Source organism: Canis lupus, chromosome 4, assembly GCF_003254725.2.
Source record: "Canis lupus dingo isolate Sandy chromosome 4, ASM325472v2, whole genome shotgun sequence".
NCBI classification, from domain to species: domain Eukaryota; kingdom Metazoa; phylum Chordata; class Mammalia; order Carnivora; family Canidae; genus Canis; species Canis lupus.
In genome coordinates, this window is record NC_064246.1 from 5305665 (window position 1) to 5425129 (window position 119465).

Here is a 119465-nt window from a genome sequence, read left to right on the forward strand (position 1 = left end):
ACAATAACAATGAAGGCCTATTTGGAATAAGTTATGATCATTTTGTTTTCTATAGGTACTTTATAACCAGAAATGCTATGGAATATCTGACTTCACATGTTGTGTTTTTTTTTTTTTTTTTTTCTTTTCAGGGCCCACAAGCGCCTTATATGTATTTGTCTGAGTGCAAAGTAGCCAGGATTGGAATCCTATAACAGGAATTAAATGATTTCATGAGATTTTCCTTTTTGTTCTTAAGGAAACACATCATATGGAGCTGAAGGTGCAGTATTCCAATTTGGTGATTGCCCAAACCATATTCTCACCCAGCTAAATCCCAGAATGGAAATCTCTTATCCTACCACCAACATCGATTTCAATTTAAGGTTTATAAAGACCAGTGCAAAATAGCTTGCCATTTAAGGAGTCCCATACCAGCCATGGCGTGGTGGCAACTGTCTCTCATCTCTACCATCTCCCTCTATCTATTGTGATTGTTTACTTTTCTTTGGACTGCATGTCCCGTGAACTACCCTAGAATTGCTTTTTTTCCTATAAATATAGACAGAGATTGGCACATCTTAACATTCTTTTTGTTAACATTCACAAATGTTAACACTCTCTTGCTAGGTTTCTACACTGTGCTTACATGATTTTCTTTTAAATTCAAAATGAAAGTAGAATCTTCTAGACTATATCATTAGACAACAGGACTCATACCTGGATTTCAGTTCTGATGCTCCCCTTTAATTTACTGTAGGCATATCACTTAATATTTCAATACCTTAGGTTTTCATTTCTGGGAAAGGATGACCAGATAACAGAATTTATGGTTGAAATATCTTTATTTGAATATCCAGATGAAAGATATAAATAAACACCAAGTGACCATATTATCCTTAACCTTTTAGAATTGTAACATCTTCCATTTTTTTCGGTCCCTTACTATTGAATGTGTATGCAGGAAAGTCACATTTTAAGTAGATAAGCTAATGAAAAGAAAATTTACCATCTTAGTATTTTCAAACATTGTCCTTGAAGTTAGTTCACTATTTTGTTAGCATCTTCCTAGTGATATCTTTTAAAAGATTTTGGTGAGTGTCTTAAATATCGGTTAAACCCGCATTCAGACGTTTTTCCAGAAAAGTACATTTCATCATACTCTTTCCAAAAAGTCAATAGGAGGGTTCTGGCAGCAAATGGCTGTTGAATCCCTTCCAGTTCTCCTACAAATTTCCTTGCAGACTGAGCGAGTGTGTGACCTCAATCTCTCCTTTGTCTGTATTTTTCACTTAGCTCTTTAAATACTGACACAGTAAGTAGTTAGCCTACATCAAGACCCTAATTTTTACTCTAAATGGGGACCTATACATATGTTTATACATAGGCTGGTGACTAACAGCTTCTGTGTATAATATGTGGGTGATTAAGGGCTCCTGTGATTTTATTTGGCCTGATTCTTAGACCCTCCACAGAGAGTTTATCTCCTCCACATGCAAAAGTCTCTTTAATATCCGAACGCTTTCTGTGCACAGGGGAGGCAGGCTACAGGAAGAGGTCAAACAGAGGGAAAGTATTTCTAAAAAAGTGTATTGCAATTTGAAAACCAGTAGAACTGTCTCATAAAATGCTATTACTTAGAAGAAGGGCTTTCCTATCTACTACAGAAGGTTCATTTATGTCAGGACTCTCCATATCATGTATAGATGTATTCATTAAACAAGTATGTTCAAGTACATATTCATAATTTTTTTTTTTTAAGTAGAAAAGCCCTGAGCAGCACATGTGCTCTTCCAGTCTTATGGCAGTTTTGCTCAAGTACAAGGAGCTAAGGATGTTATTCACAAAAATCCAAGTGACACACGGCTGCGTTTGGCGTTTTTTTTTTTTTTTTTTTTTTCTCCTTCAAATATGCCAGGGTCAGAGTTTAAGAAGCTCTAGTATGGTTGCAACATCATGCTATTAATAGAAACTGCACTCTAAAGAATGAAGGCTGTGAGTCCACATGTGGGTATAGGGTGAAGTGCATGAACTCAGCAGTCTCTAGGAATACCACCTCGTGGACAGCACACAGATGCAACCCTCCCCCAGCTGCGTGTTCTCAGGGCTGAGTTCCCTCAGGGTCCTCTGGAAGGAACCACTTTTTTTACACTGCCCTGTGGACTGTCAGGACAGGGCTGTGGTGTGTTAACAAGAGCATCTCGACTGGAGTAAGCTCCGGGGACCAGATTCCGATTTGAGATGTTTAATGCTCACGCAGTGGAAGCCCATGTAAATCTCAGTGCGGGGAGTTCAGATTTGCTCCATCCATTGAGCTTTCACCTGGAACTGCTCCCTTGGTCTTAACAACTGATCACTTCCCTTATTCCTTCTTTTTGATGGTATCATACAGAGCGGCTTTCCTTTTGCTCAACTGTGGTTTTTACTTTAAAAAAAAAAAATCTTAGAAATTAGAGCTAGAAAGGACTGTTGCTTCATCTAACCTCAGCAGAAGTGTTCCCCAAAGAATATTTCCTTTAGTTCTTAAGACCAAATTGCAGCACTTCAGTGTTCTGGTTAAAAGCCAGCCTCAAGCCACTGCCCCACCAACCCGTCATGCAGCATCCACCTGCCCTGTCCATGTCCGAATGTACAGGAGCACCCTGCAGCCAGCCAACCTGGTAACCTTGACTCTGGATGGCAAAGATTATCATAATGCTCTTCTCAAAGGACCTGCAGCCTTAAGCAAGAGGGCAGGGTCTACGTGACTAAAACATACCAACTTCCTCTTTCATAAGTCATCACATGATGAACTACAATTACAATTCCTGCCTTGTCTCTGCGAATTGCAGACGCATTGCCTCACTCTAGAAACCCTGCTTCTGTGTGTGGAGGAGGCGGCTGGAGCTGCTGCAGCAGCCGCTTTGGAAGGGATCCAACTCCAGTCTGTGCCGGGAGGGAGGGCGGAGGGTGGAAGACGAAAACAAAGCTATGTTTACTTAGCATAGATCGATAAAGCTGCTTCAGAGCTACATGAAAGGCCAGGCAGCATGAAAGACTTTTGATACAATATAAGGAATAGCTGCCCCGGTTCCAGGGCCAGCCTTAACCCCCTTGATTCCGGAGCCTTTTATGGCAAGAGAGACCAGAACTAAAATAGCCTTTCCATTCTCCAGCAGGCATTTCATTAGGGAAGTTACAACAACATGGTTTCGACATTCAGGTCCTAGTGTAAAATAAAAAGGAAATGCCCTTCATTTGGAGAAGAAAAGCTCTGTTCTACAAAAATCCTTCCTTAGTCCCTCTCGAGGCAGAATTTGTATCTCAGAATTTCTATTTTGGGATGGAACGGCAGGCTTTCCCTTGAGGGCATTACATACAGTACCAGCTTGCAGGTAAATGAGTATAATTAGGCCATGGCTCCAACACAGGGTGGTGGTGGTGGCGGTTTAAATGTTCCAGTCATTGCCTAGTGGGGGCCATCTCTCGGGGGTGTTCAGATGGCTCATCTCTCTGCAGCGCAAAGGCGGGACCTTGCCCACTCTGGGCAGTGGCCTGGGAAGTCATGTGCTACAATGAGCGGCCCAGGGTCTCCACGGAGAGTGACCAGAGGCACAGGGTCCTAAAAGAGGTTCCAGACAGCAGGTACCACGAGGAGTGCCCAAGCCCACCGGCAGGGAGGGTATCTGGGCAGGCCCAACTCTCCCAGCAAGAAGAGGCTGAGGCAGGATTGCAACGGCAAGCAAGACCCCGGAACAGATGGGGAGACCTTTATGGCAAGTACACCTTCTCTGGAAATCCCCAAGAGAAGACATGCAGGGTTGGCCTGTGAACACATTTAGGTCTGGCATTACGTTTTCTGTGCCACTTTCCAACAGGTTTCTTCATGTGCTTTAGGCAGCTCCCTCCACTGTTTCTCTGAGGGTGTTTTTCCTCTTCCTTGTGGTTAATCCTTTGAAGCAACCTGGCATTTTCAATAGCAACAACTAGAGGGAAACGTCAGCAGGATTTTTTTTCTCTCTCTCCAACCTACCAATCCAGTTGTAGGAAAGATAATATAATTAGTACCCTGCTCTTCCCACACTTAACCAGCCCCTTCCAGTCTCTGGGAGAGATGTGGGCCTGTTTTCCAACAAAGGAAACTCCAAAGGGCCGCCCTTACCGAGCTGAAGTGTCTGGTCCCCAAACGGGAGTGACTAAGCCCGCGTCTACTAGGAAGACTAAGGACCAGCCAGGAGTGATTTACCATAACACACACCAGCTCCTCCTCCCGATAAAAGTGTGAAGCTCGGGCGCTCACTTCAGTCTGGGCGCCGCCTGCGGCCGCGGGCCGTGGCAGAGCGACCCCGCCTTCGCGCCAGCCGGGTGAGCCCCCGCCGGCCGAGCCCCCGCCGGCCCGGGCCGCGCCGTCCGTCCCGCCCCCCAGCGGCGCCGGGGACTTCCGCCGACGGCTCAGCCCCGCGCCCCTGCGGCCACCGCCACCGCCACCGCCACCGCCACCGCCACCGCCACGGCCGGCGGGGACCCGGCGCCCGCGCCCCGCGCCCCCGCGGCTCCGAGCTCGGCCCCGGGGGCGGGGCCTGGAGGCCCACGGCCGGCGGAGGGGGCGGAGCTGCGCAGTGACGCGGCCGCGCTGGCCGTAGACCCCGGATCCCCGGACCCCCGGACCCCCGGACCCCCGGATCCCCGGAGCGCGCGTTCCTTCAGTGAGGCAGCCCGGGCCAGCCGCGCCGAGTCACGTCCGCGCGGAGCGTGCGCACTGGGCGGCGGCGGCGCACGCGGGCCCGCGGCTCCGCGCCCACGTCACGCGCCCGCCGCGCGGTTCTCCCTAGGGCGGTCGGGTCGGCCGGCGCCGCCGGGAGGCCTCGGTGCCCGCCGTGGGGGCGGGGGGTCCGCCGAGCGGCGTGTGCACGCGCTCCCAGGCGTGGGCAGGGCCAGCCGCCTCTGCTAGTAAAGCTGGAGGGCAGCGCCGGCGCGTGTGTCCTTTCCCAGGCCGGTGCGAGTGTGAAAGCGCTTCGTGGCGCTCGAGTGTAACTCCTTAAAAGCACCAAAACTGTGAACCACGCTAGATTGAAAATCCCCATCCTCAAGAGGCCGACGGCCCCGAATCAGAGCGGCCTTGCTCTTAGAAACACGAGCGGGAAGCCGCGTTCGGCCCAAACGTTCCGGAGGGCAGGGAGGGTGACCGAGTAGTGGAGGCAGCCGAGCGGCCGCAGGGAAGTGAGCCGCCGGGGACACGGCTGGCGGGGCGGGCGGCGCGGAGCCGGCTCTCCCGGCAGCGCCCGTTCTCCCTGCGCAGGGCAGGAGGGGGCGGGGGAGGGCGCGAGCGCGGGGGAGGACGGGCGCGCGCCCGCGCCCGCGCCCGCGCCCGCGCCCGCGCGCGCGAGGGGAGGGGGCCCGCGCAGGCGCGGTGCGAGGCTGTCGAAGAATCAAGTCTGTAGAAGTGGAGCGGCCGCGGCGGCAGCAGCAGCAGCAGCGACGGTGGCGGCGGAGCTGAGGCGGGCTGGGCGCTGACGCGGGTGCTGGAGAGCGGCGACGCCAGGAGCTGTGAGGGAACAGCGGAGCGACCCGGGGCCCGCGCCGCGCCCGTGCTCCACGCCGTCCGGCCGCTGCCTCGGCGCGGCATGACCCGCCGCTCGGGCTGAGCCTGCCCCGGCGGCCGCCCCCCGCCCCCCGCCCCCCCGGCCTCCCCGCCCCCCGCCCTGCACTCCGCGCCGGCCGCCGCCGCGACCTGCTGCGCTCCCCCGCGCCCGCGCGGCCCGTCTTCGCTCCGGTCTGGAGGCCGGCCGCGGCCCCGGCCGAGCTCCCGCCGCCGCCGCCGCCGCCGCCGCCGCCGCCGCCGCCGCGCCCGCCGCGCCGCGCCGCGCCGCCGCCCGCCAGCGCCCGCGCCCGAGCCGGCCGGGGGGACGTGCTGCCGCGGCTGCAGCCCCTCGCCCCGCGCCCGCCGCCCCTCGTGCCCCGGGGGCGCTGCGCGGGCGCCGAGCCTTCGCGGGCTTTGCCGCCGCCGCCGCCGCCTCTGCGGCCGCCGCCGCCGCTGGTGGGAGAGACGCGGGGTTGGGGGGGGCGGAGGGCGCGCGTGGTGCCGGCGGGGAGCGGCGGCGCCCCCTCCTCCGCCTCCGCCTCCGCCTCCTCCTCCGCCTCCACCTCCAGCGCCGCGGGCTCCTCGGACATGGCCGCGGCGGTGGCGGTGGCGGCCGCTTCCCGGCGGCAGTCGTGCTACCTGTGTGACCTGCCCCGCATGCCCTGGGCCATGATCTGGGACTTCACCGAGCCCGTGTGCCGCGGCTGCGTCAACTACGAGGGCGCCGACCGCGTCGAGTTCGTCATCGAGACCGCGCGGCAGCTCAAGCGGGCGCACGGCTGCTTCCCGGAGGGCCGCTCCCCGCCCGGCGCCGCGGCCCCCGCCGCCGCCAAGCCGCCGCCGCTGTCGGCCAAGGACATCCTCCTGCAGCAGCAGCAGCAGCAGCAGCTGGGCCACGGCGGCCCCGAGGCCGCCCCGCGCGCCCCGCAGGCGCTGGAGCGCTACCCGCTGGCGGCCGCCGCCGAGCGGCCCCCGCGCCTCGCCTCCGACTTCGGCGGCAGCCGCCCGGCCGCGGGCCTGGCCCAGCCGCCGACGCCGCAGCCGCCGCCCGTGAACGGCATCCTGGTGCCCAACGGCTTCTCCAAGCTGGAGGAGCCCCCGGAGCTGAACCGCCAGAGCCCGAACCCGCGGCGCGGCCACGCCGTGCCGCCCACCCTGGTGCCGCTCATGAACGGCTCGGCCACGCCGCTGCCCGCCGCGCTCGGCCTCAGCGGCCGCGCCGCCGCCTCGCTGGCCGCCGTGTCCGGGGCCGCGGCCGCCGGCCTGGGCTCGGCGCAGCCCGCCGAACTGAGCTCGCACAAGCGGCCGGCGTCCGTGTCGAGCAGCGCGGCCGCGGAGCACGAGCCGCGCGAGGCGGTGGCCAAGGAGAAGCAGCCGCCGCCGCCGCCGCCGCCGCCCTCGCACCGCGGCGCCGCCGACGGCCTGGCCGGCGCGGCCGGGGCCACCGAGCTGGGAGCCGAGGGCGCGGGCAAAGGCCGCGGGCCCGGGGAGCAGGACTGGGTCAACAGGCCCAAGACCGTGCGAGACACGCTGCTGGCGCTGCACCAGCACGGCCACTCGGGGCCCTTCGAGAGCAAGTTTAAGAAGGAGCCGGCCCTGACTGCAGGCAGGTTGTTGGGTTTCGAGGCCAACGGGGCCAACGGGTCTAAAGCAGGTAGGGGCGGCTGCGGAGTGCGAGGGGACCTAGGGGGCGAGCGGGGGAGCGGAACAGCGGAGGGGGTGCTCTTGCCATTCGCCGCTCAACCCCAGCCCAGAAACAACAAACACCCAACTTCCTGATCTGCCCGAGGCGGAACCAGTGCTTAGTGGCAACGTGTTCATGTGCTGAAGCAGCATAACAGAGATGAGTCAGACTGGGCTGATAGGCACTGACACAGGGTTTTCCTTTCCCAGCACATTCTTGGGTGGGAGCGGGAGGGCACCAGCCACCCTTTACCTTGCTGGGGGCCGTTAGCAATTGAATGCGCGGGTTCCACGTGTAGGTACGGGGCGGACGTGCGTGCGTGCATGTGTAAAAACAGGCTGTCACTGCGGTGCTGCGTTCTGTGGCTTATTTTCAAATACTGCCTGAGAGCCCCGTGAGTCCTAAGTGTTGGGAGTTGCACGTGCACTTGAAACTCCTGAGTGAGATTTTTATATAGGGGCTTGGGGAGAATAGAAATTCTTTAGCGGATCTTGTTTTGTGTTCGTGAAAGAAAGGTCCTTTTCAGTGCACATCCGTTTACTGTTTTCTTTTCTCCCCCTTCTCAGTTGCCAGAACAGCAAGGAAGAGAAAGCCTTCGCCAGAACCAGAAGGTGAAGTCGGCCCCCCTAAGATCAATGGAGAGGCACAGCCATGGCTGTCCACACCCACCGAAGGGCTCAAGATCCCCATTACTCCTACATCCTCTTTTGTGTCTCCACCACCACCCACTGCCTCACCTCATTCCAACCGGACCACACCGCCTGAAGCGGCTCAGAACGGCCAGTCGCCCATGGCAGCCCTGATCTTAGTAGCAGACAATGCAGGGGGCAGTCATGCCTCAAAAGATGCCAACCAGGTTCACTCCACCACCAGGAGGAATAGCAGCAGTCCACCCTCTCCGTCCTCTATGAACCAAAGAAGGCTAGGCCCCAGAGAGGTGGGGGGCCAGGGGGCAGGCAACACAGGAGGACTGGAGCCAGTGCACCCTGCCAGCCTCCCAGACTCTTCTCTGGCAGCCAGCGCCCCTCTATGCTGCACCCTCTGCCACGAGCGGCTGGAGGACACCCACTTTGTGCAGTGCCCGTCTGTCCCTTCGCACAAGTTCTGCTTCCCTTGCTCCAGACAAAGCATCAAACAGCAGGGAGCTAGTGGAGAGGTCTATTGTCCCAGTGGGGAAAAATGCCCTCTTGTGGGCTCCAATGTCCCCTGGGCCTTTATGCAAGGGGAAATTGCAACCATCCTTGCTGGAGATGTGAAAGTGAAAAAAGAGAGAGACTCGTGACTTTCCGGTTTCAGAAAAACCCAATGATTACCCTTAACTAAAACTGCTTGAATTGTGTATATATCTCCATATATATATATATATATATATATATATATGTATATATACATATATACATATATATACACACACACACTCATATATATATATATATATATGTGCATATATATATATATATATATATATCCAAGACAAGGGAAATGTAGACTTCATAAACATGGCTGTATAATTTTGATTTTTTTTTGAATACATTGTGTTTCTATATTTTTTTTTTGACGACAAAAGGTATGTACTTATAAAGGCATTTTCTTCTTTTGTTAATGTTATTAGCATATCTTTGTGCTTTATTATCCTGGTGACAGTTACCGTTCAATGTAGGCTGTGACTTGCGCTGCTTTTTTAGAGCACTTGGCAAATCCGAAATGCTTCTAGCTGTATTTGTATGCACTTCTTTTAAAAAGAAAAAAAAAAAAAGCCAAATACATTTTCTGACATTGTAAGATTGCCTTACTGTCTGTTATTCCTTAATGCTGGCCCCTTTCTCAGGCTGGAGGCCAGTTGGTGGAGAAGGAAAGGGAAGGAGCCAAGGGGGCACTGTTGTGAAGTGGGTGGCATGCCACTGAGAAATATCACCAAGTTTACCCCAAAACATTGTCCTCTCAGAGTAGTAGGAAAATAGATTTTGAATCTTTTATCTATTTTGTTCTGAAAGTTCAGTTGTTGGGGTATTGACTGCCTGAGAGTTGCTGCTGAGAGATTTTCAGGACTGTGTGGTTTGGGGGGGGGGGGGGGATTTTTTTTTTTTTTTTTAAAGGCAAAGTTGACCACTGTTCACTGACCACGTGATCAGTTGTAAGATTACAATGCTGCATGCTAGTTGGTTACATAATACACAATTCAGTGACTGAAGGCGGTGATAATGGATGGTGGTGTGTACAAGATGGCACTGCCATCTTTGAACAGAGCCTGGCTCTGCAGCGCCACTTTATCTTTTTAAACACCCTAGAGCTCTGTTTGTTGTTGGTGGTGTCTTTTCCTTTGAAAAGAGTTGCAAGAGAAGTTACAGTTCAGGTGAACTTGGAGATTGTGGGATTGGTTTCATTTCTGTTTTGTGTTTTGTTTTGTTTTTATCATTTACCTGTAGTGCTATTGCTGTTGGTACTATCACCTACACCCTGTTTCTAGTGAGTGCTAAATACAGTATGGTACAATGACAGTAACGGCGCATGGTGCTGCCAGGACTGCCCGTGGGCATATCAGTGACAGCCCAGATGGGGGTGGAGGAAACCTGTAATTTCCTTCTTATGTGTGTTTGAAATACCAAGTGAATAATACTGTTCTTCTGGAAAAAAAAAAAAAAATGATAAACTAGTGAAAATTAAAGAAAGGGTTTTAATAATAGGCAGGCGCCCCACCTCTCAAACTATTCTTAGAAACCTTTTGTAAACTAATTTCTTTGATCACTATTTTGCATCAGTAAAATGATTTTTTTTAAACCAATAAATCATCTGTTATTAGAAATAGTTGTCTCACAATGATACTGGTTTTTCTTTTGTGCTGTTACAATTTAACATTGACAGGAACACTATTTTATATCCTTTTATGTTCAGGTGTTTGTAACTTGGCCCTATAATTAGGCTGAATCATGGCTTCAAGGTCTACAACTTAAGTGTATTGTTTACGACCTAGCTTCTATTCTAATTTGAAGATAGAGATTATTATCCTCTTTGGATTCTTTTTTAGTTACGTTTTTGTCTTTTTTAAATTGCTCAAATATTTTTTAATGGTCGAGTTATTAACACTTGAAAATCAGATACTGCACCAAATACAGTATTTTTTTGTGTGTGTTTTTAATGAGTGCACTTATTATTAATGCTGTGCAAATTCATGTTACCGGTCATTGTTATATTACAAACAGACTTGCATGATTAACCAGTTTGTTGTTACACTTTTTTTTTTTTTAATTGGCGCATCTATGACTCAGATCAGACTGGTTTCTCTTATGTAAATGCACACATGCAGAAACACAGAGTCGATTTTACACGCCCATAAAGACATTTGTAAAGAATTCAACAATTACGGTTTGTTATATAAATGTGTATCTAAGCACTTTATTATAAACTGGAATTTGACCTCATAGATTTTGCAAGTTGATCAGTTATTTGACCTAATTTGTGGTAGCTATCTGTATGCTTTGCAATCTTAATACAGATAAGCTTGCCAAAAAAAGATTAACAAAGAACCATCCTGCTGTTTTGAATAAGTCTATCCAGCTGTGGAAAAGACAACCTACGGTTTCTCTGTGCTGGTGTTTAGGGAGGGAGGGGGGGAGAACAGGAATAGCTTTAAAGGGCTGAGAATTGAGGTTGCTCCCATTAAAAAAAAGGAGGTCTGCATGAATCCACCTGGCCCTTGGGTGGCCTTCGTGGAAGGCTTGCAGCTGTAAAATGTTGATCTGGGTTATTTTTCTGGCATTCTCTTAAGTTAAAAAGTTAACGCTGGGACATGGGCTTGATCTTTGGTTGTACCTGATGACAGTGCAGAGATTCTCCACAGCTGGATAAAAATGTCAGAAAGCTACTTACTGTACGTGGGCAGTATCAGATTTCAGATCCTAAATATTTCAGCTGTGCTTTTCATACTCAAAATATTAGGGGATGGGGTGTTGAAGCTTTCCCTTTTTTGCTTTAACAACTTACAGAATTTAACAGATGTACTGTCTTTCATGTGGCCTCACATTAAAAGTTATGAGAACGTTCACACGGTTTACAACTTTTACTATATACCTTTCCTTGGCCACCAAGTATTTTTAAAGTGTGCCACCTTTTAACCTTTACTTTTTTTTTTTAAGTTGAAGGTGATACTTTTTCTATATATGATGAAACTCATGTCAGCTGAAGTGAGTGTAATCTCAGATACCAACATTATTATATTTTAAAATCACGCTATGGAAAAATCACCTGCATTCTGTCATTTGTCAGATTTACAGTACTTTTTTTTTTCTTTAACTTTTAGCATTAAATAAAAATAAAATTGGCAGCACTGAACATTTTCTGAGGCCTTTTTTAATTTTTTAAAGTAAGCTCAGAATGGCTATTGTTTTAATCACTAATGGCAACGTGACCAAAGGATGTGTGGGTTTGGGGTTGGGGTTTGCCTGGAACAGCAGGAGAAGAACAGGAGATAAAAGACACAGAACAAAAAGGCAACTGATGGTTGGGGGGGGGGGGGGGAAGGAAAAAAATAAAAGTGCTAGGGACTGGGGGAAAGGGCAGCTGGATAAGGGAAACAGATAAAGAGAAGAGCTGAACAAAGTACAGCTAGAAAGCACTTGTTTATTTTTCAACTTGCAGTAGAGCCAGCCACTCTGCAATTGTAGACTGGACGGAAAAGATCCTGACAACGCTGCAAAGGCTATCGAGACTCGGAGCTGCTCTCTGGAAAGCTTTGGAATGAAACAGCCATGTTGAGCTGTGTGAAATGTGTGGAAGACAAAAGAGGGAAAGCAGCCTACCTTTTGGAAAGTTTTGGAATAAAGTCAGGGCGAAAGCCAGGTGTAAGGTTTCTCGATGTCCCGAAACGCAAATTTATAAATAAGAAGACGTGCAAAGCACCAGGACGCATTTGCAAGACATCGTAAGACAGTTCCTAGATGTTTTGCAGCCTTTACTCATTTTATTGATCAGTGGCTTGGCCGACTTCTAGAAAGGAAGTTGTGGACCTGACAAAGACTCAGGATAGGGTACACACAGACTATGTGTTTTAAATTAAACAGTAACAGTTAATGTGTAACAATATATTTTCAGCAGGGGTGGTCTGGGAACTTGGGGGACCCATCGCTACGTGTGTGTCAATTTTTTTTTACTAGTAGCCTGCTTAAGGCAGTTTTCAAGAAACTGTATTCTTAATAAGTTAATTATAGCTTATGATATACAACACGATGTTTCATTTAGTAATCAGGTTAAAAGAAATGTCGAACTGCCCACTTTTTTAAACTTAAGAATGCTAAATTTTATTTTTAGGAAAATTTAAAAGACTGCAGCTTGCAAAAGTCATTTATTAAGATTTCAAAATCTCTTCCCAAAGTAAACCTTAAGGATTGCATTCAGTTTCCAGTTTAAAAAAAAAAAAAAAAAAAAAAAACAGACTCTTGATGTGGCAGATGTCTTTGTTTATTTCCCAAAGGAGGGAAAAAGTTAAAGGGAAAATACAGAACTCTTCAATTCCTAGACTTAAGTCCCTCGTTACTCAAAGTTGTTTTGCATATGATTTATAGACAGTTTTATTTGGTTAGTGAAGAGTAAAATGTTTCTCTTCCTAATTCCAAAGTGTATACGTGGAATCATTCAGAAAAATGTTCAGTCGCGTGTAGGCCACTAGAAGTCCTGAGTCACCCTCATTTGCTCGCCTTTTCTTCATAGGGAACAGTGTGAGAAGACACGCCTTCCCTCTGTCACAGACCAAAGAAACCAATGAATGGAATACATATTTACCTACTTCATCATCTGGGGTTCTAGAAGTGAGAGGTGGGGTGGGGGATGCTATTTAACTCTTTCAGTGCTACTGGCTGGGCCTCTAACAGCAACAGTACTGATTATGATCAAATAGAAATTACCATGTGGCTTCCCAGATTATCAGTAATCTAGAGCCTTCATGGTTGTTTCTGTTGATAGCCTACATTTTTCCTCCAGTTAGGAACCCCAGGCAGTAATTTCAAAGGCACAAAAATATACAAAAAATCAATTTGTAAATTCAGAGGTTTGAAGGTAGAAAGTGACTGATTTGTGGATTATCTGTGGATTTCTCTAATAATCCCCAGATAAATCCTTAATGAGGGATATCCACACCATCCCTATTTACTGTTAACTAATTCGTACCTAATTTAACAGTGGATTTTGTTTTAACCCATTAGTCTGCTGTTGCCTGCTCCTTCCCTGTGTCAGTACAACTTCACATGCTTGATTTTAAAACAGCTTCCCTTTTTAAAATTGAGAGATAATGTATTTTTTTTAAGTGATAGAGTACAGAATCTGTATTTGCACTGATCTTTATCACAGAATACTGGGTGCTTCGGTATGGCACTAAGCAGCATAAAACAACCCTTACAAGCTACAGAAAAGGTATTAGGGCAAGAAAGTATGCTATAGGCAAAATCAATTTTAGAATCATGTGGATATTCGTCTTAAAGCTACTCTTTTATTTTGGTTCTGCGAAACAACTGAGTAAAATCTTAATAGAACAAACTTTTTAGAATGGTGATAAACAATTTCTTCTATAATAGAGACTTAAATAATGCTTTGAAAGAAATGTAGCTCTTTAAAACTCAAAGTCTTAGTAAAATGAGTCTTCAGTGCACATCAAGTTTATCACAAAGTCAGCCATGAAAATCCTCTAGGAGGTGATTTTCTTTTAGGTCAGACAAGGTCTGGATAAAAGACTACAGGATTCCTACTTTAAATTGGAAGCATCGATGCACTGGTTGATCTCGTCTTTTGAATGGACTTTAGAAGTTGGATTGCATAATCGAAGAGTCTTTTCCAGCAATTCAGAAGGCCTTGTTGCTGAGATAAGGCATCCTATATAGAGTAATAATGTCCTACTTGAATATTTTTAAATATAGTTTGCATCTTGGGGAAAATGAACTGTTACATAATCTGTAGATCCCATCACTTAATCACTCTTACTTAGCAATGACTATTTCATTCTTTTTTTTTTAACCAATGACTATTTCACTTTTTTTTTTTTTAAGGTGTTGTTTATTTATGTGAGAGAGAGAGAGAGAGGCAGAGATAGCGAGAGAGCACAAGTGGGGAGAAGCAGGAGAAGCAGGCTCTCCACTGAGCTCGGAGCCCAACTTGGGACTTGATCCCAGGACCCCAGGATCGTGACCCGAGCCAAGGGCAGAAGCTTAGCGGACTGAACCTCTCAGGTGCCCCTATGTCATTCTTTATGTCACTACTACCAGTTGACATTAGGATGCACATGAGGGGACAGGCATCATGCACAACCAAGGAGTCACATTTTGTTGTGTAGGTACTCAGGTAGCAAGTTCAGCAGATAAATATTTGGATCATTGCATATTTCTCTGCCTTTTGGAAAATCTCTTTACCATGAGTTCAAATCGGATACTTTGAACTGTAAATGTGGCTATTTTGGAAAAAATAAGTTCAGAAGCATTTCATCAGAACTCAGGGCCTTAATTTATTTTTTAAAAATTGTATTTATCTATTCATGAGAGACACAGACAGAGGGAGAAGCAGGCTCCTCACAGAACCAATGTGGAACTCGATCCCAGGACCCCAGGATCATGCCCTGAGCCACCCAGGCATTCCCTAAATTTATTTTAAGGTATAGAGTTTATTAAAAGTAAGTTTAATGTGTCATAAGAGTTTATTAAAAGAGCTTCAGATTTACCGAGGTTTACCTTCTTTCATTGTATGATTTTGAAGTACTAGCCACACCAGTAAGAGTTCTGCAGAAAAGTGAATTGTAGGAGTAGGGATGGTCTGGGTCTGGATCAATCAGCATTTTGTTGCACAGTCTTGGTTTGGGGCCTCTCGTGTTCTCCAAAGCCTGAGAGAGAGACTATGTGTGCTGCAAAATAGAAACAGGCGTCCTGAGCCTTAGCCCAGTCTAAAAGCCTCTTACCTCCGTTCTGTTATTTCTGCCTCCCAACAGCCAACCCATTAGCTTTTTTTTTTTTTTTTCGATAAAAGATAAAGATTTATTGTAACCCATATACATCTGAAATCAGAATTTCACAGGAAGGTCACAGTCATTAAAGAAGTTTTGGAATACTCTTCTCTTAATAAGCACCATATGGGTTGTCACCGTTCTTACTTGACACCTAGTAAGTAGGCATATCACTCTAGGCTTTGAACAGCTGAGCGTCTAGGGCCCAGCTTTCTTGGAGCTTAAGGACAATTCCACAGATAGGGAAGGGATGTCAGTGCGCTTAATTACGAGCCCTGGGGGAGGAAAGGCAAGCACGCGGTGGTTTCCTGGCACGAGTTCGGAAAGTGCAGTTAGGGCTAAATTCTCACGTGGAGGACTGAGCCTCTTTCTAGAACTTTTACCTGGAAGCTCGGTAGGACTCCAGCACGGGAACACGGTCCGGAGTCCTCAGGGCTTGCACGCGAGAAACTCTTTACGCGCAGCCTGCAACCGTCACGCAGGAAAGGGGCTTCGGGACCTCCGTATCTTCTTACAAACCCAGAGGCCGTTGGAAAACATCGGGGCCAGATCAGAATCGTCAAATGGTAGCTTTTTCTTTTTTTTACTTTTTTTTTTTTTTTTTTTTGATTGTGGCTCACGGTGGCGTTTCTGCAAAGAAAGAAAACAGCCGCCAGCGCTGCCAAGCCGTGTTTACTGGAGGGGAAGGAAAGGGGAGGAGGCGCCCTGCCCCTCCGGCAGCCTGCGTCAGGGCCTGCGCCCCCGAGGAGACCTCGCTGCGGTCTCCAGCGCGGCACCCTGACTCACGCCGCGCCCGTGTTTATTTATTCCAGAACTTGTGCCCGGGCAGGCGGCGCGGCGCACGTGGAGCGGGGACGAGGGACCGGCCCCGGGCGGCGGCGGCTGCGCCCCGCTCCCGCTCCGGCTCCCGCCCCCGCTCCGGCTCCCGCTCCGGCCCCCGCTCCCGCTCCGGCCCCCGCTCCCGCCCCCCCGCCCCCCCGCCCCCGCTCCCGCCAGCGAGCCGGCCGCGCGCCTGTAATTAGCGAGGAGCCGCGCCCCCCCGCGCCCCCGCCCCGCCCCGCCCCGCCCGCCCCCGCCCGCGCCCCGCCCCCGCCCCCGCCCGCGTGCCCGCGAGGGCTGTGCGCGCGCCCCGGCCCGCGTGCGTCCCCGGCGGCGCGCTCCGCGCTGGTTACCGCGTAGTGAACCAAATAAAGTAAAGGTCTGGCTCCGGCCGGGGGCGGGGTGTGGCGAGCCCCCCGCTGCCCAGAAAAGACCGGCCGCGCGTCAGCAAGGGCCTTGGCCGCCGCCGCGAGGGTCCCTGACGCGCGGCGCGGCTGTCCTGGGCGGATCTGCTAAGCTGGGGAGGGCGCATGACAAGAGCTGCCCCAAATGTCACTCCCTTTTTGGAAATCATGATGCTGCCTTTTTTTTTTTTTTTTTTTTTTTAAGACTGTGGCTAAAATAAGGCAAATGTTCCATGCTGGTGGAGTAAACACTCATATTTAAGGGGCATCTGTCTTTGGGGCAAGCACACCGATGCACCGTGCGTGTCCAGGAAAAATGTGTTTACTAAGCGGACCTCAGGACATGCCCATATGGGTACTACAGTCAAATACAGTACTGTAACGACGGACTGCCTAACAGGGAGTTGCTTTATTTTATAGAGAAACCTTTCCTTCAATTAGAACAGCAGTTTTTTTTCTCCCATCAGAGTAGCACTGGGCTCTTGAGGTGCCGCGCGATTCGTTCACTTCTCATTTTTGTTAATTATTAAATCTAATACTCTGCAGTAACATCTCAAAAAAATGCAAGAAGCGTGGCCCCCATTCTTTAAAAAAAAAAAAAAAAATGACACTGAAATGCCATTTGTTCCCAGCCTTGGAGTGGGGGCTGAGGAGCCTCACTGTGGACTGTGTTCATAGTTTTAGTCATTGTTTAAAAGTGATTGCAGTTGACGGATGGGAACCTAAAAAAAATAAAAGAAAATAAAGCCGTGCTCCAGGCTTGAGAATACCTAGGCACGAGTCTAGCAAAAGCCTTCCTTCGCCGACGTATATTTCTTTCCAGACATCAGGCACAAAAACATTTGAGCGGCTCCGGATGAACTCCTACAAAGCAGTCCTCTTCTTATATATTTTATCAAGGAACTCAGAAGGCTTCTCCGGTTGCATCTGGGTTCCTAGGAAGCTGGTTTTGCTTTTTTTCCTGTGACTGTCGCTCTTGACAAGGCAGCACTTGAATCACCTGCTTGGCCCCTTCACAAAGATCTTTGAGAGGCTTTATGAGAACATGTCTCGGGACTGTCCAGTTCTGAGCCAGATACATGACACTGGAATATAGGTCAGGAAATCTCCAGATGCCCTTGGGCTTTGTGTGGCCGTTTCAAGTAATTCAATTAAGTTTTGTGCTTCTGTCTACAATCATCATCATCATCATCATCATCATTATTAAATTACCATATATTTACCTTAGTAGGGGCACAGAGATCAAACTGGACTGTCTCAATGACAGCTTTTTGAGTTTCATCTATCAGCCAGACGTGAGAAAGCACTGGGTGTGTATGATACCAGCTAGTGACTTGAGCGCAGTGAATGTGTACCACTAAAAATACAGATTCTTGGTTATCCTATCAAAGGGGGAAACAGAAAACAGCCTTGAAACACTGGAGAGAAGGGGCTCCCCCTGCTGTCATCATAGAAGATGCATCGTCCCTCTGGCTAGAATCCTGTACCTAGGACACTCACCCAGTGTAAAGCCTAACAGCTGAGGATTCCTGAAGGTAGCATCACCTTGGGGGATGTATAGTTCTATTGGAAATAAAATAAAGATACGGACCACAGATGAAGGAAACAAATACTTCTCTTAAAAGTTTCTATGTTCAGACTTATGTACTGAAGGGCCAGCTACCCCATAAACCACCAAACTGGCTCACCCAAGTCCCCACCCAGATGGCTCTAAAGGCAGGGGTAGTATTTGCCTCCTGGTGAGGTGGGGAGGCGGAGGGGGAGGACACGTTGGAGCGTATTGTGGCTTTTAAAATAATCAATGAAAAAAAGATGTCTGTTGAAAAAGAAAAGCACACCACTGATTTTTTTTTTAACCTCAGTAAAAATGTTAAATTTGTAAAAAAGAAAAAAAAAGTTTCATTTTCTTGCATATCACACTTCTCTGCACGTGGGTCTTTACCCCCAGAAGTAAGCCTTTGGGAGCTCCTGAACCCCACACATCTATGGCCCTGGAAAGAACTCACCCGAGTCTCCACGACACCCCTTGCCTGAGTGGAGTGTCAGCTGTGACCAGACTGAGCCAGGGGGTCACTCAGCTGTGTGTTGGCAGAGAGGTTGGGGGCTTCGATGGAATGAGTAGAGTTGGAGCTCTTCGTGGAGGAGGACAAATTGCAAGCACTGAAGAAAGAAGGGAGATGGCACAGGCAAGCGTTGAGAGATCAAGAGGAAAAGTCCCCCAGGAGGAGAATCACCTCCTATGGGGGTGTAGCCCTGCTTGCATCCCCTCATTGGTTCACTTCCTCCCCCCACCACCTAGCTCCTGGACCTAATGCAGGCTTTTGAGCTTTAGCCCCCGCTCCACCTCTTTTTAACCTAGTCTTTAACCCTCTGACCTTAACTTAATTATCTGTGAAATGGGTTAAGGATATGACTTACCTTGTGTTGCTGAGGGGATCAAATGCTGAGGGTGTGTAACACCCGTACCCTGGTGCCCAGCACGAATGAGGTGCTTGGTGAATGTGAGCACGTCACCTGGTGGTGCTGGGCTCTGGGCTGGAGTCAGATAGTTGTTAAAAACCTTCGTCTTCAGTTGGCTTCTGGAAAGCCCTTTCTTCAACACCCCCCCCCCCCCCCAGTAAATTGACAGCTTGGACTTGGGCTCAGTCCTCCGATGGGTTTTCTCTCTGTCCATTTACTCTCAGTAATCTTGTCCAGCATCATGGTTTCAAAATAGTATTTATACGCTGACTGATGTCCTGCCCCAAGTCTTGCACATCCCAGCCCCCAAATCCCCTCCTCTCAGGCTTCCTTATCTTACTAAATGGCAGGTTTCCTAGTTGCTTGGGTCATAGACCTCGCAGTGCTATGTTTCTCACACACCTTCCATCCAATCTCTCAGCAAATCCTCTTGGCTCTCCCTTCAAAAACGTAGTCATGGATCTGATCACCTCTTGCCACCTGGTCAAAACTGTCATCATTGTTTGTCTGAAGCAATGCAGAAGCTTCTGAACTGTTCTTCCAACCTTTGGCCTTCTTCTCTGCTATCGATTCTCAATTCGGCAGCCGGAATAAATCTTTAAAATATTGGCCTGATCATGTTTCTTCCTCACTCAACCCCCTGCCATACTTTCCTATCTCATTTAGAGTCAAATGCAAAGTCTTCTGCTGGCCTTCAGACCTGGCTTGGATCCCCCCTCACTCCCCTTCAACCACACTGTCTTCCCCGCTACTTCTCAGATCTTGCTGAGCAGACTCCTGTCTCAGGGCCCTTGCATTTGTTCTCTGTCCAGAATGGTCTTCCAAGGTGTACACATAGCTCATGCCTTCACTCCCTTCAAGTCTCTGGCCCAGTGTTCCTGTTGCTGCTGTTACCAATTACCACAAATCTTAGAGTTCTGGATGTCAGAAGGTGAAGACATTGACAGGACTGGTTCTCTCTGGGGACTTCAGATAAGAACCTGTTTCTTTGCCCTCTCCAGCATCTGGAGCCCATGCATATTCCTCAGCTTGTGACCCCTTCCTGCCACCACTCACCTTGCTTCTGTCCTCACCTTGCTTCCTGCCTCCCTCTTATAAAGACTCTTAGAATTACACTGGGCTCAGCTGAGTGGTTCGGGATACTCTGATCACCTCAAAATGCTTAACTTTAATCCAATGTGCAAAGTCTCTCTACCAAGTAACATCCCATATATGTAGGTTCCAGGTGTTAAGGACACAAACAGCTTTGCGGGCGTCATTATTCAGCTTATACCCTATATAAAATAATCATCCCAGCCTACCCCCCGTTCTTGAGTCCTGGTCCCTCTTTGATTCTTCCCCTTGGCACTGTTCCCCATCAGACATTGTATATATCTGCTGGTTTATAACTTTTTGTCTCCCCCCAATCCTCAACCCCTGCATTCCTGAGAGTGTAAACCCTACAAGGCAGGGCAAAGCATCTCCCTGTGGCATAATAGTGCGTGGCATGTGAATGTTCTCAGTAAATATTTGTTAAAGGAATAAATTTAGTCTCTAATCTTATGAGAGAAGTATGGTGTGAAATAGTAAACAGTAAGATAAGAATCATAAAAATGTATTTGGTAGATTCAGTGGAATCTGAATCTTCATTCAGCTGGAGGGAGAACACCAGGAGGGCTGCACGGAGGAGGAAACTGAGAGGGGCCAGCCACAGGGGAGGGCTTCCCAGAAGGAGTGGGGAGAAGGAACAGAACTCAGCTCATTCAAATGGATCTTGGGACGGTAAGCAGGCACCGGGATCCTACAGAAACCATTTACCCCGGCAAGAGGGTCCACACAGACTTGGATCAGCAAAACCGGGAAGAGAAGATCAGGGACATCTGCTAACAAGCCGCACCAGAGTGTGAATCAGACGGGTGATGTAGCCTGCGATGCTTTTACAGGGGTGGGAGCTAGGGGGTTCAGGTAAAGCAGGAGGAAGTGGACAGGAAGCAGGTTCTCCTTGGGGCCGGGTGGTGACAGTCTCCCTCCGGGTGGCCCACAGCAATTGTGGGAATGGATTCCAATGGCTGAACCCAAAGAGGGTGTGGCTGGCCCTCCACCTTCTCCTGACCCGGGAGGAGAGAGGAGTGCGGCAGGGCGGAGGGACGCCGGCAAGAAGGATGTGCAGCAGCCTGGCTCACCGAACGGCTCCCCACGGGGCCTTCGGAGCTGGTCAAGGTGGTTCCTTTATCGAAAGACTTTGCTAAGAACAGCGTGAAGTGGTCAAAGGCACAACTGCCTTGGTGCAGAGCCTGGCTTCACGACTGCCTGGCCGTGCCCTTGGAGAAGTCCGGGTGATGATGTCTTTAACCTCAGCCTCCCTGTCTGTAGGATGGGGACAGAACAGCACCTACTTCTCAAGTTGATGGTGAGGGCTAAGTGCAGTGGCACATCAAGTCTCCTTGGGGCTCACGTGATAAACCTGCAGTCTAGTTCTTTATTCCAGAACTGGAAGCATCAGAGGATGGGGTGGGGGGCACCCAGTCATCTTCTCTTCCCTCACCCGACGCCCGAGACCTTACCACTCCGGGCTTCCCCAGGGGCCTTCTGTGGGCAGGATCTCTCTGATAGGCCTTCGTGAAATGCCCATTTAAAGCAGTGGATTAAATATTTGATGCAATGTGGTTATGACTAATCCATGGTCAAAATAATGCTCAGATTAAATGGATCAATTGGTAATTGGTTTCTGAATCTATGAATAGTTCATCTGATCTCCCTTATAGCCACTTACACATTGCATTGATTATATTCCATTGCTTCTTTCTTATGTATTTTAATTAATTAATTAATTTAATTATTGTTTATTTATTCATGAGAGACACAGAGAGAGAGACAGAGATATAGGCAGAGGGAGAGGCAAGCACTCTGCAGGGAGCCTGATGTAGGACTCGATCCCAGGACCCTGTGACCAAGACCTAAGTTGAAGGCAGACGCTCAACCACTGAGTCACCCAGGCATCCGCTTCTGTCTTTTTAAAATAAATATTTTTTGCACCCCCCCCCCCACCTCCAGAGTTCTCTATCCAAACCCCACTGCATGGAACCTTCCCCTACCACCTACAGTGGGAATGGGTTTTCAGCTCTTTGTCCCTTTGGGCTCTGCTTGGGAGTCTGTATGGCTCTCCTCTGCCCAGCCCCATTGCAGGGATCTGTGGCCCATCCTTGGCTCCGGGGGACCACCAAGTTCATGGAGCTGAAGAGAGGCTGGCATGAAGAGGCCTGGTGGTGTTCCAGTTCTGGATCTGTCTGTCTCTGGCAGCCAGGACCAAGGCCAGTTTTACCTGCAATTAACTAAATATGCGTATCACTCAGGGCAGGGCAGGCGTGGAGGGGATGCTAACCCCTGCAGTACTGGGTATGGTGATCAAGATTGTGAAAATGCCAGGTAGGCTCGAAGGCAATGTAAAAATACTTTCAGTGCTTACTCTGGGATTTCTCCACCCTACATAAAATTAGGACTTCCTTCCCCTTACATGGGATTTACAGAAATACCAAGACAGAGACTGACCTCTGGACAACCGTTCTCTGGTCATCTGCAAAGTATTGATCCAGGACTGCTCCCCCCAGATCCCAAACTCATCCCAAGGACACAGCCTTTCCTGGGAGCTGCTGCTCATGGCTTTGGTGCTGTTAGAAGCCACCGGGTCACATTTCTACTTGGCCTTGCAGAAATGGGATGCTCAGATTTGCCATGGGGTCCCTGGTAGGGGACAAGAGGCCAAAGGCACTGGGAAAAATCACAGACTTCCTCCCCACAAGGCTGGGAGAAGCTGAGGATTGGCTGCCCTGCACACCAGTCCCCACGGGGACAAAGAAGTCTGAACACAGGTTTATTCCTTTGGGCAGAGCTGACAAGAGACTGGCAGTACCCTTGCTAGTAAAATACATAAGGTGTGGTCAAGGGAGTGTGTGAAACCAAGAGGGTCTTGCCTCAATGGGATTACAAATATGGGAGCTATGCCTGGTTATTTTATTCCCTGTGGGCCACAATAAATGTATCTCTAAGTCGGAGGTTTGGGAAGACATGGTCGCTCTTTCAGGGGGAGCAAGGGGTGCTACAGAGAGGAGACCATGAAACTCCTCTGTCCTGGGCTCTGGTGTCTCACCCAGAAGGCTCACGTCTGCCCCAGTCCCTCAGGCTGATCCAGGCAGGACGAAGGACACCCAAGTGCCTCTCCTGGTCCCAGGATCACCTTGCGTCACTGAGTTCCCATGTGACTCCCCGAGTCTCCTGCCCTGCCCTGCCCCAGAATTGCTGCCCCTGGGGAAGGTTTCCAGATGGTTCCACAGCCCCTCAGTCACAGCTTCCAGCTACTCCCTCCCTTTCTTGGCCCATGCTGCCCAGGTCCACACAAGGGGCTCTCCCTTGGTCCTACTCTGAGATTCTACTTGGTCATCCTGCTCTCCAGCCTAGGCCTCTTAGAGGGCAGGAGATCCATCTCAAGCCCCAGGGCATGGTAAGAACTCTGCTGCTCACCTGGTTTCTTTCCTAACATCTCCTAGGGCATGGCTTTCTGCCCCAGGTTCCCTGTCATAATGCCGTGCTTACCTGCTGAGACTCTGGGCTCCATGGTGACAACCTCTTGCTCTTGCTAGGTGGTGCTTGATACTCCCAAAAATTAAGGGCTCCCCGCCATCATCTCCCAAAGTGCACCTTGCCACCAAATCAGTTGAACTCAGTGCCTGTCCCATCGTAGTGGGCAAGTCTTACGCCATCATATTGGTCAGAGAAACAATACACACACACACACACACAAACACACACGTGTATCTCTATTAGTTCTGTGATATATATTTTACACAGATATATATATAGACAGACGGAGAGATTTTAATAAATTGGCTTCTGTGATTGTGGGAGCAGGGTGGCAGGCTGGAATTCCACAGAAGGGCTGGGGATGCAGTCTGGAGTCTGAAATCCGTAGGCTGGAAAATCAAGGCAGGGCTTCTCCATTGCAAGTCCTGAGGAGAATTCCCTCTTTCAGGAAACCTCAGTCTTTCCTTTTAAGGCGGTCAACTGATTGGACAAGGCCCACCCACATTACAGAGAGCAATCTGCTTTATTCAAAGTCTACTGATTTAAATGTTAGACACATCTAAATCATATCTTTACAGCAACATCTAGACCGGTGTTTGCCCAAACAACCGTGCAGCATGGCCTAGCCGAATGGACACATAAGCTTACCTGACAGGGCCACCTTCTACGTTCCCTGACCTGCTCCCTGGGCCTCCCCAGGCCATGCTGCTTCTATCAGTTATGATGCTTTCAAATGCAATGTCACAAGCAATCCTATTCAAATAGGCTCACACTCATTGGCTCTTGGAACTAAACATCCACAGGCAGGCCAGCTTTAAGTTGGACTCACTTCAGGTTTGAGCCCACGTCTCCCTGGGTCTCTTGGCTCTACCCTCCCTGTGTTGATGTTATCTTCAGGCAGGCTTCCTTGTATTTGTGACCTGGCTGACACACTTCTTCACATCCAAGAGGCAAGAGAGCGGGACATCCCTTCCAGAACTGGGGCGGGGCAGGGTGGGGGCGAGCACCAAGCTTCTCTCTGATTGGCTCAGTCCTGACATCATCATGAGGCCAAGAGAATAGTCTGTTCTGATAGGCTTAGGTCCACTTTGTCCTATCCAATCCCAGAGTAGGGGATGGGTTTGCCCTGACTCCCACCTAGATAGGGACGGATCCTGGAGTCTGGAGTAGAATGGATCCCAGCAAAACAAGTGGCGGAGGGTTGGGGTGCCCGGAGCTAACCCTAGCGCTCCGCATCAGGCCCCAAAATAGAGCTGCTGTACATTCTACCCAAGGCCACACACAACACTGCAGCCCACGGAGTGGTGAGCCCTGGGGCTGAGCATCTCCTCCTGTAAGGTCACAGGCAGCAGCCCTAATCCCAGGAGAGGACAGCTGCCCCGAAGGAGGGGTGCTTCCCGCCTTGATGTTGGCAGAGTTGGTCCAGCGCGGAGGCCGGTTGGTGGCTGGTAGGCTGGTAGATTGGTAGATGTGCGCTTCTTCAGACTTTGTTCCAGTTCGTTCTGCCTCTCTGCAATTGAGGGAAGTGGTCCCCAGACCTTATGTCCCTGCAGTCAGCTCTACAACTATGGGATGCCACTGGGAGCCACTGGAAACTGAAGAGAGTGACTCATGCATGCTCTGCTGACAGGGATGGCGTGGCCCAGACAGAGAACGTAGGAAGAAGGTGTCATGAAGACATGTTGGAACAGCCCAGGTGAGGGGGCTGCCTCCGAGATTCTGATCTGTAATTTTTTTTTTTTTTTTTTTTTTTTTTTAGGCTCCACACCCAGCATGGAGTCTAACTCTGGGCTTGAACTCACCACCCACAGATGAAGACCTGGGCTGAGGTCAAGAGTCAGACACTTAACTGACTCAGCCACCCAGGCTCCCCTGGAATTTGTTGTTGTTGTTTCTAAGATTTTATTTATTTGAGAGAGAGAGAGAGAGAGAACCTGTGAGTGCACATGAGCAGGGGAGGGGCAGAGGAAGAGGGAGAGGCAGGCTCCCCACTAAGCAGGGATCCCCATGCAGGGCTCAATCCCAGGACCTGGGGATCATGACCTGAGCTGAAGGCAGACGTTTAACCCACTGAGTCACCCAGGTGCCCTTGTAATTTGTTTTTATAAAATGAAACAAAACAAAACCTGAAGTGGCAGGACTTCGATCTTCACTAGCTATAAAATGCCTCTCTCCTTCCTCCCTCTGTCTGAGCCACTTCCCTCTCTACCAAGATGCCACTGTAATTACTGGCACAGGCATGTCACATGGAATGCCAGGGGAGGGGTAGCGCTGCACCCTGGCTGAAAAGTCCACCGATCCCTCCTGCGCAGCGTTCTCCTCCTACGGTGTATGGAGAGTGCGTGTTGGCCAGCCCAGCTGGGCCCTGTGCACTTGGCACTCCCTTCAGTCACTGGATGATGAGAATCTTCCACCGTTTGAGCAGACATGCATCGATGTGGTGTTGAATGAAACAGAGTGCCACCAGTTGGACCTGAGACTTCAGAAAAAAAAAAAAAAAAAAAAAACTCAGCAGAGTTGTGCCTGGATATCATTCTGGGCTGGGGAGAGATACACGGGGAGGAAAACGTTGCTGGAATGAGACAAGGATGCTGCCTACGTAAACAGGCATAGCTTTTTAAGGTGTGCAGAAAAAAAAAAAACAATTATTCTGCTGAACACTAATGCAGTGCTGGGTGATTTATAAAGCCTTTTGCTTCTCTGAGGTCTTTGAAACAAAAGCATCAGAAACCCTTTGGCAGAACAGAGCACTGAGGCAAGGAAAAGTCGCCACTTGCTGAAAGTTACTCGGTGAAGCCTCCTTTGAAATCCAGACGTTCTAACCCTAAATCCTCTCTTCCCTTACCATTGGTTTTCAGCATTTAAAGATAACACTTTGGGGGGCCCCTGCCAGTGTGGGGAAAATTAGTTTAGATGTGCCACGGAATGGATTAAACAAATCCCACCAAACCCTTTGCTTACCCACTGATTCATTCTCATTCTTCATGCTTAGTTTGCTAATGTAGGAGTCACATGTTCCTGTTGTCTTTATTCTCCTGGTTTAATCAGGAAAACGAGCCAGAAGAGCTGAAATGATTAGCTGGGGATCATTAGAAGAGGAAAGAATTTATATTCACAGTGACTGTATTTCTAGTCCATTGATTAGGCAATTTTGCTTTTATGAATCAATTGTGATGATTGCTATGCTGAATAAAATATGGAATTGCTATTGCAAAGAAAACATAAATTATTAGCTTTAAAATATGTAATGTCTCTGCATGGAGCTAAATGTCCTATGGACTCTTTCTCATTTCCTCTCCCAGAATTTTACCTGGGCTCATCAGGGGGCATTCCCGTAGGGTCCTTAGCCCTGCTGTGGCAGTGGCAGTACGGCGCAACAACGTGCAACATCCTGGTGTATGACGTTATTTTTTAGCGTCCACTGACAGCCCCCTTGCAGGTGCTGGGTGGTGTTCAGAGTCAACGCAGTGCTTTAGGGAAGAGATCAGTAACCACACCCATCTTGACTTCTTGACTCTGCAGCTTCGATCCGGAAGGCAAGGGTGATTTTAAAAATGTATTCTAAATTAAAACATAATTATATATATATATATATATATATATCCTTTGGAGTTTCTAATAACAAATGCACCCACAATCTCATCTCCAATTAATATGTTGGATTTTTTTTCATAGGATGTATAGAGGTCATTTCCTAAATGGCATATTTCCCACTGATTCATCTCTGTGGATTGCCTCTTGCTATAGTAAACATGATCATGTCCAATGATTATAATTAATAATTATGGAACTTTATTTCATAAGAGGGGGTTTTAAAAGCCAGATAGTCCCTTTTAAGAAGACACGAGAAAATTGAGTAGGACAGAGCAGAGGTGGAAGGAAGCAGGAAAACAGGGAAGAGCAATAGATAAAGTGCTTTAAGGCTGAAACCCTACAAGGCAGGTGTTCAAGCGTGAAGAACAAAGAAGGAGGTACATGGCTTCGGTGGGATGGGATTTTGTGGATTCTAGGTACCAGAAACTTCATGAACTAATTCATTCGACAAACATTTATCATATGGATCCTATACATTAAGGCACTGAGGATTTTAGATTGACAACAATTTTTTTTTAAGATCTAGCAGTCTCATAGTCTACAGTAAAAGGGCTGGTCCATGAGAGAGAGTTGATGAACATGAAGGCAAAGGGGAAGGAAAAGGAGAAAAAACAAGCAGAAATGAAAATAAGTAGCAGCAGCAGTCAGTGCCAACAAAATCCCCATGGCAAGCCCTTTTTCCCCAAATAAGACATGTCACCTGCTTCTTAATTAATATGTTCCTAATTTTTCTGAGCAAAGGTCAATCCTGCGCACGAGCCTCTGTAAGTTCTTCCCTCCCAAGGTACAGTGAGGGACACAAGATAAATAAGATTCACACCCTATTCTCAAAGAACTTAGAATCTATTTGGAAATTTCAAGCAATGCACACTGAATTATGGATCTGCTCCAAGACAGCAGCTAAGCAGGTGCAGAGCAGAGCAGCATGGTCCACACCCTGGGTGCGCAGTTCACAGAAGGGAATGGGCCAAGCAGGGGTGGAAGGGACTAGGAGGGTTTCATGCAGAAGATGGACACCAGAGAGGCCTTAGAGGAGGCACTGCAGAGGGGAGGCATGAGGATGTCAGGCAGAGCAGAAATTGGCATTGTGTGTTTTGGGACCAAGAAGGAAAACCTATGACATCTATCACTGCAGGTTAATTACTGGGGGGTAATGGGGAATAGAGATTGACTAAATGGGTGAAGGTAGGACTTCCAAGGACCCAGAGGCCCAAGCATAGGGAGGTGCCACTCTGTCCAGGAGTGGTGGTGAGGAAGCCGGTCCTGATCCTGATACTGATGGAGAAGGGAAGAGCCAGGGGCTCCAGAGTTAAGGCCACCAACAAGCCATTATGTCACTCCCCTTGTGCGGAACTGGCCCAGGATGGCTGCAGAGAAGGAGCTAGGAGAGAATTTCAAAGAGATTTGTTGATAAGGTTTAGAGACGGATCTGATTTCGGGCAGGGGTGAGAAGAGGGCGTGGAAGAGGACTCCAAGGCTGCGAATATGTCTCATTTCCGCAAACTGGAGCAGGGTTCGTCCTGGCAGGAGATGACAAATGCCTAGATAAGGGAGTCAGAACGACCTGATGTGAAGCTGGGACATGCCTCGGGGCAGAAATCAGAGCTGCCCTGTCCTCTCCAGCCCCCGAGGTTAGTCAGGGATGCGAGGAGATGATACCAAAGCACCAGGCTGCCCAGATGTCAGGGAGGGCTGAGCACCCCGATTGCTCCCGCGCTGCCCAGGCCCCGCTCCTTCTCTAGGTCCGCCGCTGTGACCCCCACTCAAGGAGTGCGGCCCGCTCACCTAGTGCACCAGGGGCTGTGCCAGCTCCGGGGCGCTCGGCAGGCTCTCGGGGTACCAGGGAAGGCAGAAAGGAGTAGACTGGGGGCTCTGAAAATAGGAGCAATCAATCCGAGGAAAGCATCCGAGATAGCCTCTTCGGGTATTTCCTGGGGGATGCTGTGTTGAACTGGCTTCGAAGGGGGGTGAAGATTTCAGAGTGCCCATCTTCCTTCAGAAATTCTTGGCAGGAGCAGAGGGTGGCATGATTTAGGGTGAGAAGTTTGTGTCTCAAAGTTCAACATATAAGAGTCTAGGGCAGTGACCACAGCAGCTTGAGGAAGTCAAGCAGTGTAACCAGTGTAGGAGGCTAAGATGCAGAATACAGCAGTCCCCCCTTATCCGAGGAGAGGCTTCTAAGACCTGCACGGCTGCCTGAAACCAGGGATAGTACCCAACCCTGTGTATGCTATATTTTCTTTCCTATCCATACATACTTATGATAAACACGCATTTCATTTATCAGTCAGGCAGAGATGAAAAAATAATAATAAAATAGAACAACTAGAGGCATATACTGTAATAAAAGTTATGTGAATGTGATCCCATTCTCAGAATATCTTATTGTACTTCTTGTGATGTTGGGAGATGATAAAATGCCTACAAGATGAGATGAAATGACCTGAGTGATGTGGGATCGTGACCTGGCATCAGGCTACTGACTTGGTGTCAGGAGGATCTTTTACTTCTCAACTGATTAGCCACAGGTAATAAAGTAGGGAAAGTGAAACCGTGCACACAGGGGACTGGTGTTTATGCTTTTTAAAGCAGAGGCCACCTTTCAGGTTCTAGGGTGTGGTGGTTAGCAACATCTGCCTTACACACAGAAGCTCCTGGGTTCGAGTCCCTGTGGAACCACATGGTTGCCAGTAGTTTCCATCTAAATTAGAGGGCGACATCAAGCAAAAGAAAACAAATTTGTTTTCATCTTTACTCATTGGGATCCTTTTATTTTATTTATTTATTTTTAAATATTCCATTTATCCATTTGAGAGAAAGAGTGCATGTGCAGGGGGAGGAGTAGAGGGAAAAGTAGATTCTGCCAGCAGGGGAAACCCCCTTAGGGCTGAGACCAGGACCTGGGCCCAAGTCAGAGTCTCAACTGGCTGAGCCACCCAGGTGCCCCTGGGATCCTGTTAGATGCTATTTTGTGGGTGTGCACACGTGTCCTGAAATGCAGGTTTTCCTTTCATCAATCTATGGTGCAGAGAATAAGCCAAAATCTCACCTCAAAATTTCCTCTCTAGGCCCAGATGTTCCTGATTGGGTCCAGTAGGGCTGCCCAGCACTCTGAGCATCGAGGGGACCCAGGAGCCCTCTCCTCCACAGTTATCCTGGGGTCTGTATGGCATGGTGACCTTTCTTCTTCGAGGCTCCTCTGACATCACCCCTGAGATATCCTGAGTCCTGGCTGCATTGTACTGTGCATGAGAGGTCTGGGGAAAGGAAAAAGTTTGGCCAAGTCAAGAAAAGCCTAGGTTTTGCTAGCAAGAAGTCTGGGTTCCCTTTCTGCCTGCACAATGTCACTAACTGTGTGATCTTGGACACACTTTCTTCTAAGGTTCTATTCCCATGTGTAAACTGGGCATAAGAATAGCACTATTCATTCCCGTAGGAAGTCTGTGCACATTGAAGGAGATGATCTATGGAAAGTGCTTGTTGGCACTGTGTCCACTACCTAGGAGGCACTCAATGTGTGGTTCTTGGTCCCTGGTATGGGAGTGTGGCTGTACCTATGTTCTGTGTGAGCCCTAGGAGGAAACCGTGCTGGCTGGACCCTTCTCTACTTCTCTCCCCTGGCAACGGGACTCAAATACCAGCCCCTGAAATACTAAACCTCATTAACAGATGGAGAGTCACCTCTGAGGAACCCCACTCGGCCCCCAACGGGTTTGTTCTTCTGCTAATTTTCTGGTTATTCCAACAACTGGAACAAAAGTGTTACCTCCCATCTGATCCCCCCCACCTATCCGCCCCATACACCATTCACTAAAAGGTGGGGAGGTGGGATCATGGATGGCAGCCAGAGGTAAATCCTGCCCAAGAAACCTTGTGGGAGAGCTCGCGAAAGAGAGGGGCTCTTTGCCAAAGAAGATTTTTATTTATTTACTTTTTTTTGCTCACAGGCTCAGAATTCAAACATAGAACACTAAGTGACTAGAACCTTGGCCCACCCCCGAGTACCCAAGTTTCTGCCCAGTAGGCTTGTAATCTGAACTCTCTATTTCTAAAATCCCAGTTCTTAGCAGCCAGCACACATTCTGAGCCACAGAGTTCTGAGAATTATTGCACTTGTCAGCTGCTAAGTCATATGCCCCTCAGCCTGGTCCCTTCTACTGGTATAATAGTAGTCGTGTTAGAGCTATGAATTTCACTGTCACATGAAAATTGGCATCCCTTGTAATACCACCCAAGGCTTGCCATAATCATCCAGAAATATACCATCAGGCCTGTCACAATTAATCAATTTTCAGGATCCCTCAGGGTCTCCAAATACAATGACTGGTAGCAAATTAATAGATACTTTGGATCATCCCGCTTAACTTCATCAAAGAGCTGACCCCATGATTCGCATCATTAGTTTAATTAAGATAATATCTCATATTTAAGGAGTGCCTCAAAGCAAAGAAGTTCCCAGATTCAATCTCTTAATTTTCAAAGCTGCACCACATGTCACGCAGAGCCAATTTTCAGTGATCAGGTATGCTTGTTCCCATTTTACGGATGAGAAGAGCTAGCTTTCCAGAGCTAGGGGCTGGGGAGGTGAGCCCAGAGCTTGGGTTTCCCCCTGCGGTGTTGAGTTTATTGGCTTGAATTTGTGTTTATGAACTATCCGCAGCACAAAAAATACATACAGAATGATTTTTTTTCTGAGTACCTATTTCATGAATAGGGTATCCTGTGTACATGGGGAAGGCTTTAAATAGATGTCAGTAGTGGAATGCTGGAGTGGACAGATATAGAATGTAGCTGGTGCTCAGCAATGCCACACTCCCACAGAGCCCCATGCTGGTATGTTAACTGGTCTGTTTGGAAGCTTTTTTTTTCTTTTTCTTTTTTTTTTTTTTTTTTTTTAGGTTTAGTTGCATGATAGTACAAAGAGCCCTGTGTTATGGTCTCAACACTACTATTTATACCCTGTGACCCACTAAGCACTGATTCCTGGGTTGGGGTTCTCCCAACATCTTGAGAAAAAAAAAAGAAAGAGGCAAAAAATAGCCTGACTGGAAAAAAAAAAAAAAAAAAAAAAAAGGGAGTTCTCATTTACAATACTTGAGTCAAGAATTTGGAAACTTGACCCCAGCCAAAGCCTTCGGAGGCCTCATATCAAATGTTGTTATTTTTGGGTGGCTTGAAAATAAGTCTGGTGGAGGCATGAGCACACCCGAGTGGCTTTTGCAGGAAGCAGGAGCTGGGGTGGGGTGGGGTTCTGTCCCAAGTGGTCCCCATGCGGGGTGGGGACAGCCAGCTGTGGAGGGAGGGGTGGAGGAAGGGGGTGTGGGGGAGGGGGATTATCAACTTGGCCTAAGGAGACTTCACCTTCCCTGGCTCAACCTCTCTCCCTGAACAGGGGTGTCAGATCTTGACCTCCCCCCTAGGTCTCCCAAAGGCCACCAGGCACTTTCCTCCTTCCCAACAGCCTAGGAAATAAACCGCAGTGAAATCTAGCACCCCCTTCCCCGTCGTCCAGGGGACTTCCTTTTATTTAAAATGCCTGAAAGTGCATTGCCTCCCCTCCATTTGGGAAAAATGCCTGCTGGAGATATTTTTATGCTCTGTCGGCAGTGGGTGAAAGGGAACCCTGGCTTAAGCCATTCCCGGGGAGTGCATCCCACTGTGGTGTCACTATCAGAACCAAGGCACTGCCCATGTTTGGGAACACAGCTCACTTGGCCTGTCCCACCACATATCCCTCCCAACTCAGTCTGACCAGCACACTCATGTGCACATACATACACACACACACGCATCCGGGCAAGCATACACATCTGGCACAGAGTCCAGATGATCATCTGCTATGTCATAGACTTTTAGTACACATTTGAAAATTATTCCAGTAGAGCATGGGGAGATGTATGGCCTCCTCTTCTGTGGAAACTACTAAGAAAGATATCAAATAGTTTCCCAATCATACAATGGAGTGAGAGACAGGAAGCCCAAACACTAGGTTGGCATGATCGCAGGCCCTCAGAATTACCTTTGATGAAGAAGTCTTTAAAATATTTAGACTCGATTCCTCTTTGTAAGGAAATCAATGTTTAGCTGCCCATGAACCCTGTAAAATAGAAGATTGTCCATTTTCAGCACAAGTTTTAGGTGTTTGCACTTCCAAGATTGCCTTCTGGCCTCACATGCCTGTGTGTGCACCCCTACCCCCCAAAACACTCACATGGGCCCTTCCTTTGGAAATTCTATTTGTCCTTTCATCCAGTTCAAAACGTGCCTCCTCCACATGACTGTCCACGGGTCCCGAGGGTCAAGACAGGTGCCGTCCCATCTCTGAATGTCCCATGGTTGAGCTGGGCTTGGCTTGGTGAGGAGTTGGCAGGTCAACCAGATGGCTGATGGCTATGTGCAGGCGGAGGATAGAATCTGTACAAGCCAGGGGAAGTGTCGCACATTCCAGAAAGTCGAAAGGAGGCATTAAATTGCGGGAGAGAAAACAAGGAGAGATGGTGAGAGCTGGCTTGGGAAAGTAACAAACCTAAATTTCAGATGTTCTTGTCAGCCATGTGAAGGAGTTTTACTCTAATGGAAAGACAAATGCGAAGCTGTGATTTTTAAGTAGAAGGGTGAGTCACTGTTCCTTGTATCTGAGAGAAGTAACTAATGTTGTGGCCCAGGAGTGTTTGTGGGTGCATAAATGAGTATTTATTGGATAAATACTGTTGCAGGGGGCTCTGAGAACTTCTGTGGAGTGTAAGTTCATGCTCTATCTTTTCCATTGGGAGTTGTTGTGGTCTGAATGTCTGTGCCTCCTCCCCATTCATATGTTGAGGTCCTAGATCCCGATGTGTTGGTATTTGGAGGTGGGGCCATTGGAAGGGATTGGGTTTAGATGACATCATGAGGGTGAGGACCCAAGGGAAGGGTGGGATTGGTGTCCTCCTCATAAAAAGGGTGAGCCAGGGAATGCCTGGGTGGCTCAGCAATTGAGTGTCTGCGTTTGGTTTAGGGTGTGATCCCAGGGTCCTAGGATTGAGTCCCACAAAAGACTCCTGGCAGGGAGCCTGCTTCTCCCTCCGTCTGTGTCTCTGCCTCTCTCTGTGTGTCTCTCAAGAATAAATAAATAAAATGTTTTTAAAAAATTTTTTGATTAAAGAAAAAGAAGAGTGAGCCAGACCAGAGCTCACTCTCATTCTCTTTTTCACTCTCTCTAACTCTCTCTCACTCTCCATGCTGCATGAAGACATATTAAGAGGGTGACCATCTGCAAGTCAGGAATTGGGCTCTTACCCAGAACCAAATCTGCTAGCACCTTGACCTTTTACATCTGGCCTCCAGAACAATGAGAAATAAATGTCTGTTGTTCAAGCCTTACTGCAGTATTTTCTTATAGCAGCCTGAGTGAACTAATATATAAGCTATCCAAAATGCATTAATATAAGTAATATAAATAAAAGTTATTTTTCTGTCAAGAACTCAGTTCCTCATCAAAATAGACATAGTATGAGTGGACACAGTCCCGAAGACCTGTGTGTTGCTTATTCTCTTGAAAAGGATTGCGCTCATCTCTCTCTAATAGATAGGTCGAGCTTTTTGTCAGCCTCCCGAAACTTTCAGCAGAGGCATGAATCTAGTCTCCGGGGCACAATGGGCGAACACTTTTCAGTACATCCAAGAAAAGATATTATGGGGCTTAAGATGAATTAATGTGAATTTAATCCACAAAAACTTTCAGCAAGTAATATGCTTTTCTGCCTTCACGATGCCAAGTATGGGTCTTGTTGGGTTTTGACTTAGCATTACTTGGGTTCACAAGTGTAGTGTTGGGTGACTAATGGCCATATTCCTCCAAAGAACAGCGTAGTTTGTCTTCATAGCGGTGCTAGGTATACTGCAATTATATGTCAACACAATTTTCAGGGAATTTTATTTCTCAGGCCCGGATGTTTCCTCTCCCATACCAGGTTGTTCAGTTTTCTTAGGAATTTTTTCTTGGACTTGGCTCTTTCAGCTGATTCTTAAAGGTCTGTGTACAGTTTAGAGAGTACAACTCTCAGATACAAGAGATTGGCACCTTATAAATTATTTCTTCAAAGACTATAGGAAGAAGAAACTCACTGTTTTTATTCTCATCTAGAATAAATGTGCTTGAATTCTTTCTGGACATGCCAAAAAAAATAGGGGATGTTATATGAGATGTTATATGCAATATGTTGTCCATATATAAAATTTCCTACAGAAGGAGGACTTATAAGTCTTCATCTGTGCCTCTCTTGCTTAATAACTTCCAATGCCAGGAGTTGGTTTCTACCCAATGCAATAGAAAGTCAGAGGACCAAAAGGAAAAGAACACAGGCATTCTTTATAACACCTGTGTGATGAGGAATGCCCAGGACAGTGTCTAGGCATTCTGAAGACCCAGGTGAGACTCCTAATTTGGATACTTGTGCCACTTCTTATTGCCAATAAGGGTTGGAGCCACCCAAGATGTGCGGAAGCTTGGTCAAAATTCCAAAATCCTTTTTACTCCTGAAGCATCCTTTCTGAAATGTGTACATTATCTCCTGTTCAATTTATTTAGATAGAGGGGAGGCTGACCTGAGCAAAAATAAAACTTCCCTCTCTAAAAACAAAACAAAACAAACAGCAATGACAAAACAACTCCAAACAAAAAATCTAAGTCTCTGCAATCCCAAAGGACTCTTCTTTCAGCAGCATTGGAGGGGAGAGGTGGAGGTCCCTGGATTTCCTGCCCCTCCTGCCCCTGGCATATTCCAGTGCCCTTGGATGCCTTCCTCTATTGAGCAGCCATCTGCAGGTTCAGGAGGCAAAGCGAAGGAAGCAAGAAAGCGAAGGCACATGCTGCTCAGATGAGGCAACCAGGAAGGCATCCCTTCAGATTTGTTTGCTCAGGCCCAGGACTGCCATGGTTGTGTGCACATGCTCTGTCCACACTCTAGATTCCCTGGTGCTCCTCCACGGAAACTCATGCCCACTTCCTCCTCTCCATGTTGCATCCCTGTCTGTCTGTCCCCTCCACAAAGCCTCCCAGAGGGACTCTCCACTCCCACAGGCAATCACTGTCCTCGTGACTGTGTCCATGAACCCTTCAACAGTCACATGTACTTTTGGATGATGTGTGTAAAACCAACTAAAATAGTTCATGAACACTAAATAATACTGTCAACTCTTAATCTTACTTGGAAGACATTGGACTTGCCTTCACAGAGCTCTACTGGCCAGTGCCTCTCAACCTTCTGTCAGGCACCTGGGGAGCCTGTTAAAAATCCAGATTCCAGGGACACCTGGGTGGCTGCATGGTTGAGCGTCTGCCTTCAGCTCAGGTTGTGATCTCAAAGTCCCAGGATCGAGTCCTGCATTGGGCTCCCTGCAGGGAGTCTGCTTCATCCTCTGCCTGTGTCTCTGCCTCTCTCTGTGTGTCTCTCATGAATAAATAGATAAAATCTTTTTAAAAAATCCAGATTTTGAGTCAGTAGCTCCATGGGGGGGCGGGGGGGGGCGCCTGGGGAATCTGCATTTCTTGCAAGCTTCCAGACAATCCGAGGACCACACTCTTGGTGGGAAGGGGTAGACCTCAAGCTCCTCCAGGCCACCGCCATGTCTAACGTGACTCTGGCTGCTCAGGGTTCGGGCCGGCAGCTGGCACATGGTGGATGTTCAGAGGGCAGGAAGGAAAGAAGGGAGATGCGAAGAGACAGCAGACATTATGAGTTTTCCATTGACTCAGTCTTTCCTGTTCTTGACGCTTACCGTTGGGTAAGGGTTCTTGATATTAAAACCCAAGCCCGGCACAGGTGAGATGGATGTGTAACACAGGCTTGCGGCAGGGCTTTTTAGAGAGGGTTTCATCCCAGCTCCTTCTGAAGGGTTCTTCCGGGCTACTCACAGATGTTGTTATGGCCCTCGAGGCTTGCTTCCAATCTGGCACATGCATATGAGGGCGCCAGAATTCTCTCAAAGACCTGGGAGCTCTGACATGCCCAGAGGCTCTGGTCACTGCACAGAGGGGCATTCCGATCACAAGCTGCTTTTAGCTGGAGCTCGCTGACCAAGTGGTGTGGTTCCATGTCCTTGGGGAGCATTTGATGGACAGCATTGCCTTTAGAAAGTGAGAGAACGTTTGGCGCCTGCCTTTGGCCCAGGGCGCGATCCTGGAGACCCGGGATCGAATCCCACGTCGGGCTCCCGGTGCATGGAGCCTGCTTCTCCCTCTGCCTATGTCTCTGCCTCTCTCTCTCTCTCTCTCTCTGTATGACTATCATAAATAAATAAAACATTAAAAAAAAAAGTGAGAGAACTTTTCTGTTGGCAGAGTTTGTATTAAAACCTCAAGACCCTCGGTTCTCTTCATCTCTGCTCCTCCTAATTTATAAGACAAAGCCTAAAGTGCTTGATCTGTAAAATGCATCTTGCCAACAGGAGAGCCTCGGCCAGGGTAGCTTTCATCTTAAAGAAGGCACAGAGCCAGGGAGATAGGCATGTCATGCAAATGATTAGGTGGTAGCACAGGTCAGATGAAATTGGGCCAAGATCCATCATTATTATTTGCAGGAAAGAATGCATTCTAAACAAGTATGTTTTCAGTATGAAACTAATCTAAGCCCGAATGGTTTAAAAAATAAGATAAAAGAAAAGAAAAGAAAAAAATCACTCTAGTACATTAATAACCACCGTTAAATACAACCACGATTAGCATTTAGTTGCAAATTTGTCTTTTTCTTTTCCTGTGTGTTTGTTTTCACGTGGATACTAATTTTTACCTAATTCTGACATATGATGTGTGTAATTTTATACGTATATTCACTTACCATTGCATCTGTCTTAAGTGTGTTCCATGTTTTTGTAGCCTTCATGACCAATACTTTCACTTCCAGCTTGATCAAATGGTTATATCAACGTTTATTAATTTAGTTCTTAATGCAGCAAAATGTATCAAGCGTTTAAGCTGTTTCTTTCTAAAGTTTTACAAATATAGTTGTGGCAAAAATGTAATTTATCAAAAAAAATGTAATTTATCAAGTGCCAGTTTGGTCATGGCATACAGTGTGTTTAGATTATTTAATGAGCTTGAAATCCATAGCAGATGTATTGATCCAGGTAGTTTTAAAGAGGTAAATAGCAGGTGACCTGATTAAAGCATTTGTCAGAGAATGGGAAGTAAACAAGGAACAGACATGGACTGCCAGGCTCAGCCACAGACAGGGGGTGCAAAGGGGGAGAAGTGGGAAGTGGCGACATGGTCGCAGAGAGATTTAGAGTCCCAGAGGCCAGGGTGAGGGTCATCTGGTCATCACATTATGACCACAAGCCAGTAACTTCCCTCCTTCCATCCTGGCCTCCCCATCTAAATCAGAACCATCCCTACCTTGAAAGCCTGTGGTCAAGGATGAAGGAAAAACACCAAGACACTTACTAGGGTGCCCGTCCTCATATGGCTGCTCAATAAAGTTAGAAAACACCACTGGATCCCAGAGGCAAAAGCAATGAGATCATAAGACCCTTAGAAAATTGCAGAACTCTTGAGCCGGGCTTTGGAGACCCATGAGCTACAGGGATCAGCAGCCATAGAGATCGGGGAGCTGCCCACTCCTGTCATTCCCAGGCCTGGCACTCTTGCACCACATGTCTAGTTATTGAAAAGTTACAAGTCAAGCCAATAAACCATTTAAAAAGTGTTCTATCCTCCCCCTTCATATGCTTCACAACACAAAAGAAAAATATTTGTAGAGCTATGTTTTTTCTATGACTAAAAATTAGCAAAATATCAAAAGGGGAGAATATGATCCTTTGTAAGCCTGTCTGCAATGTTGTTTGCCAAGCCATGTTTGGATGAGTAATAAGAATAAAGACATGAGTTTATAAATTATTATATATCTATTTAATAAATTCATTTTCTTGCCTTTGTTTCAGCAAAATCATTAATTATATTCTTATAATCAAGATTTTCACAAAGTGTGTTCCATTGATAGCAATAATCTGAGATTAAAAATAAATGTAATTATATTAAAATGTACAAAATTTGAATATATTTTAATCAATATGTAGATTAACGTTAATGTGAGAAGCTAGAAATTTAATTATTTTAGCTATGTTTTCAAAAAAACTTATTTTTCTTCCAAAATACTCAACATTATCCATTGCAACCGAAATGCAAAATATAATTTACTTAGTGAATATCAAAAGTTAAAATAAAATTATTTGAATAGATATGAAGGGTTTTTTTAAGAAGGATTTTAGAGAAATACAGAGAGAGAGGCAGAGACATAGGCAGAAGGAGAAGTAGGCTCCCTTTGGGGAGCCTGATGCAGGACTCAATCCCAAGACCCCAGGATCATGACCTGAGCCAAAGGCAGATGCTCAACCACTGAGCCACCAGGCATCCTCATCTGAAGGTTTTTAAAAGATACATTTTTTAAGATTTTTATTTATTTATTTGACACAGAGAAAGAGAGACAGCACAAGCAGAGGAAGAGGCAGGTAGAGGAAGAGGGAGAAGCAGACTCCCTGCTAGGCAGGGAGCCTGATGCAGGACTCGATCCCAGGACCCTGGGATCATGACTTGGGCTAAAGGTAGATGTTTAACTGACTGAGACACCCAGGCTCCCCTAAAAGATATTTTTAAAAGATTTAATTACACCTCAGTGAGATTTTTTATAAAAATAAAACTATTTGCAATTCTAGCAAAGTTCATTTAGCTGGTAATATCGAGAACTGGTTTTACAGATCATATATATTCAAGCTAGAACTATATTTGTGTACAAAACTAAAGAAATACAAGTTACATGATATTGGAAAATGTTAGCCAAAATATATGTGCACCTGTTGGGAATACTATGTGTAATTTCTTAGCATACCCCCCGGAACCCTGAATTGGACATGTGAAGAGAAGAAAGTGGATTTTTGGCAGTATTGGAAAATAATTCTTTTTTTTTTTTAAGAATCCACAGTTATAAAAAAAAAAAAAAAAAGAATCCACAGTTAAGTGGACCCTACATGTTTCTTTTTCTTTTTCTTTTTTTAAAAATGATTTTATTTATTTATTCATGATAGACACAGAGAGAGAGAGAAGCAGAGACACAGGCAGAGGGTGGAGCAGGCTCCACACAGGCAGCCCGGTGTGGGACTCCAGGATCACACCCTGGGCAGAAGGCAGGTGCTTAAACCGCTGAGCCACCCAGGCTGCCAAAATAATTCTTCATTATGCAAGAATTTATTACATCCTTGCTACAGAAGGGGAAGAATTAACAAGGTAAAGAATTTGTCTTTTTCTTACCCTGGTGTTTTGGCTACTCTAATCCGCTGTATGCTCCAGAGTTGTGGTCATCTCCAAAGTCAGCAGTGGTGCAAACGTATCTTCTTGGTGCTTGATACTCAGATGCAGTCCCTTTTACTTCAAGGACAGAGATGGAGGAGATGTCCCTGGGGCCTGAGCGGTGTTGGTCACAATAGTGGATGTTTGGGATTAGAAGTTGTTGTGCTTGCATTGAGCACTGGGCCTCCAGTGATTGTGTGTGTGTGTGCATGTGTGTGTGTGTGTGTGTGTGTGTGTGTGTGTGTGTGTGTAGCTGGGATCAGAAACTGTCTGGTAAAAGCAACTCTACAACAAAGAAACAAAGAGGGATGCCTGGGTGGCTCAGTGGTTGAGTATCTGTCTTCAGCTCAGGCTGTGATTCTGGGGTCCCAGGATCGAGTCCCACATCGGGAGTGTGGGAGGGGAGCCTGCTTCTCCCTCTGCCTGTGTCTCTTCCTCTTTCTCTCTGTGTCTGTCATGAATAAATAGATAAAATCTTTAAATAAAAAAAAAACAAAGAAACAAGGGATGTTATAGACAAATATTTATTGGAATAAATTTTCCACACTGTGCAAATCCTTCTTACAAATATCATTATCTACATTTGTTCCCTCATTGACTTTGAATATATTCTAGAATATTTCTCAATACCTTACCCATCCTGGATGGCTTGATGTTTAAAAACCCAGCTTGTGTCAGTTCTGACAGTTTGTTCGAAATAGTAAAGAAGCTCCTTCCTTTCTCACCACCAGGGCCAATTCCAGAATTTGACAGCCAGCGGGAGCAGAGCTGCCATTGGAGGGAAACCCCCACAACCTAGAGCAGAGATGCAAAAGTTCAGAGAAGGAGGAATAGGTCAGTAGGTCCAGTTGCAACTCAGAGCCACCACTGTGTTCATCAAGAAACTCTTTGAATCTTGCCCTTTTTTCATTATCTCTGAAGCTCAATTGAGCTTGACTTTCTACCAGAAGTTTCCAGACATTTGTCAGAGGAACAAGACTCCATGGAAATAAGGGGAAGTGTGTTTGAATGGGGGGCAGTTGTGTTTGGAGCCTGGGCTATGATAGAGTACTATCTGTATCTGTGGAGCTGGGACTCGAGGCCCTGGGGCAGGGCAGGACATCGACATGCACTGGCCGGCAGGGATGGTCAGAGCCCACAGAGCCACACCCTGAACCCCACCCCACAAGCCAGGAGGAGTGGCCCAGTGTCCAATTGTCTAGGAAAGGGCAGGAGGTAGTGCACTAGGCTTTGAATTACTTCAGAAAAAATATTCACCTCTTTTTCTAGAAATTCTTAATGCATTTACTACCTGCTTATTTTTGATTTCTAGCCTACACTGTATTTTATAGGACCCCTCCCCACCCTCGGTTTAGTCCACTGTTTGAAAATCATCATTTTGAAATTGTAAATTTTCTATCATTAGGTTAAAGCAGTGCCCTCATTTCCCTCCACTCTGCTTTAGCGTTCAAATCATCTTTCTCCCAAGGCGTGTTTCAGGGCAGTGTCTCAATATGCTGTGTGTTGCTTTATGTTTAATATGATTAAATAATTATATCCTATAACATCGATATAGATGGGTTTCAGGAATATAAAGACTGATGGAAAGGCAGGGAGAAGGGGAAGAGAATAAATCTGTTTCCCCAGGAAGATAATAAGTCACTTCAATGAATCTCTCTTGAGAGCCCACTACGTGTCTGATAGCATCTTAGTGCTAAGATTGCTTGTATATCTTCTCCGGAGCTGCCCATAATCTTGGAGGGAAGAGAAGTCAAGTATACAAATGACTATAAATTAAGGGAGACTGAGCCGAAGTTATTAGAGAAGTATAGACCAGATCGTTGGCAGCTCTTTGTATGGATCAGGAGGTTTCCTGATGAGTGTTTGAAGAAAAGAGAATGAGCAACATCTCAAAGGGAAATGCTGGCTGCCTCGGGATGTCAGGCGTGTCGGATAGGGTTTGGGATGCTAGATGACATGAGAATGGGGAGTGGGGAGCACGAAGGTGGTTAAGCAGGGAGGAGTATGATGAGAGCTTCCTTTAGGAAGATAAATCTGGCGGCAGAGAGTACAACAGATTCAAGTGAAAGAAAGAGAAGACTAAGAGCCTTCTCAGAATGTACGATGGCATCTTGACATGGAAATGATGAGGGTCCGAGCTAAGAGAGGAAGATGGGACACTAGCTAAAGACTTTTGGGGCTACCTATAGGGATACATTCCATCTTTGAGACTGAATAATACTCCTACACCTGCCCATATCTGTTTATTTTATGCTTTATGCATGTAAATTACAAGCATGTCCATCACCCATAGGTGTGGGTTATGTCAAGAATATGACCAGCATGACTTGGGTCCCAGGTTGGGACACTCCAGGCATTGTCAGAGACAATGCAGGAGAAGTGTTGCAGGAAGTGCACAGCCCTGTTGTTGGCTATAGGTGTAGGTGAATCCCATAGACACAGTAACAAATATCAGAAAATTCTAGTGAAGTGAAAGAATGAAAGAAAAAGAGCCAATATGCCATACATAACAGTGCCAAAGACTGGCTGTACAGGAAAACTGGAACACTGGGAAAGGTCTGAGCCCCAGCCTGCATGAGGCCTCCTTCTGCCATCAGGAAATGAAGCTTTGCTCAGAGCTGTTTGATTAACTCATGCGTTTGGAGAGATTCCTGGGAATCTGGGTCTCAGGCTGCAAGATGCATGCAGGACATTTACTGGGGTGTAACCCTTTGGTACTAATGTCCGCTGGGGAGTGGAGGAAGCAGACCTGGGAACAGGGAAGACTGGAACTGTGAAGTAGTTGCAATAGTTCTGGAGTCACAATGGCCCTTTGGAGTTGGCCCCAGCTGAGGCTAGAAGGCCGGATCCTGCATCCACCAATCACTGCTGCCTGCTCCCAGGAAGGTGGGTGCGTGGGGCAGGGGATTTGGTGACGCCCATCGGGCAGGAGTGGCTCCTGGAAAGAGTTTCAGCCCTGAGCCCTCAGCAGCCAGCCCTTCCAGCAGCTGAGGGGAATGAGAGCCTCCGTTCTGAAGGAGAGGTCTCAGAGGCATGCCACGGTATCTACAGCATCATCTGCTCTCTGAGGATTTGCCTTGTCTGTTTTGAGACCCTTGGCATGCAGGCTGGTAGAGGGAAGGCCCTCTACCCAGGGCCCTGAGCCCATCAAAACTAAGAGGTGGTGAAAGCCAGCGGTTGAGGGACATAGAATGACAAGAGCAGAGCATCCCAGGAGGACAAGCAAAGCCTAAGGAGAGGTAGTTGAGGTTAGTGGTAAGTGTGAGAGCTCTGGAGACAGGCCACTTGGTCTTCAGTCTTCCACGTACCAGCAGCAGGATGTTGGGCACATGACTTCATCTCTGTCCCTCAGTTTCATTGGTTGCCAAATAGGGACAAATATAGTACTTACCTCGTAAGTGGCTGCGGGACTAAATGAGATAATGCATGCGAAGCTCGGAGTGCTAGCCCACCAAAGCAGGGCTCTGGGTGGATGGTGGCAGCTGGAGCCCTCATTGATGTTAATCATTTAGCAAACTTGGAGAAAGGAGTGAGACAAATATTAGGAGCCAGAGTCCTCATCCACGAGATCTAAGCGTTACGGAAGTCAGATCAAACAGAAGCGAGAAGCACATTTGCACAAGGTTGGAAGTGGTTTGCAAACTGTAAAACACAATATAGATGTCACTGTTATTGGGGGTGTTCTGCTGATTGCTTTTTGGGGGAGGGATATAATATTCATAACCAATAGATCCCAGAGAAGACAGCCACAGTTTAATGAAGATGAAACAGTAAGAAGTCCCTGGTGAAATTGAGCTAAGCAATAGCTTTCTTCTCTGCATGAGGATGATGTTATCTTTTGTCCCTTCATGTATGAAGGGTCTTTTTTTGTGCCTGACCCTGTCCAAGGCCTTTAGGTTCTAGAAAGAAAGATGTGTTCCATTCCCTCAGGGTGTTCATGACATCTGTTTGATCATGTGGATTAAATTCTCTTTCCATCGGTAGCAAAGGATTTGCACATATTCACCCAAACTCCATTTCCCACTCCCTAAGTCATCGCGAGAAAGCCCTGAGGGGAATAGTAAGATCCCTCCAGGACTATGACATCCTAAATTATTGCCATACTGAGTGTGGTGACAACCTTTGGCTGAGTACTCACTCACCCCCTCACTTCAGGGGTGTTGATACCCAGACAGGACACACATACACCAACACATGTTTAACTTGATTAAATTGGAGTTGGAGAGTGGGATCATCTGATAAGCAGAAATTTCAAAGCTTAATGAATTTTAATTTATCAATCTTTATTTTATGAGTCATGATTTTTCTTTGTTTTCCTGGTTGGCCTAGTTTTATAAAATCTCTTCCTGCTCCATGGTCAGAAAGTTTGGAAGGTTTTTTGTGTTTTGGTATTTTGGGGTTGTTTTTGTTTTTGTTTTTTGACATTTGGATCTGAAATGTAACTTGAATTAACTTCTATGATTATGTAAAGTAGGTATATAATATCTCTCTTCTCTGTATGTGTATTTTTTTTTTTTAAGTAGAAGAGACTTCCAAGATGGTAGGAAATGTGAATATGTTACAAGAAAGAAAAAACATACAAAACTGGGTTAGAGGCTACAGCAGCTCAGAAAAATAGACCAGTCCCCAGAGTTAATATATTAAGATGAAGCTCTGCAGGCCAAGGGATAATCATGGGCCTTCCCCTTGCTCTCATGTCCTTCTTGGCATGTGTCATTTTGGTTTAGTTTAGCATCTGTATTGACTAGATAAGCCCATGGTCTAGGTTGGGTCATGGTGGTAAGGAAGAGCACTTATATAAAAACAATGCTATTAATTTGTTTACTGACCTTAACATTACCTATTGAGTATCTGGCACCAGTATACAAAAAGGAATAAGGATGATCCCTATCTTAAGGAGCTCAGTCTTAATCTGAACACAATTGTGGTGGAGTTTCATAAATGGATGGGAATGCCTTACATTCATTAAAACTTCACAGTTGGGATACCAGGGTGGCTCAGTTGGCAGGGTATCTAATTCTGCAGCTCAGGTCATGATCTCACTCAGAGTCATGAGATCGAGCCCCACTTAGGGCTCCTCACTCAGCGGGGAGTCTGCTTGAGACTCTCTCTGTCCCTTTCCCTTTGTTCTCCCCCTCTGCTCATGCACTCTCTCTCTTTCTCTCTAAAATAAATAAATAAATCTCCTTTAAAAAGCTTCACAGTTAAAAAAGGAGTCACGTGTATTTTTTCATGGTATATTTGTGACCACCTTATAATTGAGATTCACAGAAGCTCAAGCGCTCACCTAAGTTAACACAGCTAGTGAGCATAGGACCAGATATAAAATCTGGAATATTTTCTTAGTCTAGTATTTTTTCGACTATGCCATCTCTGCTTCATCCCAATTTTCCAATGGCTTTTAATTATACAATTAAATCTTCTTCTAAATCTATCTATTAGCTTCTATTTGTCCATCTACCAATTTATCTGTCCATTTGTCTACCCATTGTCTATACATTCATCTGTAATGCACTCATCTCCTATCCACCTACCTATCTGAGAAGGTAGGACAGGTGACAGGAAGAGTCCTGGGAAAGTGAGAGACCACCTGAATTTAGCCAGATCCTGAGCTCACCCCTAGCCAGTTGCCTAACATTGTGCAAATTATGTCATCCATCTGCAAAATGAGGGGTATGCACCAAATGCTTTTTAAAGTGTGTTCTGGTTCTAACATGATTTCCTTCTAACTTGACTTTTCAAAGTATTGTCTCTAATACTATTTTATTCGCTATTAAATAATTTACTTCACCTCTGCACACCTTTTGTCTATAGCTCTCCCTCACGCCCCTTCCCTGCTTCTCTGATTGCCAGCAAAAAAATAAAGAGCTCACAGTCATGCAAACATGAGCCTATTGGTTTACACAGTTGAAGTGCTGGGTTGACTGCGGAGTTGAAGCATAATGAATAGAACCAAGGTCTCTGAACTAGAACTATGGATTCTAAGTAGCCATCCATATTTTATTTCTGATTATCCATTTCTGTTTATCTGAAAATTTTATTCTTTTCCAGCAAGGAAGGCCCTGTCCACACCACAGGAAATATGGCCCCTGGTACCCCCAGATAAGCAACTCCAGTCGAAAAATTCTTTCTCATGTTGTGTATACAATAATTGAAGGGGAAGAGTCTGACTTTCCTCCACCAGGCTCTATGGTTGGGGGACAGGATGATTGTAGCCAAAGGCCCTTTAACCCATAGCTCTAATGGAAACTTGTGGAATAGAAGGGTGGCTCTTCCTCCCAAAAATGTGTTGAATAGGCCCCCCAAATATTCTCTATACCCATTAATCAAATATAAAGGTCCTAGTGGGCAAAAAAAAAAAAAAAAAAACTCGGAAAAGTTAAGGCAGAATAATGGTTAGGATCACGGGCTCTGGAAAGTTTTCCTGGATGAATTCCAGGAAATTCACATTTACAAGTTGTGGGACCTTGACCAAATTATATATGCTCTTTAAGCCTCACTGTAAAATTAGGAGAATAATATTACCTAAGTCAAAAAGTTATTGTGGGGATTAGGTTGGTATAAAATGCCAAGCACGAAGTGAGGTTGTCTGTTACTACTACGGCTACGACTACCAATATTAAGAGGACACAACAGATAGGTGATAAATGATAGATTCTGAACTAAAATGATGCCTTCTGATGCCCGATCTAGAGCTCTTCCTGCCATTCGTGGATGAAGGGCTACTAAACAGTGGGATGTGGCGGCAGATGAAGGAGTTGAGTGAGCAGCCTTATGACACTGGCACTTCTGGATGCTTGTCACAGGCCAGTGGTCAATGTCCCCCCCTTTTTTTAATCTATTCTTTTTTTTTTTAAGATTGATTTATTTGCTTGTGAGAGAGAGGGAGAGGGAGAGAGGATCCTAAGCAGAGCCCAAAATGGGGCTTAATCCCATGACCCTGAGATCACACCCTGAGTGAAAACCGGGAGTTGGACACTTAACCATGCCACCCAGGCACCGCCCCCACCACTTTTAAAAAATCTATTCTTACCGCTGTTTTATAGAAGAGGAAACTGAGGCATAGAGTGATGAGTGTCTGGCTTGGTCACACAGCCAGCAGGTGGTGGAGGCTCCTCTAGAGGCATTGCTGGCGTCCTGAAGAATTGCAAAGCAGGTTTTCGTAGGTCTCCGGCTAGACAGGACAAGCCCTGATGCCTGCTTTCTTCATTATGCTTGCCTGGGCTCCCTATTGGGCTCGCTGTTGGCATCCTGTCTTTTCAGAGAACACATAGATGGATGATGGATGTCAACGATAGCTGATAGAGAAGAAGGCAGGAAAAAGTAGAGCTCGGGCGCCAGCACACGTGGGTGACTGCAGTTATAGGGATACCCTTCCCCAGATAGTCTGCGCGGCTGCCACTATTAAGGACATGTCTGACTTTTATGCAACTGTGGGATTGATTTCTGTTACAAAGGACGAGTGAATGGAGATCCACTTGAAACTTTGTCATTCGCAGTTTTTACAATCCAGGAATTTCAAAACAATAAGGGTGTGTTAGGTCATCCACAGACCTGTCTCTCTTTGTTATTCAACCCCGCAGTCTGGCAGTCTGCTTGGAATTTCTGTAGGGTGCCTCATTCTGTACCTGCAGCAGAGCGGTGACTCAGCCTCTTGAATCACTCCCTGTTCCCCACTATGACATGTCAACTTTACTTCATTGCTGTGGCATGTTTCTTGCCCTGTGGCTGATAAACAAGGCAACCCAGTCAGGAAACCAAAGCAAATTCCCTACTTCTGATTCAAAGCGGGAGGTCTGCCAATGTCGACCTGGAAGACACGCTCCTTTACCTTGCTCCAGGCTTCTGAGCAAGCTGGTTTTCTCTTCCCCAGCCTCCCTCTCTTCCCCCATTCCTCGTCCCCATGAGAGGAGGACAAAACCTTGGAGCCCTTTTAACCTGAAAAATAAATCCAGGGGCAAGACCTTTTATGTTACACTTCTCAAAGAGGAGAATGCTTCTATCATTGACCTATTTAAAGTGAAGCATTTGTTCCTGTCCAGTTCGAAGTGCCTGGTGTTTGTAGGACCGGGGTTATGCACTAGCATCCCCTGACTACATCACTGAGGGGTCACCACACGGAAGTCTGTGGTCATGGAGACAGCATGGTGTCCTGGGTGCAAAAGCGAGGTTTCTGAGCTTCGCTTTCCTTGTCTCAAAATGGGGATTAAAATAATTCTTTGGGGGTGTTGTAAGAATTAAATGAGAGTACACCCTACTCATACACAAGCACATGGGAAAATATATCCCAGATTGACGGGATGGTGACTCTTCTTGTGGACTTGCTGTGTCTCACTTACCATGATACTGGTTTCTGCCTTAATATTTTCAAACGGCAAAACAGAGATAATTGTAGTTGCCACTGAATCATGTTTTCAAAAGCTTGAACTAGCGAAAATATAAATTAATAGAGCCTTTCTGGAAGCAATTTAGTATTATCTATCAAAAAAAATATCTTTTAATACAATTTTACTCTCTAGGAATTTGTTATGAGAAAATAGTTGTTATTCGTTAAGTATGTTAATCGTGACATTGTTTATAATACGAAAAATTACAAACAACCTATAAATTCCACATAGGAGATTGATTAGGTAAATTATTATACATCTATACAGAGGAATAGGGTCTAGGCAACCATTAAAAATCAGGTAAAAGAATATTTATTCTTAAGGGAAATATTCATTTCTGTATTACTAAATGAAAAATGCAAACAGTAAACTGGGATATACTGTTTGCTATTTTTAATATATAAGAAAGGCATATATATACACAAGGAAGAAAATACTGAAAGGTACATGCTAAAACATTAATCATAGTTTTCTTTGATTGGAATCCAAGTAATTTTTTGCTGTCTTCCTTTGTGCTTTTCTGTATTTTACATATTTCTTTTACTGAGTATCAGGAAAAAAATGATTTTAAAACATGGGCACTTAGCTCATCTGGTTTTCAAATGAGCATTCTAGTTTAACCCATGATCTCTACCTTTAAGACGCTTCAGAGCAGAGGTGCCTGGGTGGCTCAGTCAGGTAAACGTCCAACTCTTGATTTCAGCTCAGGTAGTGAATTCAGGGTTGTGAGATCAAGCGCTGCATCACGCTCTATCTGTGCTGGGCATGGAGTCTGCTTCAGACTCTCCGTCTCCCTTCTCCCTCCCCCCGCTCATGCATGTGTGCTCTCTCTCTCTCTCAAATAAATAAAACTTTTTTAAAAGAGGATCTGAAAAATTGAATAATTATTATTTACTGAGACTAATATTTTCTCAATGCCTTCTGTGATTTCTGCTTGATTTGGGCTTTTTTTCTTGGCTGAATTTAGTTTATCTTGCAAGCAAATAAGCCGGCTCAGAGGCAGCCCGTTTGTCAGTTTCAAGAGATCTAATTTGAACAAAATCTAATTTCTTTTCTTTTTTAAATCTTTCATTCATATTTCAGGGTGATTTTAATTTGTAATATCAAGTTATTCAAAGCCCAAGTCCTAAGATGCCGGAGGGAAGACAGTTCTCAAGCATAGCCAGCTGAATCCAAGAAAAAGCCTGAAAATCTTCAGGCGAGTCTGGCCTCACAGGATTGTCAGCCTGATTCTAGATCAAAGGGGCTCAGATAAATGCATTAACTTTAGACTACATCTCCTCCAAGCCTCAGATCCACTGGATGCTTGCCCATCTGGGCTGAGACCTGGAGGCGTCTGTCTTTGGAGCAAGGGTGTCTTAAGGTCAGAGCTAAAGCACAGATTTCCATGTCTGGTAAAACAACCAGCATGTGTTTACCAACACGAATGATATTCTCAAGGTCAATGCTGGGTTTCTAGCAAAAGGAAAAAATAATTGGTATTCAGGATAGAAAAAAAGCAAATAGAGTTGCAGGCCTACTATTAAAGTTCTCTGTCCAGGGCCCAGTTTTAGGGATGTCTCTCATGGGCCATTCTGTGATGTGCACCCACAAACTGGATCTCACCCAGATCATATACAGGTGCATGAATTTGGGACCAGATTACATTTTCCCTCATCTTTTTCCCTCTTCTTAAAGGACACAGCTCTTATTGACAAATATGAACAATGTTGACGTGTGTTCAGATGCCATCCCTGATGAGGAAACGAAAAAAGAAAAAGCTTGCAACGTGTTTCTTTCTATGTGGCGCCACACAGCTCAGTTGCTCCAGCCAGAGATTTGGGAGTCATCCTTGACTTCTTCCTTGCTTCACCCCACCCTACTGCCAAACACTCACCAAGTGTTTCTCTCGACCATCTCTTCCCCGGCCAACGCTGGTGTCCCAGCCTGGTCCTCAGAGCCTCCTGGCCACCCTCTGTGTCCACATGCAGACCCACCTTGCCCAGCTATGAGAGCCATCCTTGTGGAAGACAAATCTGTGAACTACTGTTCCCTCTTAAGACACCCTCCTCTCTGGGACAAAACCTGAGCTCCTCGATGAGGCCTTTGGGGATCTTAGCCACCACTTATCTCTTTAGCCACCTCAACCACTCCCACTTCAAACCCGAACTTCCTGTCAGGCCCTGGGTCCATAAAGAGCAGGGCCCAGAGCACAGTGAATTGGCAGGCCCTTTGTCCAAGACAAAAATGCAAGGATAAAATCAAGATTTTCAAAATGGAGACCACAGAGCATTAAGCTCCACGCACACAACTTGTGTGACTACTTGTATCACATGCCCATGAAGTCCCGCTGACCTGCCACATGTTTTCGCCTCAATTTCCTTGCTCTTGTGATACTTGGCCTGGAATGTCCTGTCTATTCTCTGCTTCTATCATCCTCTCTCTTCCTTGTTCTTTTTTTTTCTTTTTTTTTTTTTAAGATTTTATCTATTTATTCATGGGAGACACACACACACAGAGAGAGAGAGAGAGAGAGAGAGGCAGAGACACAGGCAGAGGGAGAAGCAGGCTCCATGCAGGGAGGCTGACGTGGGACTCGATCCTGGGTCTCCAGGATCATGCCCTGGGCCGAAGGCAGGTGCTAAACCGCTGAGCCACCCAGGCTGCCCTCTTCCTTGTTCTTTAAGATTCACTTGGCTTGGGTGTCTGTGCCAGAAAATCTCCCCAGACTTCCCACCTGCAACCCAGTGTCCCCAAGATTGGGTGAGTTTTCTTCCTCTGAGCGCCTTTTAGACCAGTGGTTCCCAAAAGCTGAGGTGCCAACCACATGCTGTATAAGCACCTGGGGTGGTAGTGAAAGTGAATCTGAATCTCAGGCCGTGGAGCCTAGGCATCTGCCCCTGGAAAGCTCCAGAATGGACGTGCAAGTTTGAGAACAAATGGCCCTTGCCCGGTCTCCTTATGAAGACTGTGTTTGGCTCCTCCGTTTCCATAGCATCTAGCACAATGCCTGGCACTTCATACACCTTGATGCTTATTTGCTGGGTTGAGCGAACTCTTCCAACTTAAGGTCTGCCTTCTTTCCATGTGTTTCTCACTGACTCCTGGGTCCTCATAGCCTCCTCTCCATTTCTTTCAGAGTTAATACATCTCCACATGGCCTCTTTGCCTGGCCCTGAACCCCAGGAGTGACCCACAGGGTTGGCACTTTCCGCATGAAGTTGCCAGCTGGTGTGCGGTAAATCCTTGGCTTCCATTGTTCTGAACCCCAAAGGGAGACCCTAAGCATGTGCCATGGCTTCCCAAAGAGCTCCAGAAGGAGAGAGACTGATGATGCTCTCTCCACAGATGTGTGCATGAGACAGAATCTCATTTTCTTTGTGGTTGAGAGCCCTCATGTGAGACCCCGGTGCAAGCTGCAGGCCAAGGAGATTGCAAATGGCCCCACGAGGCCCCAGACTGGCAGCATGGTGCAAGGCAGCAGTGAGCTTGGCTCTGGATGTGTTTGCCCCAGTCCCAGCCCAGGCGTTGGGAGTGTTGATTACAGAAGTCAGGGGAGCTGTGCCCAAAGCCTGACAGAGCTCACATCCCTGTCTCTTAAGCCTGAGCTTGCAGAGCAGTACCTAGATACCAGAAAGATGTGGATGACAGACCACTCCAGCCCTGAGTCTCAATGCAGGATGCTGGGTGTTTCTTTGCAGGGAGAGGAAGAGGTGCCTGGGTGGCGGATACAAAGGTACCAACAACGGCCTAAAATTTTCTACTGTCATTCACTCCCACTTCCCTGGTGGACAGAGGGAGTGGCAGGTACAGCTCAGGAGCTGCCTGTGTGTCCTCCATGTTGGGCTCACCTCATCTCAGCCCAGGGGTCTCAGCCAGCCACACTCTCAAGACAACCCCAGGGCCTCCTAGATCTGTAAGCCCCACAACAAGCAAGCCACTTCCAGCCCTTGGGTCCCCCCATTGCCCTTCCTCAAGGCATCTGGGCCACCCCAACACCAGTTTCTCTCAGGCCTATTTTGAGACATATCTACCAGAAGCTGGAAGACCGCCTCACAAAAACTTGGCCTTCTCTCTCCTGTTTTGATTAGTGTTCTTGCTTTGTTGAACAAATATTTTATGGCTGTTGTTTCAAAAATTAGTTCTTTCTAATTAAGGGCATCATCAGATTTGGATCCCATGCCAGCCAAACGAGGCAAAAATTTCTAGGCCTCAAGGAAGCTGTTACAGAGAGGGGAGCCCCGTGGTTTCCACAGCATGAAGAAGGACAGGTCACCCCATAGATGATTAAACAATTGTCTGGGAGCCAGTTGTCTGGTGGTCTGTGAATGGCTGCCTGAGTAAGCAGATGTCTCGTGGATCACAGGGTAATTGGGAGCCACTAGTCAATCTAGTGCTTCAACCACACACAATTTCTCACTCTCTGCCTGAACTTTTCCTTAATCATCATCATCATCACTCACTGTTAATAGACTAAATGTATTGAATGCTTAATATGTGCAAGGCATGGTCTTAAGTGTCCTCCCTAAAGAGTCCCATTGTATCCCATAATAAGCCTGAGGTGTTGCAGTTATTAACTCCATTATGAATGGGCTGATTGAACCTCAGAGGTGCAAGTCACCTGTCCCAGGTCAGACACATATTAGGATTTGAACCATGCACCATGCTGTCGCGGTGGTGAACCTCTGCATGTAGGATTCCATCCCAGTACAACCTGGTTCATGGACCACTTCGCTTCACAGCCTCCCACCAGCAGGTGGGCTCTCAGTTCTCTGTAGCACCCCCATCGGCATCTGTATTTCTGTCTACCTGTTGTACGGTAAGAAACATGTATCTTTGGTCTTTGTCCCTGGTTCCTGGCACAGAGTTCTTAAAACCCTTAGGGTTTTGTAAGTGAAGGGAATGTTATTTATAAAGGCCCCTTTGATAGGGTGCCAGGATGGCTCAGTGGGTTAAGCATCCGCCTTTGGCTCAGGTCATGATCTTGGGGTCCTGGGATCGAGCCCCACACCAGGCTCCCTGCTTCTCCCACTCCCTCTGCCTCTCCCCCTACTCATTTTCTCTCTCTCTCAAATGAATGAATACAATCTTTAAAAATAAATAAATAAAGGCCCCTTTGACCTTAGCTGAGTTTATATGCTAATGAGGTGACTCATAAAGGCTCCCAGAGGAACCAGACACATGATGGGGGAAGGAGGCATTTCAGAGACATCCCACCTCATCCTCAACCTCCAGAAGGGGAGAGGAGCTGGGGATTGCATTCATTCAGCAATGGCCAATGATTTAATCAATCATGTCTACTAAATGAAACCTCCATTAAACCAAGAGGGGGCCTCTTGGTGGCTTTCTAGTTGAGCATCTGCCTTTGGCTCAGGTCGTGATCCTGGGATCCTGGAATTAAGTCCTGCATTGTGGTCCCCACAGGGGGACCTGCTTCTCCCTCTGCCTGTGTCTCTGCCTCTCTCTGTGTATCTCTTATGAATGAATAAATGAAATATTTAAATAAAAAATTAGTGGAGACACCTGGGTAGCTCAGTGGTTGAGTGTCTGCCTATGGCCCAGGGCGTGATCCTGGAATCCCAGGATTGAGTCCCACATCATGCTCCCTGCATGGAGCCTGCTTCTCCCTCTGTCTAGTCTCTGCCTCTCTCTGTGTGTCTCTCATGAATAAATACAATCTTAAAAAAGAAAGAACAAGGGAGGCCAGCACAGTTCCTGGAGTGCTGCATGGGCTTAGCACGGTTCACCCTTCAATCCCCAAATTGCAGACTCTAGTTCTCCATGTGTGGCTTCTGGAACCTTCTCTTTACCTTCAGCTGATGAGATAAATATTCACTGGGTTGGTTATAGAGAGTGTGACCTTCAAGTGACAGGTAGTAGCAAATTTCAGCACATGCCTAGGGTCATACTGATACTTGGTAATGGAGCAAGGACAAGGCTTCCCAGTCTTGTGCCTGGGACACCCTCTACCCCTATCTCACTGTCTTTTAACTTTCCAAAGTATCCTTCCTTATTTGATGCTTCAGTTTCATGGGACCTATGCAAAACGGAGTCTCCATGAAGCTGCCGTGACTCCCTCCAGGTCACACAACGTCATCGGTCACCAGCTTTGTCAGACACCTCCACTCCGCACTCCATCTTGGACTTCTTTCCATCAGGCAGTGTACTTGGCCCTTGGCTGCCCACTTCCCCACCCACCAGATGTTGTAAATCACAAGCCTATCAGCCTTAAGGCCTCTGTCCTCTGCAGACGTGGGCGCTAAGGGCAGGTGGGAAGGGGGAAGATTCCAGAAAGACCCCACTACTGTCAGCAGCTTCCATGGCAGAGAGGATTCACTGGGCCAGCTGGGTCCTGAACTTGGAGGCTGACATCAGCTCCCGCTTGTCCCCAAAATAGCTTCTTCCAAAGGGTCTGCAGCCACGGCCATGGGGAGGCACGATCAGAGCCTCTGGAGTTGTTGGAAGGTGGAAGGAGGAGGAGGAGGGGAGGCCCGGGGAGGAGGCCTGGAGCCCTGCCACCCGAGTGAGGCTGGTGACAGGAAGACTCTATCAATCTTGTGTGTAGAGCCAAATATGGTGCTGGGGCTCAATAGGTAATAAACAACAGTCACATTGCGGGCTTGACAAGGAGAGACATTACAGATGAGAGCCAGGGCCAGCCTGACGTCACCGCGTGCAGCCCCGAGCAGGCCGGCTCACCCCCGCATGCAGGAATTCCATATTTGTCCTTGTTGGGCTCACATGTGCTTTCTTCTTGATGCACTCAGAGCAGGAAGGGGAAACTGAGGTCCATGTGTCATTATGGAGACATGTCCCGTGGGACCTGGTATGAGCTGAGCCTGTGTCATGTCTTGACTTGCTTTTGCTTTTGGCAACGTTGGCCATATACAGGTGGGCTCTTAGTGGCAACAACATTAGATGTCATGCCTGGAAATCACCAGAACTGGTAAGTTTTCTGGTATAAGTGGTTGAAGCCCACTTTATTAAAACGAGAGTTTCTGATATTCCAAGACAGATGTTTGTAAGGGGTCAGGAGAACATGTGGACACCCAAGGTTGGCCTCTCCTTACGGAATTGGGTCACAGCCTGGCTGGAGATGAGCCATCACATGGATAGATCTGAGAGCAGAGCCAGACAGCCGACCTGCGTGCAGGGCAGCAGGACCAGGATGCATCTGGGGTTGTCCTCCCACACATCAGGTGCACTGGCCTCATGGATACGGTGGGACCTGTCCCTTGCCCTGTGTATTCAGGCTTTCTTAACAATGAGATTTCTCTGGAGTGCATGTCTGCTATAAGCACAGAGGAGAAGAGCTGACAAGGAAGGGAGTGTCACACTGTGGCAAAAAAGCACAGGATTTTGAAGCAGAAAGATCTGGCTTTGGGTCTTAGGATCCCAGCTGAGCCTATTACCAGCTGTGAGAACTGAGGGTGTTCTCGCTCCCCATAAAACAGGGCAAACTCTCCCTCTTTGTGGGGTTTTCAGGAGCATCAGAACAAGCCTCCCATAAGGGCGGAACATGGTAGATTCTAAGAAATCCAGAGAATTGGGGTTCCCCTCATTTGAAATGATAAACTACCTGTAGGTTGATGTTGGCTAGAAACCCTCCTCGCTCCTGCTTGCAGCTTTGTGGTTCCGAGCTCTTGAGAACAAGCTGTGGCTTTAAAAATGCGGGTTGTCTTCTTCAGAAGAGAACAGCCTTGGCCAGAAAAGCCAAAGCGTGCCGTGTTCTGACTAGCATGACTGTCTGCTAGGCCCAGAATGCAGAGCAGGGCGCCGGAGCAGGGCTACTCTGCGGGGTGGTGGCAGGCCCAGCTGTGAGGTCGGGCTCCATCACCCCTTTCCCTGCTGGTCATCGTCAGGGAAAATGCACACAAAGTTTCTGAGGGGGTCAGCAATCCGTGGGTGGGAGCCCCAGGTGCAGGGATGGGGAAGCATGTGGTTCCTGGGCTGCCTGGAAGCGACAGGCTCTCTAGACCATGTTGCTTCACAACGTGGCCACCACACTTGGCGCAGGGAGGGTGGTCACCATATGCCTTCTGTGCCATCATGTTGATTAGACTTACTCCCATTTGCTCTCTGCAATCGCCGCCTGAATGGAAAATTAGGAGAGCCATACGCATTTGCTTCATTCTGCCCAGGATGGAAAACCCCCATCCTTTGTGGCGGAAGGAAAACATGTAGGAGGCCATCGGTCTAAGCCTTAAATGTCACGGAGTGAGATTGTGCCAGAGCGGTTTCCATGCTGATGGACCAAAACGGTGAAGAAAATGGAGTAAAAATGGGAAATGAATTAGGACGTTGAAGAAGGTAGGCAAACCATCATCACACCAGAGTAGGATTAAACCTAAAAGCACTACCTATTAGTCTTATTTGGAAGTTTGCAACTCATATCTCTCCCATGGTGAAGCCACATTAAGAATAGTAGATTAAATAAATAAATAAAGAGTAATGGCAGACTGTGACGATTGTCATCTATCACCCCCAGAGCTCCATGTTTCCTCGCGGTGCCAATGAAACCAGTGATCTAAATATTAACAAGTGGAACACATTGTAAACACTTAGTTCTATATTATGATCACTGTAAAGTCATTACGATAGAAATAAAAACTGTTTTTTATTTTAACTATTAATATTCATCAAATGTTAATGAAAATACCTAACAAATAATTATGAAAAACACATTGCTTAAGTGATAAAGATGAAAGAGATGATAATCATTGTGAATATTTAATCTGCAAAATAAAGAACATACCATTAATAAGACTTAATTATGTCATTAAATATTTAATTTTACTTTCACTCCTAAATTTTGTTTGCATTTTGCATATTTTAAATGTAAAAAGCTTTTTAATAAGATTTGTGGTTTCAGTGACATCAGATGTCGGAGCATTTAAGTTTGACTTACTGTCTTCATCAAACTGGTCAAACATCATTTTATTTATCACTAAGTGATATGAACGACTGTCTTTGCAGTTTACTACAAGTTATGCTTCACACAAAAGGGGGCTTTAATAATTGATTCTAAGTTATACCCACAAAAACAACATTTTCTACGTGATGAAGACAAATAATTGCTTCCCCCCAACTTTTTTTTTTTGAGTTTCACACCACATCTTTTAATATCTGCCTAGGAGAATACAGATCTGCTTCTGCCTAAGTTTGCTCTAGAATAAGTCCTACCCCAGCCACAAGTAGATCTGCTCATTGTCTCAGAATTGGGCCCATCACTCATAGCTCCTGTTTCTGGGGGTGTGCTTGCAATTACAGAGAGTAAGAAAGTTTCCTGCTGCTGCAGAGTGGCTCTTGGAACTCCCGGCCTGCCCCTGGCTTGCAGCGGCCCCCTCCTCTCAGGTGATCAGCGCAGGGCTTGGCTGTGCGTCTCAGTGGGACAGCCAGCCTACACACAGCATAGGGACGCAGCTTGCGCGGTTCGCGAGAACCAGCTGTGTGCCTCTCTTCCCATTCTGTGTTCAGCGGCATCACTGGTCACTGGAAATCAGCCATGAAACATTTACGCCAAAGAAATGGGCCAGTGCCACAAATCAGAGCTCCACCTTGCCCCCCGCCCCCACCCCAGAGAGCCAGCTGTTAAACATTTAGCGGGCACATGACCGAGCACACGGACAGGGGTCAGGACTTGATGCTCCACCGTCTCCCTTCTAACCCCTGCCCAGCGGGGGCCTCCAATGACTCAAAGCTCAGTGGGAGGGGTGCCAATGCTCTGCAGTCGCCTGCTGGCCAGGACACCTAGTGCCCACCTTGGCCCCAGGCAGCTCTGTGCAGTGTGGCAGGTGAAGCTTCCTTCCCTTGTGTCCATGTCTCCTGACCACCTTCTCTTCCTGGTCAGACAACTGAGGCAGTGAGGTGAATGGCCATGGCAGGCGTTTCCTTTGTGGACTAGAACCCAAAGAGGTTTTAGTTGGGAGGTACGGTTGCTGCTCAGGCAGTGTCTCCACCTGAGCTCTGACGGTTAAGCAGAGAGCTGGACGAGAGGCAAGGGAGCAGGTGTCCCAGATGGCCCAGCACTGAGGGCCTCTGGTCCCAGACAACCCTAGATGCTTGGTCACCCTCAGGCCATCTCTGATCATTTCTTTCAGTGAGGCTAGACACCGGATGAGATTAGGAGAGGCAGGTCTTTGGAAAGGCCTCTTCCTTTTCTGGAAGCAGCTAGAAAGGACAGGAGAAAGCAGGAAGGAACCAGAAGTCCCAAGGAGAAATGCAGTGTCTCCATCCTTGTGCACCAACGAGGGGCCTGAAGCTTCGGTCTGTGGCTTACTTAGAACCCCAATTACCTAATCTCCAGGGCTTTAGGAAGGTGAGCCCCAGGCATTGGTGGAGTCCTGCAGGGAGGCTGGTATGGCCTCCTGCCTCCTGGCTGTTAGATCTGCGCAGGCTCATCAATATTCTGGGGCTCTCCACTCAGTCCGCTCAAAATTTCCCAGTCCCTGCAAACATGCTCTTTTGGGTGTTCCTTTGCAACTTGGCTGTCAGTGCCTGACTGGCATACCGATCCGGCCCTTGGGGTAGCAACCTGGCACATCCGCCTGTCGCTACTAGACAGACAGGCCCATCCTGACCCCCGAGGCAGGCTTCACAAGGACATGCTGGCCCTTTTCAGAGGAGACGCTGGGGTAGATGCTAAACTTCCAGCTTTAAAAGAATGAACAGTGACTGGAATAACAATGGGGGGAGTCTCCTGGACTCATGATGCTCAAGCTTGTCTTAGAATCGAGCCACATTTAATGATCTCCCCAGTTTCCCACCTCTTTGGTGAGTGAGAGAGTGGGGTGGGTTCCAGGGCTGCTGATCTGGGGGTGGTGTTGTGTGATGCTCCCCCCTCCTGGGGAGCTCTGCCTACAGAAGGGGTGCTGTCCGCAGGCTGGAGGCTGTCTTGTCAACCAGCAAGAGGTGGATTCACTAGAGGTTCAGAGGCTGAGACGTGTGATGTTAGTCGCTGATAAGGCCTGACCGCTCATCTGCTTTGCCTTCCTCCACCCCCTGCTGGTTCCCATCCTTCTGAGGAGCTGCTCAGGGACTACCCCTCTGGTATGTCCTCTTTCATCTCCACACCTGAGTCGGGGGCTCCTCCAGGCTCACCTAGCACTTCATGAGTCAATCTTTCATAGTCCTTACTCCTAACAGCACGTTCTATTTTTCTCCTCCTCTAGGACTTCTAGGTGGAAGGGACCTGGTCTTATCATCTTTGTATCGATAGCAGAGCCTAATATTCAGTAAGTGCTAAATAAATGGCTATTGAGTATTTTGAATGCTTGGAGGATTCCCTACGTTCTTTTGAATCACAGCTCAAGGGATTACCCCTCCCAGGAAGCTTTTTTAGGGTTAACCAAGGGCACTTCTACATTTCAGTACAATCCCAACCATTCTTCATTTTAGGAAATAGTGACTATGGCATAATTAATACTGATATCTAATATCGATTAAACACTTACAACGTGCCAGGGTCTGTGGTAAGCACTACATATGCATTCCATTCCTTAATTTTCACAAAACTCCCTGAATTAAATTCTGTTAACATTATCCCCATGTTACAGATGATAAAACCGGTATTGAAGTATTGAGAGGCTAAGAAACTTAAGTTGACTTATCTCAAATTGGCAAAGTCAGGATCAAACCCATCCACTATGACTTACTTATCATGTCCTAGTCTCTCTAAGTTTTATACTGGCTGCATAGCGAACGAATGACTAAAAGCTTCAGGGTGGCATTGCTGTGATGATGAAACGTTCTGTGTCTGTCCAGTCACGGTTCAGTTGGCAGCCACTATTCTCTTCTCGCGTGGCTACTGAGCACCTGACATGTGGCGAGGGTGCCTGAGAAAATAAACTTTTAAATTGTGTTTATTTATTTATTTATTAGATTTTATTTATTTGTTCATGAGATACAGAGAGAGGCAGAGACACAGACAGAGGGAGAAGCAGACTCCTCACAGGAAGCTCGATGTGGGACTCGAGCCCGGGACCCGGGATCATGCCCTGAGCCAAAGGCAGATGCTCAACTGCTGAGCCACCCAGGCCTCCCAAATTTTTAAATTTTAACTAATGTAAATTTAAATAGCTTCATGTGGCTAATAGCTACTGTATTGGACATCACATGCTCCAGAAGATCAAGGACATGTTTTAATTATCTTTCCTAAGTATCTGACCATGTAGTCCACGGCCATCAAAAGAAGGACTCAGGATGGCTCGTCTTAGTATCTTTCTTCGCTGGGAAAATACTCGGGTGTAACTTGCACTGAATTAGTGAAATAAGCCCATCAAGTTCTTAAAGTGTTTTTCTTCTCTAGAGCTTTCCTTCATATGAAAACATGGACAATTCTAGTTTCTTTGGCCTAGTGTGGGGCATTATCTTATATGCTCCTAAAAGCAACTGTGTGGCCTAATTCCCATGTTACAACTGAGGAAAACTCTGAAAGTAACACTCAGAAAGCGACAGAGACGTGGCTTGAACTGAGTCTGTGTGATTCAGGCCCAACAACTGAAGGTGTAAGATGGAAAGTCATCTCAATCACAGGATGATCTTTGTTCAAGGTCAGAGAGAAGTAATCAACGTTGGCCACCTATTCAAAGTGTGTGTGTGTGTGTGTGTGTGTGTGTGTGTAGTCATTGATCCAAGAATGATACAAGGCAAGTGGTTAGATTTAGTGTCTGAACAAAATAGGCCTACTGTTACTGCTTTGTGTTCCTCATAGTAGAGTAGAAAAGTTCTAGAGCTGTAAAGTTCAGTACAGTAGCCATTAGCCGCCTGTGGCTTCTGAGCCCTCGAAAAACGGCATCATTGAGATGTATTGCGAGCATAAAACACACACCAGATTTTAGGGATTTAATATGAAAAAAAAGAATATAAAATGCCTCATGATCATTTCTATATGGATTCTACTGAAGTGATTATATTTTAGATATACTGCAGTTATATGATGTTATTTGTTTCTCTTTACTTTTTTAATATGGCTACTAGGAAAGGTAGGCATATCCATGGCTGAAAGGTCATTATTAAGGGATGTGAGGTCAGTGACTTGTTGAAACTCTCCTCAGCCTCCAGAAACACTTTCATCCCAATAATACCTGCCCAGAAATGAAGCAAAGTTGGTCAGCCATAAATAGGGCTTGGGCCTGTCCCTCCGTCCTGGCCCCTCCAGGTCGCGCTCAGGGCTCTGCTCTCGCCTTCCCCAGCCACACCTGGAGCTCTTGACACCCTGCAACACTTCTGCCATAAACCACCCTATCATTTCTTTCTTGAGCAGAGTGTTTCGTCATTCCTCTCTGGGAGGCTGGTTAGTGATGAGACCATGACACAGAAAAATGACCTGATCTCTCCAAGGTCGTTCTGGAAAGGCTGTGGCCGAGCCCAGCGGGGCGTGCAGTCTACCGCAGAGTTAACCGCCCCGAGCAGCCTGGAGATGCTTTTCCAGTGGATGATCTTAGCTGCAGGGAGGCAGGTTCAGTGCCCGGCTTGCAGGGGGGGCAGGATTTGGTGTCTGACCGTCCCTGACCCCGCCCGTGATCGTAGTATTCACCGCTCTCTGGGCTCAGACAACTTCCATTCTCCTCACGGGGGTGGAAAGGGCCGTAGTATTCCTCTTTGATGATTTAAAAGTGTTCTGTGCCTTCTCCTCTTTCCTCTTCATATCCAGCCCTCTCCCTTCCCGCGCTGCTTTTCACGTTTCCATGGTAACCACTTCTATTGTATCTCTGACTGTGAAGAGAAATCTTGCAGATGTTAGTAGGGATCCAACACCTTCCAGGAGCTATTTTGATTCACAGCCTCCTTATCTCCCTGCGCTAATTTTCTTGTCCTTTCTTCTCCTACAGCTGCCTCCTTGCACCCCCCACCCAGGTACCGGCCAGCCCTTTAGCCTGGCTCTGTCTGTCCTCAGTGGGAGCCTGGGGGACCCGGGAGATGGCCAACATCTCTGGGGCTCATAAACCTTAATTCTTCAGGTGGCTCCGACACAACGCCTCGGCCCTCTTGACCACCAGCTGCACCTGCTCTTCCTCCAGGCGCACTGGCCTCCGCCCCAGCCTCACGGAAGGCTCATGATGACCCTGTCCATGCGTTTGAACATCTTCATTCTGTGCATTTCCCTCCAAGAGGTCAGCCAGTTCTCCTTACCAGTTTGGAGGGCAGGGCAGACATAGAAACACCCTCACACTCTTGTGCGCGCACACACACGCACACGTACATGCACATGCACATTCGTCAGGGCTTTGAAGACCTGCCACACCTGAATGGCCCACCTCCCCTTCCGGGCCAGGCTCAGCTGGCCATCTGGAAAGGCAATCAGAAGGGGGCTTTCTCGGTCACCTCCCTTTGCCCACAGTCCCTCCCTGGAACTGGGCATTATTCTTTTGATTACACAAGCCTGACAGCCTGATCATAATAAACATGTAACTGAAGAGAACCTATTCCTTTCCAGCCGCATTATTTATTCACCTAAAGCAAAGGCTGAGCTATATTTAGCATATGATGTCAGTGGGTTGTTTGGATTCTTGGAAATTGGCAGGAAGCCACCTCTCACATGATATATGAAATCACTGATAAATGCTTCTTTTCACCAAAAGAAAAACAGCTTAATAAATGCGGTTCTTTTCTGCTTTCATCTTCTCTCCCCTCACTCCCTCCCTCCCTCCCTCTCCTCCACCATCCTTCCTCCCCGTCGGTCCCTCCTCCTCCACCTCCTCCCACCCCTTCCACGTCTGGGATTTGTCTTTCTGTGGCACAGCTCAGCAGAGCCTGTGAAGTGGAAATGAGTTGCTCAATATCACAGATCAAAATGAGGCTGTTGGGATGCTCAGGATGGTTTTTTTCCTCTCTTAGAGCCTGGAAGGCTGCCAAAGTGCTAGCGAATCAGACACACACATACACAAAAAGGCAAATCTATACAGCAGTGGCTTTATGGGGCCGAGTATTTATGGTGCAGCACGAGCTCTAGGTTGCTGTTTTGCAGGCAAAGATGGGAAATAGATAGTGATTCAGGATTGCCATTAAGTGTGAAAACAGCCCCTGTACAGATTGCGTGTAATAAACCAAGTGCGGGGAGGAGCGGTAAGGAGCTCTGGGTTTGCCACACTGGATCAGCCTTGAGGCCCATCAGGTTGAAGCTCCTGATTTGTGTGCTGGTTAATACCCAGTGCTCGGAACAAATCTTCCCCGTCCAGCGCTTGGTCCGTGTACAAGGCTGTTGGAGGGCCTGGGCGGGGCTGTGCGTTTCGAATCACATTAATTCTTGCCCTCCTGTGGAGATCAGTTTATATGGCCCGAAGCACAAGATTTAATTGCTCTTCTCTTAGCTCCTGTAAAAAGCAGTGTCACTACTGATCTCATGGATTCCTGCGGCCCCTTTCATCATCAGCTGTAGGTTTGACTCAGTGGCCCCCAGCAGGAGCCTGGTAGATAGTCTTCCTGGCCATGGGGGACAGACAGGGAAGCAGTGGCTCCCAGTGAGAGGTTTATTTACATTTTTGGTCCTTGGTGCCATCTACTGGCCTCCTGTGCTGGCCTTGGTAGATACTGTCAAGACAAGTGATGTGCTTATTTTCAGCCCTTTATTATTTGGGGTATATTCATTAAAGTCCCTTCTAACTCGGCCATGCAGTCCTGCCTGGGTGACACCAACCACAGACATATGAGGGACTTGGAGGGTTTCAAAACCACCGCAGTGATGCTGGCTATGGCTGGCCGTTCCCCCCAAACCCCACCCCACCACCACCCCTGTGCTAAGCCCTCCGCAGCACCCCTCTCCACCCTTGGGTGGACAGGAGAACAAACAGCAAAGAGGAGGGAGTGAGTGCAAGCCAAATCTGCATCCTTAGTGTCTTTGGGGGGTGAGGAATAGATGGACGGAGAGAAGCATAGGCTGATCGACCTGGACGGATGCGGGAACGGGCCCCCACGACAACCAACCCACTCAGGGAGAGAGCCCACAGAATGAGCTGCTGGTTGCAGGTAAAAGCCATTCCCTGATCCAGCCTTCAGATCAGCATTCATTTGGGGCTCCATGGCAGGGGTACAGGTGAGTGCATGACTTTGTGTTGGTCGGGATTCTTTCTTCCTTTGCAAAATGAGGGGTACTGGGCCCAGAGGACCTGGTAGCTTCCTCCCAGGCTCTGAAAGCCTTGGGTTCTATAACTGTGTAGTTCTATGACGTTGTGGGTCACCCAGGGTGGTTTAACCCTTTCCTAGGAGGTCACGGCCCTCCTCTCCTTCCACCTTCCACCCCCCACCCCCCACCCCCACCCGACCCCAGGTGAGGTGAATGAGCTCTTAGACAAAGATGCTTCAGGAATGTTCCTGAATGCTGGAAATGCTGTGGGGCCTGAAAGGGTTAATAAAGAGCCTCCAGATGCACACTTGCTCTCACTGAGAACATGGCTCATGTGGGCTCTCTGGAGGGCCAGATCTCATTGATGATGATGGTGATGATGAATTTTGTTTTAAGCAAGGAACGATTCTTCTGGCACAAGCTGCTTAAAATGCTGCCCGGCATTCCACCAGCCCTAGATCTCATGTAGAATAGTCCTGTGGCATCTAGCACAGTGCCACCTGAGGGGGCAAATAAGCTACTCGCCCATTGCTGGAGGCTGGCCCAGGGCTTCCTCGGGGCATCACTGTCTGTTTTATTATATTATCTTGGGTGAGGTATGGGAAGACCAGACACAAGTGAAGAGAAAGAGACTGAGAAATTGTACAGGTTTTATTGTACTCATAGTTTGCTCAAGAGAACATGGTGAACCACCCAGGGCCACGCTGGTAAGCGCCAGGGTCGGTCGGGAGGCAGAGGTAGGGGGGACCTGGAGGCAAGAACCTCAGCTGTGGTTTCTGTGGAAAGGATCGGGCAAGGCAAAGCAACCAGGCTCAGGATTGGCTGGTTAGGTTTGAAACTGGCCCTCGTGTGAAATTCACGTTCACTGGGACTGTTAGACTGTACAGTTTAAAGCTGAGGACTCCAAATGTTTATGGGTATATTAGGGTTCTACAAAGAAACAGAACCAACAGAATATGTGTATGTCTGTGTGCGTGTATGTGTGAGACAGAGAGAGAAAGAGAGAGAAGTTTATTTTATTTTACTTATTTTTAAAGATTTTGTTTGTTTGTTTGTTTGTTTATTTATTTATTTATTTATTTATTTATTTATTTATGAGAGACACAGAGAGAGAATGAGAGGCAGAGACACAGGCAGAGGGAGAAGCAGGCTCCACGCCGGGAGCCCAACGTGGGACTCGATCCCGGGTCTCCAGGATCACGCCCTGGGCTGAAGGCAGCGCTAAACCACTGAGCCACCCAGGGATCCCCAAGAAGTTTATTCTAAATAATTAGCTCATGTGATCATGGTGATTATGGAGGCTGGCAAGTCCAAAATCTGACAAATAGGCTGGCAGACTGGAGACCCAAGGAGGAGCCAATGCTGCAGTTCAAGTCCAAAGCCTGTCTGCTGGCAGAATTTCCTCTTGCTCAGGGGAGGTCAATCTTTTGTTCAGTTCAGGCCTTCGACTGTTTAGATGTGGCCCACCCACATTCTGGAGGAGAATGTGCTCAACTCAAAGTCCAATGATTTAAATGTAATTTCATCCAGAAAAATATTTCATGGAATATTATGGAAACATGGAAACATCATGGAAACAACCAGAATAATGTTTGACCATATACCGTACCGTGGCTCAGCCAAGTTGACACACAGGCTTGACCTTCACATTGGAAGAGTCACGATTTGCTTAGGGGTTGCTAAAAGCTTCATGGGTGGCTGTTAAAGCATGTACTTCATAGAAATCACAAGTTTGGTTAATACACAGCCATTGTCCCCGTGAAGGCATAGCTCTCACATGGCAGGATCCCCACGGAGCCTCACCTCTCGATGCCTTCACTCAGGTAACTTCACAACTACCTCAGGAAAACACCTCCTGGCTCACAGAACACACTCGTTCCCCTTATCTCCTTGATCCTCACAACACTAACGAGGCCAGCAGTTCTGTCCTCATCTCAGAAACCAGAGACTGTGAGGGGAGAGGTAAGGCACCTTGACCCACTCGGGCCACACAACTTGCAAGTGGAAAAAGCCAGACTTGATTTCATCTTCTGGTTTCAAATGGCAGGAACTGGCTTTTAATGAGCACTTACGATGTGCTGGGCATCACCTGGGACACTCGCATGCATCAGTGTGCCTAACTTTCTGGAGGACTCAATGGAGACTCTCTGCATCCCTTCTAGAGTTCCGTGTGCAGGGAAGCTGAGCACCCCCATCCACATCACATGGCAGGGCGGGGGGCAGCCTTGAGCCCCTGATCTTCACCACCCTCTCTGTCCAGCTCCCCACCCTGACACATGGCCCCTGTACACCCAGACCCCACAGTCCATCTCTGGAGACTGTTAATTAGTCCAGCAGTGTAACTGAAGGCCATAAGAGAAAGCTGACAGAAAGTTTTGGAAAAACCCGACAAAGTAGAACACGGTCTCAAGATGAGGCAGGGGCTCCAGAAAGCAAGCATCACTTCCCAAAGCATCATATCTAGGGTTGGCCCCGGGTGCCCCCAGCATATCAGGAGGGTCCCGGGGCCTCATTTCCCTCTGAAGCATTCATCTTGTCTCCTATCTTTGACTCTGTCCCCCCAAACATGCTGGGCCCGTTCCCCCAGGATGGGCCAAACATGGGGAATGCATTCATTCAGTAAACCTTTGCTGAGTGCCAGGCACTGTGCCAGGAGCCAAGAGCTGAGACATGAAGGTGGATCCTGCTCCCAGGGCACCCACAGCCGGATAGAAGAGGCAGCAGCAACCCCTGGCAATGCCACCAGTCCAGCTTCCCTGTCAGGCCTCCAGAAAGCACCCCAGATCCACAGAGCGAGGCGTCACCCCCTGCCCAAGGGATGCTGGCAGTTCTGTGGGGAGGGTCAAGGGAGGTCAGGTTGGGTCAGCCTGGAGTGGACAGAGAGGGCTAGATAGTGGTTCCTGAGCTCAAAGGATTTATAAGCAGGTGAGGAGCAAGATTAAGGTGGGGGGACATTAGAAGCCATCCCAGGAAAAAAGAATTACATGTCAGGCAGCATGTGGCCTGTAAGGAAGCCTGGTGAGAGGAGGCGAAGGCTGGGATGATGGCTGCGCCGGGAGAAGTCACCCTTCCTGCTGCTGACCAGGCACAACCGTGCCCCTGACCTTCCCACGCGCCTCTGTCCCTTTTCTTCGAGGATGCTCCACGCACAAGCTCACCCGCCCGCATGAGCAGGGAGGCCACTTCCTGCTTCTCTCCTTGTACCTCTTGGCTCACGCTTGCCCCAGCTGAATTCCACAGCCACAGCCGGACCTTGTCTTGTCCTTGGTGCAGTCAGGTGCGCACAGGGTTTCTGACCCTTCCATTTCTGAGGTTTGCCTAAAGCTCCGCATCTCCTCTGCTTCCCGCGGCCTGGGGGAGAGAGGTAGTCTAATACACGCTTGCTGATGGGGATGTCCCAGGCCAGGCTTTGTGTCACCTGCAGCTCGCTCGCTCTGCCTGCTAGAACTGCTAAGTTATCACGGATGCCTTTGAACGCGCTTGTCTGCCCTGGGAGAGGGCTCCTCGGTGTGCTTGCCAGGGTGGCTTCGGAGCGAAGCAGTTGCCTTTGCGCGTGTCTGTTACAAACACGGACGGCGCGCGTGGTCCATCTTCTCCCCTCTGGCCTGAAGCAAGGATGATTGAAATGCGACATTTTAAACCCAAAAGCAAATTACAGCCAGGAATCAGTGTGAAATTACTCTCTTCTGCTCCGAGTGCCTTTTTAAAAGTCAGGCGGCAGCACCCAGGATGAAAGTTGGCCTGTCAGACAAGCCCATTCAAGCTTGCAATTCCTCTGTCATTTGCCCGACAGGCTTGTGATAAAGAGCAAGGATAAAAAAAAGCTCTGCCAAAAATAGGGCCACTGAGAACCCTACACCAGGGCAGACCCGGGAGCCAACGCCATCCGGGCCCTGCCCTGTCCCATAGGATGGTTGGCCGCGGAGCAGACTTGTTCTGACAGAGATACCACGTGACCTCGGATTTCAGCCCCAGAGACGTGGAAAGGAAGTGCCGAGAGACGCTGCATCTGTGAATCCCTGAAGAAAGGGTAGGGAGAACAAAGTTTACATTGAAAACCTTGACTTTCCAAATGGCATGTTGAGACAGCCCCACAGCAGACAGGTTTGCTGCAGGCCTGGTACGCGCCCTGCACTGCTGCGGCCCGGAGATTCATCTAGAAAGACAATAACGAGCCTCCTTCTCCCTGGTGCCCTGCTTACTCCCTTTTGCCCTCTTTCTGGGCCTTCAGTTCCCCGGGGGCGGTACCCTAGGGGCCCAGAAGAGGGAGTGCCCCCTGGGCAGCCGGGAGGGAGAGCGGCCCACGAGGGGAAGACCAATCCTTTGTCTGGTGAGCCGAGGACAAGGCTGCCGCGGCCTGGTGACAAGCACTCTGGGCTGCAAGGGACATGCAGATCCTGTCCCGGTCTGCTGCCAGCTGTCAGGGGGAGGCGGGCAGACTGACTTCCAAGGCTCTTTGCTACTCCCCAGGCTGAGGCAGACGACTCTGCACACCCCACAGGGTTATTTGCCCTCAAAGGTTAAGAGGTCATGCCTGCATACAGAATCAGATGTTGCTCATTTGCCTTGCCACCTGGGGTTGTCTCTTCCCCTGAGCTTCCCTCACCTCCCTGAGGTTGGCATCATCAGCTCTGGCTCACAGGGAAGACCATGAAGTCTCAGAAACATTAGCTAATGTGCCTCAGCTCACACAGCTAGGACGTGGTCGATCCAGGAAGTCAGACCTAGATCTTTGGGATCTAAGTCCAGGGACTTCCATAGTTCTCTCAGCCTGCTTCAGAGGCAGCTACTCCCATGCAAACAGGGTGTGTCACCAGGTCCCTTCTTACCTCCAGTGCTTAGCTTCTCAAGGTGAGCTCTCTGTCCCCATCCTTCACATCTTTGTGCCCCACCACTCATTTGTCATGAGGGACAATTGCATAAGGAACCAGATGTTAAAGTGGCTGCAGATAGCTGGCAGCCATAAAACCCGATTTGGGTCTTGTTTATAAAGGCCCCAAACTAAACTGCTGAAGGAGCAGCGAGGACTCCGACGTGGCAACCATGTCACGGTCAAGTCCTTGCAGGGCCACAGCCTCAGAGCCGTCTAACTGCTCTATAGGCCCCACCACCGGTACTAGTCAGTGGCACTGCTGCTGTGGTCATCGCGACCACCAGCTTCTACACATGTACTCTGCTTCCGATCACTGACGAGGCAGACGGTCACGCAGGCCAGGCTGTCCCCACTCCTGCCGGCTGTCTTGTGTGTCACTCACAGCCTCCTGCAGGCAGAGCCTTCCCTGGGGAGGTTTCCCGGGGGACCCTTTCCTTTGCATCCTTAAACAGCTGTCACACTGTCCCAGTTGTTTTTCAAAAAGGAGGTTCCCCAGGGCTTCATGGAGGCGGACTCAAACTTGACCCCACCATGTTGATGTATTCACCTCCACCTCCCCTCGGGAAAGGGGTGCCAAGCCCCGGGTGCCTGGGCTGGATGCTGGCAGCCTCCCCGCCTTGGCAGCTCATCCATCACCTGTTGTCTCCTACCCAGAACATAAGTCTGGACACGCAGGGATTGCAGTGGTTCCTGCAAAGGCAACCTTCTGTAGCAGAACCCGGGACTTCTGGGCAGACCGGCTTCACGCCCCACGGGGCAGTCTGTCATCGGAGCAGTTAGAGTGGGGCACGGAGGTAACGCAGTGCAGTGCGTAGGGTCGCTGAGGGAGGCCATCACTCAACACTTGATTCTGAATTTGGCATCTGCCAAGAGCTTCTCGGCCACTTCCGTTAGCTACTGCTCCTAACCGTCCTCGGGATGGGGGTGGGAGCTCTTGTCCTCCTCTCAAGAATAAGGAAACAGGGAGAGAACTATCTCCAGGGATACATCCACAGAGTGCGAAGGGGTCGGCACCCTTGGCAGTGAAGTGTGACCTTGGTCACCATCGCCTTTCAGCCCCGGCCACGCGCGCATCCTGTGTGTACCCTGGGGAGGGCGACTGTGGAGTGTGGCTTTCATCCAGGAATCGTCTAAGACATTAACTTGCGAGGGGCCCTCGTGGAGGTCTGGGTCGCTGTCACGTGGTGCGGAAGGGGCAAGCCCAGAGGGTAAGTGATCTGCAGTGAATCACAGAGTGACAAGCACCTGCTCAGCCCAGAAGAGAAGGCTGACTCCCCGGCCACGCCCCAGGCCGGCTCTGAAGCAAGATGTATTTTTAAACACAAGCCTTGTAGAGAAAATGTTCCCTAGCATGTCCCCATAGCCTACTAATGGGGCAACTGTTGGCAACCAGGACTATCAGCCCGTGCTGAGGGCTGTGCTCTCAATTTTTAGTTCTATTCTTGTCCCCTGGCATATGATAGGGGCTGCTGTCCCAGGAGGCTGCAGGCTGCTGATGAAAAAGAAGGTTTCAGTAGGTTCTCGCCTGCTCTCAATTTCAAGACTCTCTGATTTCGTTCAGACGTGGGGCCTGTGGGCCTGTGCTCATTTACGGAGTTGGAAACTTTTATTTTTTTTCTTCTTCTTCTTGCTCGCACTGACGCCATGGAAACTGCCCGATGCTTCCCAGAAGGCCGGGGTCCCCCTGCTTCGCCCCAGGGCTGAGAAGGCTGTTCCCCTGGGGTTGTTGGGGGGTGGGAGGCAGCGGCTGTGCTCCCTCCTGCCTGGGCCTGGTTTCCCAGCTTCCCAGGGGCTCACAGGTGCCTCCTCATACCCACCCCTCCTTTGCAAATGAAAAGAGCCATTTCGGGGTCAGTTTTGCTGCTGCTTCTTGCTCTGATCAGGGTCTATTTCTCAGCCAGAGCAAAGAAAGACACCTTAGAAGTCCTAATTAAACGGTTCTTGTTAATCCGTTCGGGTATCCTGCTGCATCGTGCTGGTGTGTCCCTGTGGGTTAGTCGGGTTGCTGTGGTCCGTGTCATTGTTTGAAAGGAGGCTTCTCTGACCAGGGCTGGAGGCGACGCCCTTTGTCTGCCTCTCGGCTCTGTGGTCCTGGCCCTCGCCAAGGGAACCGTTCTTGCACTGCTGTGTTTATTTGAGTTATGTAATATAAACAGCTCCAAGGAGATGGGCTCCTCCACTTTTGTGTTTAGACTCAGCCTTCACTTGCCCTCTGCAGAGCTCGTCACTTGGGTGGTTTCCTCTAGCCTGCTCTGTTTTGTTGCTGGAGAACAAAACAGCCTGCCCTTGACCCTTCTCCAAGACAAGCTCTTTCCTCTCATGACCCAGCAAAGGAGAACTAGACGCTGCTCATGCGTGTCCTCAAAGGCTCGGCTCGGGCCAAGGGGACAGGGGGCCGTCCAAACCCAGCAGAGACAAATCAGTCGTGGGTACTGACTCTCTCTGTGGCTTCTTCACTGACATGGGGTTGGTTCCTCCACACCAGGAGTATCCCTAAAGCATTGAAGACATAATTCCACTTAGCCTATGGATTCACACGCGACTTTTCAAGAACACAACTGATGGGTGAAACCCATGTGAGTACAGCTAGGAGGGAAGTTCAAAAGGCATTATTATAGACGTCAGCTCCACATTGTTTTGCTAACCTCATCCACTTCAATCAAATATTTTCAAAGCATTTCATTGCTAATTAGGCCACATTCATGGTTTATCCCCCCATGACTCCACACAACAGGAAAACACTGTGCATCTTCTCACTGAGTTTGCCTTGGCACGATGGCGTTCAAGGCACAGTTGGATTATAATGCATTTTTAGTAACAGGTTCTTGAAACAACTCTCCAAAGGCTGAGTCACTTATTTCTTTATTTATACAGTTGTCTTAATGCAGATCACAAATATTTTCGGAATAGTTATTGACTCTCACATTTCTTATGGTGAGATTCCATCTCTTTCTCTTTAAACACCCCCAACACTCAGGTTTGCCATCTCCTGAGGTCACCCACCTCAGGGCAAGAAGGATGTTTGTTCTTGTCATCTCTTCACACCTGTGGGTTTGGGAAGGCAGGACTAGAAAAAAAAAAAAAAGTGTGCCCCCAGGGTATCAGGGTCTGGAGGAGGGAAAGAGACAGTGGGAGTGACCCTGAATACAGCCAGAGTGGACTGTGCCAGCCCTATGTCTCCTCCCACTGGATCCCCAGAAAACTAGGAGAGAAAGGAAGACAGGGAGGAAAGAAGGAAGGAAAGAAGGTAAGAGGGAGGGAGGGAGGGAGGGAGGGAGGGAGGGAGGGAGGGAGGGAGGGAGGGAGGGAGGAGAATTTATAGCAATGAGAGGGAGGGAAAATAGAATTGGAGCTTTTTTGTGTTAAGAAATACTTTAAAGTCTACCAGCTGAAGCCCAGCCAGGGCCTCTGACAAAGCCACACAGTATCCCCGTGTGCCTTTAAGGCTTCCAGAACCTCCCTGCATTTTTGCAGCAGCAGCAGCAGCTACAGTGGCTTCCAGCCTCTAACTTGCAAAGGCCCAGCTCTTACTCTTCCGTCTCCCTCTGTTTCTCTCCTAAAAGGTCAAATCCCAGCACACCTCAACTTTTCAGCACTTTCCGGGGCGGTGAGAGCCCCTCCCTGGGGGGCTGGAGAGAGGGTTGTGAGGGTGGGGGAGTGGGGGGTTTGCTGGAGGAAATCTGCTGGGGCCTTGACTTTCTCACACATGTTTCAGATGTGAAGGGTGTGATTGTAAACAGCGTCCTCATCGCTGCCAGAGCTGGCCTCCCCACCCGAGTCCTGTTCCCAACACCCTAGGGGTTCCAGTAATAGGGCGTAAAGCAAACAAAGAAAAACAGTAATCTGGTGTTCCAATTGCATTTTTTGTTTTTAGAAAATGTTAATGATAGGTTATTTGATTACCCTAGGTTTGGCTCTGCTTGCTCTTTATTAAGCACATCTGGTATTTAGTGACAATATAAGTAGCAGGAGTTTTTTTGGCACTTGAAAATAAGCTCATCCAATGTTGCCATGCAGTTTGGAAACTCGTCAGAGAGGCCAGCCAAACTTGCGGAGATACAAGACTTTTTCTGTAGGCTGGGCAGCTGGCCAGGACAGCTAAAAAATGTGAATTGGCTAAGAATTGCTGCCACGCAAACACTTCTGGAAATTTCTATGCTTGGGCCTGCCAAATCCATTATGCACAACATGAATTACAAGAGTTTCTATCTCTCCCAGCAATTGCGTTTTGAGTGTAATTCTCTTGCGCGCTTTATGAAACATACACACACAACCAAAATGAGAAAAACACCACAAAAATCCACTACCATTTTTTTCGTCTCTTTCCATTTGGGTTGCCAAGCACACAACTTTTCCTGAATTAGGAGAAATAGCCTCAAACTTTGGTTTCAATTACATTAAATCTAACACGTGGGAGGGAACTGGGCTTCCTGGAAATTCTAGAAAGGAAGGATGTCTCACATCATGGAGACAGCCTAATATCTAAGTAGGAAGAACAATAAAACGCAACGAAAGAACTTGGAAGGGGCAAAACATAGACACCCTCCATTCTCCAAGGCCAGTCACTGGGGTTTGGGTCTTGCTGACAGATTTTTAGTCAGAGGGGGAAGCCAACCCATCCACAGAAGGTTCTATTCCTGTACCCACGACTGTAACCCTGCATGAGGGTCCATCCGGCACCTACAAGCACACGAGCAGAGGATGGGCCGGGAGGACACGCCACAGCCGGACAAAGGGAAAGCAAGCAGGAGAGAACAACTGACCTTTCTAGGCAGATCCCGGTTCTGCCCAGGCTTCCCTCCTTTCCCAGGGCTCAGAAATGTTTGCATCATTTTCTGATTCCAAATTGAGACTTGCCTCTTTCTTGTGATTCAGATGCGCTAGATTACTCAGACTCTGCCCAGGATCATAAATGGGCCTGGAGCTCTACTTCTATTCTGGAATGACATTCTTCACAGCACACATTTAATAGCTAATATGAGATAACCGCACTTGCCAGCTAATAGCCAGATAATCACACTAGCACGTTGTGAGACAGAATGTCATACCTCTAAATCCTTCCAGTTCTGACCAGATGTAATAATGCTTTCTTGACATACAGCCTTTCTCACGAGAACTTAGAGAATCATGTCAATACCAGGGAGTCAAAACTCTAAGGTGTTCTAAGAGCCAATGGTCCCAGCTGTGCCATCATCAAGCTGCTACACGGGTCTGTGCCTCAGTTTCCCTCTCTGTGTTTGCTAGTCACCATTTTCCCAGGATATGGAAAAGGCTGTGAGATTGAGCATCAGGTCTGGCCAGGACCCTTGTGACTCTGTGACCTCCTTCCGGGAGGCAGATGTCAGCATACTGTCTTCGCTTGGGAAATGGGGACAGTGACAACTTCCTCATGGCACGATTGTGAAGAACCAAGTATAATAATAACCAGGCAACTGCTTTGCAAACCGCAAGGCACTCTGCACATGTGGGTTGTTATCAGTATCTTGGAATTCCTGATCATAGAACTTTGATCACTTAAATTCCTGTGAATGGGACGTAGAGTGTGTGAGTCAAAGCAGTCCACGCACATGCATAATGTAATCCGGAATTTATTGGGGCCAGCAATGAGGAGAGGCTGTCGCTTTCCGCAGCTGATATAGGACAACCTCTCTCAATATAACTCTTAATTAAAGTATGTCCCTTGCTTACCCTCTCATTCCCCTTCTTCCTCTCTCTTTTCCTTCTTTCACGAATCTATTGGCAGCAATCACTGTGAATGTGCCATTTGACTATGTCGACCTAAGATTGGAGGTGAGGTTGCCTGAGCTAATTAAATTTCCTTTCCCAGAGTGAACTGTATCCCAGAACTATAGTTCACACTAAGCAGTTAAACAGGTTTGGGCATTTGGAAAAAAAAAAAAAAAAAGAAGAAGAAAAAGAAGAAAAAAACACACTGGGGCCCCGAGAAAGCACTCTTGGCCTCATTTCCATTTGGCTCACATTGTCCTGTTCTTGGCTTAAATTTGGATCCCAGGACACATTTTCTCAGTTTCCTTTTCTCATGTTCCTGGATCTTTGTTGTAGAATTGTAGGAAACACAGAGTCAGGGGAGTCAGCCAGAAAGGATTTCTCCCCTTCCCGGGAAGGTCTCGGATCCTGTCTCAGACACCACAGTGTGGGCAGCCTCCCCTCTGCTTTATTGTTTTCTTCGTGATGGCCCAAACTGGGGGAGTTTGAATTCACATTGGTCAAGGGTTTTTTTTTTTTCCTTTCTCACTTTTGAGGAGTTGCCCTCTGACTCCCTGGTAAGGACAGCACCAGTAAGCCAGCCTGGTTCCGCTTTAACCTTGGGGCTCCAGGGCTTCTGAGGTCAGACCTAGAGCCTGTGAACTAGGGTGAGTCCAGCCCAGCGGAAGCGTGAACAAAAGGGAGCACAGAAGGCCACTGTTGGGACATGCAGAGGGAGAGAATGGGGCCTGGGGGCGGGGTGGCAAGGGCGCAGGAGGGCATGACTGGAAAGAAGGCCTGGCTGCCACCACTGCCATCCCGGGCAAGGACGGTGACAACAGACCAGCAGCTCACACACAGCACAAGGGCTGGCTCTGCCTGCCCGGCACCCCAGAGTCTGTGTACTTTCTCTGTTGAATCCAGTTGGCACTGATGTTGGTGGGGTCACAGGGTGAACGTAGAATTTTCTGGAATAAGAGGCAGATGGTGAAGCATTCCCAAGACTTTGTAATATCCAACCAGCCACTCCTGCCGTTTACCTTTCAGGTTTGCCGCTGTGAATAATAGCCATAAATATTTATTGAACCAGGCCTCCTTCTCCCAGCTTGTCACTGTGAATTGCTTTATTCTCACAGCAGCTCAACACCGTTTCTCTATGACCTAGGCCCTAAAATTACCCCTATTGTTCAATGGGGAGACTCAAAGCTTGGGTGGGTTAAGTGACCTGACCAAGTCTATACGGCTCATGGGACATGCTGGGCCTCTCTCTGGTGTCCTATTGGTTAACACACAGCCACCACCCAAGGCTTTGGACCACTGACCACTCACCCCTACTCTGTGTCAGTAATATTGTTTTTGCATTTTTGTCAAAATGGGCTTTTCATAGGAGGAGGTTGAAGCACACACTCCCCAACCCTCCCCACCCCCGGCCCTGAATTCCGGGGGTGCTTTATGATTCCACCAGCTTTGGCTTCTAGGTGGTTGCACCTTCCCAGGCAGGCTTACCACCACAGCCCTCACTGCCTTCTGCTCGCTAGCCCTGGTGACAGCAAGAAAATCCCATGCTCTGACCAATAACTAATATGGGAGAGGCTCACTAAGTTTTCAGGTCAAATACACTGTCAAGTGCTCACAGACAAACCATTTCATCCAACATTTTTGAAGTGAAGATGATTTTCCACTCTTGTATATTCAGTGTTTGCTGAGCACCTGCTGTGCTTAGTATCGTCCTACTTGTACTGTTTGAGGCACTGCCTTAAAGAGGTCGCATGCACAGGATGGACATGCTCTTGAAACTCCAGCGTTCCAGAGAAAACTCTTCCTGTGATTTTCACACAGAACCCACTCTCCCTCTCCACATGACTCCTCTGGGTGTAAGAGAAATTAAAAAGTTCTTCGTGGAACAGTTATCTGATGCTTCTTTTTTTTTTTTTTTTTTTGAGTTTTTATTTATTTATTCATGAGAGACACAGAGAGAGAGAGAGGCAGAGACGTAGGCAGAAGGAGAAGCGGGCTCCATGCAAGGAGCCCGATGTGGGACTTGATTCCAGGTCTCCAGGATCACAACCTGAACCAAAGGCAAATGCTTAACCACTGAGCCACCCAGGTGCCCCATTATCTGATGCTTCTTAATGGGATTGCTGATGTTACCAACAGGACCTCCCCAGGAGCCACTGGTTGAGAAAGTGTGTGTATGACACAAGAAGAGAATGAGGGAGAAAATACAGCTGTCACTATTGTTTCTAAATGACAAGACCTGTTTTAGCACCATGGGTATAGATAGTTATTAGTGTTACATATCACCTTTATGTTTAATGTATGTAATAGTCCAAGAAGCTAAAAAATATATATATACTTTGGAGAGGGTGGTAAATCTAAGATTTTACAGATACCTGCTAAATTGGGTTGAGTCTTAGCTCCTTCTTAGCTCATAAGTGTCTTAGTTTTTTACCACCATGTAACAAATTACCATAAACTCAGCAGCTTCAAATGACACATACTTTTTTATCTCACAGCTTCCACTGGGTACCTGGGTCCTCTGCACAGGGTGTCACAAGACTGCAGTCAGTGTGTCAGCTGGAGCTCAGGTCTCCCTGGGCTCAGGGTCCTTCCTCTGCAGGCCCACAGGCAGAATTCGTTTCCTCAAAGCCATACAGCTCCTAACTGTCTGTTTCTTTGAGGCCAGAAGGGAGACAGGGAATCTGCTGCTTTGTCTCTGACCTCTAGATTTTCTTTTGAAGGCCTCATCTGATTAGGTCAGACCCACCCAAGATAATCTCTCTTTCGATTAACTTAAAGACAACCGATTAGAGATCTTAATTACATCTGCAAAATCCCTTCACCTTTGCCACTAAGGTAATGAAGCATCAGAATGATATCCTATCACCTTTGCTGTGCTCTATCAGCTAGAAGCAAATTAAAGCCCTGCTCACACTCAAGGAGGAGAAGATGATACAAAGGTGACAGACATTGGGGTCATCTTAGAATCTCTGGGTAGGAAGGTCATCTGCATACTTTTTGATCTATTTCTATTTAGCAAAGCTATAGGCACACGATGGAAAAGCAATGGATGGATACTGAGAATTTAATGTTTGGAAATAAATTAAGGTTTTTGAAGACACAAAGTTTCTTCCAGCGCACACCCTGAAAAGGGTCATGCTTTCCCCCAGTAGGTCTTCAGGGGTTGGGGTGAAGGAAGTGTGGGTAGGTGACAATTCAGAAAGTACATGAGCTAAAAAAAACACAAGCTGGGAAATCTAGGGCCCGGCCCAATTGCTCCTCTGAAAGCTCTGTGAGCTTCCCCCATTTGGGGAGCAGGGGAAACCGTACCTGCTTTCCCTTGGCAGGGCTGCTGACCAGGCAAAAGGAGACCAATAAACTGCAGGGACAAAGGTCTCATTGTCCTGTCCGGACTGCCGAGGAGCTGGCTGGCAGTTAACAATATGCTGCTATCTCAAAAGGTGGGCGTGTGATCACATCGCCAGGAGGTGGTTTTGTTTTTTTCAATGATAACCAGTGAGGCATTCTTGAGAGGCAGCCAAGTCTCTCCCATAAACTGGGGAATGCATTTTCTGAGCCCACGTTGGGGAGAAAGAGCCCCTTCCACACTTCCTCCAGAGTCCCACCCCAAAGCTGAGTTCTAGGGCCCCAAACGCCCGGTGCAGGGGTGCAGCCTCTCCAGCCGGCCTCCGCAGTCCCCCACGAGGCACACAAAGGAAGCGAGATCGTGGGGGTCCGGGGCCTTTCTCGGTCAGGTGAGGACCGCTCCTCAGTTAGCCCGAGCGTTGCAGCCGCGCGGGGCAGGCACAGGTGCCGAGGCTCGGACCCACCCGCACGGGGCCTGCGGACCCAGCCTCCCCTCCCCGCGAGGCCGCCGGCGGCGGATCATGTGCCAACGTCAGATCAATGTAGGAAATAAACGTGTAATAAGTAATAATGGTGTCGTAAGAGTGGTTGTCACTGCAGTGGTTCTCTCTGCTGAAAATATGGGCTCCAGAGTGTGGATTTCTTAGGCTAATTTTGCCCTTATTTAAAAGAAACTTTTAAAACACATAAAAGATGTGCTTTATAATAGGGAAGACTATTTAAAAAGGGCAGAATGAAAAAAAACAAAAAAATTTAAAAAATAAAAACTAAAAAGGGCAAAATGGAAGAACACAGCTTCATTTTATCCTTGTTTAACCATTGTCTTGTTCTTTTGGCTTTGAAAGGTCAAGTAAGTTTTTGTTTTCTGGAAGAACCGGTATGTATGTATGTATGTATGTATGTATGTATTTTTAAAGATTTTATTTATTTATTAACAAGAGACACAGAGAGAGAGGCAGAGACATGGGGTGCCTGATCCTGATGCAGGACTCTATCCCAGGACCCCAGGATCACGACCTGAGCCAAGGTCATATGCTCAACCCCTGAGCCACTCAGGCCCCCTGGAAAAAACAGTATTTAGATGCGACCCTCTACATCTCCCACCCTGTCCTGGTTTCCTCACATCACCACGCCTGGGTCCTAAATTCTCCAAGAAGCTACGTGACTTCAAGCTCAAACCAGGGCTGCAGTTGTTTACGTGGAAGAAAAACAAGCATCTTTAGTGATCTGGAAGCCAGCTCAATTTATGATTTGCACACTTCGGAGCTTTCGGTGGAAACACCCCAACACCGCTATCTCAATGCGTTTTTCCTGACTCATCAGAAGGAACAGGCCCGTGAATGAAGGAAGCTGGATTGTGACTTCTCTTGTATTCCTGCACCCACTTAAACATGCATTCTAGAACATGAGGCAATTTGAGTAAACCATCTTGCTTTTGAGTCACACACCAAAGATATTTTCGTATCTGAGATGCTTAAAGCATGCCTTACATGGGACGCAAAGACACAGCCAAATGAGGGCAAAGTGAGGAATGGGAAACGAAATGTCTTGTAATAACTGCCTGGTCTGGACTATGGACTTGGTTGGAATTTCCAAACGAGGGGATCTTGTTGTTTTTGAAAGCCATGTTGACAAACTGATACTGTATTTTTAGCATGCTGCAAATGGAAAGCATGCAAGATATGTGAACAATATATTTCCAAATATGACACATATTTATAAAACACAGTAAACGCATGACAGATTGAGTAGGATATGTGGAAAAATAACAGCTGTGCTACACCCTATTTCTTAGCAAATTCATACACAACAAATGACATTCACATCCCATGTTTTTGCAAAATCTAGTTTTTACGCATTTTGGAAAAGGATGTAGGGAATGAAAGCAAAAGTTTGCAAAAGAAAAAAAAACCGGAAGATGGCTGTAAATTTAAGCGACGTGTCATGTAATTATCATGTAGAAAACTAGTTCCAGGTAGGTTACCCCATTTCTCCCAGCACGCTGCCTTTTGATGGAAATGATATTAAATGAAGCATTAGAAGTGATTTCCATTTTAAGATGGGCTAGAAAGGTACATATAAGGGAAAACATACAGAACATTTCAGTATCTAAAAAAACCAACATGTCTGCCAATGATGTGAAGATTCACTTAGATGGAGTAGAATTGATGCCATTCATAGTTTGTGGCATCAAAGACAAGACTGGGCTCTGAACTGAGAAAAATCTGACCAGAGACTCTTGGATTTGAATAAAAGGCCACAGAGATCCATGCTATGTTCTAAAGCAGGGACTTATCATGAGAAGCAGTGTTTTTGAGGAGAGCATGTTGGCACCTCTGAGTACAGTGCCGGCAGAGCAGTCTCTAACGACCGTGGTAGGAATTCCTTATATTTGTAATATAGACATTTACAATTCACAAGTGAGTTTTCTCATTTTCAAACCCATAATTTTATTCAAGCTATGGAACAGCCCTGTGAGGCCTGCAAGAAAGGTTTCATCATTCACGCTGTCCTTACAATGAAACCAAGAGTTTGTGACTTCAGGGTCACCCTTAGAAAGAAGAGGCGCCAATCCAAACAACAGGGATATTTGTTCATTTAGCATGCTACCTGGGAGAGAGGGAGCTATAGGCCTTTTTTTCCTTCCTCTTCTTTTTACTTCTGCTTTTTTCCAAGTTTTCTGTGATTAGAAAATCTTATTTTATAGTTAAAATATTTTCTAATGTATAAATTAATAACAATATAATTATAAAATAAATTATTTTATGACTATAAAATGACAGTAGATATTATTGTTGTCAACAAGGGACAAAATCTCTGTTCTCCTTCCTTGTAGACCACTCCCTTACCTCCATCCTCTACTTGAAGCTGGAGCGGACTTCCCTGTGCCTTTCATTGTTGGCCTCTGCCCCCAGGCCGGAGGAAATGCAAACTCAGAGAATGCCAGGCTCTATTCTGTAGGCTGAACTGGTGTAAGTGAATGTAGAACAGACCAGATTGTGAGTCTAGAAAACTAAACTTGCATCCTATTTTCTACAATGCTGGGAAGTTCCTTCATATCTGTGTGCCCTAATTTCCTGTTCTGTATCCTTTTTGCCAGATATGGAGTGTTTCAAGATTCCGAAGCAAACAGTGCCTTATCAAAGAAAGGTGATGCTAAGATTACATTCTTATGGGAGACTTTGCTAAAACGTTAAAATACTGCAGTTGAATTTTCTGGTTGGCCTTGGCCCTATTGGAAGGAGACTTTGGGTAGCAGAGTATGGGGAGGGAAGGGCCGGTGGGCATGGGAGACTGTGGAGAGGGAGATGTATCAGTTGAATTGAGATGGAAGTCATCGGAGGGTATTCTGAGCTCTTCTGGTCCTTCCCTTGTGGGCATGGCTCTAATGGGACCTTCTTCACTAATGGACTCGCCACAGAAACTCATACAAGGAGGCCATCTGATCTAGCATCATAGATAAGAACAGACCAGACTGCTTCCTTGATGTTGGGCAAAGCAACTTAGCCTCTCAATTTCCCCCTTTCTCTACCTGTAAATAAATGATCTCACTGGAAGGTGAAGAATAATTGAGATCAAATTCCTGGAGGACTTGATCTTATGGTTCAGTTTTAACCCTTGGGGGAGGAGGGCCTTTGGAACCTTCCGAGCATCCAATGAGAGCTAGGAGCCTTCCTCCCAGAACAATACATACATAACCATCAACTTACACATAAATTCATGTGGTTCATAGACTCCCTCAAGCTTAAACTTCCTTTAAGTTAGAAAAAAAAAAAAACAACTCCTACTATAGAAGAGAAGTGTTATAAACATGTAAAGATAAATCATGTGTCATTTTCATCATGTCACTGCCATCCCATGGACTTCATTCGTGCATCTCATGTGCTATGTTATCACTACTATCCTCATTTCATTGTTATTAAAAATACTCTATCATCTCTATTGGTGTTTGTCCTTCCCCCAGGCCCTCACCACCTGGTTTTTGATGATTATTCTTTATACTCTAAGGGCCTTGGAACCAGGGATGCTTTGCTTCTGGTCCTGTGTGTAAGATAACATAGATCTCTTCCATCTAGATATAATCTAGTAAATAAATAAGAATATGTATAACTAAAGTGAGTTGTTAAAATGAGCTGTTCTTTATCACCCTTGGACAGTTAAAATTACAGTGACTGAGAGAAAATGAAAAGTAGCCTCTCAACATATTATAGAGGACACTTGACACACGCATTCAAACTGAGACTGATTAAAATTTGCATACTTATTGTACTTATTATTTGTTCTAAAATAATCAAAAAGCAGTGGTCTTGAAGAAAGAATTAAAAAAAAAAAAAACCAATATTTTATGCATTGGTTCCAAAGGAACCAGCCCATTTATTCAATGATGAAACAAAGCATTATTTTCACATTGCCATCTAATGTCTTCTGTTTTCTCCTGTCATTATTTAGCTCAGCTGGAAATTAGGCATATTCCTTAGTTGTTACACTTAAAAAAGAAACTGGTATTATGAAAGAGCAATATTTTTGTGGACAACTGGACTTTCTTAAGAAAAAGACACTTGTGTGCGTCAAGGTGCCTCTCAGGTTTAGACTGGACCCTCCTGCTTTTTCTTTTCCCATTTTTGGCACCACGAATAGGTTTTTAACATGCCAGGCCCCACAGTTCTCTCTCTCCCTCTCTCTCTCTGTATATGTGTGTGTATATTTTTTTTCTTTTTACTATCTTCTATAAAAGGAACCTGCTATTGATTGCAGCTGACTGAGTCGTTTGAGTTAATATCTAAGCAACGCTAACCCAGATAGGGATTAGCATTACATCAGCTGTCAGGCGAGGAAGCCTGGCAGCATGCCAGCCTGTAAAAACGGAACGTGTTTGCGTCACTGTTCCCTTGGTAATGCTTCTTGGAGCCTTGTCAGCTGTCCCCTGAGGTTGTTTCCTTAATATGTCAACAGACATTCCTGAATCTTTAATGCTGGATGGCTCTTTTCCTCTTCCAAAAACACTTAGGTGACCAAGAAGCTGGTGCGTCCTGTTGCTATGATCTTTTGAAATGTATTTCTTTCATGAAATAGGTGTTTGTTCTATTCAAAAACATTCATTCGAAGGGATTTAAGAAGGTTTAGGTTTCTGCTTCTCCATGTTACAGGACCTATTTTTGAAGAAACAGGGCAGCCAGCTTAGTGCTGAGAGCTGCTTCTCTGCTTTTATCTTCCTTAGGAAAACCCCTTATTCCCTCACCAGCTTATCCAAACCCTCCAATTATCCTGTTACCGTGTGACATTTCATAGAACAAAACATCTGGTTGGAAGACCCGGCTGGAATTTGCCCCCATTTATGATTTGCTCCCTGACCTTGCTCGAAGAACATCCGCGAGGCAGAAAAAGGTGTGGGCAGTGACCTCGAGCCTTGTCCCCTGCTTACCGAGAACCACAAATAAGAAAGACTCGCCCACCGCTGCTGACGTGCCATCTAGTTCCTCGTTTCCCCGTGTCCTTTCTTGCCGTCCTGGCAACTCAATCTCCACTTCCATCTTGGAAAATGTTACGCTGCAAAATACCATACCCGAGTGGTTAAAGCCTCGAGCTCACACACCACCTTTCTCTCTCTCTCTGCAAGTAAATATAGCTCATTGACACTGGATTATTTCCCTCTGCTCAAGTAACCCCCCAGATCCTTACGCAGCTGCTATAAGGGTTAATTACAGTCAATAGTTGGAGCAACTTCAATTTGGAAAGAAATCATTTGGTTTTTGGAAGGTTAGTGCGGGGGTGCTATTAAATCCACTTCGTCATTAGTGACCATGATGGAGTACAAAATTGGGGGAAAAGCTACTTGCCCTGTGTGAGCCTCAGATTCCACTGTCAGAGGGATGCCTCTCACCACCAGCCACCCAGTGGGTGCTCATCTTGTCCTTTTGGAAACAGGCGAAGAGAGTTCTGTGGCCATGGAGCCTGCCTCTGGGCTGGGTCTCCTGAGAAGGCTGCTTCCTCATTCTGCCAGCTGATGTAGCAATCCGGTTTCTATTCTGCAAGCCTTGTGCCCCCAGCGCCCGGCCTCCTGGGAGCCCCTTGATCCTCTCCCACTCAAGAAGGTCCCCAAGGTTCCCCAGAGGAGAATGGAAACAGAACTGCCCAGAAGGGGGGAGATTTAGGATCACTGGATTTCAGCATCAAAAGGGGTTTTTAGAGATGTAGTGAAGCTCATGTTCGACATTCATTTTAAGAATGAAAAATCCGAGTGTGCCGCTGTGGCCTGGTTGGTGTTGGATCTGGGAGGAGGACCTGTCTCTCTGCACTGGCCTCTGCCTTTCTTAGTACAGCAGCTCTTGTCCGGAGGCAGGGCTGGCCTGGGGCAGATCGGTTCCCTCTTCTCCCTAGTTCGGTGCCATGTCCAGGGAGTTAGAAGCTCAAGGACCATTAAGACCACGTGCAATGGGAGTGGGTGATAAGAATGACTGTCGCCTGGGACACCTGGGTGGCTCAGTGGTTGAGCATCTGCCTTCAGCTTAGGTCATGATCCCCTGGGGTCCTGGGACCGGGTCCTGCATCAGGCTCCCCATGAGGAGCCTGCTTCTTCCTCTGCCTATGTCTCTGCCTCTCTCTGTGTGTCTCTCATGAATAAATATGAATAAATAAAAAATATCTTTAAAAAAAAAGAATGGGTGTCACCTGAACACATCTCTATTTTTCCTCACTTAGCTGGGGACGCATAGGAGAGCTTTCCTACATGCCCTCCACTTACACCAGAGAGGGCACACCATCCCTGGCTGCACCTGTCCCATGGCAGGACTGGAGAGGCAGCAAGAGTTACCCTAGCAGTGGCCTCAGGCCCAGAGGCACAGAACCTGGATGGTGCTGGGGATAGCATTTCATGAGACTCTTGCTCCCTTTCCCTTGGGATCCCAGGAGGAAAAAAAATCACAGAGATGCATATAGGAAAGTGGAAAGAGGACTTTTAACCCTCACAATAGGGCTTGCATATCCAGAATAAGATTTCCTCGCCCTTCACTTCTCTTTCCCCCAAATCTATGGGCTGCAATGGTGCATAGAGCTTGGTGACCATGATTTAGAGGGAGGGCTCGGGGGTCCAACCTCCTGCATTTTGGCCCACACTCTGCTTGCTACCTGATAGCTGTGTGATCTTGAGCAAGATTTTAGACTCCATTTCCTCATCTGTGAAATGGAGAAAACACCAGTTTAATGAATACCAGCACAAAAGTGATCACATCACTTGTGCTATTCACATCACTTCAGGAACTCCTGGAGAGAATTCTTAAGGCAATTTATAAATACACATCTTCTCTGTTATCAGGTAGGAATGCATTGGTAATCAGTGTATCAGCTTGGTGAATGAGAGGGGCAGTATAGACAAGGAGATGGGTTGGGTGGCAACAACGCAAATTCCACGAGACCTTGATCAAGCTGCATATCAACATACATCCCACCTAAAGGGTTAGAGTCAGCTTGAGCTTGCCAGGGAGCCCCAAATTCTAGCCATACTAGCTTACAGGTACCTGGTTCTGCCTTGCAGTCTAACTACTGGATATGACTGTGGGGAAAAGAGACAAAAGAAGCCCAAAAGGATTAATGGTTGGCATAGGCATGGCACATCACAGTCTAGGGAGGCTTTACTCTCTATAGACAACATAGGGTTTTATACTATCAGATTATCAGATTTTTTTTTTTACAGATAAAAGAAAGCATTTTTAGGGGCACCTGAGTAGCTCAGTCGGTTAAGCATTTGCCTTTGCCTCAGGTCGTGATCCCAGGGTCCTGGGATCCAGCCCCATGTCAGGTGTGAACACATGCACACACAGGCATGCTCACACACAGATACACATGCAGATATATATGCAGGTACACAGGGGCACGTGTGCACGCGTGCAGACACACACACTCACAGTCAGATGGGCATGAAATAGGCCAGGCAGACCTGGTGTTTGCAATGCACTCTGCTTCTTGCACTTCCCCAGGAGTGCATGGAGGTGGCTGCAGAGGCGGGGCTCTGGGCTCACTGCTCTGAGGATCAGATAAACCCAGGAACCAGGAACCAGGAAACTGTTTGGAGCTTCATGTCCCCCAAGGGACTGGGGCTGACAGGCACAGGAAAAACTGGAACATCCCCTTTTGTCTTTCCCGATGTGCCTTCGGCCATCGTGACAAGTGAGAGTGAGTTGCATTGGGAATCATTCTTTCTCTCTCAAGCTCTGGAATGAGTCATTTGGCAAATAGCTTCATGGGGAAATTACAAACCTTCCCTGTCACCTATGGAAACCATGGTGGGGTTTTTGTTTGTTTTTGGTTTCTTCTGCTGTTGTCCTCACTTCTGCTGTGTGACAGGGAACGGGGAACCACATACTACACACGTGCTGGGCTCCACCTCCAGATGTATGCAGAGGGTTCAGGCGGGAGGGCCCTGGGATTTCCTCTTTCCATTTGCTATCTCCTTCCTCTGTGATCAGCTGCAGCTTTGCCTCTCTTGCCTCTGCTGTAGGAAAGCAGATTTGGCCAGTCGCCTACAACAATGGGCTGGGGTCAGCCGCTGGGCTCTGGGAGGCACCTCTGCATTTCCCATAGTGCAAGGGAAAGACTTTCTCTGCAAACACTTGAGACATATTTTGGGAGAAAGTTTTCTTGCTTTGTGTTCTCTGCAGGTTTTAGGGGTTACTTTTACCCCTATTATAATAAAACCATAAATCTTTCTTGTCTGTGATACTTACACTCTTCTCATGGCTCATTGAAAATCTCTTTCCTGGAAACAAGAAAGTAGCTCATAAGTTTCTTTTAAAGATTTTATTTATTTATTCATGAGAGACACAGAGAGAGGCAGAAACAGGCAGAGGGAGAAGCGAGCTCCAGGTGGGGAGCCTGATGCAGAACTCGATCCCAGGACCCCGAGATCACGCCCTGGGCCAAAGGCAGATGCTTAACTGCTGAGCCACCCAGGTGTCCCAGCTCATAGTTTTTTAATAGCAATCTTCCATCCCAGTGGCTGTCATATATACAAACTCTGTCACCTGGGAATATTTTTTGAGCATCTTCTATGGTACAGGCATTGTTCAGGGAGCTGAGGATATAGCAGTGAACAACACCAACACATTAGTTGTCCTTAGGAAGCTGTACTGAAGACTAAGAGAACTTCATAGATATTCCATGAACCAAACTTAGAACTAAAGTCAATACACTGAAGCTTCACTTAAACGAGAGCCTGGGTGGCTAGTCGATTGGGCATCTGACTCTTGATTTTGGCTCAGGTCATGATCTCAGGGTTGTGAGATGGAGCCCTGCATCAGGCTCGGCTCTCAGCTTGGAGCCTGCCTGAGATTATCTCTCTGTCCCTCCTCACCTGCCACCCCTCCCCACCCCACCACATACACACACACTTGCTTTTTTTCCCTCTCTCTCTCTAAAAAAACATAATAAATAAAATTAAATTTAAACAAGATAGCCTATCTTTATTCACATATCTTTAAATATTGTTATCTAGTCACTTACTGGTGATCTAAAGTTGAGGACTGGGACTTCATTTCTTTTTAGAAACCCTGAGCTCATTTCCTGACTTCGCTGATCTGGGCTATCCACAGATGTCCACCAGGCACCCCACTGATGGAGGCTGTGTCACAGAAAATCTAAGATTCTGGAATGGTAGGAGTGTGGCTAAAGGGCCAAGAGGGCACCACCCGAGAGAACACATTGGTGGTCCCCAGAGGGCAGGTAGGGATGGGGGAAACAACTGATGAGGATGAAGCAGCACACCTGTTGGGATGAGCACCGGGCAAAGTATTGAATCACTGTAATGTAGACCTGAAACTAATATAACATTATACATTAACGACAGTGGAATTTGAAATAAAATGAAAAAATAAAAATATATAGCTTAATTAAAGAGATGTTAGTTGAAGGACTTTTTTTTAAAAAAAGGAAACAACTGTTTTTTGTTTTTTGGGGTTTTTTTTGTTGTTTTTTTTTTAAGATTCCATTTATTTATTCATGAGAGACACAAAGAGAGAGGCAGAAACACAGGCAGAGGGAGAAGTAGGCTTCCTATAGGAAGTCTGATGTGGGACTTAATCCCAGGACTGGGGGATCATGACCTGAGCCAAAGGCAGATGCTCAACCACTGAGCCACACAGGCAACCCCAAACAACTGTTTAAATAAACTACTTATGTCTGTAAATTGGGCTCTTGCTGATTTTAATGGGTGGCTCATTCATTCATTTATTTATTGAATGCTGTGGTGGGCCAGGCACTGTGCTCTGTGATAGAAACACAATGTTTAGTAAGACATGGTCCCTGCCTTCAAGGAGCTCATAATCCAGCAAGAAAAGCAGACAGGAGAGACAATTGGGTAGCTGTGGTTACCATCTTGAGGTTGAGGGATGGGCTCCACCCAGCATGGGGCAAATCTTCACAGTTTGAGAGAAGATGTTCACACTGTGTCTTTAACATGAGCTTAAAAGTAAGTACCTTCTAAGAGCCAGTGCCTTGTCTCCATCCTCTTCTGTCGGACATTTGTCCATGGTGGTTATAAAGAATTTGGCCAAATTATCCAGCTACCAGTAAACATCTACACCAGCCCTTCTATGGGGGAAGCTGCTTAGTATTCTATTTTGTGCAGAGATTAAATTCCAAATTCACTGGCACCGAAGATGAAACAGCTAATTACATACAGTAATTGCATTTAAAATCCATGCCTTTGAATGACTGATGAAATCTTCTTTTTAAATGCTCCTGAAACTCAGCAACCAAACGTGGTTAAGGGGCAGTGTATTTTTAGTGTCCTAGTGTGGGCACAGCTCCATCCTCTTTCACTCATGTCCCTTCCTTGCATTCAGTCTCTGAATTTAAAAGAATACTTTCATTGAAAAGGAAGAAGTAAAATTGTCTCTATTTGCAGGTGACATATTACATTTAGAAAGTCCTAAAGACTCACTAAAAAAAAAAAAAAAGAAAGAAAAGAAAAAGAAAAAGCCTGTTAGACCTAACAAACAAATTCAGTAAAATAGCAGGATACAAAATCAATGTACAAAAATCAGTTGCACTTCTACACACTAGCCACAATCTATTAGAGAGAAATTAAGATTAAGAGAATATCATTGACAATAACATCAAGAAGGATAAAATACTTAGGGATAAATTTAACCAACGAGGTGAAAGATCTGCACACTGAAAACTATAAAACATTGGTAAAATAAATTGAAGGAGACACAAATAAATGGAAAGATATTCTGTGTTCATGGAGTGGAACCATTAATATTGTTAAAATGTCCCTACCACACAAAGCAATCTACAGATTCCGAGTTATTCCTATCAAAATCCCAGTGGTATTTTTCACAGAAATAGGAAAAGCAATCCTAAAATTTGTATGGAACCATAAAAGACTGTGAATAGCCAAAGCAATCCTGAGAGAGAAAAATAAAGATGCAAGCACTACATTTCCTGATTTCAAACAAAGCTACAGTAATCAAAACAGTATGGTGTTGGCATAAAAACAAAGAGACAGGTCAATGGAACAGAATGAACAGTTCAGAAATAACTCCAAACATAGATGATCAATTACTATTCAACAAAGGGACCAAGGATGTACAAAGGGAAGAGGATAGTCCTTTTCAATAAACAGTAGGGGGGAAACTAAATATCCACATGCAAAAGAATGAAGCTGGACCTTTATCTTCTACCAAACGAAAAAATCAACTCAAAATGTATTAAAGACATGAATATAAGACCTGAAACATAAAACTCATCGAAGAAAAACCTCCTTAATATTGGTCTTGGAAAAATTTTTTTTATTTGACATTGAAAGCTACGGCAACAAAAGCAAAAATAAACAAGGGGGTTCCATCAAGCTAAAAAGCTTCTGCACAGCAAAGGAAACCATCAATAAAATGAAAAGGCACCTATAGAATGGGAGAAAATATTTGCACACTGTATGCCGGATGGGGGTTAATATCTAAAATATACAAAAAACCCATACAACATAACAGCAATAATAATAATAATACCCCAACGTGAAAAATGGGCAAAGGACTTGAACATTTTCCGAAGTAGACATACAAATGGCCAACAGATACGTGAAAAGGTGCTCAACATCACTCATCATTAGGAAAAGGCAAATCACAATGAGCAATCACTTGACACCTATCAGAATGGCTAAAACACAAGAAATAACAAGTGTTGACAAGAATGTACAGAAAAAGGAACTCTCGCCCACTGTTGGTGAGAATGAAAATTAGTGTAGCCACTGTGGAAAACAGTCCGGAGGTTCCTCAAAAAACTAAAAATAGAATTACCATATGATCCAGTAATTCCACTACTGGGTAATTACCCAAAGAATACAAAAACACTAATTCTGAAAGATATACGCACCCTTATGTTTATTGCAGCATTATTTATAATAGCCAAAGTATAGAAGCAGCCCAAGTGCCCATCAATAGATGAATGGATAAAGAAGATGTGGTGTATATATAATGGAATATTATTCAGCCATAAAAAGAATGGAATCTTGCCATTTGCGACAACAAGAATAGATCTGGAGGATATTATGCTAAGTAAAATAAGTCAGAGGCAGACAAATACCATATGATTTCACTCATGTGTGTAATTTAAGAAACAAAACAAATAAAATGAGAGACAAACAAAAAATTAGACTCTTAAATATAGAGAACAAACTGGAAGTTACCAGAGGGGAGAGGTTGGTGGGGGGATGGTTGAAATACATGACAGGGATTAAGAGTACACTTATCACATTGAGCACTGAAAAATGTATAGAATTTTCCAATCACTATATTGTACACTTTAAACTAATATAACACTGTAAATTAATTACACTGGAATTTAAAAAATAAAACTTTAAATATAATTTTTTAAAAGAAAGGAGAGCTAAAAAAATTTAGGAGACCTGAAAAAAAAAGACAAGAGATAACAAATGTTGGCAAAGATGTGGAGAAAAGTGACCCTTGTGCACTGTTTGTGGGAATGTAAACTGGTGTAGCCACTGTGGAAAATAGTATGGAGGATCCTCAAAAAATCAAAAATAGAACTACCTCATGATCCAGCAATACTTCTTCTGGATATATATATATATATATATATATATATATATATATACATATATATATCTCCAAAGGAAACAAAATCACTTGTCTCAAAAGAACATCTGCACTCTCATGTTCATGGCAGCATTGTTCACAATAGCCAAGGAACAGAAACAACTTACATGTCCTTTGACAGATGAATGTGAATAAAGAAATGTGATATCTGTATATAGATATAGTATCACAATGGAATATTATTCAGCCTTAAAAGAATACTGTCATTTGCGGCATGGGTATTCACCCATGAAGGGTATTATGCTAAGTGAAACAAGCCGGACAGAGAGACACAAATAATGCGTGGGATCACTTTTATGCGGAGTCTTACACACACACACACACACACACACACACACACACAAATTGGGTCTCAGAAACACAGAACAGAATGGTGATCTCCAGGGGCTAGGGTGGATGGGGGAATGGGAGAGGTTGGTAAAAGGGTTAAAGCCTTTCAGTGATAAGATGAATAAGTTATGAGGATCTCACGTATAACACAGTGACTATAGTTGATAATGCTGCATTGTATAATTGAAATTTTCTGAGAGAGTAGAATTTATGGATTCTCAAAAAAAAGCAAGTTAATATCTGAGATGTTGGATGTGTTCATTCACTCAATTGTGGGATTTCTTTTACAATGTACATGTTCATCACATCACCATGCTTACATTACAACAATTTTTTTTAATTTTTAAAAGTTTCCTCTATAATATTTGAAAGCTTATAATTTAAATACTTGTAATTTGCAGCACTTTAAATATATATTTAAGACTCTGCAGTGTTCTTACTCCTAATTTTAGTCGTTAGTTATTAAAATGTATTCAGTCATTTATTAGAATTTATTCATAGAATCCATTATTCATTATAAACATCTGGGGAAGGGAAGGTACATAGACCTTCCCGAGTGCCTGAGCTCGAGCCAGGGATGCTGCTGGGGATCTCAACTCAGGACACGGCTGTGTGTTTGGAGGACATTCAGTTTCGTTTGCTCTCTCCTCCATTCCTGGTTGAGGCTTCTGGACCTGTTTCAGTTGGATGGGAAATGAAGGAAGTTATGTCAGATGAATCATTTCACTGTGTGTTGCTTTATAGAATCACTTCCCCTGGATAATTAATAAAAGATTGACAGGAAGAATGTCCCTGGAATAATTAGCAGGCAGCTTCAGAATAGGAACTTCTTTTTTTTCATTGTTCAGTCACACCGAGCACCTAGTTTTTGCCATTGGAGGATTTTTGACAGAGGTGGAGGCAGCCTTAGAGGGATGACATGGCTGATTCTCATTAGGACACAGCCTGTGGGCTCCCAGAGCAGAGACCCCTGTCCTCCTTACCACGGAGACACATCGGAAAGCAACCATGACCAGGGAAGAGCCCCTGCCAGACCTCAAGGCCACCTCTCCAGAATCCTCTGTTCTACACACTGGTTTTGGCATTTCCTAGCTCTGACTCACATCTTTTTAATGAGGGCAAGTTTCTAGTTTGTAGGCAAATAAGTCAGGCAGTGCAAATTCAAGTGGCATAAAGGTTTCTGTTTTTACAGAAGATGGTGCCAAAAGTTTTCAGGGACTTGTGGAATCCTAAATCCTGTTTGGTCAAAACCCACATAGAGCTCACACTACAACAAATTGCCTTAAACTCTGTAAACTAACATGGGGACAATCAACTGATTTGCTTTTGGGGTCAAAATGCTGACCTGACTGGAACTCCTCTTTTTCATTACTATGGTTTTCATAGTTTTGCTTTTAAATGAATTTTGCTCCTTTTTGTGATTATCCTTTCCCGTCTCTTTAACTTTAGCGGAATAACATCTTCTGATTCAACTGCCATGCTGATATGTGTCACAACTTTATTAATAATCTTGAAAATATTCTTCATATAAAATTTAAGTCTGGCACTAATATGGCCTGTGACTTCTTGCAAGTCCCTTAAAGTCTTTGAATTTCAGATTTCCCCACTGTAAAAGGAGGCAATTAGAGCAGGATATTTCTAGTTCCTTCAAATGAAAAAAAAAAAAAAATCTGTAGTCCTGAAGTGTACCTGGTTGGCTTGACTGTGAGGTAGCCAAGGACTCCTTGAGATCCCTCTAGGGACTCTGCTCACTACCCTCTCCCAACCTCCCCCCTTCTCCCCCTCCATCTCTCCTTCAGGTATCTCTACCAGGCTGACCTACCAGCCTCCCAGAGCTCTGCTGCCCCAGGCCAAGAGCTCAGACTCCCAGGCAGGCTGCAGGGAAGAGGAGGCCACGGGACTCCAGCCCCAACCTCCTGGTGGGGTGGTGAAGGGACGCTTTGGGGCACACAGATTTTCTCACTTTTTCACAGGTCCTGCCAGGTAAGGAGTTGTTGGCTTTACAGTCCTCAGGACCGTTCTGGGTGACTTGGATCCTTGCCACTCCCGACAGGATGCTTTCCTAACCTGTGACCATGGGGCACCCCATTCACCCTCTTCCACAGGTCACTAACTTTTTCAGCCCTGTTGGAAAAGTCGCTTTTGCCAGTCATTATAACTGTAACTTAAATAAATAAGTTGTGCTATCACATCTTTAACAGGGTTTCTGCCTCTGAAAGTAAGAGGAACAGCCAGTCACCTTCCTGCTAGACCTCTTGGGGGCTGGGGTCTTGGAAAGACTGCTGCCTGTTTACACTCTCAGGGGCCACAGAGACCTGGGGGCAGGAGTAGGGAGGATGATTTCAGATCAAAGCCAAGTGTGCCTTAGCCAAGCCAGGCACCCCTCAGCTGCTCTGTTGACAACAGGGTGCTAATAAGGAACCTACCTCACCAGGGGGTGTGGGTGCACTTGAACTGATTTTATGTAGCAGGACACAAGTGCTAAGTATTATTACAGTAATAGGAAGAGAGCCACCATTAGCATTTTTAAGCCCTAGGGATACTTGAAAATCAGAAACTCAGAGAGGTACTGATAATGGCTGCCTGAGAGCTGGAACTTGCATATGCACAATCACCAAGCTGCCAGCATTTAACTCATCATCGTGCACAGTAATTTGGATTACATCAGTCTGAAAGGGGGCTGGGGATCTGGAAGAGGTAGCAATTAAAAAAAATCCTTTTCTATGTGTTCATTTAATCAACAAATATCAGGCTGAGTGTCAGGATTTGCTCCTGGCAGGGGGTGTAAGGCATCCTGCAGCGTAGCCAGCCTTGGAGAACAGAGGGGAGGAGAAATTCTGAGCCTGGGGGTTATTCTGGAGCCCATGGAGAGCAGCAGGATCCTGGGGAAGATGGACAAGTGCTGGGGGCCTTGGAGCCCTAGGACAGGGCCTGGCGCCCTGTGGATATTCCCACCCCCTAAAAAACATTGATGGAATGAATGAAATAAGTAAATGAAAAAGAATGACATGGGCCCAAGGGTGGCTCAGTGGTTGAGCATCTGTCTTCAGCTAAGTCAGGTGGTGGTCCTGGGGTCCTTTGATCAAGTCCTGCATCGGGCTCCCCTGCAAGGAACCTCTTTCTCCCTCTGCCTATGTCTCTGCCTCTCTCTCTCTGTCTCTCATGGATAAATAAATAAAATCTTAAAAAAAAAAAAAAGGAACGATAATCAGAAAGTCCAAACAGGTGTGGGATAAATTGTCTTGTTAGGGGCAGCAAAGCCCAGGAGAAATCATGGCGTGATGGCGTACCTGGCCTCCAAGGGACAGCACAATGGTGGCAAGAGGTCCCAGAGGCAGACCTGTATTGTTCACAAGAACCCAGGGGCCACAAAAGGACAAAGAGAACAGAAGCAGGGCCAGGCCCTGGGAAATGAGCTGACCCAAGTAGCTCCTCTCAGCAACAACGCTGAGTCCCCTGGGCACCAGCCAAGGGAACTCACAGTTCAATCTCTGAGTCCCCACACACCACACCCCCGTGGCCAGTCTTCTCTGCTCAGGCAGGCCTCCTCCCAGCTGCCCCAGCAGGAGATTTTTCTGACCCATTCTTCCATTTCCATCCTCGCTGTGTGTTTCATAAATATTTTTCCATTTCATCCTCACAGCAGTGATTTGGTGATCAGCAAAGGGCCAGTTTTTCAGATGACATACCTCAGAGAGGTTAAGTAGCTTGCCCGAAGTCACACAGTGAGTAAACATGGGAGCTAGGAGTTGGGACCAGGTATGTCTGACTTCGAAGGCAGGATTTGTTCTCCACCATCAGGGGCATTTCATAGACTCACAGAACCTCCAGACTGGGAGGGATCTGGACTATCATCTAGATGAGCCTCTAAGTGAGGCACAAATCCCTTTCCAGCATTCTGCATAAATTGCTTACGCTCTTGCTCGGGAAATTACAAACAAGGACAAAAAGAAAGAAGAGGGTGGAGAGAGACATGGAAAGAGGAAGAGAGGGAGGGAAGGAGAGAGGGAGGGAGGAAACCAAAGTCCAACTTCAATGAACATATTTAGAATTTCATTGACAGAAAAGCCTAGTGAGAAGCTGTTTTAATTTGAGCATGCCTGAACAGTTTGTATGTTATGTTTAGTGTTGTTCTTGTATCAAGTTACATTTGGAGAGGGGCCCCGTCACCTTCTTGGGGTTGGGAGTCTCAGGCGGCGCTGGCCTGCTAGGCTTTGTCCTGGCCTCACAGATGTGCTCTCTTCTTCCCAGGCAAACGCTTTGTGTCCTCTTGACAAAGGTCCTAATTTGCTGCCCTCATAATGCAGCTTTTCGATCACATTTCTCAGTTTGATCCCATGTCAGTAGCAGCCTAGGGGGCCCCATCCGGACGGCCCTGGCCTCCCCAGTGAGACCAGACCCAGGGATAAAGCAGGAAACCAGTGGAAGGTACTCCTCCAGCAGGTTTAGAGAAGAGGTGGTAGCTTTCCCAGATCCAGTTCCTCAGGGAGACAGAAGCTCCAAGAGCCTGGAGTGGAAATGGGGTGCAGAGAGGTGGACTGGCTACTGTGCCCAGTATTTGTGGGGAGACAGCTCTTGGACCTAGAAGAAGAGTAGCAAGTCTATTGCAGGTTGGCAGTTACAGGGGCTTTTGTTCTGTTTACCAAGGAGCCTGTCTGGACTTCCAGGTGAGTGGGGGGACAGCCTGCCGGCAGCCCCACGGCCTTCTGAAGAGGAGACAAGGCTGTGGCTGGGCCACAGTCACTGCCAAGCACCTCCTGATGCCTAAAAATGGGCCAAGCAGCACTGGCTAAGAGCGCAGTAAGGTGGGCTTCCCACCCTCAGGTGGCCTCGGATCTAGGCCAGGGACCAAGTAGAAGGCACTTAGAAGCTAAGCTACATGAAATAACCATGAGGGTAATAGGAACTTAAAAAAGAAGAGACAGATGTGGATGCAGGTACCTGAAGGAGCTTCTGGCAGGAGGAGAGTCCTGAAGAAGGTACGAGAAGCCTGGGATGGATGTGGGTGGAGAGCAAGGAAGATGGGAGGAAGGACGTGGAGAGAGTAGAGGGTATAAGAGCCAGAAGGGTGGAAAGTCCTCACCAGGGTGTGACAAGTCAAAACAGAAAACAGTGCTGCCTTACGTTATCACAGGTCTCCAAGTCACTTCACATACGGCATCCTGTGACGTCAGCACACACCACAACTTGTCAACCTTTCTTGACAAGTTTAGGAAGCTATGGCCCCATTCTTCAAGCACAAGCTGATTCGGGGGAGGGTCGGGGCACCTGCCCTGAGGCTGGACTTTGGGATTTGGAAACCCAGGGTGATTCTGATGAGTTTCTTCCTGGTGGCTGGAGCTATAAGGGGCAACGTTTGGAAGACTGGAAAAGTAGAGGTAGTGGGTCTGAAGGGAGGGAGAGAGTGGGGGTACGGAAGAAGCAGGTGTGCCCAGATTCAGGGGGAGTCCCCCTTCACAAGCCATTTCGGTCTCGGGAAAGAATGAGGCTCGGTGAGAAACTTGTCCCAAATAATTCAGCTGAGAAGTAATTAAACCTACATTCAAACTCAGATCTGTCTGATCTCAAAGCCCAGGGTACCCAGCCGCTCCCCCATAGTGCCCGCATGTCTGTTAGTTGGCTAGGGCTGCTCTAACAAAGTAGCACAACCTTGGTGGCTTTGACAACAGAAACTTACCATCCTGTGGTTCTGGAAGCTACAAGTCTGACATCAAGGTATTGCCAGGACCTTGCTCTCTCTGCAGCCTGTGGAGAATTGTTCCTCACCTTGTCTGGCTTTTGGTGATGTGGGCAACCCTTGCCTTGTGGCTGCAGTACTTGTCGGTGGGTGTTTCTTCTTCCTTTTTAAGGACACCAGTCCTGCTGGATTAAAGACCCATCCTACTCCTGCCCGACCTCCTCTTCACTTGATTACATCTGCAGAGATCCCATTTCCACGTAAGGTCACATTCACAGGTATTGTGGGTTAGGACTTCAACACATCTCCTTCGGGGACACAGCTCAACCCATAACACTCCTCCAGAGAGTGAGTTCTCACTCGTGAGGGAGCTGAAGCTAAGAGATTCACGGACTGACCCAGGCCGCCAGGCCATCTGCCCACAGGGAGCTGGTGCTGGGAACGCTCTCTCCCCTCTTTCATGTTACAGGTAAAGCCATCTTGTAGCCACGGGAGAAAAGACACAGAAAATAACATAAATTGGGGAGGAGTGAGGAAAAGCAGATATTTAAATTCTCGATGATGAAGTGAAAAGATGAGTGGGAGCCACGGGTAAGGGAAAAGAGGAGCCAGCAATGAAATCACAGCGATCCATCTGGCTGGCCAATCACTTATTCCATATTAAGAGACTCCTGTGTACACAGCCCACAGGAACACGTCTGCCACACAGTAAGCCTTAGATGGGTGGTTCACCATTATAAATGCATTTGTGCATTCAGACTCCCTCCTGACATCTTTTCCTCCAGTCTTCTGTTATGTGTCTTCGGGTAATTCTGAAAGATAACCGTGCTTTACAGTCTTTTAAGAACCAAGGTTTTGGCCTGCTGCTTAGTTTCGGAGATTGGTAATAAATTTGTAAAACCAACATCATTGGGGAAGAACCTGAATTAGCCAAGCAAGAGAAGAAAAATGTAGGGAATTATACTAAACATGATGTGGCAATTCAGTTCATCTCTGGAAATCCCTAGCAAACAGTCATCTTCAAAATATACTTCACATACTATTCTGCACTAATAAAGATCTTGCTCCTACATGACTATATATATGTGCCTACCATAGGTCCTAAGTATGTATGTACACGTGTGTATGTATGTGTATACAGGCTGTAAGTGTGTATATATAAGGTTTGTACGTGTGTGTATATGTGTGTGTGTGTATATATGTATGGTATGTGTGTGTGTTTTTATATATACACAGCAGATTATAATTAACAGGCCTTGGTTAAATGTTCATTACCTTCAAGATCTCCAATGTCACTTTAGTCTCAAAACACCAGTATGACACTGGGGAAATGACAAAGGAAAGCTCCTGAGAACATAGAGCGTTACACCATTTGGGCTTGGGAGACTAGAATCGAGGGACCCCCAGAAAGAGGAGGTGCATGCCATAACATTCTGGATTAAGCACAAATCTTCAGCAATGAGGTGCTTCCCCCGAAATGTCTTCCCAGATTCTAAATATTCTCTCCCCTTATATTTCTGACACCACTGTCATCATTCTTCCAGTTCTCCTCCCCGCATAGCCAAGGGCTGGACCCCAGTCGCTCTTAGTTTTGGAGGCACCCCCTCCCCTTTCATGTAAGTCATGTTCAAACACCCCCACCCTCCACGTCAATCGATAACTACACAATGGCTGGGTTCCGTTGCGATACTGCGTTGGCACGTTCCACTTTTAGACATCTGATGACACATTTATTAATTTGGCTTATTTTCTATTCAGATTCTGAGGACAATAAAGTCTCCTCTTGAGTACACGGGCACGTTTGGAATTCCTTATCCGGCATCCGGCCCTCTGATTTGCCTCTCCCAGTGACCTCTCAGTATTGACAAGGCACCAGCGGGCCCAGCCCAGCTTTGATTCCTGGATCTCTCTTTTTTCTCCCTCCTGCGACCTTAGTCATAGGTTTGCTTCAGGACCCAGCACGACCACCTCCTCTTCTCTTTGAACTTCCCTCATCTTGCCACAGCATCCAAAAGAGGCCCCCTCTGAACTTCTGACGGTGCCTCTTGTTTGGCACTTTCTTTTCTATTCCAACTAGATAGATATCGAGCGAGTGTCTGATATGGACCACCGCCGTGCTTTTGTGCCTCACTGAATCCCCTACTACGAGGTTTATTTATAGATGTTGGCTGCAGATACCAACCCAAAGACGCAAAGGGAAAAGTCAGCACTTACCTTCTTTCACTGAATCAAGGTGCACCATAATTTTCAAAACCTGTCTCTCAGCTTACAGACGTGCAAGCCCTCGAGCCCTCGCCCATAGAACCGAAAGAATTGAAAGAGTATTTTAAAACCCCAAAAGAGGACAAACATGAAAAGAAGCTGAGCTTTTCAGCACTCCCCATTAAGCAGGCTGCACCTCGAATGTTCAAAACAGTACATTATCTCTTCAAGTGTCTTCTACACGCTTCGTCCTGGGGCTGAATATTTATTTCGACTTTCACCATTTATTTCCTTTCCACCAAAGGAAAAGAAAGAATCAGAAATCAGAAAGCCACAGCCCATCACTTTCTAAGAAATGGCCCTCATTCTGGCACACATATGTAGATAAGCGAGTCTTTCTGTCTTTCCAAATATAAAATAACATATATAGAGAGAAAGCAGCTATTAATTAATCTAATTGAGGACTGATTATCCAGTCTGGATTGGACTCAGACTCTCACTTTTCTCCTTTATTCTTTTCTCCCACTCTAGTGGGTATCCTGGCCCCCATGGACAGCTGGCTTGGGAAGACAGCCATCACTCTTTTACACAGCAGTTTGGACTTGAACTCTTACAAGATCCTTGCACAGTGTTTGTACCTGGTTTCTTCATAGTTTGCTTGGTCCCCTTAATTAAACTGGATCACTCTAGGCTGGTTTTTCAGAGGATCTTGATGATTTAAAACAAAACAAAGCATTCTCTGCTTAGCCAGGCCAATCGAAGGATGTCTTCTGGTCCCTCCTTCAATCGCCTGGGGTGGGAGTGGGGGTGATCTACTATGTGCCCTGCATGGAGACCACCAGTCTTTGGGGGATGCCCTCCAAGGGTGCTTTGAGGAGTCACTATTTAGCAAGTACAAAGTACTGTGGAAACCGAAATTGTTTTTGAAAATGCTAAACAATAAGACATTGCTCAAAAAGGCCTTGGTCCTTTCAGTTGTTTTACAGGAAATCCAACTCAAGCAGCCTTACACAGCCATTATCACTTAATTACCTATATAAATCTCACTAGCAACTTCCATAACTTCATTTGCAAATGAATAGGCACACCTCCTAAATCATCCCCTCCCCTCCTTTCCTCTCTCTCCGGAAAGCCATTCCCCCCAAACCCAGAGCTCAGAGAAACTCCGCAGCTGTGATTTGCAGAGGCTCCTGGATGCCCCGTGTCACACCAGGCCAGCCTGCACCTGGCACATGGCAATGTGTGCTCCACAGGTCCCGCTTCCCGCTCACACCCATAAATCCCTGCTGGCATCAGTGGGGGCAGAAGTATGGCAGGAGCCTGGCTCCATCTGCTTAAAAGGTTCACAAACCACAGTGAACCTCTTAGTGATCTGAGGCCAAGTTTCCGGTATGTAATGAAAACTGAAACCTGGTTTTGGGTTTCCTCACCAAATTCACACAGAGCTAGTCATGGTGAGAGACGTGTGAGGTAGCAAGGACAAGCAGCACGAGGGTACAATGGAGACATGGCAGTAAGTGGCAGAAATAGTTCTGGCTCTGCCACCAACTTGTGTGGCCTGAAGCCCGTCACCCACACTCACTCCACTTAGGTGGCTTTCTGTAGATTTGAGTGGGTGCTATTGAGCATGACTTTTCCTTCTGGGACCTGTAGGGGGGATCCAGGGCAGAGGACTCTGAGATAGTAGCATTCCCCCCGAGTCTCTTATTTACAGCACACAGAACCTCAGGATGCCATGGCCATCCCACTCATAGCAGCATTATGTGTTGCCCTCTGCCTGCATTCTGAAGAGTTGCTTTTATTTCTTTAGGCTTCAGCTTTGGATTTCAGGCATATTTATACCTGTTTGGCTTTTGACTTAGTGGAGAACACCAGAAGAATGGCTACATTATTTCGAGGGTTCGCCTAAATGACCTCCTAGATCATTCCCAGCGTGGCGCTCCTGCGCGTTTGCTAAATGCCGTGGCGGAAAGAGAATGGACCCGGGCTGTGAAGTCAGGCATACATGGTTCCAACTTGTAGTCCTGGAATCTACTAGCTGTGTGACTTTAAGCAAACTACTTAACCTCTCTGAGCCTGATTTCCTCATCTGAAAAACCAGGCCAATGCCAACGATCACACTGAAGAGTAAGCAAGTACTTCCAAGACCTGGAACAGAGTGCCTAGACAGTAGATGCCGATGTCAACATTAGATTCCGCTTTTCTGTATTCACATGCGTCTCCTATGAGTCAAAAATGTAGGCCATCCTACATTTGAATATTGCTTCTTTCTTCTCACCCAGGGTCCCACTTCAGAATGAAGGAAATAAGGAAATAAACAATAACCCTCAGAGGGCCTTCTGAAAGCATCACTCATCCATTGAAATGTACTTTCCATTCAAAAAGTGGGTTATTAATTATTCATTCCTATTGGAACTGAAATAAGAACAGAGCTCACTGTTACGACCTGGAGCTTGACAAGAACAAGAGTTTTCCAACTGCTTGATTTCAATCATTTCCTGTGATCTTTGTAACATATTCCAAATCTCAGATTTGCAGCATTGAGAATCAGGCAAACTTTAGACTGAATGACTGTCAGGAATATTTAGTAAATGCCCTGGAATGACTGTTCGCTTTACTTTCATTTCCATTCCAGGCAGTGCATTTCTTGAGGATTATTTCACTGCATGGGTGGCCCGAGTACCTTGGCCCTCAGCCTGATGGCTCATTCCAACGCTCTGGGCAAGCAATAACCACCCAAAAACGCAAGCTTCTCTTTCATGCCCCAGTGGCATGAGTAACATCATTAACTCTTCGAGGCTGAGGTTTGGGATTACGTAAAAACCATTCGCCACCCGCCCCCCCCCCCTTAGCAGTCAGAAGACCAGAGTAACAAAGTGTTTGCAGTCTCTTTTCATGCCAGATGTGGTTGCCCTAATAAACAATCCTTGAGATATTTTTTTTCCCCAGTGATTACATTTCATCGGGATTGGGGGCTTCAAAATGGAAGCTAAGTGCTGCCTACTTCGAGTTCCAGCGGAACAAACAGGCAAGAAGAGACTCGGCTCTGAAACCCTCAAGACCAGGGGAAATGCGGCTGACATGTCCCCAGGAGCGAAAGGGCAGGAAAAGCACAGCTGTGCAGTATGGGGTTTCACGGGCTCCTCTGGAGATGAGCTTTCTAAAGAGTGAAAACCTTGCAGGACGCTGGCAGGAGGAGACACAGGAACACATTTCCTACGGGCCTTGGGCCTTGGGCCTTGGGCCTTGGGCCTGCGCCGGGACCAACCAGAGGCCGGCGCTCGGGCACTGCGGGTTCCGCGCGCCATCTGGTGGCTCCGGGCTTGCATTGCAGGCACCATCCCCGCTTTCGCCCCATCGGGGCGTCGTTGCCGCAAGGAGGGCTTAGAGGGCTTTGAAGTCCTGTTGGGAGGTGATCACCAGGGCCCCAGAGGAAGACACCAAAGGCCAGGTGTTCTGAATTCCATTACTTATTCTACAACAGGATACTGAGGCCCCAGTTTCTCCTGGAAAACAGAGATAACTACCCTTCCTCTGACACAGCACCGTGAGCAATCATCTCTGAGCTGTCTGGCCCTTCACATTCTCCTTCCCATGTCACCGTCTCCCAGCTCTGGGCACAAGAGTCCCCCTCTTGCCCCTGCCTGGAACAGACTTACATTCTCGTCTTAGCCTTCTGGATCCTCCACTTCCCAAGAATCAGTCCACAAGTGCCTTTACATTCCCAGAATACCTTTTGCTCGCCCTCATGTTTCCAAAGCATATTCCAAGAATATTGGATTCATTATTAAGAATTGTAACCTTGGAGCGCCTGGCTGGCTCAGCTGGAAGAGCATGTGACTCTTGATCTTGGGGTTGTGAGTTTGAGTTGGATGTAGAGATTACTTTAAAAAAAATAAACGTTAAAAAATTCAGGGGCACCTGGGTGGCTCAGTGGTTGAGCATCTGCCTTTGGCTCAGGTCATGATCCCAGGGTCCTGGGATGGCATCCTGCATCAGACACCCCTCCGGGAGCCTGCTTCTCCCTCTGCCTATGTCTCTACCTCCCTCTGTGTGTCTCTCATGAATAAATAAAATCTTTAAAAATAAAAATAAATTTAAAAAAATTTTTAAAAATCACATCTTTAAAAAAAGGCATTCCACTTTGGGAAACTCTTGGTCATACCAAGTTAAAACATGTGGGACATCTCAAGAGCTTCGACCTTCAGAGATCAGAGCAGATTTTTAAGAAGGAACTACTGTTTGCTATATTGCTAAACTTACTTGACATCAAAACCTTTTCCCCATTCTTACTTTGAAGTGCTTCTTGACATATTGACTTGATAAGATAACTTTAGGGAGAAAAGTGTCTAATCTACTCTCTTAATTAGATAGCCATCTTTTCACAAGTGAAAGACATCTGTGTGAGTCTCCTCCAGCTGCCATAACAAAAGTACCATGCTCAAGGCAGAGGTGGGGGTGGGGTGCTTACACAACAGAAATTTATTTCTTACAATCCTGAAGCTAAAAGTCTGAGATCAAGGTGTGGTCAGGGTTGGTTTTTCCTGAGGCCTCTCTGCTTGGCTTATGGAGGGCCATCTTCTCTTTGTGTCTTCTCACGGTCTTCTGTCTGTATGTGTCTGTGTCCTAATCTCTGATTCTAATAAGGACACCAGTCCTATTGAATTAGGGTCCAACTTCATGATCTCATTTAACTTAATTACTTTTTTAAAGATCCTACCTCTACAGACAGTCACAATCTGAGGTACTGGGAAGAGGACTTTAATATATGAATTTTGAAGAGGGACACAATTCAATTCATGATGGCATCTCAGTTTTATATCTGTTGGAGAAAATTTGTGCATCAATGGGAAATTATGCATTCTTTAGGGAAGCGTCCCCTCAACTATAGCTAGGGTGTCAGATAGGGACTGCCACCTATGTTTATAAACAAAGTTTTATTGGCACAAAGCTACACTCATTCCTTCACAGACTGTCTATGGTTACTTTTGTGTTTAAATACCATATGGTTTGCAAAAACCTAAAATATTTACTATCTGGCCCTTTATAGAAAACACTTGTCAATGCCTGGTCTAGAGCACATCCCTCAGGGTTATTTAATTCCATTTCTGTAGGGGCTCTGTCACTTTCATTGCCTTTGGGCTGTTTTACAACTCAGTAAGTTGTAGATGGTAGAGAGCAATGCAAAACAATCTTGATTCATAGACACAAAGCCAGTTCTGCCTCCACTTGCTCATTCCTTTCAACATTCCTCATCTATAAATGTGATGGTTCTTTGGATTCTCTTTTGAACTGGTTGTGACACCTTGCAGTGCCCTCATTAATCATGAGTTAAATAAAATCTTTGACATATATTCATTTTATATCTGGATGAGAGTCATGATTTAACCTTTTTGAAAATTTTCCTTTAACACATCAACGTTATTATTCTCGGGTCTGATAATAGCATTGGGATTATGAAGGACGATGGTTTTGTTCTCAGAAGATGCGTACCAAAGCATTTAGGAGGGAATGTCAGGACACTTATAATTTACTTGCAAATGGTTCGGCATATATGTATATATACACATGTGTGTACATATTCACATACATATAAGGTGCATGTTGAGGAAGACAGAGAGAAAGAGAAAGGGTACACGATAAAATATTAACAGCCAATGAACCTAGGTGAAAGCCACATGATGCACTAGAATGGTATACTACTCCTTCAACTTTTCTGTAGATTTGACAATTTTCGAAATAAAAAATTGGAGGGATAAGATTATGTCACATTCCCAGCTCTGCATGCAGCCAACCTCACATCTTGTGTCTGTGGGTGTTTCTCCAGTACCTCTCTCTTTTTTTTTTTTTTTTCTTTTTTGAGACTTTATTTGTTTGAGAGAGAAAGTGAGAGACAGAGAGAAAGCATGAGCAGGAGGAGGGGCAGAGGGAGAAAAAGACTCTCAGATGAGCAGGGAGCCCGATGTAGGGCTTAATATCAGAACCCCGGATCACGACTTGAGCCAAACGCAAATGCCTAACCAAGGAGCCACCCCAGTGCCTCTATTTCTTCAGTACCTCTGAGAGTAGCCAATTACAGATCTTTGTTAGCTCCGACTCTGGAGTTGGTGCCACAAAGAATAGGCAAATGAAACATTGATGTTTCTATTGTCATGTGGCTCCATTTCTTTAGAGACCTTAATGGTACCAAGTGAACAAGATAATAAGGTAGAGATTTTTTTACTAGATTTCTCATGTTCCTAAAGAACTCTCTTAAAATAAATAGATATTGGAGTGCCTGGGTGGCTCAGACTGTTAAGCATCTGTCTTCTGCTTGGGTCATGATCTTGGGGTCTGAGATGGAGCCCCCTCCCCCATTGGGCTCCCTGCTCAGCAGGGAGTCTGCTTCTCTCCCTCCTTCTGTGTTCTCTCTCTCAAATAAATAAATAAATAAATAAATAAATAAATAAATAAATCTTGAAAAATAAAATAAATATTTTCAAATGAGCCCAGGATCTGAGGACCACTTAGAAGATGGTCATGTTCAAGCTTACCGTACTACTTTTGAGGGTGGGCAATGAGGTTTGTGTCTCTCCATTACTGTACAGATATTGTATTAACCCTCCCCCCCCCCCCCAGAATGGCATCACCGCCTTCACACAGTTAGGGACCCCATTAATTGTAAATTCGTCTGGTACTTGAGTTGGGACTGTAAAATTTGGAGCTTTTCACATACTTTGAGGTCTGAACAGCAAGGTATCAATGAAGGAAGAAAGGCAGCTAAATTCTCAAACATTGTGCCATTTAGCGTGAAGGTTTGGGATTGAAATTTTCTGCCTGAGGGAAGCTGAAAAAAATGAATTTTTAGAGAATGCTTCCTGTTTCTAAATCTAAAAGTCACACTAAAAATAGCTAATGGGACGGAGCTGCCCAGAGGCTTCTGGAGCTGCCCAGTGGGGCTCCGCGGGGGGACCCTGGCTGCGTGGGCAGCCCCGGGTGCGGGTGCGCTGAGCCACCGTGTTCTCCCGCTGCCTTTCATCTGCGCACAGGAAGCAGGGGCTGGAGCGGAGGGAGATGCTCCTGAACTGTAGGAGGCCCTAGAGGAGGAGACCTTCGACCTCCGCCAAAGCCGTGGTCCCGAAGGGAGACTCACCATGTGGACTCAAAGACCGGACCACCCCGAAATCGACCAAGAACAATCGGCCTTTGGCCATGACTCACACTGCCTCGAAGGAAACTCTGCCTTTCGTTCCATCCCCACCGATATCATCCTGTTTAAGACACTGGTTTTTCCTATCTGGGTTATCCCCATAGCCTCTCATCTGGGTCCTCTGTATCTAGGTTTGCCCACTCCAGTGCACCTTACTAATGGACCCCAAATCATTTGACTGCCGTCCACTCCCGCTCAGCTTGTTCTAAGTTTTCCTGTCTGTGTCAGGATGGCAGAGGCAGTGGAATATTCATTTGTCTAAACCTCCACAGTGTTGAGTGTGGTGTCATTCCTGGAAAGGAGGTTCAAGAAATCGATTTTGAGGGTATACATTCAAAAGAATATTTGAGGGTTTATAGTTCCTCAAAAGCAGGGACTCAGGTAGAGATGCATATCCGTGTTCACAGCAGCATTATTCATAGCAGCCAAGGGGTGGAAGCCATCCAAGTGCTCCTTGATGGATGAGTTGACACATAAATGTGTTGCATCCATATGATGAAATATTATTCAGCCTTTAAAAGGAAGCAAATCCTGATGCTTGCTGCCACATGGAGGGATCTTGAAGATACTATGCTGAGAGAAATAAGCCAGTCACAAAAGGACAAATACTGTCAGATGTCACTCATAGGAGGTTCTGACAGGAGGCAAATCCACAGAAGGTGAAATGGTGGCTGCCAGGGGCTGGAGGCTAAAAGGCGAGTTGTTGTTTGATGGGGACAGAGTTTCAGTTTTGCAAGATGAAGAGTCCTGGAGGTGATGGTTGCACAAGAGTGTGCATGTGCTTAATGCCAGTGAAACATACAATGAACAAGGATTAAGATGGTAAATTTTACATTGATGTATTTTACCATGATTAGAACAGAAAAATAAATCACCTTCAAGGGCTAAATGTTGAATTAGGGAGCTCCTGAATGATTTCTGCTGCATCTGTGCGGTCCTGCTCTTTCAACAATCTTTTAACAGGCAAATCACATCATTCAACATTCCCTCCTATCCCCTGCAAAGCCCTACAGGGGCTTCCCACCTAGAATCAATTATGAAATTCTTAGCCCAACATTTTGGCCTTCCTGGCCTGCCTCATCTCACACATGCATCCCTATTCTTTTGTCTTTCCTCCTACTCCCTCCTGTCTCATGGTTTCCACAGTTTCCTCACAGTTTCCCCTGGCATTAAGCACATTCACACTCTTGTGCGGACAGACACTGACGGCCCCCAGCACAGGCCCTGGCACATCACAGGCAATCAGACATTTGCCAGATGAACCAGCCTGATGTCACATTGTCCTTTGTGTTGTAGATTCTTTCTGCCAGCCCCACTGTCAGAGGTATGACACGTGCTAAGACCCCAGGCAAAGTAAATTCATTTCAGGCCAGCCATCGGTCATCCCCTAATGCGAAAAAAGGTCAAAGTCACAGGCAATAACAAGTTCTGCCATCATTCCTAACCAAGGGGAATCAATATTTGCAAAGAACTGTGGTCAGGTGTTCAACTCACTGCCCCGCTTATTCACACAGACATTGATATTTGTCACAACATCGGCTCCAGATATAAAAAGAAATTGCCCAAATACTAGATTAAATGTTAGTTTACCAACAGCTAATTTTCAAATTGAATGCAAACAAGATCAAGGACTATTTCTTCCACCTCCCCTACAGACAGCCCCAGCACTCTGCTCCCCTTCACAAAAGGAACTGGTGTTGGTGATGGGATGGTCCATTCCATAACAACTTGCCATTGTTTTTCTCCCACTGTTTATTTGTCCTTTTTACCACTTTTGCTCATACCTCTCCTCTCCTCCCCCCACCCCCCTCACTGCCCCACTCCACCTGCTCCCAAAATCTTCTTCTTCTTGGATCAGGTCTCCCAAAGTTAGAACATCATCCTTTCTCTGTTCTCACCATCTGCTGCTGGATAAGGGGTAGAGCACTGAGTGTGTGTGTGTGTGTGTGTGTGTGTGTGTGTAAAGGGTAGGGTGGTCTTCAGTTTTGAGGATGAGGAAGGAAGCAAGAAGAGGGCTGCCAAAGTCAGGTCTCTGGGTAGAGTACCTAAAAAAAACAATTCAATCTTTTTTTAAAAGATTTTATTTATTTATTCATCACACACACACACACACACACACACACACACACAGAGGCAGAGACACAGGCAGAGGGAGAAGCAGGCTCCCTTTAGGGAGCCTGATGTGGGACTTGATCCCAGGTCTCCAGGATCACGCCCTGGACCAAAGGCAGGCGCTAAACCGCTGAGCCACCCAGGGATCCCAACAATTCAATCTTTTGCACCAAAAAATCACCCCTCCTTTCAGCATTTCTCCCATACGGTCTTGGGTAAAGTGGCACTCTGTCTCCTTCCACTCAAGCCTTGCCTTGCATTACAAAGGCTCCCTTCTTTCCAGCACAGAGGAAGCAAAGAGCCACCTGAGAGGTAAACCACACTGGCTTCTATAAACCGCTTAAGGGAGTATAGAGTGGATGGATGCTGAACCAATTTATCTTCATTGATAGGTTGATTGAGAAAAGTTAAATAGTGACATAACACCTATTTCTTACAGACTCAGAAACACTGTAGTATTTATTAGCCAATGAGAGCAATGCTGAACTTAAAAAATAAAGCTATCACTAGAAAGATATGAGATTATCAACTGAAAAACACCATAATCTTTCAAATGAACTTCTAACATTCAGCAAATACTTTTTTTTTTTTTTACTTAGCATTGCTTTAGCAAACAATGTTTTCAGAAGCACTTAACTGTTTGAGAGCTTTTGTATATCAGTCAACGTTCTCCAGAGAAACAGAACCAATAGGATATGTGTATGTTATATGCAGAGAAAGAGATTTATGATAAATTTGTTCATGTGATTGTGGAAGCTGGCAAATCCAAGCCTGCAGTGTGAGACCCAAGAGGGCCAGTGGTGCAGAGATGTAGTCTGAAGGCCGCCTGCCACAGTGTTTCCTCCTGTTTTGGGAGGCTGGTCTTTTTGTGCTATTCAGGCCATTGACTGATTAGATGAGGTCCACCCACAATCTGCTTTACTCCAAGTCATCAAATAATATTAATCTCACCCAAAAACATCCTTCAAGTTGACACATCAAATTAACCATCACATCTTGTATGTGTGCACTGACACAAAAAGAGAACCCAGCAGAGGACATAGTTCAGTAAAAAAAAAAAAAAAAATGTAGGTGCCCCACTACACACTAGGACCAAGGCTGAGAGCTGCCTTACAGAAGTGACACTTCTGGTATACTTTGTGGGGTGTAAACTACTCTTGCCCTAACTCAACAGGAAAACAAAATAAACCACACAATATCTTTGCATGAAATCTTGCAAAGTGTCTCAATAGTTCACCTTAAAAACCTTGTCCCACCCCCAGTGAAGAATCAGCAATATCTACTTAATGCCCTCTGGCTCTGATCCCAGGTATAAAAATTTAAATCCATACACCAAACCATCTCTAAGGACACCTCCATGTCTATGAGGGAAAGGAAATTTCCAGTATTTCAAGAAAAATCTCCCTGGGCATCAGCTACGATTGGTGAGAATTTGATTGGCCTCGTATGTCCAAGTTTGGTTGAATGCAACAACCGTTCAATCGCTTATCAGTGGGCTGGCAAAATAGAGACAATCCATAATGGATTTTACCCCCTTCTTTATTGCAAATGCAGCCATTAAAGGCCCCTCCCATGCTCACAGGTTGGCATTGGCAAGAACTCCCTCCACTTCACATTCTCCCCACAGTGACGCAGTGCCTGTTCTGGAATAGCAATGCGTCATTTAAAAGGATCCTAGTCTGGGTGGCACAGCGGTTTGGCGCCTGCCTTTGGCCCAGGGCGCGATCCTGGAGACCCGGAATCGAATCCCACATCGGGCTCCCAATGCATGGAGCCTGCTTCTCTCTCTGCCTCTCTCTCTTTCTCTCTCTGTGACTATCATAAATAAATAAAAAATAAAATAAAATAAAATAAAAAAATAAAAGGATCCTAGTGTGACTGTATATCCTGCCATCACCTCCCAGGCAGCAGCAGCAGCAGCAGCAAAAGGAGAGATGCTGACAGCAAGAGCAAAGTTTGAAAATTCTGATTTGGCCTCAGAAACAGGAGCAGCAGCCTTAATCCTGCTCCCTCTGCCAAACTCATAGGGATGCAGGCCCAGGGATTAGAGCAGCCTCAGTGGGTCATGCTTCATTTGCTGAAGAACGTTTCAGCAACGTTTACCCAGAACCCCTTCTGTTTGCCCAGAACCCCTTCTGTTTGCAGAAAAACAAAAAAGGAGAGGAAAGGACTTAGTGGTAAAAGCAAAGACAATTTTTTTTCTTTTTTAAAAGCTCTTAGATTGTGGTTGACTCAGTTGCTTAAGCATCTACCTTTAGCTCAGGTCATGGTCTCAGAGTCCCGGGATTGAGCCCCATGTCAGGCTCACTGCTCAACAGGGAGTCTGCTTCTCCCTTTCCTTCTGTGCCTCCCCACAACTCATGCCCTCTCTCTCTTATGTTCTCAAAATGAATAAATAAAATCCTAAAAAACTAAAATATAAAAACTGAAAGCTCTTAGATTGTGTTTAAAAGATAAACTGAGGGATCCCTGGGTGGCTCAGCGGTTGAGCGTCTGCTTTTGACTCAGAGCATGATCCTGGAGTTCTGGGATCGATTCCTGCATCAGGTTCCCTGCATGGAGCCTGCTTCTCCCTCTGCCTGTGTCTCTGCCTCTTTGCGTTTCTCATGAATAAATGAATCAAATCTTAAAAAAAAAAAAAAAGATAAACTGAAAATGGCTGAAAATTTGGATGGATGGCTGAAATGGCTGAAAATGGATGAAAATTTCATAGCCCTCATAGCATCTCAGTGTTTCATTGGGATCTCAGGAGAGACAACACATAGCCCACCGAGAATGAACATGTCCCTCCTGGGGACTGCTGGTCACACCTCCTTCCCTCCCCTTAGTTAGGCCACTGACTCTCTAGGTTCTTCACATTTCTCTTTCTAGGCATCTTCAAATGAGTGAGGCAGTCCCAGGCAGGGGTTAGACAGTGTCGGTCTGTAATAGGCTGCTTTGCTGACTATCAAAAGGATGGCTCGTCCCCAAATATTTAAGGGTTTATTTCTCTCCTCCTCCCCTAATTTATGGTGAATATCTACCATAAGAGTGGGAAATGCATGAGGAAGGCCAGCAGTTCTCAGCCAGCTTGTGGAGCTTTAAAAAAAAAAAAAAAAAACCATAACACGGACGCTGGTACCCCCCTCTCTGAGTTTCTGGTTGGTTGAAAGTGAGTCCAGGTGCTCTGTATGAGCAAGCTGATCTGGGGATTCAAGATCCCTGGTGATTCTTCTTGGCACCAAATTGAAAGCCAACAGATTCTGGGTTAGGCCAACACAAGTGAAGATCTGACTTCCTAGAGAGGCAGAATTAAAAGGTCCATCTTCATGGGATGCTAATGGCAGTCCCTCGCAAACTTCTCTGTGATCACCCACTTGAGTACAAGCTGAGAAAGAGAGGAAGGAGGGATGCATGGCCAAGATGAATTGTGTTCCCTCCTTTTGTATTGGGCCACCAGTCCCAGGACTTAGCAACAGTGCATGTAGGGCTCAAGGAAGGCATGATCATGGCAGTTGATTAGAAGAGGCTCTTCAGCCCAGAAACAGTGAGATCCTCAGAATCAATTGAGCTAATACTACTAAATAATGTGCAACTGGACAAGAGTTCTTGACTGTTCCATACTTGACTGTAAGTATGGAAACTCAAGGAGAGATGCTCAAGCAAACAGGGTCTTATTTTTCTCATATAATAGTTAAGTCCTGACATAGATACTTCCCAGCAGGGGTTGAACAGCTTCAAGGAAGCCAGGTTCTTCCCATGGTTTCTTCTCTGCTACCTTTAATGTGGGGTCTTTCACCTTGTGCTTGTTCTCTGATGGGCTTGAGATGGCAGCCATCGGTCCAGGGAACATACAGTGTTAAGGCAAGAAGGAGTAGAGGCAGGTTGGGGTGCTGATGGTTTCTCTCCTTTCATCAGAAAGCAAGAGCTTTCCCAGATGTATCGCTAGCAGATTTCTGCTGAAATCTCTTTTTCAAGGACTGGGACACTCACAGCCAGTCCCCTAACTCTAACTCCTCCCTAAATCTAAGGATAGAGAACAAGATCATCCTGCTGGTTGCCTAAGCATGAACTGTTGCCCCGGGAGTTAACATGCCACCATCCGGAACAAAATCAGGTTTTTGTGAGCAAGGGAGGATGGAGGATAGATATTTGATTAACAACTAATGGTGTCTGCCACAGACCCCAAAGGAATTCGAGTCTTCTGGATGTTGTCCTTAAAACAAACCTACTCCTGATACTGCTACAGCAATTTGCTCCATGGAGATTCTCTGAAGGCTTTCTTGGGAGACATCACAAAGCAAAAATCTCAGATAGAACCTATCAAGCAGCTCCCTCCCATTCTTAGACCCTCAGAGGTAAACAGCTGAAGGCGCCAGCTGAAATCTTGCTACTAGTGACTATTCTTTCCTTCTATACATGTCTTCCACTTTGCAACTGTGAGCATCAAGGATGGAAAAGCACACTGCATTGACAACCACACCATCCTCTATCCAGAGAAATGTCAGCTTCTAACTAGATGGGTTTTGGTGATGCGACTATGCATCCACTCCAGAGCACGTGTGCCTACAAGATGCAGGCATTTACAAAAGGACTTTTTCAGTGGGTTTGAGCCCTGTGTTCCTATCTCGTGTTATGTGACCAACACTCACTATTTTTTTGTGGATATCTACTGTCCACAATATTGTAATGCTCTTGTTCACTTATTCCTGGCAGCAGCAGGGAAGGATCCAGCTAAGTACCTGCAGGGTGCCTCAGCAACTGCAAACAGAGAGCTCCTATAAACATTCCCATAAGTAAGAGACATTTGAGAAAACATTTACCTGGATGATTTTCCTTAACTTCACTTCCTCTTCCCCCTTCACCTCTCTTCGCTACCCTTACTAAGAGGAAGCAGTATTCATTGTAAATGGGAAATGTGAGAAGAGTCAGTATTAAAATTCAGAGGCACCGCCAACATTCACATTTATAAGCACACTATTTCAGCTTAGAAGGGAATCCAGGATATCCATCTTTAGAGATCTCATGGGAAGATTTAAAATACATGGCGTAGGCAGCTAAAGCCCATAAATTTGAATTATTTGTATGTTGCAACCTGTGTTGTGAGAGCCTAAGCATGGTGGTCATTCAGCTGTGAGAGCCAGAGGTGGAGCAGGGGGCATATCCTGGGAAATAGCACCTCAGGGGCCATCTCCAGACACTTGCACCCACCAGACAAGGCACGGGCAGAGTCTCTTTCTCAGAAGCATACACATTTGTTGCTGGAGGAAACAGCATGCAGCAGGCTTTGGGTGTAAGGGATGCAAGAAAGAATGCTGAATACATGAATCCTTGAACTAAAGTAGCTAAGAAAGCAGGGGAGACTCTAAAACTTGTCTATACTGGCACCTCTTTTTGCTGTTAAAATAATTGCTAGTCATAGACTCTATTCATTTATGGACAAAGCAGGAAAATTGCCAGGATTAGAGACAACAAATGAGTCTAAACTTCACTCTGTCACTTGCAACCAAACATTCACCTTCACCAGGATGAGTAGGAATAGCTAGAGACTCTGGGTCTCCCCTGAAAGCAGCATATTATTACTACATGTTGATCTAGGTGACAAGGACATCAGCTTTCAAATGCTCATATTGTCAGAGTAATTGTGTCCCTGCAAATTTTCTGACTAATGAATTTATCATACTGTCACAATAAAACACTGAATTCTTGGGGCACCTGGGTGGCTTAGTTGGTTCAGCATCTACCTTTGGCTCAGGTCCTGATTTCAAGGTCCTGCACAGTGGGAAGCCTGCTTCTCCCTCTCCCTCTGCCTCTTCCCCCACTAGAGTTCTCTCTCAAGTGAACAAATAAAATCTTTTTTAAAAATACTGAATTCGGGATCCCTGGGTGGCGCAGCGGTTTGGCACCTGCCTTTGGCCCAGGGCACGATCCTGGAGACCCTGGATCGAATCCCACGTCGGGCTCCCGGTGCATGGAGCCTGCTTCTCCCTCTGCCTGTGTCTCTGCCTCTCTCTCTCTCTCTCTCTCTCTCTGTGACTATCATAAATAAATAAAAATTAAAAAAAAATACTGAATTCTTATTTCTCCAGGTTCAAGTGCCTACTGCATGGTTACCATGTTTCTGGTACTTTGGTGTGTAGAATATGTGAATTAAAGCAAAATCCTAATTCCCAAGGGGTTCATAAGCTGTGGTAGAGACATACATATTCATCCGCTCATACAACAATAATTTACTGAGTGGCTACTCTGTGCAACACAGGAAGTGCAGAGATTATGAGGCAGTAAACCTGACATATTGATTTTATACTTTTGTCTCTTGATGTTTTAGAGGTGACATAGCAGGGTGCATGGCTTTAAGTCAGCTCTGCTGCTTTTTTTGTTGTGTAACATTGGGGCAAGTTACTTAACCTCTTCCATTCTTGGTTTGCTCTTCTGTAAAATGAGAAGAATAATAGCACTTCATTTATGAATTGTTTTGAGGGTCAAATGTAATAATGCATATAGAAAAATATTACCATGTCTTCTTTATAGTAAGTATGATGGGTAACTGTTAGCCACTACTCTTACTACAACTGAAGGTTTAGAGACTACAGAAGTAGAAGCCAGTATGATTCAGGGCTTTGGGAGTGAGTGGCTTCCTGGAGATGCCTTGTAATTTGGGTCTTCATGGAGGAATTAGAGATGGTCAGTCAATAAGCATTGCTTTTATTCTTTTTTTTTAAGATTTATTTATTAGAGAGAGAGAGTGAGAGCTCTAGTGGGGCAGGGAGGGGAAGAGAGAGAGAGAGAAAGAGAGAGAGAGAGAAGAGAGAGAATCTTAAGCAGACTCTCCACTCCAGCTTGGAGCCCAATTTGGGGCTTGATCTCATGACTGTGATATCATAACCTGAGCCAAAATCAAGAGTTGGATACTTAACCAACTGAGCCCCTGATGCCCCTCAATAGCATTTTTGAGGATGATAGAGCTAGAGGTGTAAGTGCTGGGATTAGTGTGAATAAAGACATAACTCCATACCTCCTCCCCATCACCTCCACTCCTCAAATTGTTCATGGTGGGGAGGCAGGTAAAAAAAGTAAACCTGCAATTACATCATAGCATGACAAATGCAGTGTTAGTGATATGCTAGGATGCTAGGATGTTTGGGGAATTTAGAAGAGAGTTACCTAACTTAAGTGGGGGTGGGTGTTGGTGGTGGGAGATATTAAGAAATGACTTTGCATAGAGACAACATTTGAACAGTGTCTTTTTTCTTTTTAAGATTTTATTTATTTATTCATGAGAGACAGAGAGAGAGAGAAGGAGAGAGAGAGAGAGAGAGAGAGAGAGAGAGAGGCAGAGACACAGGCAGAGGGAGAAGCAGGCTCCATGCAGGGAGCCCGACGTGGGACTCGATCCCAAGTTGCCAGGATCAGGCCCTGGGCTGAAGGCAGCGCTAAACCCCTGAGCTACCCAGGCTGCCCTGAACAGTGTCTTGAAAGGAACTGTGTCTAGTCAGGTGGAGTAGAGGTAAGGGCTTTCCAGATGATGGAAGGGCTCTTGAAAGGACAAAGTGAAAGCACATGGCATGTTTTAGGGACTTCAAAAATTCTGGTATATACTGGGCATGTGGAGATAGGGCTGGAGAAATCAGCAGGGGTCACCTCATAAGACATCTTGGATGTCATGCTAAAAAATTGAAACATTATTCTGAGGGTCGGTGTTTGATTTTAAGAAGATCACCCTGGTAGCAACAGGGAGTGTATATTGGAGTGGAGAGTGACTCAGGCAGGAGATCATTGCTGTTATCTTAGTAAGAAAAGAGAACAGTCAAAAACTAAGGTATTAGTTGGGGATGGAGGGACACTAGAATTTTAGAAAGATTCATGGATAGATTTGAGGAGTGGTGTATGTGAGAATCAAGGAAGGGAGTGAGAAGCCTATGGGCTCTCTGGGTTTTGACTTGGGCAACTGAGTGAAAAGAGGCATTCCCCTTAGTGGGAAGAAGTAAGGATGCTGGGGGAATGAGGATATGGACTCACGTTTGTAAAAGTGTAAACTGAGACCGATGCCCTGAGTGGTATGCCAATGGAGATGTCTGGTAGGCAGTTGGGTAGACAGGTTTGGAGCTCAGGAGAGAGATCAGGGCAGGAGATGCAGATTTTCCTCCCCATCATTAGCATGTAAATGGTAGCCCAATCTACAGGTTTAATGAAGTTATTCAGGGAAAATTTATAAAGTGAGAAGAACAGAGGTCTGAAGATATAACTCTGGAAACAGGTTAGGAAGAGGAAGAGGAGTCTTCCTCCAAAGAGGTGGAGAAGAAACAGCTGGGAATGTCGGGAAAATAAAACAATAGGAAGAAGCTACGTAATGAGAAGCAGAGGAAGACATTTTGTGCTTTAGGAAAAGGAAATCCTTAACTGTCAAGTATAAGGACAGAAAAGGCAGCTTTTGTGGTCAGGAGACTAACCCACACCCCACCTTGGTGAGCCGGTGAAGCGGTGGCTGTGGGAGATATTCCTGCAGAGAAGTGCAAACATGTGAGAATGGGGAGGAGTTCCATGTGGCTGGAACACCAGGCGGAGTAGGGGGAATTATAAGAAGGCTGGCTGGCTTTCACCAGATGCCGAGAAGCCTTCAGTGCATGCTCCAGAGTCGGGCTTTCTCCTGTAGGTAACGGGATGAATACATGGGCCAATGTATGAGCATGTTTTTAATGAGTCATTTGTAAAAACTAAGGCAAAGCTTACACGCAGTGAAATGCAGAGATCCCAAGCTTTCATTTCCAGGAGTTTTGACAAGTGTGAAACCTACATCCTCACCCAGATAAAATATTTCCATTACCTCAGAAAGTTCCTCTGTGTCCTGTTTTAATCTCTATTCTCTATAGGCAACTACCATTCTTATTTCTACCCAAAATATTTTCGTCTTTTCTTGAATTTCACATATACATGGAATCATGCAGTACGTAAACTTCGTTCTCTGGCTTCTTTTGTTGAACATAATGTTTTTGCGACTTATCCATGTTGTTGCCTGGATGAGTAATTCATTTTCTATTGCTGAATAGCAAGCGTTATTATAGGAGTAGATCGCAATTTATCTATTCCTCCATCGATGGACATTTAGGTGGTAATAAACATTTGGTTTTAATGACTAATGTCGGCAAAAACATTCCTGCACAAGCATTTTTGTTGGAGTATGTTTTTGTTTATTTTAGGCAAATATCTAGGAGTGGAACTACCAAGTTATAAAGCAGGTGCACTTTAACTTCATTAGAAACAGCATTCTAAAGTGACTGTGCCACTTACACACCCATCAGTAATATATGCAAGTTTCAATTGTCCCACATCCTTGGCTCTTTTCAGTTTTGAAAAATTCAGCCATTCTAATGGGTGTGAAGTGGTATCTGTGTGATACAACGAATAACTTTTCAGAGGTCTCCATTTTCTTGTCTTCATTTGGTGTCGCTCTGAGAGTTTTGTCCATTTTTGTTTGATAGGTACATGAAAAATGGATGTTGAGGGAAACTGATTATTTACTGGCATATTATATGTTGAAGGCAATTGATATTTATTGACATATTGCGAGCGGGTTTACAATAGAACCATTTATGCATTCTGTCAATGAAAAACTGGATGACTGAAAGCGGGGGAAAAAATCTTGCATCTAAGATGTCCGGTAATTTTAAATTTAAGTAAACTTTCAATTACACAAAATCAAAACTATAAAAACGACTTTAAATGATATAAAATAACCTTAATTTTAGATGACTTTAAATTATACCTTACCAATTATGTTTATTACACGTCAAGTTCTTCGAAGGTGGGATAGTGTCTTCTCCACTGACTACCGGAGAGATCTTTATGGTTAGAAGGCAAAGAAAACCCAACTCACAGGTTCAGTTTGCCTGGGACTAAGCCAGGAGTCAAACCAGTTAGGGTCATGCTAATTAACGTGAGGCTTTGTTCTTGTACGTAGCAGTAGATGCTGTCATAAACGCAGGAAATACATAGATGGACAATCTTTGAGATCGCACAGAACACGAGCATTGTGTAGAAACACGTGCATGCTACGGCTTGGGCCCGGCAAAGGCAGGGGTGGGCCTCTTCTTTTCAGCCCTGTCCCCAAAACATAGCTAACGTGCTTTTCAGCGCCTCTGA

At 46.5% G+C, this 119465-nt stretch overlaps 1 protein-coding gene and 4 long non-coding RNA genes across 7 annotated transcripts; 2 read left to right on the plus strand and 3 right to left on the minus strand.

Annotated features, from left to right (window-relative positions):
* Nucleotides 1-5988: 5988 nt before the first annotated feature.
* Nucleotides 5989-11552, plus strand: IRF2BP2 (interferon regulatory factor 2 binding protein 2). 2 transcript variants are annotated; one of them, XM_025448483.3, is made up of 2 exons: nucleotides 5989-7145; nucleotides 7790-11552. In XM_025448483.3, exons 1-2 carry the CDS (start codon nucleotides 6128-6130, stop codon nucleotides 8503-8505), a joined length of 1734 nt encoding a protein of 577 aa, XP_025304268.3. In that variant the 5' UTR covers nucleotides 5989-6127; the 3' UTR covers nucleotides 8506-11552. The 2 variants fall into 2 exon arrangements, with proteins under 2 accessions (XP_025304268.3, XP_025304267.3); XM_025448482.3 differs by having other exon boundaries at nucleotides 5991-7193.
* Nucleotides 8954-18493, minus strand: LOC112660782 (uncharacterized). 2 transcript variants are annotated; one of them, XR_007410091.1, is made up of 6 exons: nucleotides 18428-18493; nucleotides 17922-17984; nucleotides 16371-17803; nucleotides 15582-15828; nucleotides 14920-15099; nucleotides 8954-12955 (listed from the first exon to the last, which is right to left on the minus strand). It is a non-coding gene; the product is annotated as an uncharacterized LOC112660782 (long non-coding RNA). The 2 variants fall into 2 exon arrangements; XR_003137213.3 differs by having other exon boundaries at nucleotides 14930-15099; nucleotides 18428-18483.
* A 22368-nt stretch (nucleotides 18494-40861) lies between these two features.
* LOC118354575 (uncharacterized) lies at nucleotides 40862-47928 on the minus strand. The gene is made up of 3 exons (XR_004815357.2): nucleotides 47387-47928; nucleotides 43745-43995; nucleotides 40862-41148 (listed from the first exon to the last, which is right to left on the minus strand). It is a non-coding gene; the product is annotated as an uncharacterized LOC118354575 (long non-coding RNA).
* A 17487-nt stretch (nucleotides 47929-65415) lies between these two features.
* Nucleotides 65416-74653, minus strand: LOC112660824 (uncharacterized). The gene is made up of 3 exons (XR_007410092.1): nucleotides 74419-74653; nucleotides 69612-72148; nucleotides 65416-68801 (listed from the first exon to the last, which is right to left on the minus strand). It is a non-coding gene; the product is annotated as an uncharacterized LOC112660824 (long non-coding RNA).
* Nucleotides 72134-82508, plus strand: LOC112660823 (uncharacterized). The gene is made up of 3 exons (XR_003137231.3): nucleotides 72134-72902; nucleotides 81564-81699; nucleotides 81828-82508. It is a non-coding gene; the product is annotated as an uncharacterized LOC112660823 (long non-coding RNA).
* Nucleotides 82509-119465: the final 36957 nt, after the last annotated feature.

What these genes read in the sequence shown, in the direction of transcription:
- IRF2BP2 (XM_025448482.3), top strand. Translation starts at nt 6,128, where the DNA reads ATGGCCGCGGCGGTGGCGGTGGCGGCCGCTTCCCGGCGGCAGTCGTGC. An exon ending in GGCCAACGGGTCTAAAGCAG is followed by an intron (nt 7,194 to 7,789) that starts GTAGGGGCGGCT and finishes CCCCCTTCTCAG; the next exon opens with TTGCCAGAACAGCAAGGAAG.